General features: G+C 46.2%; 1 long non-coding RNA gene across 1 annotated transcript; it reads left to right on the plus strand.

Annotated features, from left to right (window-relative positions):
- Positions 1-19,804: 19,804 nt before the first annotated feature.
- On the plus strand, positions 19,805-73,758 carry LOC146844086 (uncharacterized). The gene is made up of 4 exons (XR_014981130.1): positions 19,805-19,854; positions 36,507-36,599; positions 48,652-48,753; positions 73,128-73,758. It is a non-coding gene; the product is annotated as an uncharacterized LOC146844086 (long non-coding RNA).
- The last annotated feature ends 70,421 nt before the right edge of the window (positions 73,759-144,179 follow it).

Here is a 144,179-nt window from a genome sequence, read left to right on the forward strand (position 1 = left end):
CCCACCTCCATCTCCTTTATTACTGCTCGCGGCCCCCGCTTCGCAGGTGCCACTCGCTGCCCTTGACTGTGGGACGCCTTGGAGTTTGCTCTCTCTCCCCACCGGACTTACCTGTTTGCCTGGGACGCTGTGCTGATCTTGCTGAGGCCGCCAGAGGGGTTCTAACAGCCGGGACTGCGAGGACCAGGGTGCTTGTCACTCGCTTCACCCAGCACACCTGCCTCCTCTTCCCGGCCCCGCCCCCTTTCAGACCTCCCATCTGTTATAAGCTTCCCGCTCATACGCGTTAGCGGGACGCGCGCGGGACGCAGCCCGGGGCGAAGACCGGGCAAAGAGCGGGCCGTTTGAGGCCGTTCGAGGTCAGCGAGGTCAGGTCGGGGCTACCCTCTCTTTCATATCATCTTAACAGCTCTGTCGTTCCTTATTTGTTAATTAGTTATTATTTTATACCCACAGTTTAGTCAGGGGGTTGCCGTTGTTGAGGTTGCCAAGCTATGTCTACAAGGCAAACACGGAGCAAGGCCGCAAATAGCGGTCCCTCAATCATTGGTCCTATGGACGATTTTATTACCCGTACTAACACAGCTATAGACTACGAGATTTCTAAACTCCAGACTCGAGTTTCCCTGGAACTGGCATCTGCTAGGAGACTGTCCCAGGTAATTGATTTGTCAAAAAAATCTTCCCTGGGCCATATAGCCAGTGCGGTTACCCCGGTGCGCCCAGCTATCCCCCATTGTGTAGTTACACAGGTTGACATTCATCACTCCCCGGTTCTCCCCACACTACCCCCTACTTTGGAGCCATTGACTCAGGATAGTGCAATGAACTCTCTTAATACGCCTTTTAAGCAGGATGTTAGTTCTAACAATTCTACCCCTGCTATGTTTCCACCCAGGCGCTCTATTAGTAAAAATTATCATCCCAAAAACAGATGCACCTCTCGGTCTGCTTACGGTCGCAAGAAGGCCAAAATTGTGGTTGCACAATACCCGAATTTGATTAGTGCTCCCGTTCTAAATTCTATAGAAGGGTGTGTGCCCAGGGAACAACCACATCATGTGGGAGCTAAAGAGGGACCAGTCTCTGCTCCCTTGACTGCCCCTACGGTCACGGAGTTAGAGGTTGAGGGCCTACATGTAGAGAAGGGGGAAAGTAATGAAGGAGAATTCATAGGTCTAGTTTGGGAAACCCTCAAAAAACTTCTTACCCCTCTCGATCTTAGACTCTCACGCATTGAGAATAATCTGCTCGAGATGGAAAAGAGCATTATTGCTCTGGCCACACTCGGCCTGAGAAGTCTAGAAAACCAGGGTTTTCCTGCTGTTGAGCCACCTCCTCATGGTTTAACCCCTCAAGTCCCGCAAACCTCCCTTCCTGTCCCTGCCACTGCACGTTTGATTCCTACATCAGGGACTGTGGGTGTGGATCCTAGTAATACTGCCTCCATACCTAAGGCTCTAAAGCGTCCTATCCCTCAACCATTAGCTAAATCCAATGTTGGTGCACCGCGTAGTCCCCCTCCTAGTGAAGTGGCGTTACATTCATCTAAGAGCCCTCCCGCTAAGAACAACTTTAGAGGGGGTTACATTGATCTCCCCCAGAGGCCAATGATCATGTGGTTGTGCTGACGGGTGTCCCCGAGTTAGGAAGTGGCCTTCATGAGAACTATGAGTCTCTGAAGAACAAGACAATCCATTGGCTTAACGTGAATAGACCAATCCCAATTGGACAGAGAAGTAGAATCTTGATGGTACGCAGAACCCCCTGGGTGGGCCCCTCAAAGAAATCTAGTCCCGGGGACTGTATAGTGGTGACCTTTGAGGACTCTCACACGGCACATTACATCTGCTCTTGGCCTACCGGTGAAGGTTCTCTTGTTACACCAAGGCCATTGCCCTTTTTTTACCCACCGTGTCCTAGATACACACGGGAAGAGGACTGGTCTGTAGTACACCACCACAACTGGAGGAGCCATCCCAAAAAATTTCAAGACCCTTGTACAAATTGGTATGGTTTCTCCACCTCGAATCGGTTTGCTGGGCTTGAGGAGGTAGATTGACTCGTATGCCAACCGGTTCCCCAGGTCCCCTTATCACAGGTCTTGGGGCATAACGACTCTTTTCTTGTAGTGTCTGTTCCTTCGGTTGTTAGTCCCCCATGTCTAGAGGGAACGTTTTCTGTTTTACCTTTAGAGGAGAGTTTGTATACGCCATGTATTTCCGACTCCCAAGTAGTAAGGGATCAATTGAATCCATCTTGTACGATCCCCTTGCCTCCAATTCAGAATGTTTCGCCAATCCAAAATGTTTCATCAATCAGGAGGTTGACTGATGTAGCAATAGCTCCCTATCACCATCAGTTTGAGCCACTGCCTAGGCTAAATAGATCTACTGCGGAGGGGGTAGGACCTGCGTCCATTCTGGCCACAGTAGATAACCCTCCAAGGGAGATTACCCCTGACGTCCCTTTGCTAAAGATTATAAGTTGGAATATAGCAGGGCTTGCCCGTAATTTTGAAATCCCTGAATGGAATGCCTTTATGGACCCTTATAACATCTGTCTTTTGCAGGAAACGTGGTGCCTTGAACCTAAGCACCAAGTGGGTTTTACGACCTACTTTGTTCCAGCTTCCCATCAATATGGACGTAAAGGCCGCCCGTCGGGTGGCCTTCTTATATGGGTTAATATTGCTTTAGGTTTAAGTGTAACCCAAAAGCTTACGCATTCTCCTGATCTTCAGAGGATAACCATCCTATGCCCAGGGGGCAGGAAGCTGGAGGTCTTCAACCTCTACTTAAGGGGGGTTAGGGGCGGGTCATCTACTCTATCCTCCACAGGATTAAGCAATGATTTATCCGCCTGCTGTATTGATTCTTATATTCTTCTCGCAGGCGACTTTAATTGCTGTTTCGAGCCATTGGCCAGGGAGGATATTTTGGATACCTGGGATGAGGATATAAGGAGAGGCATTCCCACCCTGACCCTAGACCCGATCCCTAAATGGTCCCAGAGTGCGGTAGACATCAATGCACTCTGTATGGAATATGACCTAAGACCACCCAATGGTCGATCCCAATCGGATCCTTTGGGTGCGCACACCTTTAACAGGATGGGACACACTTCTAGAATAGATTATGTTGTGTTGAACTATAATTTGTGGTCACTCCATTATGATATGGAGGTTATTGCGTCTTGCGATAGCGACCACAACCCTCTCTCCTTAACATTGTTTTCCCCCTGGCAGGCTGGGAACGCAGCTGAGATCCCCTACAAGTGGAAAACCTCCCATGAGCTTGCTCCTTCGCGCTGTGGCAGGCGCCTAAAGTGGGCTAAAGTAGCAGCGGATGAGGAAAGGATGGCACAGGCAGGGACCACTATGGCAGCATCGGGCACGCGCCTTGAAGCCCTGGGTACCACCAGCCAATCTGTTTCATCATTATTCACAGAAACCATTGCGCTGTTAAGTGATTTGTTTATTATATCCCAACCCAGCGTGAATGTTTCTGCGAAAAGTGCTCCTAGGGCAAGAAACAAGTGGTATTCCTCTAAATGTCGGGTTGCAAAGGGGGAACTTATTTCTGCAGTGAAAAGTAAGGATGCAGGCAACATTAGATGGGCGAGGAAACTCTATAAAAAAGTTGTGGCAGAGGCAAAGGAGGCCCATGATTATAGTTTTTGGTGGGATCTAGTGGAGGCAAGCTCCAGGAAAGACTCCAAGGGGTTCTGGGAGCTGCTGAGAGCTAGGGACAAACCTTTTGATTCCCTGCTTACCTGCAATATTCCTGGCGATCTTTGGTTTGCCCACTTCTCTAAACTCTACTCTGTCCAAAGTGGGGTACCCCATCCTAACATGGGCCTCCTCGCCAGTTTAACAGCTGAGATCTCCATTAATGCCTGCCCCTTCAGCACCGAGGAAGTTGCAAGGGCAATTAGTTGTATTGTTTCTAACAAGGCTGCCGGACCGGACGGAATCCCGGGTGACCTGCTGAAGAAATATCCATTACCCTGGAGTAGGTTAATTGCATCACTTTTGAATGAGGTTGTGTCGGGAGGTTCTCTCCCCGACTCATGGAGGGGTGCTGAGGTCGTCCCTATTTTTAAAAAAGGTTGTCGGGACGACCCAGCTAATTATCGTCCTATTAGCTTGCTTGATTCTACACAAAAGGTTGCGGGCAAAGTGGTACTAGGTAGGATCCTGCAGTGGGTTGAAGAAAACCAGGTTCTGTCAGACTTCCAGGCAGGTTTTAGATCAGGGATGGGTACCATCGAGCAGACATTTCGCCTTCTAATGATATATTGGAAAGTGGTTGTGCTGGGTGGGGGCAGCTTGTATTTAGTCTTTATAGACTTGGAAACTGCCTTCGACCTGGTCCCACGAGTCCAATTGTGGAATGTCTTAGGTAGGTTGGGTTTACCTCCCTATTTGTTGGCCTTGCTTATAAAGTTCCACGAAAGCAACTTTGCCCAGATTAGGTGGGGTACCCAGGGGGAGAAAACACCTCGTATCTCCGTAGATAGGAGCGTCCGCCAGGGATGTGTGCTTGCCCCCACTCTGTTTTCTCTTTATGTTAACGGAGTGGTGGAGCATCTGCTACAACAGCCGTTAGACGCACCATCCTTGGCTGGCAGAAAAGTACCTACGCTCCTTTTCGCGGATGATACCCTCCTAATTTCAAAGTCACCAGTAGGTATCCAAAAGTTGCTTTCTAGTTTTAAGGCCTTTTGTGATACCATGGGCCTGTCCATAAACATAAGCAAGACCAAATTCCTTGTTCTTAACCCTCCCAGGAAAGTGGCTGTTCCTCCTTCCCTGGACTCTGTTCCCCTTGATAGAGTCAACGAATTTGACTATCTAGGTATCCGTCTGTGTGCCAATATGAGCTGGAAGGCCCACCACCAAAAGGTGTTTTTGACCCACAAGAGGGTCACAGGGGCCCTGCTCAAGGAACAACGTGCCTCAGCTTTAAAACCTATTGGGGCACTTCTTGATATTTATAGGGCAAGGGTGGTGAGTGCAGCTCTGTATGGTGCGGAATTATGGGGTATACAAAGAGTTGACATTTTGACACACCTCGAAAATAATTTTCATAAAGACCTTATGAAGTTACCCCACAGTACCCCTTCAATTCCTCTCCTGTTAGATGCAGGCACACGCTCAATCAGTGAGCAAGCTAGGCTACGTCCCCTTTTATTATGGGCCAGGATATGGAATGTCCCTGAATTGAGTAGTTATGCAGATGCCCTCAGCGAAATCTTATCCTCATCCGGCTGGTATAAGGTAATCTGGCTCAGGGAGGTTAAGCGACTTCTCTATGACCTGGGTTTAGTAGATGCTTGGGTCAATAGAACAGCACCCTCAAAACAAATGCTCAAGAAGATCTATTGGCTCTGGGTGGATAATGAGAGGTTGTGTAACCCCAATCATTGTAAATCTGTCGCCCAGTTTTTGTTAGTTAAGGAGATCCCTTTCAGAGAACCTTATTTGGATGCAATCTCCAACCCAGGCGATAGAGCATTATACTTTAAATTCAGGGTGGGTGTTCTTCCCCTAGGATTTTTTACGTCTACCTGGAAACCTCCATACCAAACTGTCCCTTACTGTCCCTTTTGTAATTCAAGGGTCGAGTCCATAGCTCATCTGTTGTTCGAGTGCCATGCTTATTCTGTGCCTAGGTCGAGATGGCTGAAGCCTTTATGTAGGAGCCTAGGTACAAGATCACACTTGGAAGCTTTACGCATATTGCACTCTGACGCTCGTCCCTTCTTTGCCTGCTGTTTAGCTAAATTTTTGGGTTGGGCTTGGAGGATAAGAACTGCTAGGAAACAGCTGTTACAGTAATATCCTTTTTTAAATAATTTTTAGATATCCGACAGTATATGGAATTTAATAATTATTTTATCTTGCAACTGTATTGTACTATGTCTTATTTATTGTGCGTTATGTGTTGTATTGTTGTGCTTTTATGACTAACTGTCGAAATAAAGCTTTTGAACTGAACTGAATTAATGTGCCCTCGTGTTACATTTGTAAATTTGCTAAAGGAATATGTTCTTTAGCTCGCTGAATGTGCTATTTAGCTCTTCAGAGTTTGTTTATGCCCAGTTGCTACAAATTGGGGTTGATAGTGTTGACAGAAGGAAACCTGTTACAGGTTTCCTACTGGCAAAATGGGGGGAGGAGGCTAGCTCCTCTACAAATTAAGGGTAGGCAAATTCATGTTTTCTCTCTCTTTTTCCTAATTTCTTTTGAGCCTGTCTAAACTGTCTGTGAAATAGCCATGAGATATTTAATTGGCTATTCAGTAATACTGTTTTAAACATTATTGCATTAATAAAATGAATAAATAAATTAGCTATGTTACTGCCCATCCTGTCTGATGAAATTATGAAAGGATGAGTAGTCTAGATTGTGGTTTCCTTATTTGATCTTTAAGGGGAACTAGCTGTGGGTCGTTTTTGTTCTAAAATTCTCAGGTGATAACACCACTATTGTTTGTTATTCTCATGCTACATACAGTTTTACAAGGGCATTGCTAGTTTTTATTAGCTAGTCTGTGTAAATAAACTGACAGTCCTTACTAGAGCTGATGTTGCATAGTTTGGATTGTGAAAAGTAGAATGCAGGGAAGATGCCTATGTGATCCTTAGCAAACATTTTTGAGGAAAATATTGTTTTATAGGAGTCTGTGTGTCACAAGATGTTCTGTTAGAGAAAATGTACCCATTATGTTGAAGTTTTTTAGTTCTTTATGTAATAGGAATCCTTGTTAAATTAGCAGTTTTAGATTTTCCTGTTGCTCCTATAACATGAGAGCACGGTCCTAAGCATACAATGTAGGTGCTTTTATTAAGAGAAATCATTTAAGAAGTGTCTGCAGCCCTGTACAAGTAATGCAAAATCTATGAGTAAAAGTGTAGAACATTTTTTTTTTTCTTGAGGGTCTTTAGATGATTAAGATAGGAATATACAGATGTAAGGATTTGGAGTATGTCTGTATTGTTTTTCTCTTTTCCTCAGATTTTAGTAAATGAACACAGACTTCCTTGGCTGGTTGGGATTGGGTGACGTATTACTCTTGTCAGTTCACCAAAGAGTTCCTTTTATACTTGCCAATAGGTCCAGGCTGTTGTTTCTTTTACTCTCACATAGATGAAAATGGTTTTTGGGTACCTTGCTAATATATGGGGCGTCCCTAGACTAGGAAGTATTCTGAGACTATCCTCTCTGTTGATAGATTATTTCTGTGCCTTGTCTAAAGACCTTTTGTTCTGTCCACCAATAGATATTCGCTGCCTTAACCCCAATTGCCAGAGGGGCGCGGACATCAGATCCAGCTTGGAGAGTCAGCACCAGTCCATCTTGAAGTCAAAGTGAAGGTAACCAGCACAGGCATTGCTGGCAACCAGGACCTCAGTGAAGGTAGAAGGCCGGAAGCACTGGGATGTGAAGTGTGTACCCCTGCCACTGTCTTGGGTGAAAGACGGGGTCACAAATCAGAAAGGAGAAATCGTGGATCAATTTTTTGATGCCCAGCTGAGAGTCACAGACCGACCAGGAAAGCGAGAAAGTTTTTGCTTGAGGTAACCCCCTTTGAAACAAGGGTTGCTTCAGAGATCCTAGCATCAGGCCTCTGAAACCTGGTCCCAAAGTGGCTGTAAAGTTTTCACTTTTGTTGGTCAAGAGATACCTGGGCACACTGAATGCAATCTATGGCCCCAGCAAAAGTGCAATGTGCCAGCAGAGCAATACAGGAATTAGGGAAGGACTTGAGTTCAGGGTACAGGTGCAGTGTCTCTGGAGCCTGTTAAATTGAAATGAAGAAAACTGGTGCACTGCCTGAGACACTGGACAGGATCGCTGAGAGCATTTGCCCTGGTGGGTGATTGCCCTATCCTGAAAGAAGAAACTTTTCCCTTAAAACTGAGCCGTGATTCCTGAGTTGCGAGTTGTGCAGCTCCACCGTGGGAACAACAAGAGCCTGCCTGTGAGGCTCAAATGGACACAGGGAGAAGACTCCCCTCTGGTTGGTTGTACAGCGGCTTTAATTTCCCAAGGACTTCTTTTTCTTTTTTGTTGAAAATGTACCCCATTGGTCGTCCCATTTTTGAGGAGGAGCAACCCTTTGCAGCTCTTCGTCCTAATTCTCATGGTCCTGTGTGGTCCTCCTGGTCCTCTGGATCCAGGATCATTTTTGTAATAATATGTCTGACTGCTTTAATGTTTGTATTGGGAATACTGTTTATTCTATAAGAGAAAAGTTCATCTGAGCAGTTGAAAAATATTACATTTCCTTAATAATGATTAATACTCTAGCCCTCATAAAGGAAACACTTGAAAAGTCTAGTGAACATGTTTTTATTAGATATGTACTGTTGGCTATTTTGATATTGAAATTGATGGTCACTGAAATGCATAGGAGCCTTGAAAATGTTTTTACTGGATGGTTCTAGGATTTGCTTAGGACTAGAAAGCTAATAGTTCTGTTTCTGACAATAGTAATTACTCTCTCCTGCTATCTGTATGACCCAATGCTCTGTTCCCTTTGTACTCCTGCTTATACCTTATACATACCAGCTTAAGAATATTTAGAATGAGAAATGCCCACCTAACAATGAACTAGGATATTGATAAATTTATGGAAAAAGAAAATAAGAAAACATTTTTAAAATGAATGTGCATATTTTTTTTGTTTTCCTACTGGATTATGGGAGATGTCTTCAGCTAATGCTAAAAGGGTCGTCTGTTGTAAATTGGCTGCGATTGGATTAGCATTAGTGGAATCCATCTCGTATTTAGAGGCTATCTTGTCCGTTTTGTGGAATCCATTTTGTATTTCTGGCAGCCATTTTGTTTTCCCTTTGCTCTGTTTAAAGGACTGGCTATACTTAGACTCTGCTACTCTGCCCATGCACAGAAGAATCTAACTGTCCATACATCTGTTTTTAGTCTGTAGCTGTCAGGTTGTTTCTACCAGAGTCAGCAACTGCTAGCTCCTCCTTTACTGTTGACTGTGCATTTCTGTATGACCATCTATGTATGTAATTCTCCTATGTGTGCTTGTACCGCCTTTTTCAGCCCCTGTGTGGGTATAAAAGGACCATGCTTCTTCTGTTCAGTGTGCTACATTCATTCAGCACCACAGGGTGCTGTATGAATGTGGTTCCACCTCGTGAGGTTTATTAAACTCTGTGGGCCCGATTCACAGAACTAACTTAAGACAAAATCCTAAACTTACTACCATTTTCGTATTCACAGAAGGCACTTGCTCATTTTGGTATTCACAGAAGACACTTACTCACTTCGGTATTCACAGAAGTTAGAAGTCCTAACTTTAGGACTCCTAAATGCCTTCTGTGAATACCGAAAGTCTTAAAATTAGGATTTTTCTTAGTTTAGGAGTCCTAAAGTTAGGACTCCTAACTTTACTACTACTAAACTGAGAAAAATCCTAATTTTAAGGCTTTCGGTAGTCACAGAAGGTATTTAGGAGTCCTAAAGTTAGGAGTCCTAAATTTACTACTACTAAATTGAGAAAAATCCTAATTTTAAGACTTTCGGCATTCACAGTAGGCATTTAGAAGGCCTAAAGTTAGGAGTCCTAACTATACTACTACTAAACTGAGAAAAATCCTAATTTTAAGACTTTCTGTATTCACAGAAGGCATTTAGGAGTCCTAAAGTTAGGACTCCTAACTTTACTACTACTAAATTGTGAAAAATCCTAATTTTAAGACTTTCGGTATTCACAGAAGGCATTTAGGAGTCCTAAAGTTAGGAGTCCTAACTATACTACTACTAAACTGCGAAAAATTCTAATTTTAAGACTTTCGGTATTCACAGAAGGCATTTAGGAGTCCAAAAGTTAGGACTCCTAACTTCTGTGAATACCGAAATGAGTAAGTGCCTTCTGTGAATACCAAAATGAGTAAGTGCCTTCTGTGAATACCAAAATGGTAGTAAGTTTAGGATTTGGTCTTAAGTTAGTTCTGTGAATCGGGCCCTGCATTTTCTATTCCAGTTTCTGTGCCAACTTCTTCCTATTGGTCTGAGGACCCTATGCAGAGAAGGGCGAACCCCTTGCACTGGTAGGCCTAGCTGAGGTCACCATCAACACTAGTACATGCTCTACCTTTCACGTACACTGCACCCTGCCAAGGGGGGTACCTTTGGCCTTCTAGAGGGGTGTCCAATGTGTACAGAAAGGGAAGGGTTAGGCCTGGTCAGTGGGGACACTGGCCAGGTCAGCATGGCAGTTCACAGACTGCGTACAGGCACTGCGGTGGCAGGCCTGAGACCCCATTTTAGGGCTACTCATGTGGGTGGCACAATCAATGCTGCAGGCCCACTTGCAGCATTTGAATTACCAGCCCTGTCACACTTGGTGCACTTTACTAGGGACTTCCTGGTAACACAAATATGCCAATCATAGATAACCAATTACAATAAGAATTTACCTAGGGAGCACTTGCACTTTGACACTGATCAGCAGTGGCAAAGTGCACAAAGCATCTAAACCAGTAAAACGAAATCCAGCACAGCGTAAAAAATATAGGAGGTAGAGGCAAAAAGTCAGGGGAAACCACGCCAAAGATGCCAGGTCTAACAGTAAATACCAGAAAAGATTTTGCATTGGACTGCATCACAAAAGTGACGTAACCCTGATACAAAATGATAGTAAATGAGGGCCTTACTATTTCATAAATACGCATTACTTAATACAAAACTGTCCCAGTTGAACCTCACATATCCAGCCCAATGGGGGAAAGAGTTCAAACCTTCTCTCTCTCCAAAACAGTGGGGTGATACTGTCACACACATATACAATTTTTCTCGTCATGCCCAAGGTCAACAAAAAAAAATAGTAAACAGATAACACCATACACCTGTAACCTTGTACATGATTGATAGGTCATGATCAGCATTGCTGCCGGAGGCATTGCAGGGCAGAGGGCACAATACTTCATATACTTTGGGTGTGCCCTACAGCTCAAGAATTCTGGGGTGATATACGATGTATCATATTGAAAATGTAGGTGGAAATGGTGCCCAATGTTCCAACAACAATAATCGTAGACACCCCTGCAGCATATGGATACCCACTGAACTCTACCAAAGGGAAGAATGTTTCCCACTTGTTCCTAGCCGTCAAACAAATGATACTGAGCCTACGTGGCAACCCAATAGGGCTGAAAATAGAATTATGGCTCCAGCACCTCTTGTACTTACTGGCTTATGAGAAACAATCATACAAGATCAAAGGGAAGGCACGCAGATTTAACACAATTTGGAGCTGAGTGCTGTAAAAGTGAATGAGGACAAAAGAGGCCTCTATGCCCCATCAGGCTACATACTTGAGGACAGCTGGACTTTGACAAATACAAACTAGCTTAGCAATAGGCACATCAGGACACAGAGATGAAAAAGGTGACCCCTCTGGATTCACATATTATAAATGGTCACTGCGTTATTCAAGCAACCTACGACTAATTCAATTCAATTTTTCACAGGATCTAATACAGTCAGAGACTTCCACGTCTTTGCGATATTTCTGCGTGTTTGCGGAGATTTTTAACATTTTCGCGATAGTTTGCGAAAGTGTATTTCGCAAATTCCGCCCACCCCTAGTCGAGTGTCCCCTTACTTGTTTGGGCATCATATTAGAGGCTGCAAAATTCCTTTAGGCCATAATCACTCTCTCCTCATGTCTTCAAGTACGGACTCTGCTGCTTCCTCTTTATTAAAACATGTGTCATTACTTATGACCATGCCACTTCACCCCAAAGACTCTAACAGTAACAATAATAAGATGCAAAAAAGGATCCTACCTCTCCGATGAAGACACTCTTACCTCTAATACTAAAAGACGTAATGGAGGTAATGAAGCATTTAAAGCCTTTGTGGTGGAAACATACTCTACACTTCATCATATTGAATGGAAATAGTCAAGCCTGGATTCTAGGGTGTCTGAGGTAGAACAACAAATTTGTAACATCAAAGATATGACTGATAAGGTTGAGATGATGTCAAGGAAATTTCTCTTCTTGATCAACATACTGAAGCTTTGGAAAACCGTATTAGACACAACAATCTACTCATCTACCAAGTTCCTCAGGGTGCAGAGGGTTCTGACATGATTTCCTTCCTCAAAGTTCACATTTCAAAAATTGTTGGCCTGAAGGATGCAGCCGATCCTAATCTTAAAAGAGCACAGTGTGTTGGCCTAAACCTTCAACATCATCTTCATTGGACCGACCAAGAGACATTCTAGTTCTTTTTCTTCAGTACTCCGACCTGATGAGCGCCCTCTCTGTGGCTAAACAAAGAAAGCAAATGCTGTGGTCTGGCTGGAAAGTCTTTTTTTCACAGGATATGGCCAGAGCAATAGCTACTCCTTGGATAGAATCTCTTTCTCTATGTCATGCCCTACGTTCCATGAATGCTAAATATGGCCTGGTGCATCCTTGCCTATTGAGGGTTACTTACAAGGAGAAAACCTTGTCTTTTGAATCTCCAGAAGACTTTAAAAAATTCTTCTGTCTCCATAATGGAGATTAAATGGACCTTGGGAAATCATCATTTAATGTTACTCATGTTGGGGGCATGGCCTAACCGAGCTGCGAAATGCTGCTGGTTAAGCGAGCACCGCCGACCGCGCTATAATCCTCGTCCAATCCTATCAAACGAAGAGACATTGAGCATCTGGGGAAAGCTGACGAGGTGGTGATTCAACTGACCTGCATTCCGAAATTGGAACTTTGGAGATGTCCGGGGGTTGGCTGCCGACTAGCAGTACTGTGGGCCCTCTATCTGACGTGAGGAGCGCTCCGGGAACTCCAGCGACATCCGGGTCGGTGCTTGACCTGACTCTTCTCAGTCGGAACAGTGGTGAGATGGTGCTGCCTGGCGAGTTGACTCTTGCAGCAAATACACTGCCTCTGGCGGACTGCAGCCGGTCCTCCGGGCAATGCTGGAGCTGTGCCGCCATCTTGAAGTCAGCCGCGGTCAGCTCTGGGCACCTGTGGAGCATTGAGGCGGCCTGGGACCTGGTGGCAGTATCCAGGTGAGCGGCTACTGCAAGCCGCCGGTGACTCTCTTGTGCAAGCTCCTGCGCAGATGGCGAGACGTTTCCAGAGTGTGGATCCACGCCGCCATATTGAAGTCAGGCGCGGCCGGCTTTGTGCACGCGGGGAGCACTGTGGCGGCCTGGGACCTGGTATCAATGTCCTAGTGAGCAGCTGATTCATTGGCTGGCGCATCTCATGGGCAGGCTCCAGGGCAGATGGCAATACGATCCTGGAATGTGGGTTGGGGTAACGCTGGTGGTGGTGCCCCTAGAGGAGTGTACGCGGGGCCTGGAGCTCCCTGCCTACCATGGAGACCCCTCAGCGAGTGGCAGGCCTGGGGGATTTAGCTGCATTTCTGGGGCAGACGCTGTTGGGGTGTGGCCCGACCCTGCAACACACACTCCGGTACTGTGAATGGACCAGAGGTGCCCTAAGGTTGGTGGGCAATAGCTATACCCTAAATATACCGGTCACGTGTGCTGGGCCTGTTGACTGCTGGGCAGACGAGTGGCGGATTGGCTCATTGGGATCTCAGCCGTGCGCAGAGTCGATTTGATCTTGATACAGAGGGACCTGGGTGTCGGGACTCGGGACGTGCAGTATTCTAGAAGTACAAGACATAGGTCCAACTAAGGTGAAGATTACATGCTCCACTTGGCGCCATGGGTAAACAGGATGCAAAACATCCCAAATTCACCTTCAACAATAAAAGGCATACAAGGCTGACGGAAGCTGAGGGGGAAGTAGACTCAATCTATGCCGCAGTCTGAGGAACAAGGAGATGAACTGCACATGTTGCTTCTTGAAATGACATCTAGTCTAAAAACAATAGAAACTAAGCTGGATATCCTCACCTCCCAACTATAAGCAGTCAAAAAACAAGTGGACACACATGAGACTAGATGCGCTTGAGAATCGGAGCTCTGAAAATCATGAACTTCAAGTGGAAACCAGAGAGCAATTGCTGCAGATGGATAATGTTGTCCCTCTCATTAGGCCAAAGAATGATGATTTGGAGGCCAGATCTTGGAGGAACAACCTCCGTATCACCGGGATTCCCAACAAAACTGCCATTGTCAAGATGGAGACCTATGACTGAACTCTTGAGTAATCTCTTTGGCACTGGCTTATCTGCGGTGTTCGCGGTTGAGAGGGCAAACCAGGTGCTGGTACCCAGGTCGCCCATCAGAGCAACACCCAGGCCGATTTGAGCTAAACTGTTAAATTATCAAGACCGCGACTCAATATCAATAATAGACTATAAGTGAAATCCCCCTCCTTCTACACAGACTTTCCTACCAGGAAAGCCAATTCTGATTCAGGCCAAGATCCCCTATGCCCTGCTTTATCCTGCAAAACTCAAGGTGACACTTGACGGAACAGCACACATGTTCACAAATGCTAAATCAACGTTGAAATTTGCTAAACATGTGGGAGGAAAGAAAAACGTAAGCAGGTTGCTTGCTGGCCATACCTCTGAAGCTGGGCTAAGCGATAATGATTAACCTCTATTTTCACTTGTTATTCAATGCTGACTCAAATCTGTACCTTTATATGTCACCAGTTGTAAGTTGTTTTGGCAGAGGAGGATAGCTCATGTTGAAGGCTGTGATGTAATGCTACACTCAGGATGGAGGCCGGGACGCGCACACTGGTCCTTCCCTGTGTTTCATTGTGATGACTCTTCATTATAAGCACGGCCACCCTGCCTTTGGCAGGGTAGTATGCCGGAGAGCCCACGCCCCCCACGCCCCTCAGGGATAGCCCCTCAGGGATAGCTCCCAAAGACTGCTTCTGAATCTATATGGGGTGTTCTATGTTGTTTTTGTCTGTTGGGTGAGATGGTATTGCACATCCTGGGTGGGGGTGGGCAGGTAAAGATTATGTTAATTTGTCAGGCTGGAAACAGATTTGCACCACACACAACAGAGTAGACAAGACACATCCAACTACAGATGCACGCAGAGCGAAGAGGAAAATGGGGACACAAGACAGCAATGCACAGGCAACCGAAGAGATCTGGCATTGGACGTGGGGGTTCAGGACCTCGCACAGTCATCAACAGATAAGCCATGTTGACACTGAACCTATTAAGATGGAACATCCGGTATTTAAACAACCATAGGAAGGCCAGACTGGTACATGCATATCTATTCAGACACCACATAGACATCTGCTTTTTACAGGAGACTCATTTGAACTGCAATCCATCCACTAGGCTACAACATAAACTTTGGGGACAAATATACTCAGCCGTTTATTCTAATTATCTGAGGGGAGTGGCTGTGCTGATTAGGCAGGGCCTCGACTGGAAAATATGTGAGTCATTTGTATGGGTGAAAATTAAATCCACAAGTTGCGACACTGTTATCTGGGAGGGGACTTCAATGTTGTGCTTGATGATGCCCAGGATAGGAGGGGACTGTCCTGCTCACCACACCCAAACTCTAGTAACGCGCTTAATGCCATTATATCAGATGGCCTACTTACGGACTTCTGGAGAAGGTCTAACCCGAACATACTGGAAGGCACATGTATAACAGACCACCATAAGGCCTGGTCCAGGCTAGACTTCTGGTTGCTATCCAGGGATGCAGTGATGTGGTTGCGGGAGGTTTGCCATCTTCCCAGAACCCTGTCGGACCATGCTCCGTACCTCCTGTTGGTGTCCATGTCTAATGCGCCCAGCAGACTGTACTCCTGGAGTCTCCCCCCAAATGCCTTACTGGATGAACCATTCAAAGAAGAGATTAGAGGATCATTGACAAATATTTCCTGTTAAACACTGGCACGGTCAAGACACAGGCATCCCTCTGGGAAGCGTGTAAAGTAGTTATTAGAGGCAAATGTATCAGGCGCAAGGCTGGGGTCTTGAAGGCAATCAGGAATACACTTGCATCCCTTGAAACACGCATTAGGAACCCTGATTTACTGGTCCAACTTAAGGAAAGTCTGCTGGAGTTTGAGGAGGAGGCACATCGTGGTGACAGACCAGATGGTATGAGGAAGGGGACAGGCCAGGTAAGACTCTTGCAAACATATTACGAGCCCCACGTAATGTCGCATATGTCACGGAGATTAGGGGAGAAGATCATTCCCTGCTCAGGGACCCACCCAAGATCCTAGACAGATTCACTCAATTCTATTCTAATTTATATTCGACCACACAACAAATACATCCAGACTGCCTACAACCTTTCCTGGAATCCCTAGAACTCCTGTGGCTGAGCAGGGGGCATAGGGAATAAATGGATAATCTGTTCACTGTGGAAGACGTTACACAAGTCATTCTGGGTCTTCCCTCTGACAAAGTCCCGGGCTCTGATGGTCTGACCACAGTATTTTATAAAACCTATGTCGAGGAGCCTTGCACCTCATTGCAGTCTTTGAAGAAGTGCAGATTAACAGGATTCTCCGACCTCAATGCGGGAAGCTATTATTATCATGTTGCTTAATCCTGGGAAACCCAGCGGCGAAGTAGACTCATACAGACCACTATCTCTTATAAATGTGGACATCAATATTTTAGCGAAACTACTTGCAAGTAGGCTAGAACCTCTACTCCCACTAATTGCATGCCCTGATCAGTCGGGATTCATACCGGACAGATCGACGGCACATAATCTCTGCACTTTTTTTACTGTCCTTCACTATCTCCACCCCAACATGAAAGTAGTCACTATAAACTGGGAAAAATCCACCATCTTCCCGCTTACAGATGCCAAAACCCCGTTCCCTGTTGAGTACCCTCTGCAGTGGCCCAACAGCCCGATAAAATATTTGGCTATATGGCTCAGCTGGGATGTGCAAGAAATCTGGGCGATGAACTTCGGGAGAACCAGTTCATGGCTGGAAGGAAAAGTAAATGCCTTGGCTAGGCTACCCCTCTCCCTGACTGGGATGATAGCAGTGGCTAAGATAGTGGTCCTACCTACATTTTTATAATTATTTGTTAACATCCCGATCCCACTCACACAGATCGTCTTTAGCAAACTCCGATTATTATTAATAGCCCTGGAATGGGCAAGCGTGGATTTCATGGGAGTTGCTAACACTACCACTAACTCAGGGAGCAATGGGCGCCCCGGACTTTCAACTATAGGCCTTTTGTGCACAAGCACAATTTCTAAATTTCCGGGTGCACCCTGTCCCGTTCAAGCCGCACACTACTGTGGAGATGAACGTGGCAGCACTGGTTCCCCTCCAAGTGGCGATATACCAGGCATACAAACGACCGCAAGAAGGTGTTGACATGGTCGAGACCATGAGGTGGGCATGGGAGAAGCTCCGTGACAGAGCCAAACTGTCAATATTGTATGCACCCTAAATCCCTATAGCAAACAACCCCATGCTTCCTGTGAGGGAGCCAGCAGATCCATAGCTAGTGATATGGGCATGCATACCTTCGCGGATCTTTATCCTGATGAAAGTTTCAGAGCCCCAATGGCAAAAACAACCGGGAGGGCTGGATTATTCCCGGTGCTCTTCCTCTATTGCAGACTAAGATCCACCTGCAAGCAAATACATGGGACCTTCCCAAGTCCTCCACCCACATTGCTGGCACTTGAAAATATTATTTAGACGGCTTCTCCTCCTAGGCTCATCACACTCCTGCACAGTAATATGCAGAATTCTGCTCCCATCACCACGCCGAAAGCACTACAGGACTGGAACTCAGACTTACAACCACCCTTGACTGAAGACCAGTGGGTATTCTGCTGTGGTCAGCTTACTGCTTTATCACCCAATTAAAAACTATGTTTATTTCATTTTAAATTCCTCCATCGCTTTTGATAGAACACCTATCCAGTTGCATAGAATGGGGGTCAAGACAGACGATATATGCTGGAGGTGTGGATTTGGCCTGGCCATATTCATTCACATGGCATGGTATTGCCCTGGGCTGGCTACATTCTGGGCTAAGATCTTTAATACAATTCATGATATAATCAATACACCAGCGGAACCTGAGCCTCATATTGGCCTACTGGGATATGTGAGAGACACGCCGGCGGAGCACAGAAAATTGCACGCCATGCTATTGCTCTTTGCTAAACGTAGGGTAGCCTTACACTGGGGCAGGAGGGTGGTCCCAAGGATGAAGTATTGAATACGTGATGTCATATTTGGTCATACACAATTAACGATGTTCTGGGAGCTAATGTCAATTGCATCTAGGCCAATTGATATTTGGGAGCCATTTCTATCATGGGACCGTTCACAGCAGGATGAGGGGGAGGAACAGGTGGTTTAGACGAGGCCGCAAGTCACAGGGTTGAACATCCCAGAGATTAAGCCTATCTGTGACGGGTGTCAGTTAAGCGTAACATTAACAAATTAGACATCTGCCTCCATGATACGCAGCGTGTGCCTCTTAGCCCCCCCCACACAAGAGGGATAGTTTCACTTCCAGCTCCTGGCCATACCTTTCATGGTTGTAACAAAGGCTGTACTGTCCTGTACAAGATATTGTTTGTGCTGTATCTGTGCTGCTCTGTACATCTGTAAACGCTACGCCTGCCTCCTGTATTGCTTTCATTTACATTGATCTGTATCCAATGCCTTATGTTGTGTCTGCTGTACCGTAAAATTCAAAAAACACAGATAAGGAAAAAATGTTACACATGTTCTGCTTTATCTTTTTCTTGTTACAGGTATGGGAAGCATCCTTTAAGGCCCAGTCACAACAACGAAATGCATTTACAATGCAGCCACTAGCCCGTCTGCAATGTTGCCATGCGTTCCTTTACTATGCAAGTTGTTACAACTACTTGCTGTTGGCATGCGTTGTTGAACCAGAGTTCACATTTTAAGTCCAACACCTTCCCTACTGTTGTGTTGAGTGGAGTTGGAATAGTAATTGATACTATTCTAAAGTCTAGCGCGCCATAAAGAAAGTTATTTTTAAATACTTGCGTGGTAAAGTAGCAGGTGGTAACGTCGCAGTCGGGGTAGTGACTGCTTTGTAAAGGCATGCGGGACAATTGTGTGAGGCGTTCCATCATACAAACAGAGGTCAGGGGTCAGATTTGTTGTCCAATACGAGGGTTCAGTATACTATGGAGTGTATACGTTAGTGAATCAGTGAGTGAGCGAGTGAGCTTGGGGGTGAGTATGGGAATAGGGAAGTGAGTGAGGAGGGAGTGGGTTTGTTAATGAGTAAGTGAGTGAGTTAGTGAATGTGCCAGTGTGTTAGGGAGTAAACCACAAAGAGTCTGCCTGGATGTAAAATAATTAGGTTAAGCTTAGGTGAGGGTTTCAATTTTGGTGTATGGTAAAGTAAAGGTTTTGTATTAGGTTGTAATTAGCTGGAAAAACTTCACAAATGGATACTTTGCTCTTTGTAAGCATTAAATAAGGTTAATTGCTGTGGAATCTTTCCTATGAATAGCCATGGAAGAAAAAAGAGTTTGGATTTTTTTTCTACTTTCTAGAAGACATATCGGCATGAACCTGTGGTGTTGATAGCTGTTAAAACACATGGCCATTTCACTGAGCCAGATATGCACATCACAGAAGCGTTGAAAGAACACACGTTCAAGCACATGATAGGGAAGAACAAATAGAAGAGGAATTATGATGCCTTCTAGCGTCTTTCTAGCGTCCCCACCTGATCAGCTGGGTAGTCTGAGATGACAGTGTGTGTCTTATTGAAAATGTGCGTCTTGTTTATTTGTCACTGACCCTCATCATCAGTTACAGTCTTATATAAGCCAGGGCCCCTGGCACAGTGAGAACTGCGGAGAGAGCCCAGGACAGTAGACGACAACCACAAGACACCCACAGGTGAGCGCTAACAGGGGGGCTCTGGCAGCAAGACAGTGTGACTAGGAACAGTGTCCCTTGAGGTAAGCAAAGCACAGGCTGATGCGCTGCTTCATGGACAGGAAAACCCCACCAAAAGCTTTTTGAAGTACTGTGAGTGGCCTGGCCATGTATCAAACTTAATACTAACTGCACTTAGGTACATACATTGCACCGACTCCAGACAGTGAACTTCCCTGCTGTGATAGTCCCTTTGAGGAGCACTGTCAGGGGCAACCCATTGTAATTACCATAATATAATTACTGTTAAAGGAATTATAATGACCCACCCCTAACAGTGAAGGGCGGAACTCATGTCTAGAAGTTTAGACTTAGGACTACTAAATTGAGAAAAATCCTAATTTTAAGAATTTCGGTATTCACAGAAGGCATTTAGGAGTCCTAAAGTTAGGAGTCCTAACTATACTACTACTAAACTGCGAAAAATCCTAATTTTAAGACTTTCGGTAGTCACAGAAGGCATTTAGGAGTCCTAAAGTTAGGAGTCCTAAACTTAGGACTACTAAATTGAGAAAAATCCTAATTTTAAGAATTTCGGTATTCACAGAAGGCATTTAGGAGTCCTAAAGTTAGGAGTCCTAACTATACTACTACTAAACTGCGAAACATCCTAATTTTAAGACTTTCGGTAGTCACAGAAGGCATTTAGGAGTCCTAAAGTTAGGACTACTAACTTCTGTGAATACCGAAATGAGTAAGTGCCTTCTGTGAATACCAAAATGAGTAAGTGCCTTCTGTGAATACCAAAATGGTAGTAAGTTTAGGATTTTGTCTTAAGTTAGTTCTGTGAATCGGGCCCTGCATTTTGTTTTACTTCCACCTTGTAAATATTTTGACAACTGTTTATCTCCTTCACACGTATTTACACAGAAACATAATTGCAACTGGAATAAATTATCATTGCTCTGTAAGCTCTGCAGAGAGGCCAAGGATTGGATGACCATGAATTCCGAACATCTATTTGACCCATTGACAGGCACTGTGAGAGGCTTGCACTGCCTTCAGTCTCAGCTCAGGTGCTGTCAATAATGGCAAGATTAAGTAAATAGTGACAGAAACAGGGAATTGATGTTCTTAACGTTTTTTGCATTAAATTCTTCAGAAATCGATTTGTGTATTTGCCATTGAAGGTAAGGACAAGAATAGAAGGGCCGGTTCAATGTCCCTTTAAATGGTTCACTGAGACACATAGATCTAAAAAATATCGATGTTAAAAATATTGAGTAAAACTTATAGCCAACAAAAATATTGACTCCTATACTTGACATAAACATGTAAGAACAAAAATATTAACTAAAAATATTGATGTAAAAAATATAGATGTATAAAATATAGACTTTTATTTGAATATAAAATAAAACAATTATATTAAATATTAAATATAATGCTAACAAGATAAAAACATAATTTATATACATTTTAATAAAATATAACAAATAAACATAATAAAAAAATAATCGCCCGAAATTTTCTTCCCCCGCCACCGATTTCCCATGCCATATTAGTATGGCGGGGGGGGGACCCCGGCACACAGAAAGACCATCCGCCGGTTTTCCGCCGGTCGACCAGTCGACTGGGCGGAAAAGGGGCTGGATATGGTGGCGGTGTCTGCTAGACAGCGCCATCCATATTAGAATGGGTGGCAGAGCAGGGCTTTCCATGGCGGAGACCCCGCCATGGAAATCCAGCTGGAGTTTGCTTTTAGTGGCCCGTTGCGGGCCCCCAGGGTATTGCGGGGTGGGGGGTGCACATGGGGGTACCTGTCATGTACAAGGTGGCAGGCACCACGCGGTTCCGGTTACCTTGTGCATGACAATGCAAAACGTGCATTCCTAGCATTGTGGCAGGCGTTGCTGTGAGCACCGCCCACCACAATGCTGTGAATCGGGGATGCTACCGCTGCGGTGGCATCATAATTGCCAGTGCGGGACCGCCGCACCACTGGCGGAAGGTCCCAGCACCGCTAGGGTGGCGGGCGGACAAAAGTCCACCCGCCATCCTAATTGGCTCAATAGTATTGATTTAAAATATAAAAATGCAAAATTCTAAAATAAATGAAAACATTAAACTATCAGAAAAATATTTAAACTTAAATTTCACAATACAATTAGTGCAACAGTAGGGAAAGTGGTGGATAGCGGAGAGGTAAAAATTACTATTCCCACTCAAGTGAGTGTTAAATTAGGGTAGTGTTGGATAGCGGAGGAAGTAAATCTACTATTCCAACTCCAGTGAGTGCAACTTTAGGGAAAGTGTTGGATAGCGGAGGGGTAAAAATTACTATTCCCCCTCCAGTGAGAGCAACATTAGGGAAAGTGTTTGATAGTGGAGGGGAAAAAATTACTATTCCCACTCCAAAGAGTGTAGAGTGTAGCAGTAGGGAAAGTGTTGGATAGCGGAGGGTTAAAAGTTACTATTCCCACTTCACCGAGTGCAACAGTAAGATAAGTGTTGAATAGCGGAGAGATAAAAATTACTATTCCCACTCCAGTGAGTGCACCAGTAGGGAAAGTGCTGGATAGCGAAGGGGTAAACATTACCATTCCCACTCCAGTTAGTGCAACAGTAAGGAAAGTGTTGGATAGCGGAGGGGTTAAAATTACTATTCCAACTCGAGTGAATGCAACAATAAGGAAAGTGTTGGATAGCAGAGGGGTAAAATGTACTATTCCCACTCCAGTGAGAGCAACAGTAGGGAAAGTGTTGGATAGCGGAGAGGTAAACATTACTATCCCAACAACAGTTTGTGCAACAGTAGGGAAAATGCTGGATAGCGGAGGGGTAAACATTACTATTCCCAATCCAGTGAGTGCAACAGTTGGGAAAGTACTCAATAGCGGAAGGGGTATAAATTACTATTCCCACTCCAGTGAATGCAACAGATGGAAAGTGCTGGATAGCGGAGAGGTCAAAATTACTATTCCCACTCCAGTGAGTGCAACTTTAAGGAAAGTGTTGGATAGCAGAGAAACAAAAATTACTATTCACAGTGGAACAGGTAAAAAAGTGTATATATTGAAAAATTTTAAAAAATCACAAAAATTAATAAACAATATTTCAAAAATCATATATAAAATAAAATAATAAATACATTTATTAAAACAATCTTTTAAACTAGAAAATATTTACAAACACGTTTTTATTACAACATAAATGTATTTATTTTATTTCCTAGCCTATAAAACTATACCAATAATAAAACACTTAAAGTATTAAAACGGAATTGAAACTTATTTTTAAATTAAAAACTATTACTGTTAACTAATAATTAAATAATTAAAATGTATTTAATACCCATCCTTTACCCCTTCAAAAGTAAAAACAACACACAATAAACAATTACCCAAAATAATGACTAAATAATTAACATTCATTAACAACTATATATTAATTTAACACAAACGGCTTCCCACCTTTTACTCCTATCAACAGCACAACACACGCATTAAAATTAATTACACAATTTCCATAATTAATTACTGAAAAGTGAATTAATGACCAATTAACTGTAATTAACAACCAATTATTAATTCATAAATTATAAATATATTACTTATATACCCTATAAACACACCTAAAAATACTTACAGAATTACCATATTAATTACCAATTAATTAATTAACAACCAATTATTATTTAATTAATAATAAATTGATTTACACGTTTAACACTATAACAACTCCATTAACCATATATTAATAAATAAAAAAATAATCAATACATTTAATACAATTAAATTACTTTCCACCCTATTCCCCTCTAAACCCACAACCTGCTACGGAACTAAAACCACAAAATTCAAATTAAAAAAAATTAACAATTACTAAAAATGTAACACATATATCAAAAATAGAAAGAATTCCAATACAAAAAAATAGATCACATACATATAAAATATATACTAAAATACATAACATTACTAAAAAAACTATATTTTTAACAGCTATATTTTTGCAAATGATATTAAACACTTCCATATTTTTTAAATCGATATTACTTACCTTATGTCAATACTCTTGACCGCGATATTCTTGCTGTTGATATTTCTGAACCATGATATTAATGACTCGATATTTGTGCAACTCGATATTTTTTAGTCGATATTCTGTTTCTGCACCCTTTTTAATTACCACTGGGTGTGAGGGCGGTAAGGGTCCCATCCACTCAAAGTCCTGGTTTCAAATACAAAGTTACCTGAGGAGCTTGGGGTCTCCTCCAGGCATGGGTCACACTTCTAGCCTGCTTAGAGAACACAGTGAGAAATTAATCAGTTTGGTCTTGTTTGGCAAATACCAGGCATGTGAATCGTCCAACCTTCATGTGTAATGCACACCCAGTTATGTAAGAATGAGAGGGTCACCCTGCAAGGCACACAGAGGACAAGGGGCTGCTCTAAGCCCGTTTATTTAATGGAATGACCCCTACTAAAATAATGTGGTAGTTTCTGAAACTGTCTCTTACCCGAAGGTGTCTCATAGGAAGGAAGGATTACAGTGAAGTCCATTGTTATTACTTTCTTTGTGACAGCAGACCATTCTAGGCCCAGAACCTTCAGGGCCCTGGATGCGCATGCGTTTCCAATTGACTCCATGCGTATCAGGGTCCACCTCACGCTCTCAAAACGTGTCCCTCCCCATTAAGACAAATAGTCCTCACTTTAGCTCTATTCCATTTGCAAGGTAAGATTCATCTGTTATTGGTGAGTGAATGGGAGCAGGAGTGACAGATGGAAAGTATCTTAAATAATTACTGTCTTTTATCTTCCAAACTGAGAACCTTGAAAGGAAGGCACTCTGTATAAAAACATTCTATTTATTTTCTTTTTGTAAATTTCTGAACTCAGAACTGGGGTATTTCATCTCACTCCTTTCTCAAGAGTTTAAGGAACTGACGTGCCCTAGCTACCTTATATTACTTCGCCTGACTGACCCAATATCCACACCATCAGGGATGGGCTCATTTTGTCATCATTACCATTTTTGATTATGTGTTCAGTGCCCATGGGGGAGAGGGGAGCATGGGAGCAGGGTGGTATTTGGGGTTTGGTTAAAAATTGCTTGGTAAGCTCGGGAGTGCACCCTTGTGCGATCTCGTCTATGTCATTGACTTGTGCTATCTTTGCATGGCGACAATAAAGACAAATTTGAACATAAAGTGCTGAAGTCATTCAATTTTTGCACTCTACAGTGTTACCTGGTTTTATTGCCCATGCTCATTTTTAGGTCTTGGCTAGGCAGTGCATGCGCTGTCTCTTCAAGACTATTGTTAGCTTATATTGGGTATTGATCCCACCTATTATTCACTTTTGGTTAGCGTTCTTCTCACTGTCATTTCCTTGCTTCTTATTGGTTATCAGCTATAGGCGTCCTACCTCCTTGTGTGTATATTCACGTCCCCCCCGGGAGCATGGATGCATTACTTATGTCCCTCCACTGCTCATTTTTTTAGGCGCTACTCTTTTCTTGCTGTGGAAGCACTCTACCAGCAGTGTTAAAAGTACCATCGCTCGAGAGCTGGCTGGCTGGCTCTGGATAGAAGGCTACCAGTGGGAGAGGCTGGTAATTGGAATGTCTCTGCGTAAGCAGTGTTGGCAGCAAAGCATGGCACATCATTGAGGGGGAGAGCCCCGCCTACTCATAGTGTCACTCAATGAGTGCAATTTATGGAAAGGAATTTCCCATATTCATCATTCTCACCAGTATTGAACATCAGGTGTGTGATAGGTAGAGAGTGGTGTCCAACCTATGAATTCACAGTGTGGCTCATAACTATCGGGCATCCACTCCTGACTTTCCAGTACTTCATTCACAAATCCAGGTGGTGACTTGCTGTGCCTCAGGGCAAAGTCCATAATTTAATTCAGAGCATCATTCACTGTAGGCTATAGGTCAGTGCTCCAACCTCCCCTCTCCTCCTCATTCTGTCCCTGGTGCACAACATGACAACTGTTGATCCGGGCACTGCAGCCACTGCAGTGCTTAATTGGAACCGGTGATTTCTGGCGCTCGTAACCGACGCTTAGTTGTCAACAAAAGCACTTATGACAGTCTGCCACATCATGGTGCTGTATTTCTAATTTAGATATGAACACAACATTAGTTGTTTTTAATTCAACATACAATTTAAAATTACTAATACCTCCGGCCCAAGCCATTTTTAAAACTTGGGGATCTGGAATAGTCTGAAGTCACACTTAAAGGAGTGCAAAAGTCAATTTTTGTGTTGGTAGTGATACTGTCATTGGCATCGCTGGGAGGGGAAATGGGCAGTGCAAGTTACAGTGGCCTCTTGGAAAGAGTCCTGGCACTTATATTTTTACAAATAACCACTGCTTCACTGTAACCACTAGCAATCAGAACAGAGTGCCTCTAATGTAAGCACTGAAGATCTAGGCAGAGCCCCCACTCTAAGCACTGAAGAGATGCCCCAGTTGTGCCTCCACTGTAAGCAATGCAGACATATCATCCATTTGTGCCTCCCATGTAATCGCTGCTCATCCCAACAGTGCCTTCAATGTAAATGTGTTTTCATTGTAAGCAAGGTAGATCCCAGCCGTGCTTCAACTCTAAGCACTGGAGGCAGATCCCTGCAGTGCCTCTGATGTAAGCATAACAATAGACTTCAGTTTCTCAGTGTAGCTCCAAATAGTGCCTCCAGAGAATGCACCGCAGGTCACAGCAGTGTCTCCACTTTAGGCAATGCAGAAAAAACCTAGCATAGCCATTGCTTTAAGCACTGCCAATCCCTACAATGCTTCTCCTGTGAGCACTGCAGACAGATCTAGCGGTGTCTCCACTGTATGCAGAGCACATCCCATCAGTGTCCTACCTGTAAGCACTGCTCATCTGAGCGTCACCTCCACTGCTAGCACTGCAGACATCCCAGTAGTGCCTCTACTGCAATCACTGCATATTCCATTACTACCTTTACTGTAAGCACTGCAGTTCCAAATAGTGCATTTATAAGAAGTAATGCAGGTCCCAGTGGTGCCCCTACATGGCCAGACTGGTCTAAAGTGCAATCAGTCTGACAGTGACAGAAGAGCACTTGTCTGTCCAGCTCATGTGTGGGCTGTATTTGTAGATGTGTGTGGGCCTATTCAATGGTCTGGTGGGCAGTATTTTGCTATTATTTTCCAGGATATTACCAGAAACATTTCATGCAGCAAGCACAAATGTATGTAGTCTCCCCACCTCCCTGTCCCTCCCATCTGCCCTCCATCTGTTTCTTGTAGTGTTGCCACCTCCCACGCACCCCTTACCTTCGCTTGTCCGTTGTTTTGTTCTCGATCTCCTACCCTCCCTTTTTCCTTCCCATTGTCCAGACCTGCCAACTAGTGACTTTTTTATGCCGTGTGAGAAGGGAACATGAGCAAGAAGGGGTAGGGCTTAGTGCCAGCACAGCCCAAGAAACTTCTAATTGCACAGTCACCTCTCCTGACAAGTCTTCACTGCCTCTCCTCCCCTGCTGCCTAAAACCAAAATCAAAGCTTTTGAGACTGTCACTGATAGCCGCGGGAGGTTTCACACCTAGTAATGGACATCTGCTGGACTAAAACTCCAAACAATTAGCCGCAAGCTTGCGATCTTCAGAGGTCTCCAGCTAATTGTGTTCCCACCGTGTGATATCAGCTCCTCACTGGGTGACCGTGTGAAATGAGCCAATATCTTGAAACACACGGTGGTGCCGTGTGAGTGGGCAGGTCTGATTGTCTGTGGTGTTCCTCTCTCCCACCCTGCTTCTCTTCTTTTGTCCATGGTGCCACACACACATTTCTCCAATCTCCCTTAATAATAGGCACACCCCTTCTCTTAATGCCAGCATACTGCTGTTATGTGGGTGTCAGCTACGTCTTTTTTTCCACAACCCTTGCCAAAGGAGTGATTCTGAGCAAGCTTTGTATCTCATGTGCCTCAGGCCTCTGATCTTCCGAAAGAGAAATTTCTTAGCACTCACACGAAAGCTGTGTTGGGTGCTAAACAAAGCTGAACAACTGGACATTTAGATATAGGCAGATGACTCACATGTCGTTGTGGCTGGGGCCAAATTATTCAGATGCCAGGTGTAACTGCATACACTGTCTTACTGAGAGTAGAACCTTTGTCCTGCAGTTTGCTAGATTGGCTAACGGAACTATCAGGGAGTATGTGACCTGCCAGTTTAGCTGCTTTACAAGCATACTTTAGAACCTGCAGATGTTGGAGTGCGTGGCAGCCGGATGTTACTATCTGGCAGGTCCAGTTCAGACTCATATACTGATCCTGAGGTAGATTTACGCCTTCGGATTGACACTTTTCTTCTTTCAGCCATGCAATGTTAGACTAGGCCCATATAGCCTTCTCCACTCTAAATAGGGCATCCTATGTCATGGAAGTCATTTAGAAACAGAAATATCATTATAATTACTCATAAACACTACCTTAAATTTACCCCACTCCTTCTTTAAGCAAGCCTAAATATAGTACTGAGCAAGGTGTCGGACCTGAGCACTACTTTGATGAAAGGTAAAGAAGACGCAGTTCATGAACAGCAGTAATATTTATTTGAGGTGGTACAGAGAGCCGTCCCAAAGTGTACAAGGCACAAGCAGCAACTGCCACTGACAGAACTTTCAGGGCAGTATGTCTGCTAACACTCTAGGTGACATCATGGAACATTCACAGGCAGAGACCTGTGAGGCACATCACCACACCTCCCCCTTTGATAAAATAAGTCTAAGATAGCAGAAAAAGGAAAATATACATAAAAGAAAAAGAAGGGTTAGTAAAATCAGAAAACAAAAAGAATATCCAAGTAATAGAACTTAGACAAAGCATTGTAAAGCTTAAACATTGTCTTGTAATTTTGGTGGTCTAACATGAACCCTGGTGCTCTTCCTAACACCATCCCCCTTGAAACATTTTGGTCGACCTTAGCATCTTCGGAATGAATACAAGGTTCTTTGGCAACACGAGAAGTGCTCCACCAATTTCCATTAGACAACTTAACAGCGTTCTTATGGATGTCTACAATTTGTTGTGAATCTAAAAATTTAGAAAAATCTTTTCTTACTGAGATGGGGTTTTTGATTCTGACCCAGTCTTCAACACTGAGTCTGTGAGTTTCTTTCATGGTAGCGAATTGATGATGGTTGGAACAAACTTCAGTGAAAGCTTTCTTGGCAGATTCCCACAAACACCTCATGTCACAACCTTGATGAAAGGATTTAACCATCCAAAAGGGATGTACTTGAGAGGAAGCTTTTCTGCCCTCATCAATTCGAAAGGAAAAAAATAGGTAGCAACATGAGGTGAAGTGCGATATGACCAGACAAGATCCTTCACGGCTTGAAAAACACAACACTTGGATCTAAAGGCTGCCTGCACACACTCCACTACAACCCTGTTAAATCTCTCAGCTTTGCCATTACTTTGTGGATGGTAAAGTGGAGTCCTGGTGTGTTTGATGCCACAAGAATATAGAAATGAATTAATTTCATGTGAAACAAGTTGAACACCGTTGTCGGTTAAAATTTCCTCAGGATAACCCTCCCTGAGAAAGATGGCATTCAAACAGTTGATGACATTCTTTGAATTGGGTGTAGTAATAGATTCAACTTCCACCCACCTGGATAGGTGGTCAATGAGAACTAAGAAGTATTTAGAGTTGGAAGGAAGAACATGAAACGGTCCCAGGAAATCCATACCAAGTTTTTGCCAAGCTCTGCCAGGAGGGGGTACAGGTGATTCAACCGCACCTTCGAGTACAAGGACTTTGTCGCTGGCATTACAGCGTGAACATTGCCTTACCAATTCATCAATTTGGGTGTCCATTCTAGGCCACCAGAAGCCGGTCCTGACTTTCCTTTTTGTAATGGTTGTTCCAAGGTGGCCAGAATGTGCGGCTAGAATGATCTTTTCTCGATAGCAAGAAGGAGGAATAAGTTTGTCACCTCTGACTACTTTTCCACCTTCCACTGAAAGTTCATCAGCTACTTTCCAGAACATTTGTAGATCGGGTGAGAGACACCTTTCTTTTGGCCAGCCTTTCTTAATTAAAGATGCAACTTCTTTGAGAATGGGATCCTTGTCAATCTGAATAATCCAGTCTTCTTCTGCAAAAGACAAGTTATCTTGACCAATAACTGCTACAAAACACTCTTCTACTTCAGCTTCCCAATCTTGTTCATCGGTGTCAGAAATGGGAAGTCTTGAACGCCAGTCCGCTCAACAGGTTTTTCCTCCAGGAATATACAGGAGTTTTGCAGATAATCGCGCTAAGCATGCAGTGGTGCGTTTGACATTTTTGCCGTAGAGAATGTCAACCAGAGGACGATGGTCAGTCTTGAGGATGAAGCATCTGCCCCAAATATATGGTTTGAATTTTCCAATGCTCCATACACAGTCTAAAAGTTCTTTTTCAATAACGGAATATTTCTGTTCAACAGGACGAAGTGTACTGGATGCAAACCTCACTGTGTGCTCCTTCCCATCAGCATATTGCGAGAGAACAGCTCCCAGGCCATACTCAGAAGCCTCAACAGTGACAATGGTTTGTTTTCCTCCTACAAAGGCTTGCAGAGCAGGGGCTTGAACTATATTGTCTTTGATGGACTGGAAACCTTTTTGACACTCTTCAGACCATACATAAGTTGTTCCTTTCTTCAGTAACACCCTGAAACATTCGGTGGTCTTGGCAAAGTCTTTCATAAACTTAGAATAGAATTCACAGAGACCAAGAAAGGACATGAGCTGTTACTTATTTTGGGGAGAAGGTGCATCAACTATGCTCCTTATTAGACCTGGTCTGGGTTTAATGCCACGTTCGGAGATGGCACGGCCTAAGTACTCGATCTCCTTCACTTTGAAGATACAGTTACTTTTTTGTAGGGGGACCCCTCTGTATGCTAGAACGTTGAATACCTGATCAATGATAGAATCATGCTCGGCTTCAGTTTTAGTGAATATGATAATGTCGTCTTGGAAAACAATAACATGAGGATTGTGATGAAACATCTCACTCATTAACCTTTGAAATATGGCTGCAGCCGAGGCATGACCAAAAGGGAGATGGCAAAATTGATATACTGCATCTGGAGTAACAAAAGCTGTGAGGTGTCGGGACTGAGGATCTAGTTCAGCTTGATTGTAGACTGCTTTAAGATCGAGTTTTGTGTACCACGAGTAGGAACCTACCTTGGCAATAAGATCTTCAATGCGAGGAAGGGGAAAACCATCAACCCAGATAGCTTCGTTAAGGCTCCTCAAGTCAACACACATCCTCAGATCCCCAGACCTCTTCTTGGCCAAAACAATGGGAGAAAGCCAGAGAGTGGACTCGACTTTTTCGATTATGCCTTGGTCACATGAAGCTTGTAAATGTTTGGAGGGATCACCTCTAATGCTTAACGGTGCATTACACAGTGTATGCTTGATGGGTATTGCATTTTCCTTTATTCTAATGAAGTGTTGGAAATTTGTAATTTTGCCTAGACGGTCTTCAAAATTTTTACTGTACTTGTGTTCCCAAGTACTCGCCATTTGAGTACTGGACAGCAAGCCAACATTTTTAGTGGGAGAAGAGTGATTATGGTTGGATTGATGGTCAATGAAAACTGGGTTGGGTAAACCAGGTTTGATAGTTAGACCAAACTCAGCCTGATGGATAAGACCAATTACATTAATCCCACGTTTAGCCAGCTACAGCTTGCCATTAATGACTACTTCAAACACACTTATTGTAGCCCAGAAGTAGCATAGCAAATCAATCCTACTACCTTCAAAGGCTACTATAAGAATGTCAGGAGGTATTAAACACTTAGTAGACCAAAATTTCATGTACTTGTCTTGGGATACAATAGTGATGAGTCTCAATGTTAACTTCAATTTCGGGATCAGGAATGTGTTGTGTAGAGCATTTATCGGAACAGTTCTTGACTACTACAACATACTCTTGATTCGTGACATCATCATCAAATTGTTTATCACAATCATGGAGTACACATCTTACACTTCTTTTTCCTCCCATAGAAACTTTTGTAAAATGACCTATTTTACCACATTGTCCACACTGTTGATTGATAGCGGGACAGTTTTTGAAAGAAGAAATATGAATGGATGACCCACGTCTATAACAACTTATTTTGTAGTTAGACTGTCTGTTGGGTGTATAGGTTTTTCCACCTTTGTTTGGAGTAAAATTCCTCCCACCCCTAGATATGTAACATGCTCTAGAGATGTTAGGGAGAGACGGGTAGAAGAAGAAGGAGCTTTAGTGGTGACCACACCAGAAATACTAGAATTAGATAATGCAGATTCAAGTTGCTTAGCATCGTCCATAGAATTTTCAATACTCTTGGCAATGTCCACTGCTTCACCTAGAGTGGGATCTTTACAAGTAAGTAATTTCTCTTGGATCTTTTTGCAGTAGCAACGTGCAATGAGTTGATCTCTTACAAGTTGAGAAGTAAAATAGTAAAAATCACATTTTGCAGCAAGGACTTTTAAAGCTGTAATGAAAGTGTTTACACTTTTGTTGGGTTTTTGCGTTCGTGTAAAAAATTTGTATCTGTGTACTACAATGTTTTTTGTTTTAGTGAAATACTTGTCCAATTGCAATGCAGCTAGGTCAAATTCATCAGGGTCCTCTCCTTCAGGTGGTTCAAAAGGAGGTATATGATCAAACACATTTTGACCCTCAACTCCCAAGTGATAATACGTAAGATTCTTCTTCCTTTCGGGTCTAAACCTTTGACCACCAATTGCACCCAAGTATGCTTTGAAGGATCTAATCCATAGTTTCCATTCAAGTTGCGGTTCTCCAGGTTCCTGTAAAAAAAGTGCAGGAGCTGTAACGCTCTGCATGTCTGTGAAGAGGAGAAAAAACAAAATCAGCCAAGAAGAAGTTTGCGGAGAGAGAACCAGAACAAGAGAGAAGAAGAAAAGAAAGAGAAAAACAGAAGAAGAGAAAAAGAAAAAAAAAACTGGATATAGGAATAAGAAAAGAAGAGAAAAAAATATAGTGTGATAAGTTCTGTGGAAGAACAATGTAATACACTGAATGATAATGAAGAAAATTGTGAAATCCACAATTGGACCACAGGATGGCAGTCTCGTTTTATGGTGGTATTAGAGAGTTGATAACTATGTGTGTCAGTGTAAATTAAAGACAAATGATGAAAAATTTTGTGCGTATCAACGAACTATAAAGTAAATAATAGTATTGACACACAAAAGAGCTGTGCGTGTCAGCGCAGAAATGTTGAAGAAGGATTTTCTTTTGAAGCAAATACGTAATGCCAGATATATGGATGTTCCCCTCAGCCAGTCACAAATCAGCCGGAAATGTAAGGCGGATGTCCCACCTTCAACGATGTCCTCTTTACTTTTCTCCTGCTCAAACCAGGAAGATCGAAGGAAATGTGGATGACTCGACACACAAAAGTAAGTGCTGTGTGTGTCAGAGCGTGAAAGTAAAGCCTTCCGGGAAAGGCAGCACTCCATGGCTGAAGCTGGCAAAGGAAATTTATAGCAGAAGGAGGAGGCTTTCATGAAAGGACACTTGAAATGCAGTCTTAGTGCTTGCACGGCTTTGTGAAGAGGCTGGGTTGCTAGGCAACAGCTCGTGAAGACAACGCGTGGGACTGGAGCAAGAGAGTCCAGCTCGTGGAACTGCGCGTTAACAAAGCGTTGATGAAGTCAGTGAAACGCTGCAGCTTAAATGTACAGAAATATGTAGAAAGCCTTAAACATTCTTCTCTTTTAATGTCGAGGAACATAGACACACAGCAGGAGTATCATGAGTCAGCAGGAAACGCTCCAGTCAAGTTTTAGAAAGAGCTCAGAGAAAATCCCTCGCAGCAATTAGAAGTACAGTTCATGAGCTGGGAAGCTGTATGAAAATGGGTACGGCTCTCTGTACTAGTTCACTCAGGAGTGCCTAGGGTAGGGGAATGGTTTACTCACAGCTGCACTCCGATAAATTAGACAATAAATACTTGAATTGAGGGCCACGAATATCATCAGTAAGTGGAGATTTAAATGTAAATTGAAGTATTTGTATAGCGCACAGCTACCCGGAGGCATCCCAGCACTTGTACTCATACCGCTGTGGAACCCTTCCTGGTTTTTCCTATGAGATGTCCACTCCTGGGCACCCCAAGGTGAAAGCCAGGCATCCTTTGCGCTGTGGGGGCCGTTGTGGAGATTAAGCAAGCTATTGCCAAGAGTTGCAGAGTGGGAACCATGATTAGAATAGGCACCGAGGCGAGAATTAACAGGTCCAGTGAATTTAAGTCCAAGAGCCGCCGAGGCGGGAATTGAACCCTAGTACAGGCCAGACTTCTGCATCAGGGTCTGCCGCTCTAACCATTGAGCCACACTTCTCCACTGAGATGGCAGTGGATGGATCCCATCTTCTGTCGCCACTGATGAAAGGTGAAGGAGACGCAGTTCATGAACAGCAGTAATGCTTATTGGAGTTGGTACAGAGAGCCGTCCCAAAGAGTACAAGGCACAAGCAGCAACTGCCACTGACAGAACATTCAGGGCAAGATGCCTGCTAACACTCTAGGTGACATTATGGAACACTCACAGGCACATCACCACATACTTCCTACTTGTTTTTGCTGGGAATTCTATAATATCTTTGTCACCCTTGTTACCTGCTGCTTTCAGTCCAGCCTGCACCTCGTTGATAGGGATTAAGACACAGTGGTTCTGATCCTAGCTGTCCGCACCTCCCTAATTCGTCCTTTGGGTCACCATGATAAAAGCGGGGCACTCTCTGCTTACTATCCCACTAGTGAGAGGAAATCAGGTTGCCCCTCTTCTGTCTCTGCAGCTTTGTGTGCCCTGAGAATGCGTACAGCATGTCTACTTTTAGGCAGGAGTTGATATTCATCTTTGTAAATGTGCTCTACCATGCCTCTCATCCTATAGCCACTGTTCCTAATGACGATCTCACAGCTCTGTGTTAGTGTGGCAATTAGGCTGTCCCCATCAAGAGGGTCTTCCATCTTCCACTACACCATGTTCTTCCTTCTCACAGACAAGGGGGTCCAGCAATAATTCTTTAAATATATGGCTGTGCATCTCCTCCATTTACCATTTAGTATTGGAGTTCCAGTGGAGCATCAATCATTTCATTAGTGATTTAAACTGGAGGACTGCATTTGTTTACGGTTAGAGCCTGATGGTAGCTCTTTCCAGAATGCACCTATTTATGTAAAGCATTCAATTGATAGATATCTTTCATAGGAATGCATTTTCATCTTTAGAGCATCACAGAATTGTGAGGGAACCTAGAAAAAAGAGACCACTGAAACCACATGCATGACCTTGCCATAGCTTTTTCAGATTGCCTATGAGTGACATTTCCATTGTTTTATTGTATGTATTGTATGAGTGGCATTCCACTGTCCAATGTGTGACACTTCAAATGATACATCTTTAATATAAATAGATAAATATAACAAATTACCCTCTTTGGGCAACAAGACACTCTCACTCTAAAAAGCCTTGAAATGGCTTCAGCACGCCTGAAATAGAAGGTCAGTAACATGAGCAGACTGTAAATATCTGTGGCACAATGAGAGTAAAAAATAAACTGGACTTTCGGAGGAAGTACTTACATTTTTTTAAAGTTGTATCAGCAATATGAATCAGCCAGCTTATTTAAATACACAAAGTATACCTAGATGTGAAATACTACTGCTATACAAATAGAAAAGACATGTATATCCAGTAATTAAATGCAATCCAGACTAAGTATAACGTTTTCCCATTGGAGAGAATAGCAAATAAGAAGACAAACAAACTTCTATGGATAATAGCACAATCAATAGAACAATCAAAGCAACCACTGTGAGGACGTACAGGAACCAGGGACTGTTCTAACATCCTACATTTAAGGAACTTCAAACCTGTGACTAAATTTATAATAAAATAACACACAAAGCTAACAGCTTAACTTGTGCTTCCATGTGACTAGGATGGAGAATATCTTTAAGATGCTTCATAACAAGGTTTGTTACTTTGAAAAATTAACATAAAAGACAGGGTTTTATGCCGAGACAAACTGTAATGAAATATGTTTTTATTCCTTGTTCTTCTTGAAAATTGACATTGCTCATCAACAGAGTATGGCTACTTTTGAAAGAAGGAAGAACATGCTACTCGGAGTGCCAAGTACAGTGAATTCACTCTCAATGGAATGTCAAAGTACTTTACCCCACTCTGGTGAATCCCCACTTTCAACCATTTTCCTGAACTTCACAAGCACAAGAATGTGGGACTGTCATTCTTCTGATGTGAGAATAGGTTTGCTGGCACTCGAAGAACTAAAGAATTATTGTACAACATCAACATGGAATGCCCTACTCAATAGTACAACAATAAGCATGATCATGCTGTTGGAGAGGAGGTAAATGGCTGAGTCTTCCCTTTGTGGCAAGAGGTTACAACTGAGAAACACAGATAACAAAGTCAAAAAGAATACACAGTAAACTTAAGCCTTAATGTTCTTAAATTACTGATCAATTCTAATGAATCTGGCCCTGATAGCTTTCTTACTATCAGTTGTTGCCAAGAAGTGCACACATGGAGTATCAAAATGTTTGTTACTCTGTTTTCAGGGTTTCAGTTGTGAAGAACCTGAATAACCAGCCACAACACAGCAATGAAGCCTGCTATTCTCCTTCTGTTCCTTGGAGTCTATGTGTGCTCAAGTGAGTAGAGTTTTTATCTATCAATCATTAAATGTGGGCTTCCGATAGGGTTTGGGTAGTTCCAGTTGTGGGAATTCGATGGATCATTTGGAAATTGTACTGGTCTGTTGGATTGTATTTTAAAATACTTGACCAGTCATTAGAATTTTGAAAGTCCAAACACAGATTAATTCAGTGCTTACTTTGTAGGTTTTAAGTGTTGGTTGCTATTTTTCTGCCTAGACATCATTGCACAAAAAATAGTGCAACAGAATTTTGGACACAAGGAGGTCAAAGGATAGGGGTGAAGAAGGTGTGGGAGTGAGATGGTCTGTAATCCTGTTTGAGTAGCAAGGGAGATTGTTGATATGAATTACATCTCAGCACCGCACAATGCCATTATCTATAGAGCTGCACATAACCAGGGCTCATTACAGTATGAGGAACCTGAACTACTGTCTCTGTCATATGTGCATGATGTTTTATACACATTTTAGAAAACAGTGCACAGGAGGCTTTCTGGCAGATATAGAGCATGCTATTAATGTTCGCAAAGGGGTCTGTCAAGGAACAAAATCAAATCACTTTTCCTTCCTCAAGGGACATTCTTAACGGCATTTAAATACAAGGGCATTCTTCATATTTTATCCCATTTAATGTGATGGACGTATGCCCAACAATAACTCAAATCTGTGGTGAATACACAGGATGAGATGGATACATCAAATAACTAGCAACACAAAAAGATGATGGATAGAATGGGGAACATTGTCAAGCATTCACCCCAGTCACAGATTTGGGTTTAATTCATCACTCTTTTGCTCGCCACACTAGCCCAGTTCTGACCCAGCCATATGCAAATCATTCTTGACCCTGATCACCATGGGAACATGCCAGTCCAGCCTGAATTGCCTGGCCAGGTCCTCTCTCAAACAAAAAACAAGCATTCTGGGACCGGTTTCGGGGTATCACCCCTCATCAGTCAGGCTAGCTTGAAATCCAGTGGCATAACAAGCACAGGACCTACATCTTGGCAGACCCTTGCCACTATGGGGCTCAGCAGTTCAGATTGGAGAAACTGGTTTGCATATGGCTGAGTCCAAACTGGGGTGGCATGGCGAGCACAAAAACAACATATCTGTGACTGGGGGTGACTGTTTGACAATGTAGCATTCTGTCCATCATCTTTTTGTGTTGCTATAGTCTCCTTAAGTAGGAAGTGTATGCCCAAGCATGGGTCCGTGCTCACTTTGCCACTGGATTCAAGCTAGCCTGGCTGATGAAGGGGGTCATACCCCGAAACAGGTCTCAGGATGCTTTCCAGTCCAGGGAAGACCTGGCCTGGCAGTTCGGGCTGGACTGTTCCCATGAGGAGTAGCAGGTAGAAGACTGATTTGCATGTGACTGGGTGCTACCTGGAGTGGCATCGTGAGCAAAACAACTATGGATTTAACCCAGAGTTGTGACTGGGGGTGAATGTTTGACAATATTCAGCACTCCATGTATCATCTACTTTATTTTGCTACATCACCTATCTCTCTTTTATGGGAAACTCTTGTGCCAGCACCAGGAGATCCCCTGCTACCTATCTATCACCAGAATCTCTTCCACTCTAGATGAGCAAACGTTGCAGGCTGACACACAAATTATATCTTAATATGTTCTATCCACTGCAGGGCAGGTATGTCTGAACTCAAAGCTTCTCTTTTCCTTTCAAATGAAAGATTTAAATCTATCATTTTCCCTGGTGCCTTCATCCCATGCAGATTCCAAACAAGAATCATAGCATGGCTGTTTCAGCCTGGCTTGACCATCTGATCCATGAACCAAATTAATCCTCCTCTTGAAAACACAAGTTTTAGTTTCCCACATGTCTGCCTGGGCAGGGGTTGAAATGTGCTAGATCTCCAGAAACATGAACATTTTGCTAAATCTACATAGATAAAAGGAACACGATTTCACCACATGGCCAAGGGCCTGAGTTCACCTGCAGACAACTCAACACTCTTCTTTTAACTCCCATGGGGTGGTGGAAAGGTGGTTAATTGCAGAATGTCCATCACCACTGCTGTTAATATGAAATGTCATAGAACACCACCAATATCTCTAGATAGACTGCCTGTGAATGTGGCAAAGTATCCAGGAAAGGAACACTTGATGACGCCGCCCACAAGCTCCCTTCCAGCACTTCTTGCGCCCTGTTACGAGAGGACTACCAAAGATCTGCCCCTGAAGGATGATGAAACCCACTGGCCTACAAGCAGCAACCTTATTTGTCACAGAATAAACATAGATTAAGGAGCAGGATGGTGCATCCCAAGCAGTATGGGCACAGAATATTGAGTCTTTAATTTCATGCTACCTTAATATTGTTTCAAAACTATGTATCACCAAAACAGCAACAAGAGAAGAATAGATGGATAAGAATATGTTTGCTAGACTTTAGTCTACATACATATTCCTTGATGATTTATATATCTCCAAAGTACGCAGATTTAGAGTGAAGAATAATAAACGTAGACTTTCCTAAAAATATTTACCTTCATTACATTTTGTTTGTTGATATTATTGCTACAATATTTTAATAGTACAATAATAAACTAGATATTTTGGCATACAGTGATCTTAAACGCCGACGGAAGCACTTTAGGCAGAGAGAACCCAACCAGATGGGGATCACCTAAATGGGATGGGATGACCTTTGCCAGGGGCATGGGGGTGGAGGCGAGGGCCGGGGGCTCCCCTTCCAGCTTTAAATGATCCCAGCAGTGTCTATGTCAATAGCATACACCCATCCCCTTCTTTCGGCATCAGTGATTTAGGTATTTGCTTCTTCCCACAATTGCTGCAGCTGCACACAGGTGTTGTACCACACATCTCTATGATGTCCCTCGAAAGAGCGCGCAAATAGAGCAGAACCTCAGGTCATTACTACATGACACTCTGAATGAAATCGTTCCTGGAGAGTCAGAACTCAACTAAAAGAATGTGATACCTCAGGTTGACTTCAAAGTCAGAGGAAGCAACAATCAGTTACCAGATACCCTGGGCACTGAGAAGCATGCCCACATCTCATGTCAGGAGGAATAACAATATTCTTCCTTTTTGCCTCCCCTATTGTAAAATGTGACACCATTAAGCTGCAGTTCAGCCCAGTACGCTCACAAATAGATTGAGTTTATCACTAAGGGGCAGATTTATGTATGATTTGCGCCTTATTTACGCCGCCGTTGCGTCACTTTTGTGACGCAGCAGCGGCGCAAATCCTGCGCCATGGTGCGGGGTATTTACAACGTGACGCATCTGGGAGATGCGTCACGTTGTAAATCCCTGCGCCACATGTAGGCGTTCCAGGGCAGGTGGGGGCGTTCCGGCGCAGGAACGCCTCCTAAAAGTGGCTGAGTGAAATCTACAAGATTTCACTCAGTCACTTTTGAGCCCATGCTGCATCAAAACCCTGCGCCTGCTTGAAGCAGGCGTAAGGATTGACGCAGCATTGTGCAGATAGGGCACCCCAGAGCCTTGCTGGAGCTGCGTCGCGCTTGCGACGCAACTCCAGCAATGCGCCACTTTTACAGCACAGATTCGTGACGCATCTGTGCCGTTTTTGCCCCATGGTGCGCCACATTATAAATGCGGCGCATCCATGATGGTGGAGCTGGGGCGCAACATAACTGGCGCATCCCTGCTGATATGCAGGGATGCGTCAGTTATTATAAATATGCCCCTAAATGTTTTACTCCTTGCGCACTAATAATATTAATATTTGAACTTCATTCACAACTCCATCAGAAAAGGCAAATACAACAGGTTTAGTTCTAATCTAATATTTATTTAAAGTCAGCCCTCTATATGGGTGGCTTCCTTAGTCCTACTAATGACATGCACAGGCACAGATTTGAGTTATATTTGTGCTTAGAAACACAATACTAGCATGGAATGTCTATAACAATCATGTGCTGCAAAAGTAAACACAAATGCTTACAGAGATGCCACTCTGTCAGTACAACTGAACTCTTTCTTTCCTCGTAGGGCAGCTGATGAGGTCTGGCAGGGCAGCTTGACTTCATGAATGCATCACCAAGGTAGAGAAAGCTAAACGAGTAAAAAGGTGGTGCATGCAGCAGATTGGGGATGAGGCTGATGAGGAAAGAAAAAACACATGCAAAATCAATACATCTCCTGTGGTATGGGAGCTGAATGCCATCTGATGTATTGTGACATGCACGCTGCCAGCCCACCTGCTGCTGATCTGTTACTTCCAGATCAAAGTTAGATTAAGAAGAATATTAGAAGAGGAATGAGCATGACAACAAATGGCATTTTCCCATGCCCATTAAAGATTTTATATAAAACCAGTGTACTGGCTCTATGATGTATCTGCAACTCACTTGCCTTCTCTAGAGCTTGACCTCAGTGATTGGGCATGAGAAATTTTGCAGGCCCACCCTCATCTCTGTCGTCTCATGCAGTCTTCCACAGTCTTCCATCTACTAGTCAGCACCCAGCAGGCCACCTTCATCTCTATCGTCCTGCATCTACTAGTCAGCACCCATCAGGCCTCCTTCATCTCTATCATCCTTCATCTACTAGTCAGCACCCAGCAGGTCACCTTCATCTCCATCGTCCTTCATCTACAAGTCAGCTCCCAGCAGGCCACCTTCATCTCTATCATCCTTCATCTTCTAGTCAGCACCCAGCAGGCCCACCTTCATCTCTATCGTCCTTCATCACCAAGTCAGCACCCAGCAGGCCACCTTCATCTCTGTCACTCTTCATCTACTAGTCTCACCCAGAAGGCCACCTTCATCTCTATCCTCCTTCATCTACAAGTCAGCACCCAGCAGGCCACCTTCATCTCTGTCGCTCTTCATCTACTAGTCTCACCCAGAAGGCCACCTTCATCTCTATCCTCCTTCATCTACGAGTCAGCACCCAGCAGGCCACCTTCATCTCTGCCGTCCTTCATCTGCTAGTCAGCACCCAGCAGGTCACCTTCATCTCCATCCTCCTCCATCTACTAGTCAGCACCCAGCAGGCCACCTTCATCTCCATCATCCTTCATCTACTAGTCAGCACCCAGCGGACCACCTTCATCTCTGTCGTCCTTCATCTACTAGTCAGCACCCAGCAGGTCACCTTCATCTCCATCATCCTTCATCTACCAGTCATCACCCAGCAGGCCACCTTCATCTCTTTCGTCCTTCATCTACTAGTCAGCACCCAGCGGACCACCTTCATCTCTAGTACCCTTCATCTACTAGTCAGCACCCAGCAGGTCACCTTCATCTCCATCATCCTTCATCTACTAGTCAGCACCCAGCAGGCCCTGCCATTCCTTCCTCTTCTTACTGAATAAAATTGTAGAAGAAAGCACATTTGCTTGAAATATTCATGACTAAATGAAAACACTTTTTGTGTGTGTACCTTACAAGATGGTAGGCAGATGGTCTCGCGTTCTGCAGGGGTTCTTACAGTAGCGTGAGGCAGTATGAGTGAGCCAAGGTGTAGTGCGTGTTCCACAGTCTGACATTGACAGCAGAGTGGTGAACTCCGGGGTTAGTTGGAGTACTTACACAAAGGTATCTTTCTCTGCAACCTGCCACTATCTAGTGCTGCAGCTACAGCTTGCATATTAGCTGTAACAAGCTACCCCTCGCTCTGAAAGGAGATAGCCACAAATGAAACAGATCCCAAGCCATTTCGACCCATCAATGTAAAACCACCATTCCAAACGCTGCAGAATACCCCTGTGAACTGATACAAACTGTGATGGAACTTGTCAAACAAGCAATGGCTGAAGAATGTAGTACGCAAAGTTTATTCTAAAAATTAATAAATAAATCAAAATAAATATATCAATAATTAAAAATGATTATGGTCACAACTACAGTGATCAAATCTTAAACAATTATACACAAAAAACACACTGCAGCAGAATAATTCACCATAAACACTTACATTCATAGTGACTTGTTTGCAAATTATAAGTGAATAAATAGCTATTCTTAATTTTTTTTAATGCAGCCATTAAATGGCTATAAAATATTAAAATAGAGCTACATGGCTTTACATATTGTTCTACAAGCACCATCCCCAAAAAGTTATCGCAAAACTATTCTTCTTCGATTTAGCAGCTCCACATTTATACAAACTATGTGCTCACCTGCCTTAAAACAGAGACAAAACATCTGAGTCTCCTCCAGCTTAATCCAAGCTCCTTTAAACTGTAAGATTGGGATGAATAAAAGCCCATGGCATCATTTAAGGTGTGGCATGTGGGCCACTGACTATCAGGATGGTGGTGGTCAGTAGTACCTCCATCACACTGGTTGGACACCTGCCAGCCATATCTAGAGGTCCCAGTTGGCCCTCTGGCGATCTCCGTGCCTTCACAGGATCCACCACCATGGTAGCTCCTGTGAAGGGCACATGCAGTTTTAGAGCATGTGTTCCCAAGTGTCACCTGCCTGTGAAGAACAGAAAAAATAGTATGTTTTCCGACGATGGAACTGAGATTTAAAAAACAGCAGAAACCTGTAATTACAAATTTGTTTAACAAATACAAAATGCAAATATCATTATTTTGGCTGAGAACAGTGGAAAGCCATACAACTAAATAGGAACTAATTAAAAATGGGGAATCACCTTGGTAGGACCAGTTGCTCATTCCCCATATTTATTTGATAATTTTAATAGCATCACTGTTAGAACTTGGATTCTCTAGTTGGCAGAGGTAGGTACATTTGACCAAATAGGGATCCTTGCTTCTAAGTCAGGGAAAGGGGATTACACTACTGGATAACCCCTGCTCACCCCCTTGGTAGCTTGCCACGAGCAGACAGGCTTATCTCTGAGGCAGTGTGTTAAGCATTTGTGAACACATACAGTAATACAGTGATAACACTACAGATGGACACCACACAGGTTTTATAAAAATAAGTATTCTTTATACAGACTTAACACAAGACCACAAATGACAAAACATCCACACTACTGTACTCAAAATTGACTTAAAGATGGTAGAATTGGCTTAGTTCAAGTTGTTAGTAAATGCGGCACAGTTCTCACAAAAGTACCTGGATGCGTAACACAGAATAAACAAAAGGCTCGCAGTGTTGGAGATGCAGCAGTTCCTTTCTTCGGGGGAGACGATGCGTCACGCCTCAATGCTTGCGCAGAGTAGGGGATGCGTCTTGATGCTTACCGGAGAGGAGGTGATGTGTAGATTCTCGTGCTGCAGCAAGATGGCACCTCGATGCGATGCGACAATCCGGTGTGATGCGATACGATGGCGCCCTTGATGCGAACACTACAGCCCGAACTGCCAAGCCATGTCTTCCCTGGACCGGAAACAAGCTTCCTAGGACCGGTTTCTGGCATTTCAGCCGTCTTCAGCCAGGCTTGCTTGAATCCAGTGGCAAAGTGAGCAAGGGACTCACGTCTGAGCATGCCCTGCCAACTTATGGCGAACAAAGCACAACCAAAGGAAATGATGGACGGAGTGTTGAACAATGCAAGCACTCACCCCCAGTCAACTGATCTGGGTTTAATCCACCACCGTTCTTTAGCCCACTTTGCCACCCCAGTTCAGACATGGCCATATGCAAATCAGTCTGACCCTGTGCCTCATGGGAACAGTCCAGGCCGAACTGCCAAGCCATGTCTTCCCTGGACCGGAAACAAGCTTGCTAGGACCGGTTTCTGGCATTTCAGCCGTCTTCAGCCAGGCTTGCTTGAATCCAGTGGCAAAGTGAGCAAGGGACTCACGTCTGAGCATACCCAGCCAACTTATGGCGAACAAAGCACAACCAAAGGAAATGATGGACGGAGTGTTGAACAATGCAAGCACTCACCCCCAGTCAACTGATCTGGGTTTAATCCACCACCGTTCTTTAGCCCACTCTGCCACCCCAGTTCAGACATGGCCATATGCAAATCAGTCTGACCCTGTGCCTCATGGGAACAGTCCAGCCCGAACTGCCAAGCCATGTCTTCCCTGGACCGGAAACAAGCTTCCTAGGACCGGTTTCTGGCATTTCAGCCGTCTTCAGCCAGGCTTGCTTGAATCCAGTGGCAAAGTGAGCAAGGGACTCACGTCTGAGCATACCCTGCCAACTTATGGCGAACAAAGCAAAACCAAAGGAAGTGGGATGGGTATGCCCAGACGTGGGTCCCGTGCTCACTACGCCACTGGAGTCAAGCTATCCTGGCTGATGACGGCTGATAGCCAGAAACCGGTCCTAGGATGCTTGATTCCGGTCCAGGGAAGACATGGCTTGGCAGTTCGGGCTGGACTGTTCCCATGAGGCACAGGGTCAAGACTGATTTGCATATGGCCATGTCTGAACTAGGGTGGCGTAGTGGGCAAAAGAACGATGGATTTAACCCAGATCTCTTGACTGGGGGAGAATGTCTGCATTGTCAGCATTCCGTCCATCATTTGTTTGTTGTAACGCTTTTCGCCCTAAGTGGGATGGGTATGCCCAGACGTGGGTCCCGTGCTCACTACGCCACTGGAGTCAAGCTATCCTGGCTGATGACGGCTGATAGCCAGAAACCGGTCCTAGGATGCTTGATTCCGGTCCAGGGAAGACATGGCTTGGCAGTTCGGGCTGGACTGTTCCCATGAGGCACAGGGTCAAGACTGATATGCAAATAGCCATGTCTGAACTGGGGTGGCGTAGTGGGCAAAAGAACGATGGATTTAACCCAGATCTCTTGACTGGGGGAGAATGTCTGCATTGTCAGCATTCCGTCCATCATTTGTTTGTTGTAACGCTTTTCGCTCTAAGTGGGATGGGTATGCCCAGACGTGGGTCCCGTGCTCACTACGCCACTGGAGTCAAGCTATCCTGGCTGATGACGGCTGATAGCCAGAAACCGGTCCTAGGATGCTTGATTCCGGTCCAGGGAAGACATGGCTTGGCAGTTCGGGCTGGACTGTTCACATGAGGCACAGGGTCAAGACTGATTTGCATATGGCCATGTCTGAACTGGGGTGGCGTAGTGGGCAAAAGAACGATGGATTTAACCCAGATCTCTTGACTGGGGGAGAATGTCTGCATTGTCAGCATTCCGTCCATCATTTGTTTGTTGTAACGCTTTTCGCCCTAAGTGGGATGGGTATGCCCAGACGTGGGTCCCGTGCTCACTACGCCACTGGAGTCAAGCTATCCTGGCTGATGACGGCTGATAGCCAGAAACCGGTCCTAGGATGCTTGATTCCGGTCCAGGGAAGACATGGCTTGGCAGTTCGGGCTGGACTGTTCCCATGAGGCACAGGGTCAAGACTGATTTGCATATGGCCATGTCTGAACTGGGGTGGCGTGGTGGGCAAAAGAACAATGGATTTAACCCAGATCTCTTGACTGGGGGAGAATGTCTGCATTGTCAGCATTCCGTCCATCATTTGTTTGTTGTAACGCTTTTCGCCCTAAGTGGGATGGGTATGCCCAGACGTGGGTCCCGTGCTCACTACGCCACTGGAGTCAAGCTATCCTGGCTGATGACGGCTGATAGCCAGAAACCGGTCCTAGGATGCTTGATTCCGGTCCAGGGAAGACATGGCTTGGCAGTTCGGGCTGGACTGTTCCCATGAGGCACAGGGTCAAGACTGATTTGCATATGGCCATGTCTGAACTGGGGTGGCGTAGTGGGCAAAAGAACGATGGATTTAACCCAGATCTCTTGACTGGGGGAGAATGTCTGCATTGTCAGCATTCCGTCCATCATTTGTTTGTTGTAACGCTTTTCGCCCTAAGTGGGATGGGTATGCCCAGACGTGGGTCCCGTGCTCACTACGCCACTGGAGTCAAGCTATCCTGGCTGATGACGGCTGATAGCCAGAAACCGGTCCTAGGATGCTTGATTCCGGTCCAGGGAAGACATGGCTTGGCAGTTCGGGCTGGACTGTTCCCATGAGGCACAGGGTCAAGACTGATTTGCATATGGCCATGTCTGAACTGGGGTGGTGTAGTGGGCAAAAGAACGGTGGATTTAACCCAGATCTCTTGACTGGGGGAGAATGTCTGCATTGTCAGCATTCCGTCCATCATTTGTTTGTTGTAATGCAAGCCCACCAGCAGCATTTGATTTACAAGCCCTGGGCACACATGGTGCACTAGGGTCTGACAAGTAAATCAAATAACCCAATCAAGGAGTCACTAATCAATACATCAATTTAACATAGGGAGCCCTTTCACAGTGCACTGAATGGCAGTGGCACAGCGCCCAACGAGTCTAAACCAGCAAAACATATCAAAAACAGAGGAGGCAATCAGAAAAAATGGAAGGGAGACTCACGCTAATGGTACCAGGTCTAACACGTGTCCCCTCCAGCTGAAATGTGGAGAGAACTACCCTTCCCCTTGGGAGTTCTCTGCACTAAGGCGGAAAAATCTGGACAGACCATCAGCATTGGCGTGTTCTGTACCAGGGCGGTGTTCCACTGTAAAGTCCATCCCCTGTAGGGAAATGGACCACCTCACCAACTTTGGGTTCTCACCCCTCATCTGCATCAACCATCTGAGTGGCCTGTGGTCTGTCTGAACCCGGAAGTGAGTCCCAAACAGGTATGGTCTCAACTTCTTCAGTGCCCAGACCACAGCAAATGGTCACGCTCAATTGCACTCCACCTCTGTTACCGTGAAAGTAACCTCCTACTGATGAAGGCTACAGGTTAGTTTAGGCCCTCTTCATTAATCTGTGATAGAACAGCGCCCACACCATGATCTGAAGCATCTGTTTTAACAATGAATTCCTTTGAGAAGTTGGGCGTCTGAAGCACGGGTGCTGTGCACATGGCAGTCTTCAGGGTGTCAAAAGCCTTCTGACAGGTGTCAGTCCAGTTCACTTTCTTCGGCTGCTTCCTGGAAGTCAGCTCAGTCAAGGGTGCAACAATGTTGCCGTACCCCTTGACAAACCTCCTGTAGTTCCCCGTGAGTCCTAAAAATGCTCTCACCTGTGTCTGAGTCTTTGGGGGCTTCCTATGCTAGGATGGAATCAATCTTGGGTTGCAGGGGTGCCACCTGGCCGCTCCCTACCTGGTGTCCCATGTACACCACGGAACCCTGCACGATCTGACACTTACTCGCCTTGATCGTGAGGCCTGCCTTGCGCAGTGCCATCAACACTTCCCAGAGGTGGCACAGATGTTCTTCCCAACTGGCTCTGAACACTGCAATGTCATCCAGGTAGGTTTTTTAGGTTTTTGTCACTGGACTGTGCTCTGATCCATTTTTATGTGGAGTTTCTCTTCTTCTGACCTCCGTGTTATGATGCACTTTGTTTATACTACAACAACAAATTGTGTGATATTGTATGTTTTATGTATGTACAACTTTTTAAGATTTATAACCCAAATAATGTAGTTTTGGTTTATGATGATTTAGAAGGGTGTTTCATATGGTAATCACCCATCTCGTCTCCCCAAATAGTTTATCCTGGCTCATAAATCAAAGGAAAGTAAAGGGATGAAGAGCATGGTAAAGAAGGTGCCAACAATTCTGGATAAAAAAAAAAATTCTTAATTATGTCTCTTTTATTGGCCATGCCCTCTTTTACATCCCCCACTGTATTGTAATTTCTACTTTCAGTTCATACATTTGAATTTTAATGCCTTCTTTATATGTTACTTTTTCTGTTTCTCTTTATCTCACTTTCAAGCATTTTCTGAACATCTTTCATGCATCCCTTCTCCTCAAGGGCACTCTTCTTTGTCACACTTCCTTTTTTTGTTCCCATTTCTCACACTCATTTGAAGCTTACATATGTTTAATTTTGATATCTTTCTCTCACCCACTTGCCCGCTTTCCTACATTTGCTCACCTCTCTTTCCACATGTGCATTTTCATTCAACTTGCTGCTTTTTGACCAACAAATTACCTATTCTCCCTTTTTCTGTCTATTTGTTTGGCTCACTCTTTCTTCTATTCTACAATTTCCCCCTTGTTCTCCCATGACCTTCACATCTTCTCATTCATGTTCCATGTTCATTTTTGGCCTTTTCCTCTCCTTTCCCTTGAATTCCTTTCCTCTACCTTCAATTGCCTTGCCTTCCCTTCCCCTGTAGGTGGAGCCCTTAGATGTCACTTTTTCGAAAAGGGAGTTGAGAAGAAGATCGAGAATTGCGGTCCTGAATATAATGGGTGTATACACTACCGTGATTCTTCTAGTGAGTATTTATATATTTTAATTATTTGAAAGGTTTACAAAGCAAACCAGTGACCAAAGGGCCTCTTGGCGCTGATTGGGACAAGTTAAGGCAGATGACAATGCTGCAAGGATTGAAATTCCCCACACTCTCAAATGCAAGGATTATGTTTGAATAACTCCATTCTTAAGTGTCTTAAATTTAGTATTATTTCTTTGAGACCCAACCAGCAGATTGAGTTGGTTCCAGACTTTAGCTGTGTGATCAGAAAGAAAAGCTCCACAGCACACTCTTGCTTAAGAAATAAGCATATTAAGTGCTCCTTGACGTAGACTTCCTCAGTGTCACATCATGGGAATTAGTTCAAACCAATGTCAAAAGTGACATCCTGCTCCCTTTGCAGAATTTACCACGTCACTCCCACAGCTACACCACATACTCCAATTTGTTGCTAGGAGAATAAGGACTTGAACCTATTCCATTGTACCGAGAAAGAATTATCAATGGCAGTGACATGGATATGAAAGTTAGGCGAGGGTTAGGAGTTGGTACCATGAACTAGTCCTAATTGACATCTGTGTATCTAACAATTACATTAAGGCTCTCATTCCAAGAGGTCTGGAGGAGTATGACTGAATTGGGAAAGAACCGTTACAACGCATGCTTTACAACGCATGCTTTTACCCCGCATGCTATTACAACGAAATGGCTTGCTGTAGGGGTTATAAGGTGTTGGATTTAACTGCAACAACTTCCCTACTGTTGCAGAGACTGGAGTTGAAATAATAAACTATACTATTCCAAACTCCACGCACCCCCGACAGCAAGTCGTTCTAAAAACTTGCATTGTAACAGCAAGCAGGGTGAAAGCATGCGTTGTAACGTCATACAACCGTCTGAATTAGATACCACTCTGGGCCATTCTGAGTACCCTGGTAGTTCCGAGCCTGAGATTAATGAATCTGAAAATACTGGGCCTGTGAATTCCTGGATCCGTTGCACCAAAGCCTTGCAGGATGCTATGCTTCTGCACCAGTTCCTTCACCCAGCCCTTGCCCTCCCAATCAACACAAACAAAAATAAAAATACGTATAAGAATACTTAAACTATTGTTGAGAGACGGAGGTCACTCGAAAATAAACTGCGGCCTGGGTTATTTTGCCTGCAAAGCCAGGCAATGTGAAGTGTGAAGAGATGAAAGGTAAAACACGCACACTCCTCCTCTTTCCCATGCAAAGTAGTGCTCAAATTACTTACTGGAAATTTCCATTACTCCAATTTTTCCCTACTCGTCCCGGTACTCACATAATGGATGAATGTGTCCATTCTCCAGAACTGCTCATCACTTTTTAAATTTGTTTTCTGTTTCTGTTCCTGGCATAAATATTTACCCATAAATCCCCTTCCTCCTCCCAGGACAGCCTGTTTCCCATCAAGTCCTAAGCAAAAAAGGCTGATGAAGTACAGCAGGACAGGAGAAAGGTTTCGCAAGAAATGGGATGAGTAAGGAAGTATCATAATAATGAAGACTACTCATAAATAATCCGAGTATTGCTCCTTCTTATCCTACTTCCTCCCATTCCTTACTTAATGAGGTATTACCAAGCTAACACCCTCCCTTCATCAGCCAAAAGAACATATGAAAGTATTAAAACTGAATAAGGCTGGAAGAATTTTATTTAATATCTATTGCTTACTCCTGATGCATTTAAATCATACATAAAGTTGTGTAGGGTACAAATATTCACCAGATCACTGGATCTCAATAAGCATGAAAAATAAAATAAAAAATGTCTATCAGCTGACATTGATCCCAAAACAACATTGAACCAAAAAGAATAACTCAGAGTTCTGAGCAACATGCAATCTATCATGTAACATATATGTTGAAGTTGCTACCCATGTTGCAGCATTACAAACCTCTCCAAAATATATCTCTGGCCATTCAGCCAAGGAGCATATCATTCCTCTAGTCAATTGAGTCTTTATTTGCTCAGTGATCCTACTCACAACCCTGATAAGATGAGGAGCTCAGTGATCTTATCCATCCTGCTGTAGTGGAAGAAGATGGTTTTCCTCCTCATTTAACAGGTTTGAAATTTGCAAGGAGGGCACCAGAGAGCCTATATTCGAACTCTTAAGGTAGATTTTAATAGCCCCTACTACATCTAGGCAGCTCACACCAGATAACGCTGCTGGGCGGTGGGGGGTATTGGAGTGTGACATACGACGGGAAATTCAAGAGTAAGTCATTAAATAGATAAAAGCACTTACTTTGTGCTCGCAGTATCGCCGACTCGGTGATGCTGCGAGCGCAAAGTAAGTGCTTTTATTTATTAAATACCTTACTCTTGACTTTTCCATCCTATGTCACACTCCACTAGCCCCACCACCCACCCTGGCCCTGCTCTGCCCAACAGCGTTACCTGTGTGAGCCACCACTGTCCAAGAGATGCATCAAAGCTCCTTATTGCCATTATCTAGAGGTACGTAATGGAGATCAAACTCTTGATTCCCATGGAAGTTAGATTTAATCTTAGGAAGAAATTTGAGATCAAGGAATATAACTGCACAACTAGGGCAAGATTAATATGCTCAGTTTGGATGTACGACATGTTGTGGTAAGTTCTAAGCATTTAAATGTTCTCCCACCCCAGTAGATACAGTTCCACTCAACCATCTTCTCTCTCTCAACCACTACATTTTGGCAGGCAGAAATCTCATGGTTCCCAGGCGCTTGGACATGGCGATTTGAGGGTGGAGCATCAGCAGCTCGCGTTTGCACCACTCATGTATCAATATGGCTCAGAGCACTGTAATCCGATCCCTCACCCTAAGCATCCGCGGCGTGCACACCTCTAGAAAGCTCTACTCTTACATCAAACTCCAGCAGGCGTAGGTTATTTTACTACAAGAGACACATGTCATGGCTGGGGAGTTGAACCTTTTTCCCAGGCACTGGTAGGGCCTTTTTTGCACAACGACCTAGTTAGTGTATGCACGTGGCGCCCTAGTGTGGATTCATCTTGGGGTCTCATTTTAGGAAACAAGTAGGACAATTGACAGGGACGGCCACTAGGCCCTCTTGGAGGTCTGCGTAGATGGCCGGACTGTTCTAATTGGAAGCATTAATGGGCCCAACGCTAAGCAGGGGGCCTTCTAGGATGCCCTCTCAGTCTCCATGACATTTGCCCATAGCAGTGTGTCACCTTGGGTATTAGATGGAGATTATAACTGCTTGCCTGACCTAGGGTTTAGATAGATCCCATCCATGCCTGTCACGATCCCCTCCACACACACACAGGTGGATCATTTTCAAACCTGGATACACCACTGGGTGCTTACAGACGCATGGTGGTCCTGAAACCCTGGGACCCGGCTTCACTCCTTCTATCCCATTCCACATAGCCTGTACGTGCGGCTTAACTGTTTCCTCGGCTCTCTCGGGCTGGTATCCCTTATACAGCATGCAGACTATCTGGGATGAAAAGTCTCTGATCGTGATGTGCATGTCTGCCTCCCACATCCACTTGGAAACTGCAGCGAGAATGACTTGAGGACCCGGTGTTCCTGGAAGAGCTGGATGTATGGATCTGGCAGTACTTGCCTGTAAACCACAATACAGCGTCCACTGGGCTGGAATGGATCATCTTGAAGGTGGTCCCATAGGGAGCCTATATCTACGCTTACTTAATTAATTAATATACAGCGAGGTCCGCTTTCACTTTAGCGGCCGTGCTTATTTAATTATTTAATTACCAGTGCGGGCTGCTTTCACTGTAGCGGCCACGCTACAGAAGCTTTTGAAAATATATATTTTTTTACTTTGGGTGAAAGCACCATAGGCGCTTTAACTTTAATGTTGGCCGCACCCCTTTGTTTAGACGCTGCTCACTGTAACCTGAACATGCAAGCAGCGTCTAAAAAAGTGGCGCGGCCATCATTACAGTGTTCTTGCATTTGCGAGAGTCTGAGCATCTCACCGGTCCCTTTTCTCTGTGTTCACTGTTGCCCCCTCCCGCACCACACTGCCTCTGCTGTTGGTGCTGAGAGACTCAGCGGGGCTTATCCAAGGCAAGAATGAACGCTAGTTAGTCTGCCGCAGCGGGAATGGAATCAGCCATGGCAGGAGTCAGCCACAGCAGGAATGAGCACCAGCAGTCAGGAGTCAGTCACAGCGGGCATTAGGCACATCAGGAGTGAACTGTCACGGGAATCATCCAGAGAAGGAATCAACCAGAAAAGAAGCACGCATTTGCAATGCAATAGGTCTCGCATTTACATGAGTTTAAGCTATTGGCATTTTAAATGACAACGCCTTTTATTTATGCTTTAAAAACCAAAACATAAATAAAAGGCATTATCATTTACAATGCTAATAGCTCATACTTGCGTAAATACGAGACCTATTGCATTGTAAATGCTTGTTTTATCTACTGAGCTCAAGCCTGTATGAACTGAATCTTTTTCTTTCTTGCAATATGCTGGAAAACATCATATGTCGCTGATGTTTGTGAACAGGGCAGTGGCAGTACCCTGTGCCGCTTGGCTGATACTTGGTGGATGTGCGGGGAGTAAAAGCTGAGTTCTTGTTCTTTTAAAACTGACTACTTTTACGGATTTTAGCCTGTGATAACCTTGTTTATTAAGCTTTTAACTTCTTTTAAAGCTTTTAACATTGTTTTAAGTGCTGCTCACCCGGGGTCTTGTACGCCTTTGCTCCTTTTCCCTCCTTCCCGCCCCGGTCCGACGCGGTAACTAGTACCGTTGCGCGGAGGGCGTGAAGGTCAGGGCAAGGCACTTCCGGGTCCGGGTCACTCATGCTGTGGGGAGGCTTAAAGGCACATGCTCCGGCGCCCGCGCAGCGGTGAACAGGGCAGTGGCAGTACCCTGTGCCGCTTGGCTGATACTTGGTGGATGTGCGGGGAGTAAAAGCTGAGTTCTTGTTCTTTTAAAACTGACTACTTTTACGGATTTTAGCCTGTGATAACCTTGTTTATTAAGCTTTTAACTTCTTTTAAAGCTTTTAACATTGTTTTAAGTGCTGCTCACCCGGGGTCTTGCACGCCTTTGCTCCTTTTCCCTCCTTCCCGCCCCGGTCCGACGCGGTAACTAGTACCGTTGCGCGGAGGGCGTGAAGGTCAGGGCAAGGCACTTCCGGGTCCGGGTCACTCAGGCTGTGGGGAGGCTTAAAGGCACAAGCTCCGGCGCCCGCGCAGCGGTGAACAGGGCAGTGGCAGTACCCTGTGCCGCTTGGCTGATACTTGGTGGATGTGCGGGGAGTAAAAGCTGAGTTCTTGTTCTTTTAAAACTGACTACTTTTACGGATTTTAGCCTGTGATAACCTTGTTTATTAAGCTTTTAACTTCTTTTAAAGCTTTTAACACTGTTTTAAGTGCTGCTCACCCGGGGTCTTGTACGCCTTTGCTCCTTTTCCCTCTTTCCCGCCCCGGTCCGACGCGGTAACTAGTACCGTTGCGCGGAGGGCGTGAAGGTCAGGGCAAGGCACTTCCGGGTCCGGGTCACTCAGGCTGTGGGGAGGCTTAAAGGCACATGCTCCGGCGCCCGCGCAGCAGACGCGCGCAGCGGGCGCGCCTAAGGCAAGCCCGTCTGCGCCCGTCCGCGGCCGTACAGGGCCCGGGGCCAGTCCCCCTGGTAGTTCTAGTAAGGTACTACACTACAGTAGCTCTAGCCTTTGTGCTCTTCGCCCCAAAACTGCTGACACCTGCTTTCACTCTATGTACGCCGATGGCACAACTAGAGCCTGTAGCCATTGCCCTTTTAAATTTACCACCATGCTAGAGGGAAAGTTGGGCTTACCCAAGCTGACTTGCGGCCTTCTCAACTGCCACTCTCTCAAGAAACACAGATATGAGATTCACGACCTCCTGACTGACAATCAGATCGATATTATGTTTCTCACCGAAACCTGGCTGGACGAGGACGCTGCTCCTGAACTCCTCGAAGCGCTGCCAGTTGGGTATTCTATAAACCATATTGATAGAACCTCTGGCAGGGGTGGTGGCGTGCCTATAATTTTTAAACACGATATTCAATGCAAGCTTGAGCCTATTGCCATTACTGATTGTGAGGCCGGTTTATTTACCATCACGATTGACAGCAAGTGTATTATTAAAGGCCTCCTGGCATACAGGCCTCCGGGGTATTCATCCCGATTTGTTTCAAGTCTGATTGATTACCTCACCATACCCGCGCTCCGATATAGCAAGCTCATTGTGCTAGGCGATCTCAATTTACATCTGGAGGATGCCGGCTGCACAATGGCACAAGCCTTGCGCCAGGAGCTAATGACACTACAACTCCAACTCAGTGTTACGGGCCCTACCCATCAGAAGGGTCATTTGCTTGACCCTATCTTTACCAACTGGGAGGAGGTGGTAGTCAGTACTCCCCTCCCTCTGATTTGGTCAGACCACTATTTAATCCCTTTCATGCTTCGGATCCCCACTCCGGAGGTGAATGAACACTCAGTTGAGGATATAGCATGTCGGAAATGGGCTGGTTTCTCCCCTGACAGGTTTAAGAGTGTCCTCCTGAGGGGGGGGGGCCACCCACAGGTAAGGACGCTGATAGTGCCTGTCTTGAATTGGACGATAGGATAAAAGAAGCCCTTAACATAACTGCCCCCTGGGCACGTAAAACACTCACCAGAATCAAAAAATCTGCCCCTTGGTTTAATAATACCCTCAGAGCTGCTAAGGCAGAGTGTAAACGCCTAGAAAGACTATGGAGGAAGAACTTCTCTATGCAAGGGAAATATGAATACAAAATGTCATTGAAAGCCTATCATCGGCGTATCAGGAAAATCAAGGCTGAATATTACCAAGAAAGAATCAGGTCTGCGGATAATTCCACCAGAGAATTATTCAGGGTCTATAGAGAGATTTCCTCTGTAGACTCAAGAGTAGCGCCTGCCACTGGTTCAGCCGAACGTTGTAACCAAATAGCGGAATTCTTCTCCGAGAAGGTAACCAACATCTACTCTTCCTTCCCTGACGTGGCTCTGGCCAACCATGACAGATGGGCTTCACCACGCCATATCATTATTCCTCAGGAGGATAGGCTTGAGAACCTCGTAATTCCCCCCCCTGAATTACTGTTAAAAATCTGTCGGACGGTTAAGTCAGGCTCTCCCAAAGACCAGGCCTCCCCGAGGAAACTCGAGGGATGCTTAGAAGCTCTGGAACCTTTCATTAGGTATCTCCTGGAGATCTATTTTGAGACCAGCACTGTCCCTCTCCGCTGGAAGGAGGCAGTCGTTCTCCCCCTCCCTAAAAAACCGCACCTGGGCCTTGAGCATCTTGAGAATCTTCGACCCATTTCTCTTCTTCCCTACTTTGCTAAGATCGCAGAGAAAGTGGTCAACCAGCAGCTCACGGCGCACATTGAGACATTCCATCTCCTCCATCCCACCCAGTCGGGCTTTCGCTCCTGTCATTCGCCAGAGTCCGCCCTCCTCCTTGCCACTGAGACCATCCGGCAATCTGTGGACATGGGCCAGACGGTCGCCCTGATCCTGCTCGACCTCAGCGCGGCCTTTGATACGGTGGCCCATAAGATACTGGTCGATCGTCTGAAGAAGGGAGGTGTGTCTGGGAAGGCCTTGGGCTGGCTCATTTCTTTTTTGAACAACCGTAGCTTCCAGGTGAGGCAGGGGAATTTCTACTCCAAAGTGATGGCACTGCAGCAGGGAGTACCCCAGGGCTCAATCCTGAGCCCCACCTTGTTTAATCTTTACGTGGCTCCCTTGGCCGAGATTGCTGAAGGCTATGGGATCGGTGTGGTGTCCTATGCCGATGACACCCAGTTGGTGGTGTCCCTGTCTCAAGACCAATTCTCAGCAGCACCGAACCTGGTGGCATGCCTCCGAGAACTTGCAGCCTGGATGGATATAAACTGCCTAAAACTCAACGGTAATAAGACTGAGGTACTTATAGTGGGGAAAGCCCCTTCTGTATGGTCATCTGCGTGGTGGCCGCAAGATTTGGGCCCTACCCCTATACCCTGTGACCAAGCGAAGAACCTCGGAATCTGGATCGACACCCACCTCTCGTATGATTATCATACCAGGCGGGTTGCTGGCACATGCTACGGGGTTCTAAAAAGACTTAGGAAAACCCTTGACATTTTGCCCACTGCGGCCAGAAAGACTATGGTCCACGCACTTGTGACTTCCCGCCTTGATTATGGGACGTCCTCCTTCTAGGGGCTACTGATAGGTGTACTCAGAGACTCCAATGCGTCCAGAACGCAGCGGCTCGTCTCATCCTAAAGCACCCTAGGAGAGCTCCTTCTAAACCGGCTCTAGCCTCTTTACATTGGCTCCCTATCCGGGAACGAGCCCGTTTTAAGGCACTATGTGTGTGCCACCGCATTATGCAGGGGACCGCTCCCACCTACCTGCGTAACCTCATCACTCCCTACACTCCCACCCGTAGCCTCAGGTCTGAGGGACTGGGCCTACTCTGTGTCCCTATGATAAAAAGAGCCAGGATGGGGGGCCGCTCTTTCCGTCTCTTGGCAGCTCAGTCCTGGAACAAACTACCTGTGTGTCTCCGACTCGAACCAGCTGAAGGCATTTTCAGGAAGAAGCTCAAGACTCTCCTGTTCCCCCACTAATCTACCGGGTTCTGCCCTAGCAGCCCCACCGCAGCGCGGGGACACACTGTTCTAGTGTAACCAGGCGCTTTACAAGACCCGTTAACATAACATGTTTAAAATACAAAACCCAATAAAAAGTTTTAAAGAAATAAAGGAATTAAACTACACAATGCTCACAAATCCTTAGGTAAGGATTTTGGCAGACTAGAGAACCCAAATTCACCTAAGACACTACCTGATGTAACAGAGACCAGGGAGACGGTCTTAAGAATAAGAACCTTTAGATGAGTCCTCCTGGGGTTCAAATGGTGTTCTCTGAAGAAAAATAGAACCAGGGGAAGATCCCCAGGTGGCAATGGATTACAAATTCTTGTCTTAAGAGATCAATGCATTTAAATATTCTAGATACTAAAGGTTCAGCTGCTAATAACTCATTCCAAGGGCTTCTCAATATCTTTGTTGCAGATCATTGCATTGTGAGGGTGGCCACAGACAGTACCTTATCAAAGCACTCCTGTAAGAACTGGAGGATATTAGGAACTGAAGTCTTAACTGGGTAGAAAAATCTCTCTCTCTGCGTGAAGAATCAAAAGAACGTCATTGAAGACTATACACATTTTTAGTGGATTATCTTCTGTAAGCTTGTAATGATCTACAAACAGAAAAGAGAGACCTTTTATTCAAGAACCCCTCCCTCTCATTCTCCAGACCAACAGTATTAGGCCAGAGAATACAGGGTTAGTAGTGGCTGCAAAATGGGAGAAGGGTGCAATGGCAGAATCCATTATTGCCCCAATGCCAGCCTCCTCAGTAGTGGAAACTACTGTCTCCTTGTCAAAAATGGCAGAACGAACATCATTCCCTCTGGAGTCTTGCCAGAACACTTTCGAACAATAGAATGGATGGAAAGGTTTAAAGAAGCCCTTCTGGCCAAGCACTGGCCAGGGCATCTATTGCCACAGCTGGATGATCCTGAAACATTGATAGAAAATTCCGGAGTTGAGAATTCTGATGAGTTGCGAATAGGAGAAAAATAGGACACCCTTACCTTCTGAAATCTGCTGGAAGATTTAGGGACCCCAAGATGTAAATGGCTCTGAGATCAAGTAGATTGGGCTCCTCTCATGTGCAAACCTATTGTGCCACCTGATTCAGAGAAAATAACGAGTCAAGTAGGACATTGCCTCTGTATTGACATTATAAACCACCAGAGCTTTTCCCTTCAACAGACGTGCAAAGCACTGAACTGCTCTCCAGACAGCTGTTAACACTGTACATTAGTAGCATCCTACCAGTTCCAAACCCTGCCAGAGACTCTGGATTTTCATACTGTATCACTGTCCCTCAACCCCAGCTGCTGGCATCCCTTGTGTGAGGATCTGAGTGCAATATATGATATGAGTGTGGGGCCTTATAATAGAGTACCCTCGCAGATATCATCCTGGGTCCAGTCAGTATTGTTTACTTAACCTTACCTCAACCCTGGGTAGCTGTGGCTGCAGCAGTAAGGCTTGGCAAAGAAACTTAGCGTTAAGCATTTAACAGCACTGAACAATGAAATAAGAACATCACACACCAAGATTTTATAAAAATAGAGTGTATTTTAATTAATTTTTAGAGATCTTGATCACTAAATTCCCGTGCAGGTTTCCAGAGATACAGATTTTAGAATGTTGTATTAATTTTAAATGTAACCACAAACAAGCAATGGCAAAGACAAAGTTTGAAAGAGTTAGTGCGAGTATTCTGGCCTGGTTTCGGTGACCAAATCCAGCAGGGAAAGGTCTAGGTGGCCAGAGGGGTTACTTTGGAAAGTTACGTGGCCAACAAAGCATTTTTTAAGCAAGTTTCAAACTTTACAGGACAACCGCTATTGAAGTCAATGCAGTGGTTCTGATGCTGAGGGATGCTGGCTAAAAGTTGCTCAAAGGATGCACTTTTTGCTGTGCGGTCTACAGGAGTGAAGTATGGTTGATCCCTCGGTTCACTGGCGGCTTTGAGCATGGGACTTGGGGTTCCATAAACTCCTCTTTGCGACACTTGAAGTCTAGCAACGTTGAAGCACTCATTCTCGTGGCACAGCTGTCAAAGGGAATATCCTTGGTGGGGGCTGGTGTCCCTTGAGTGTGGTGAATCTGGCCACAGACAACACTCCTTGGTCTGGCAGACTCGGTGCAGGTTTTGGCTATTTTGGATTTGTCCTCTTTCATACCCGGTGACCGTTAGCGGCACCGCAACTGCAGTGGCTACCACTTTGTCCTTTTGAGCACTTTCAGCTCTTGTGTCCCTGGAGTTGTTTCCATGGAATCCAGCGGCTGGTCCTTAGAGTCACTGGAGTTGGAAAGGTTTGAAAATCAACTTTTCCCAGGGTCAGGAGCTGTAGCCACAGTCACAATCTTACTAGCCCAAAAATGCAGCAGATGCAGTCATCTTGACAGTGAAGCCATTCTTTCTGTGGTTCAAGGGCAGCAGGTCAGTACTTCACTGCTGTCTTGTACTCCAATGTTAACTGAGGGGCAGGGTGCCAGGGATGCCATATTTATTCAAGAATTGAGCCCCTAGGGGACCATACGGTCACTAGCCAATAGGCTACTGGGTCCCATTAATTCTTGTAACCAAGTTCCTGTGAAGTGTGGCACCTGACAATCCCATTTCATAATGACACAACCTTTCCTTGGTCATGAGGAGCAGGATAGCCCACCCTAAGGTTGTGGCTACCAGAAGGCTATAAGCCCAATGAAAAACTGGTTTGAGCACAGGTTTCCCTTCCTTAGGTCTGTCGCCTAATTGTCTGCAGAAACATAAGGCATCCTGATCAGGGATGTTTTTGCTAGTGGCCCTTCAAAATCAGCTTCAACTTTGAAGCCTGCCTTGTGGGCTAACACTCTGAGTGGCCTAACTTGGAGAGGAGGGAACACCTTGCTCTGTGGCAATTGCCTTTGTTCCCAGGCCTGGGAGTCGTACAGATGTCTCCCCAGGTGGTCGGAAATCTGTCTAATTGTCGGGCCTTTGTGAGTCCACTGGACTAGCTGGAGTACAGAGTGCCAACTTTCTAAAAGTTGCTTAACATTAATAATGACTTTAAATCTGGCCTGGGAATCAGGTCAGATTTAATGCCACAATTAATTTCATACCTTACTTGACCTTGTTAGGTAGTCCCATTCAGGAGTTAGACGGGTTGGGGTGCCAACCGTTTAACCCTGTGTTAGCCAATGGGGCTCCTAACCTTTCCACAGCAAATGGACAATTGAGAAATTTTTCTGTTAAGACATATTAAAAATCATATGTCCTACTCAAGTATATATGGCTCCCTGACATAGAGCTTTATAAGCCTTCCTAAGGGGAGACGTACATATATTCTTAAGGGCAGTGGTGGCTTTGTCATTAGGTGTAAAGGCAAAGTCGAACTGGCAGTGTAAAACTTTGCCCTGTCAGTCTGCAGTGGCAGGCTGGGCCCCATTTTGTCTCTGTCACATGCAGAGTGCTGCAGCCCTGCATGAACACTCTGCCTTACATGCCCTTGGTACCCTGGGTACCATATACTAGGGATGTTAAGTAAGTCAGTACTTTCCAATTGGGTGTAGCCAATTTTACATATATTGGTCTAGTGTTAGAATATTGGCACCTAGGTCTGGTTAGCAAGCCTCAGTGCAGTCTCAAATTTAAAAAAACAGCACCAAGGTCTGGTTAGCAAGCCTCAGTGCAGTCTCAAATTTAAAAAAACAGCAGTTAATAGTCCAAATGGGGGCAAAAAGAGAGAGAGGAACCTGCAAAAGCCTGTTTCCTTGCACCTTTTTTCAAAGCTGGGGACATTATCCACCATTCAACACTCTCCCAGACAGTAAAAGTTACTGGAATTAGGACCTCCTAATTTCCATGGAGAGGCAACCAGTGATTGAGAATGTGAAGCACCACCGACCCAAGAGGAGCTGTGCCTATAGAACAACACTTAGAGTTGCCCTTAAATCTCTACCTGTGTCCACTACCTGCTCTGCTAAGCGTCAGTGCCACACAGCTCTCTCTTGTGACTGGACTCCGTGAGACCCGCTGTGAGAGCGGAAGAGCAGCAGCAACAAGCAGCGGCAACACAGCGGAACCCGAGAATCGCGGGGGTCCGAGAACCGCGAATCGGGAACTGAACCGCGTTGGAGCCGCGGGAGGCTGCTAGATCCTGGAGGCTCCGGCAAGCACCGGTGAGCCCCAGTGAGCGCTACTGGGAGTGGAACCAGCAGCTGCAGAGCGGCAGCAGAACCACAGGGGTTCTAAGAACTAGGAACCAGGAACTTCCGGTGTGCCGCACGGGGGAGGCCAGGACACCGCGACACGGGTGCCGTGATCAGAACCGGCGGTGAGGTAGTGACCGGTGAGGTTGAGCAGGGGTAGCAGGGGCAGCGGGGGTGAGATATCAGAAGAAGTGACTCTCTCTGACTGGAGAGTGGAGAGTGGTTCCGGTCAGCTGTTCCCAGTTCCCAGTTGGAGCCTGAAGCTGCAGCCGGCTCGCTGTCGCTGTGGCCGGCCCGCAGCTCTCGGTTCCTTGCTGCCGAGTGGGAGCGGGGCTGCGAGGAGCGAGGAGTCGCCGTCGTGCGAGGACCTCTCTGCGGCGGAGCGGAGCCGCGATAGCAGCGAAAGCCGAGAAAGTTGCCCAAAACAAGCACAAGTGTCCCAGCAGCGGCAGGAGCCGCATTAGCATCCCCGCTGCGGCAGGAGCCGCGTCTGTGCCCCTGCAGTGGCAGGAGCTACGTCAGTGTCGCGTCAGTGCAGCAGGAGCCGCGAGAGTCTCCCCACAGCAGCGGGAGCTGCGTCTAGGCCCCCGCAGCGGCAAGCGCAGCTGCAAGAGCCGCGTCAGTGCCCCTGCGGCAGCAGGAGCCGCATCAGTGCCCCCCGCAGCGGCAGGATCCAGTCCGTCTTTTCCACGTTGCCCATCAGTCTGAGCCACAGTAGTCGGGGGGAGACAAAAAGCCACACCCAGCCTGCTAGCCAGCTAGCTAAGATCGCCAAAACAGCGCTACAGCATAGGACCAGCCTAACAGAGTCACCTGCGACACTAACCCAGGTCTCTAACTCCGGTTCTACCTAAGAGATCATCAAAAGAGTAAGTCTACTTGTCAAAGAGAGTGGGCCCGAGACTGTGAAATTTTAACATAACCTAAACCAAACATTAGGGATGGCCCCCAAGAAATTCAAAAAGAACCTGGAACTTAAATTGAGACCAAGAGCGACCTTAGTTAACCCGTGTGCCTCAGAAGGAAGTGGAGAGAGCCCTGAGCCGAGCCCAGAAAAAAAGGCAAAGAAAAGAGCAAATAGATGTGTGGCCGTAAGCAAAAAACAGGGTGGTACTGCCTCAAGTTCGCTAAAAGAATTTGTGGGGAAACACTTCAAAAAAGATTTCTCACCAGCAAAAGCCCCCGATATAGAAATAATAGAGGCTGCGCCGCTGAATGAGAGGGTGAGTAAAAGTGGGATTGGGAACATTTCCCTACCGCTTGAGAATCACACAATTGAATCAGTAACTATGGCCAATCAGTCTCTATAATTTATATTGTCGTCACCACGGTTGTCCTCTTCACCGCGAGGTCTTCTTATTTATGAACAAGAGACAGGACACCGGGATACACTAATTTCAGAGGCTGACTCAAGGATAGAGGAAGAGGAGGTACCTGGTAGAGAGTTAAGTCAAAGAAGGAAAGAAAAGCAAAACCCGCTTGAGATCTCGAAAAAAACAGTGATAGAACAAAGCGTGGAATTGAATCTAAACTCTGAACTAAATATGGAACTTTCTGCTACTCCTGCCTCGACGATTCTGGACCTTATGTTAATACTACAGAGAACTCTACAAGGCCTTCTAGAAGTCACATTGACAAACAATGACATTTTAAAAGTACAGAAAAAGTACCTAGCTAAGATAGAGGGTGAGCTACAGGGGATTAGATGCCAAATGCCGTCTATGGTAAGACCTGTCCCAGATACCGATCCACAGCCCATGGTAGAAGAACACCTCGAACCAGCTGACTTATCTAAGGAAAAATCGGAGGTTTATATTTCAAAATGGCCAATGAGAGTAATAAAAAGAGACGAGGTCTCTAGATTTATGCCAGCAAACAGAGTAGGGCGAGTAGGAAGGAAACCATTAAAAAAGGGTAGTAACAAGGGGAGTAACAAGATAGTGAAAAGATCAAGGGCGGGGGAAAAGGCACTCAACCCCATCAGGAGTATAATGAAGAAGAAAATCCCAAAGAAACAAAACAAAAGGGCGCAATTAGATAGTAACATAAGTACGCAGGAGAAACAAGTTAGGAATAAAACCCCACCTCAGCATAAGAATCCCGGTAGTTGCCTGGGTCATGGCTTCGGAGGAAGCCTTCAAACCAGGAATACTCCGGTGGTAGGAATTAATAGGCCCACAAATCAGATAAATAAGGTACAAATGATACAACAGCAGGCAGTAAAAGGTGCAAGGAAGGAGGGTAAGTGGTTATATTTTGAACCAATACCAATAGGTAAAGGGGGTAAGAAGTCAAAGAAGAGGTTGCCGCTAAACAGGTCACAACTTCTGCAAGCGTTCGCCAAGTGCCAAAATTTGAAAGGTATAGGGTCAAATGATTTAAGACAAGTGGGATTTAGGCAAAATATAGAAGGAAAGGATGTGACCAGAGTATTGATGTACTTGGACCTGGTAAAGATTAGGATTGAAAAAGCAGAGAGTGAGGTACAGAAAGAAGGGATACGGATACTATCCGAAGAGGAAGTACAAATAGAAGTAGAAGGGAAAGAGCGGCAGGTTAAAAAAAATTTAAGGTACCATGCAGGATTAAGAAAGAGACAGATAAGGACAATTGATATGGAAGAAGATGAAGGAGTTGACTTGCGAAACCTAAAAATAGTAGTAAAAAATTCAGATGTGGAAAATTGGTGGGGAAACTGGAGTCAGGGATCATGCCATGAAGGTCCCTCAAACAGGTATACTGAGGGGCGTGGGGAGGAAGGATCCCTAGATGACGTCGAATAGGTAAAGGGCATGCCGCATGGCATAAGAATAGCTTCCTGGACATAAATGGTCTCGAAGATCAATCCAAACAAGAAAATATAAGGGAATTAGGGAAAAACACCAAGATCATCTGTATCCAGGAAACTTGGCTATGCGGCAAGACCCCGATATTCGTTGGCTTCCGCCAGTTTGAGATGACTTGAGGAACATCTTCTGCCAGAGTCTAGAATTTTAACTCTGTTTCCTTTATTAACTGACTCTGAGTGGGGGATTAGATTAGACGATCATCCAGATGTGGGTGGGCTACCACCCCTGAGCATGGGGAAGACAGAAGACAGGATCCAAAACATTGGTACTAACTCTGGGGTAGGTCTTCAACCCAAAAAGTAACACTTGAAACCGTCACTGATGGCTCCCGGCAGCAAACCTGAGAAACCTTATTTGGTGTACAGCTATAGGGACATGCAGTTAGGTTTCTTGTACGTCGATTTCTATATGAAAATTTCCCCTGGATATGAGAGTTCAGAGTGTTCATCTTGAAATTCATAGCAGGGATATACTGATGTCAAGTCTATAATCATTCTGATCCTATTCCGCTAAACAGACAGGGTGAATAGCTTCCTTGACCTGCAGAAGGTATATAGTGTCCCAGAGGGCTTCCAACTTTATTTTGTCCCTGGGTCAAACAGTCTACACAAAATGTGGGTCTGGAAAATCTAGACGTATTTCTATGAAGTATCACTGAGAAACTGCTGAATATGCATGTATGATATTAAATCTCATGATGTTTGATGCCAAAACTGCAGATGACCTCTCACTGGCCCCATAGAGGTTCTGGCATAGTCAGGACCTCAGTGTCTTATCGCCTTTCCCAGCTGTCTGATGAGAAGAAGGCGTGATTGATTTCTCTTAGGCTGGAAACAGCTCTTACTCTGGCAGAGGTCAGTATTTTTCCTCTGGTAATGCTAATTCTTCTTCCTGACTCTTCTCCAAGATTTCTGTTTGTGACAAAAGGCTTAATATGCTTCTGACTCTCAAAGGATTTAAACTGAGGTTCCTAGCACTTACCATCAGAGAGTTTGATACCCAAGAAGGGCATTCTCAACAGACAGTTCTTGTGGGCTGCTTCCAGCTCCTAAGGTGCAAATGATGCCCGGCACCAGCTGAGCTTGCTAAAGCCATGGCTGAAGCTTGTAGGTTGTGAAACATAACATCCAACAAGAAGTGGGCTTGTTACCCCATTTTTCCCAATAGCTGTGAGAAATCCTTACCAGCATGAATGCAGCATGAGACAGAGAAATTGAAAATCCTTGACTATGAATTGAGAGTTATATATCCAACAGACCCTCACAAGCAAGACTAAGACCTGTATGAAGTCTCTTCCCGGCGCCCTCAGCCTTCGAATCTGAAAGGCTTGAAAGGACAAAAATTCCAGTAAGAAGGGATGGTTTGCCCAATAAATATGCTAAAAGGAGGTCCACCACCAATCGGTGAGACAGTACAGTCTCTTCTTTAGCCAAACGATCAAGTTTCCCCGTGAATATGGGAACTAAGACTCTGGCAGGGTCCTCCCATTCTCTCTTCAAGATATTTTAAATACAAGCAATCCCAGGCACCTTGCCCACAGGCTGCTGAAGATTGTGGGAAAGGTAGGAGACTACTGACTTCACCTTCCTAATTGAAATATATTTCTGTCTAGGAGCAGAAAGGTTGGCCAGAAAACCTGCCACCTGCATCTTCATCATACTCTGGAGAACCCAGGAGGAGCAGGAGGACATAGATAGAAGCAGAATCTGCCTGAGGACAGGAGAATCCAGAGGCAATGAATTCTTCTTACAATGGCGATGATGTTTCTCAAACAGGCACCGCACAGTCTCCTAAAAATCCTTATCAGACAGAGAGTAAAACCTAGAAGCCTGTCCCCTGTTCTTGACTCAATGTAGGTATCTCTCAGTGAAAGTAGGAGAACAGTGTGACTGCCTGAGATGCTTCCCCATTATAACCACAAGCAGGCACGGGTGAGACGGTCCACTTAAATACTGCGAAAAAGTGCCCCAAACCCGCACACAAACCCACAACTTACCTCTCGACTCACCGCCATTCAATCAAAAGCGGGGACTTGCAGAAGAAGGGCCAATCAGCAAACACAGTAGGAGGAGAAAAGGAGAGGAAACAGATGAAGAAAGACACCGGCAGAAGTGAAGTCATTGGCAACGGCACAGCCGAAAGAGAGGCCATTGAAAGGCAGTCAAGGTGAAGGAGACCACCGGGAAAGACGCTGTCGGGGAAGACGCCGAAGCCAAGGGAACTCCGGACTAGGGTGACCAACCGTCCGTAAATTTCACGGACAGTCCGTAATTTCGGCCGTCTGTCCGTTGTCCGTGAAGGATTCTTTAACGGACGCCATTTGTCCGTAATTTTAACCGGGCACCGGTCGCACCACCCTAAAGCCGGCACAGCTTCCACCCACCTCCCTTCTTGACGCGGATGCTGTTGAGATCGGGTGAAACAGACTCCGATGCAGTACCAAACCTCAGATATCCGGCAGCACTGGAGAGGCACAGCGGGATGGCAATCCTCACACCTTCAGCCCTTGATGAGCTGTTAAGAGGTGTTTGAAGGTGACTGAGAGGGAGGGGCTGCAGTTTCAGGAGCAGGGGCATCTATTCAGATGCAAACAGCCCTGAATGCCTCATGTCTCTGCAATTTAGAGGGGCCTCACACATTCCCTTTCTGCCCAGGGTCCAAAACATCCTAGAAACGCCTGATTACCCGGAAGCAGCACCTGGTTCTCTTCACAGAGCTTAATTACTGTCACTAAATTGTAAGCAAACCTCTGTTCTTCAAACATGCAGTCTATAATGTAATAAAATAAAGAAATGTCACAATCGCACCCACACTGATTAACAAAGTATGGAGGACAGTCAGTTAAATCAATTCTCTTGGAGTATCTCCTTTAAGTACTGTACATCACAGTGGGGGATGGCAAAACTAACATTTTGGAAAGAGAGCCTGTCTTCTTGTTGTCTTGTCCATGAAGGGGTGAGGAGCCCTACCCCACCCTGGAAGAGACCAAGATGATACTAGAATACTGCATGCCCATCCGTGTGCCCACCCGGGTGGGTCCTGTTCCCGCTCCTGTGATGGCTCCTGCCCCCCCCCCCCCTGTGATGGCTCCTGTCCCCCCATGTGGTGGCCCCTGTCCCCCCGCCTGTGATGGCTCCTGTCCCCCCTGTGGTGGATCCTGTCTCCGCCCTGGGTGGCTTCCGTCCCAGTCCTGGAATGGCTCCTGCAACGAGGGTGAAGTTCTTGATGGGCCTCTTCTCAAAAAGGCTCAGCTCAAAATTAATATGAAAAGGTGGGCGAGTGAGTAAGTGAAGGGAGGGGTGGATATCTGGATGAATTAGTGAAAGGGTGAATGGATGAATGAAAGATTGAATAGATGGATAATGAGAGAGGATGGATGGGTTGATGAGTGAGTGGAAGGATGGATGAGAGAAAAGTTAAAATAGCTGGATGTATGGGTGCATAGGTAGCTGGATGGGTAAAAGAGTGGATGGATGAGTGAAAGGATGGATGGATTGATGAATTGATAAGTGCATGGGTGAATGGATGGACGGATGAGTGAAAGGGTGGATTTAAGGATGGATGAGTGAGTGAAAGGGAGGGTAGATGGACAAAAGGATGAAGGAGTGAAAGGATACATGGATGAGAGAAAGGATGGATGAGTGATAGGGTCAATGGATGGATTCATGAGTGGATGAGTAGATGGATGGATGGGTGGGTGGATGGAAGGAAGGAGAGAGAAAGGGAGGATGGATGGATGACTGAAAGGGTGGATGGGTGGAAGGATGAGTGACTGGGTGGATGGATGGATGAGTAAGTGAAAGGATGGCTGGATGGGTGAAAGGGTAAATGGCTGGATGGATGAGTGAATGGATGGGTAGAAGAGTGGATGGATGAGTGTACAGATGGATAGGGTGAAAGGGTGGATGCATGGATAAGGGATAGATGAGTGAGAGGATGGATGAGTGAAATAATAGATGTAAGGATACATGATGAATAGGTTTGCAAATGGTTGGATATGGCTGGGCTTACTTATATACTATTGCGCGACCTCCTCTGATGTGTCTTTGTAAAACTTACCTATTGTCTTGAAGTTTTGTCCTGAATTTTGACCTCCTGTCCTGAATTTGTGTCCTGAATTTTGGCCCTTTGTCCTCAATTTTTACACTCACTGTCCTGAATTTGCACCAATGCCAGTTGGTCACCCTACTCCGGACGTGTGGAACAAGGATGACGCGCAGAAGCCGCTTCAACTCCTGAGAGGCAGTGTGTGACACAGAAGGGGTAAAGGTGGGGAGGTCAGGAGGTTGTCACGTCTCTGTTGACTTTTAGGGGCTTCGTTTTCTTTTGTGATCCACTTATTTCCTTTACTTCCACTCACTTTTACTCCCCACCCCTTTTCTTTAAAGCACACAGGAGTAGATCTAAGGGGCTCTGCACAAATTCCTAAACTTGGGTGTGGTGAAAGACCGATCCGCACAGCCGCCGTGGTCATACTCACCGCTTTGTTGTTGTGCTTCCCTTGCAAGCCTCCTGGGGTCCCCCCAGAACACCGGAGCACCTAGAAGGAACCACAGAAGAGAAACATAAACGAAAGAACTCCTGTTTAGTTAAACCTTCATTGGAAAAGAACTTCTACTGTTGTAGGTTGAATTGTTATCTGGAATAAAACACGGCCCCAATTACCAATATCACACCAATACGGCCTCCTCGCTTCTGTTTCACCCGTCCCTCCCACAAATACCCCCCTGGGCCCATCCCTGAGAGGCCCACCAACTACCTGATTAAAATGAAAAGACAAGCAAACATCCGGACGCCTAAGGGTTCTCTTAAAAGAGAGACTCTACTAGCATCTGTAAGTTCCCAATGGGCAGGGTTTACTGTCAAGCTTATATTCCATCCAGCACTCAAAGCCTCTACTCGCAAAAAGGAGATCTATATTGTTTTAGTTGCTATGATGCCACTTTTTATATATATATATTCTGTATATTGTAAGGGTTTAATGGCATGACCGTATTGATGTAGTTTATGTCACCTCTGAACTCGATCTTGTAGAATACCTGAGGCCCATCCTGTTCAGCTCTCTATAGTTAGGTCTCGCCTAGGCAGCGCTTGCGCTGTCTCGTTGAGACATGCAGTATACACTACAGTGTATACAAGCTCCACCCACTCTCCAACAATCATTTTCATTGGTTGGTGTCTTAAATGGTGCCTTCCAATTGGCTGTAGGCTTGTTAGTCCCTCCTTTGTGTCCTTCCACGGCTATTGACCCCTTTACTGCACAGACTACTTTCTTACAATGCCTTCTCACCCCCATATGATTGCATTGCCAGTGCTTGTTTTATTTGTTTCCCCCATCCCCACTCTCATCTGTTTTGCCAATGCTTGTATTGCCAATGCTTGTTTTATTTTTTTCTCCCGTCCCCACTCTCATCTGATTTGCCAATGCTTGTATTGCATTGCCAATGCTTGTTGTATTTGTTTCTCCCCACAATGCTTGTTTTATTTGTCTCTCGCAAATCTCATCTGAGATCTGTTTAATTATTTCTGATTAATACAGCCCACGCTACGGACCTTTTTATTTATAATTAATACAGCCCAAGCCGAGGATCGAACTCTGCTCTTCAGCTCCAACGTCGGCAGCCTTATGTGATACGCCACCTCTCCTGGCTTCAAGACAAGCCCCTTAAAGGGGTTTATCTCTGTTTCCATTGCGTGCACTTTCCAGGGCCCCTGGGGCACAAGCAGGGACCTACTACAGTGCTTCTCTATCAGAATGCACTTTGCGCGGTCCCCCCGGGGCACAAGCAGGCATCCACTGCTGCCTAAGCAAGCGTGTGAAGAGTGGAAGCGTGTGTGTGTGTGTGTCAAGTTCTGGAAACTTTCCAATCTCTGCAAAACGAGCAGCTGGATATTAGAAAACAAAATAAGAACCGTTTCGCTGAAAATGACAAACAACACGTCCTATACAATCTAATCGGCCCTTTGATGTACAGTAATGTGGGGGAATACAGCGCGCCCAGGCCACATGTTTTCGTTTGTTTAGTTTGTTTTTCTCTGGTGATTAATAACAGACTTCATTATGTTCCTCAAAACATGCTGCGTGGTACTCAAGAACTTTAGATTTTATTTCCAAGTGCTTCGTTTCTAGAATGGGTTTAATGAAAGGGCCGTTCGAGGCCCCTGCACCGCAACGAATGCTGGGACTGACGTGTTTATTAGCGAGGCGCGAGCGAGGGATGTGATTGGTGGGGAGGGAGGCGCGAGCGTCCGCCCTAACCAGGTCTGGCATTGCTGTGCTGACCTCATTAGCTGCGGGCGCCACCCTTCACTCTCCATCAGGGCTTGGAGTCGGGGGAGAACCGGCCACGTGCTGGGCTCCGAATCCGTAATGCGGCGCAACCCTTGTGGTTCAGGCTTATGCGTAAAAACATGCAATGACGGCAGAAAATGTACATCTTGATTTACTGAACCATGACATTTTGAAATGTACAATTGCAAATTGTTCTTGCAACACTGAAAATTCCTAGATTATAGTGGATTCTCCAATGTCCTAAATTTAGGGTTCATGCAGGGAAGGGGGCTTTACGGTGGCGTTGTAAAAGCTATCAGAATGCACTTTGCGCGGTCCCCCCGGGGCACAAGCAGGCATCCACTGCTGCCTAAGCAAGCGTGTGATGAGTGGAAGCGTGTGTGTGTGTGTGTCAAGTTCTGGAAACTTTCCAATCTCTGCAAAACGAGCAGCTGGATATTAGAAAACAAAATAAGAACCGTTTCGCTGAAAATGACAAACAGCACGTCCTATACAATCTAATCGGCCCTTTGATGTACAGTAATGTGGGGGAATACAGCGCGCCCAGGCCACATGTTTTCGTTTGTTTAGTTTGTTTTTCTCTTGTGATTAATAACAGACTTCATTATGTTCCTCAAAACATGCTGCGTGGTACTCAAGAACTTTAGATTTTATTTCCAAGTGCTTCGTTTCTAGAATGGGTTTAATGAAAGGGCCGTTCGAGGCCCCTGCACCGCAACGAATGCTGGGACTGACGTGTTTATTAGCGAGGCGCGAGCGAGGGATGTGATGCAGCGTTCGTTGTGTATCAGCACACAAGTGCTTGCGCAATCCTAGTAAATCTAGGCGCATGACCTAAGAAGCTTGACCGAGCAGAACAAGAAAGGCATGGGAGAGACAGGTGATTATACTGCACCTACTCACCTGTGAACGGACAGCTTTGCAATTAGGAATGCAAACCTGTTTGGTATATGGTAGTAAGACATCACAGCTTTAGTCTTCTAACGTGACTGATGACGGACTGTGTTCTTTCATAGCACCATTTTGTTTGTTTAAGGCTTTCAATGGTCTTAAGCACATAGCTACGTGTGAGGTTATGTCAGCACTGTGGACGTCAGTGTAATAACCTAATGTTGAATTTTCAGCAGTGGCATAGCAAGGGGTCAATGGGCCCTCCTGCAAACAGTGAAAATACTCCCTCCAACCACCCGCTCTGCACAGTTTGTAGTAACACAGCCCTAGTTGGGCTCGATAGCCAACATTCCTGGTCTCCGGTGCCACTGCACCTGCTGCACTGTTCATAGATGCGCCCCAGATTCTTAGCTCAATCAAGGTAAGAATGGTGGAAGGGAAGCTAAGCCGTACATTTCGACCACAAAAATTGGATCAAATTAGTGAGTGAGTATTAAAACCCAGCCCTGTCACTATGCTGCATAGTTAAATACATATAAGATCCTAATGGCGAGACCGATTGGCATTGCCAATGCTTGTTTTTATGCACTGTCACTTTCTTGCGCCATATATCCCCCTGGCTCCTGCGCTGCCGCTGCTCAACGCTTCATATCAGGATTATTTCTTGGACGTTTTTAAATGTACATTTTATGATGTAATTTTATGGTTTTGTATGTGAGCCAAATAAAGCGTATTTGAATTTGAACTGTTCCCTCCCTCACTCTCCTTCCTTCCTTTCCTCTTTCTTTTATTCTTTTCAAGAGGAGCAGATTAGAACCACAGCAGAGTAGAAAGGAGGCTGCAGCAGCCACAGGGACCACATATTCAGACACTGCCCCTCTGCCCACTGCACCGAGAAGTAGGTTTTACTTAGTGGCGCCCTTGGCCATCAGGAAACTATCTAGACTGCAGCGTCACTATAATTAAAGGAACAGCGCTCCCTGAAGCCGTTAATTCCCAAAAGAACAAAGACAGCACGAGACACAAGTAAGAGATGCAGCTTGCAGCCCACCATCCCTCAGAGCCACAACAGGGGGCGAGGAGGAGTCTTGAACCCCCAGCCGCACTTCCTCCACAGGGAGATTTAAACCAGCCCTTAACAAATGCGAGGAGCAAAGTTTAGCAAAGTAAAATAGAAGATTCCTACCACTAAACAAAGTCTTCGAGAGAGGGGTCTTAGTACCCCCTGCAAAGCCCAACAGTCCTCAGGAAGTGACGCAGGCGCAAGGAAGGAACACACGCAGTGCTGGGAAAAGCCGCAGAATTTATGGGCAAATCCCCATTCCAGGGACAGAAAGAGAAAAGAGCTGTAGGAAGTGTGAGCAGCGCTGGCGAATGGGCACATTCACTCATTAAGTAAGCAATGAGAGGAGGGAGGAGAAGAGGAGGAAATACCATATTTCGTTCCCAATTCATGTCCTTTCCTTGTAGAAGCAAATGAAAACGGGTCAGAACTAATTAGATTGTTGTTTTCTACAGCGGAATACAAAGAATGCGCAGGCAGGGCAGATTGTGAATCCCTACGAAACGACGCCAACACGTTTGCTACTAACATCTTCGTTGACTGCTGTTCGGGTGACATGTGCAACAATAAACCGATTCAAACCAGCGGAGATCTCTACTAACAGCCATCATAGATTGGGAGCAAACGACGACAGTTCAACAACTTGGTCTCCGAGTTTAACTCAAGAGTGCGATTTATTTCTGCCTCATGTCAAGATTACAATTCTCGATTTTTCTTTGTGAACAAGTATTCCATCGCTTTTTCTGAAATTCTTCTTATTCCTGGCATTTCCTTTCTGTGGGATGGAAAGAGTTATAATGCTGATAAAGGTTTATCTTGTTGTCAACAATATATCCAGCATGTTTCTTCAAAGACCCCCAGCTTGTTTTCTCTGAATTTGCCAGTTCCAATTCTATCATTTTGAATGATTATTCTTCTGCACTTCTTTTCTGCCTCTTCTCTGTAACAGTTTAAACTCTTGAAAGTTCTTTCTGACTGCGCACTTGCTTTCAATGTGGGGCTTGAATTGTTCCCCAAAGTACCGAAAAATGATATTTTCTTTATTAGTTTAGCTTTGTGATTAAACTCTCATTGTTAACGTGCAAAGGGAATCATGGTCTTGATTCAGAGTCTCTGTGCATGATAGCGTGGTTGGATGAATGGATGAGTGAGGAATGCAAGAATGTGTCAATGTGTGGATGGATAAGTATCTAACTGAGAGCCTGTGAGTGAGTGCATGAATGAATTCATGGAAGAATTCTCAAAGAAGTGACTGCATGGATGCATGGGGGATGAAAGGAGTGACTATAAATTGATGGATGGATTAGTGAGTATTTGGATAGCCTCTGACAGCAGCATGTTACAAAAATACCACAAATTACCAATATTAGGTTACTTCAATCATTCTAGCAGAAGAGGGCAGTGCCCACAATATATTAAGAGTGACTACCATGATGCATGGGCAAGCATAAGTTAGAGAGGAACAATACTGCCAAGAATGCCCACAGTTTGCCAAGACTTATCACCATCACATGTTCAGGTTTGTCCCATCACTCAGGGATCCTTCAGGTGTTGTCAGGCTTGCTCCAACACTCATTATTCATAACATAATTATTGTATTCCCCCGTTCCTCAGCAATCATTATTGCATGTTGATGATTGCCCAACAACTAATTAACCGTGAATGAACGCTGAGATTTGGACTCGCAAACCTAGAGCATCTGTTCAGATTCACACCAACATTAGTGCTATTGAATTGTCATTATCTTGTACAGTACCGCAGTTCACATTGCTTAATCCCTGAGTTAAAAAATGGCCAAGGACAGGATTTGGGTGTTAGAGACAGTTTGGAGAGTTGGAGATCCACCATGAATCGTCAGGTCTCAAGCCCAACAACCTGTGGCTCCCTTGCCTCACTTTAAGTTGGGCTTATTTATGAGAGCCCTGCTACACTTTTGCCCCGAGCATAGTGAGTCATGCATGATGCAGGGCTCTCGCAAAGCCACCTTCATAAATCATGAGTAAACCAACGTAGTGCAAATCGCTGCATTGCCTTACTCTGCACCCACATGGAGTTCCATGGGCGCTGTGGTGGGTTTTTCCATGCAACACCTAAGGAATCTAACACTGCCCCAGATTTCCAAAGTGATGTAAACCTGGGAAATTGTCAAATCCATACACCTCCCTAGGTGAAGCGGAAACAAGGAGCAATATATTAATTTCTCCTCATTTTTTCCTCTTTCCATGTGCACTGCATTCTCCAGCACACATAGAAAGAGGAAAATGCATTGCAGGATTGTATTTGTGTTGGAAGGTGCCCCTTCCTGCAAAAAATGCTACCTGCACCAGAGGCACCTTGACCCATTGTGCAAGGGTGCTGTCATGTGTCCCAGTTGGTCCTCTAAGGAAACACTGCCATTTTAGAGATACACAGGTCTTTCCTAAAGTTGCCTTCACTTTTACACAATGACGTCTAACATACATTTGCATCTGTGACAGTCTGGATTAGTTTAATGGAAACTATACTTGATTATAGAATCAACTTTGCAACAACACGATCATGCTACCTTGACACCATGTACAAGGTTTACAGTCTTTCCCATCAGGTAATGGGGTTGGATCATCCAGTACGGGGATTCTTGGCAGAACACACACACACACCCTACATGCTTTAGATTAGGGTACTCATAGTAATAGTACGCCAGATTATCATATATTTTTTTAAATAAGCTTGCATATATATGTTGTTTCAGCACGATGGTGGAACTTTTTATTTTATTCACTGTCCTGATACTTATGATAACTTTCATTTGCTACAGCTATTAATCATTGTAGCAAATATATTTTATTCAACAAATCATGTTGTTTCAATAAACATTGAAAATGTCAAAATACCAATGGAACTAACAATGGGACCTTCTATTTTACCAGCACCTGATGTTAATGTCACCCTTTAATATCTTTCCCTCAATGAAGTGTTATCACACATAGATTAAGGGGATGTGTGCATTCTGAATAGCACCCATTGTTACAATGCTAGTTCCCTGGGGAACATATTCAAATGAATAAAACAAAAGCTAAGATGCACCACACATTTGTAAAACAATCCAATAATAACAATGTATATAGGTCAAATTCAATTCAAGAAGACAGAGTATTCCTCGATTTTAGTCTCTTTATTCCAAGTTCAATGGACAATACAGTGCGATACAGCCGACGCGTTTCGTCCTGAAACAGGACTTCTTCAGGGCTGTTAAAAATACATAGACATATAATTACAATTACAAAAATGTGTAACAATTAAAAATATCATACAGTAGATGATAATCTAACAAACAAAACCTACATTACGACAAACATTTTTCATAAAACTCTAATTTTAGAGAAGTGATTTACGATCCAATACAGATATAGTGAAAGTTATTACGTTATTCCACATGTCCATAATCTCTCAATGGACCCTACACTGAAAACAAAGCTAAGCAATATTACATTTCGTATATGGGATATTCATATTGATAATCATCTTGCATAAGCATCGAGTAATCAAAGAAGCTGAGAGCGGAAGGAAGGAAGGGAATAAGGAACTAGATCTATATTGTCATTTATTATGTTTCTTCGATCTACACTATCTCATTTAAATAGGGTAATCCAGTAATTGCAGATTTTAGTGCATAATTCACCTAGAGATCCAAACGGTATCATAGAATATAGTAAATGTGTATTATACCTACCAAATTGTAAAAGAAGATTAAATCACTTCTACAGGCAGTAATCAAAGTTTATACGATGGGGGCTGAAAGTCTCCTATCCAGTTTCTTATCGTCCATATAGAGTTATCTGAGATATGAAACAGATGCTGTAAGTGAAGAAGAATATACATATTGTATTTGTTAATCTAACATATAAGTGGGCACAAGATGTTTTATAAGTGAGCATAGCTGTATTCATATTAAATGATGTCCACATAGAGACATATTGATCTCTATTGAAGAGATTGTTTAATTTAATTTTACAAATTTGTACTAAAGGCGCATGGTTAGTCCATGTATAACATACCTTTTCTATATATGGGGTGTCCAAAACCTTGATTTTTTTCAAGAGTTTTATTCAAGAATTTTTGTTCAAGAAAATTAATAAAAGGAGGTAATCCACTCAGATATTCGGGAAAAGAGGCGATCCGATCTAGAATGAGAGAGCCAAACAATAAACGAATCGTAAGATATTATATCAAAATCCTCTCATATATGCTATCATATACTGGACGCGTGAATTGTCAAAATGTGTCCAAACCGCAAATACTTCACTATTGTAATGGCTTATGATTATGTTGCATCTAAGCTCTCTCCCAAACTCTTCTACACGCTTGATATATGCTCATTACAGCATCATTGGGCTATGACTACATCTATATTTTGAATGATAATCAAAAAGTGGGGTACATGTGATTCACTGTGTCCTAAAGTTTACATATTCCATAATTATAAGCCAGCCTGTGTTACTGGTCTATGGCCTCCAAGGCGAATCAAGAGACGTTCAGACCCTATGTAAAGGACCACCCTGCACTAAGAAGAAATAATTCCTAATCGCTATTATAACGCAGCAAGCCCATATCTGAGCTGTGTCCCAGCCCAGGGCTCCATCGTGTTTTAAACGGAGCTCATCTAAAAAAGATAATAAGAATTTTATTTCTCTTAAACACTAGTCTCACTAAACTCATAGCAGAGCCTACAGTAGAGATGTGAAGCCTTTAGCCCCATTGATACAACAGACCCAGCGTGTGCTTACCGTAATATGCTAGTTACGACCAAAAGCTGCAAACAGTCTACGGCAACAAGAACGGTCCCTCGATCCGGCAACCTCCTAGACAGAAAGTACTCACATTATATACTTTTCAAATGGACCGGTAAATTAAATCACCTGTGTTGAATCACAAGGTGACACCCCCTTGTAGGTCACATGACACTTAACGTAAACGTCGTGGCCATCTTGAGCTGTGTAATAGGCCCATAACAGTGATAGAAAGAAACCGGCGATATGCATAAGAGCTGCCTGTCAATCCGACAACGATATCTTGAGTCCGACATATTAGTTTTTAGAGAGTGCTAATAGGCTTTAAAGTCGATTCACGATATAGCATTCTCCTATTATAAGCTCCTCCATCCAGTTACACAGTAGAGCACCCTTGTGAGTCACATGACTACCAGCGTGAGCGTCGTGGCCATCTTGGAATATGTAAAACACCCATCAGATGGTAGAGAACAACAACAATATGTATCTAAAACGGCCTGATTTTCTGCTTAACGTATACAAAACCTCAAAACAGTATATAGATTATAAAGAGGAGGAAACGTATATTTCAGAACCATTGAAAATGAACCTCTGTGTATTCTGTATATATTTCTTTGAGAGAAAAAGAGCACAAGTGACTGAGCAAAAGGGTTCTAGATCTGTTACCATGATCAGGGTTGTCATGTTCAGTGGTGGCCAGAAACATTTGCTACCTGTCTAGGTTTGGGGGTACTTATGTGGGCTCTGTGAGCGAGCTGGCCTATAGGGCAACATATCCTGAGGGAATGCTCTGAATCAGCCTGACACCATCCCAACTTTTATGTTGTTCACAAAGATCAGTTCCCTCTGTATAGTGAAAACTAAACAACAGTGCCAACGTTGATGCCAGGGTGTCAAAACGGCAGCAGTGTCAGGTAGAAAGTATAGGAATGTACCGTATTGCTTAAATATGGTGCATTCCTGCCCTTTCACTTTGGTATAGGTCAGATCAGCAAGGTACCTTACACCAAAATGCCATAAATGAGGCCCACTTTCCAACCTCTAAGCTTCAGCTGGGTCTGCTATCAGAAACCTTTACCCACAAGTTCATCTGCCACAGGTTGATCAGTGTATGAGCATCTGTCTGATTAAAGAGTGGACTTTCTGGCTTTTATTCTTCTTAACTGGAACCACCATGCATGATCCAGGCACAAAAAAGTAAACAATTTTACCAAGGCACAAGGAGAATACTTCTTGAGAACTAGGGATTTTTTTCTTATTTCTCAGAAATAACACCTTGTTTGTAAGTGTTGTTTCTGTGCTGTAAAAAGAGTTACTCTGTTTTCTTCCATGATTTCAGAAGCTAACTATACCTAAATGCTCCTATCCACACTTAGGAACCTATTCAGAATCTGAGCTCTGTAGTATGCCTAGTGGCACTACAATAATACAACTAATGTACAACAGAATGACATTCACTAACCTACACGAGGAGGTCAACACCTCTGCCTCTCCTATATTAGATATGCAAAGATCTATGCCCAACTGAGGATTTCTCTACACACATAGGTATACATTTTAGTAATAAATGTGGGAAGGACAGGAGAAAGTGGCTGGAATATGGGTAAAACTTACTAATAAATGGGAGGAAATAGGAACGGGTTTCGGTAAGATTAATAAGGAGTTTAAGATTAGACATGCACCCAGCCACCCACAAAAGTGTAATCCCATTGCTATTCAAAAATTGCACTTCTATAATTACTATAGTGAAAAAGAACCAGACACATTAGTAAATGTACTCCAGCTCAGACCTGGTGTAAGTCCAGCACCACATGGCCACCCACTGGTACTGCAACACTCACCCTTAAAAAATAATGGACATGGACTTAAAATAAAAACCCACACAACTAATGTTAAATTACCTTATTTTAACTTTAAAAAAAAAAAAAAATACATGTATTTTAGTATTAAAAAAATATATATTTATATACATTTTAAACTATATTTATTAAGTTTTTATCCCCAACAGTTCGGGCGTACAAAAGTTTACAAAACATTCATCAAGAAGCCTTTCTCGAAAGGTGCAGATCTTCAGTGTCGCATCAATCAAACATTAATCATGATGAGAGGGAAGTAGAAATCATATTAATGAAGCCAGATACCTCCACCAGCATGTCACGTGCCAAAATATTAAGAAAGCTTTCACATTATAAATCACCATCAATATCTGACGTTTCTGCCTGTTCACCTCCATTACCCGTTGGATTAAGTAATTTTCTGCATAATTCTCTCCACATTGCGACATCCTACGCAAGTTTATCATCCTTTTTACAAGTCTTATGAATTTCTTCACCAAGAGTCCACTCATCCACATCCCTCATCCACCCCTTTAATGTTGGTACTCTTGGGCTTATCCAGTATATGGCTACCCGATGTCTGGCCAGCACCATTACTAATTGTAGCAGTTTATATGCCATCTTACATTTCCTATGCTTTGGTATCTGTCCCAAAAGGCACTGCACTAGCTTAGCGTCCACTTCGATACCCACCCCCCCCAGACATCTTTGCCGCCTTACCATTCCAGTATTGTAACACCTCCGGACGTTCCCATGCCAGATGCAGGAGTCCCGCTCGGCCCCCGTGACATCTATGGCATTCATGTGGTCAGATGGGATCTTTGCTGTGCAGTCTCACTGGAGTCATATACACCCTTTGCAGGAAATTACAATGTATCAGTCTTAATCACGTGTTACAGGATACTTTACGCACCAATGCGCATGCATTCTCATAATTCTTTTCTGTCAACGGGATCTGCAGATCCTCATTCCATGCATCCCTTGCCCTGTGGACCAGTGGCCTAGAATCCGCCCTAATGGCCTTATATAACAGTGATACCAATCTGCGTCCACTACCACAAGTGAGCAACACATCCAATGTCTTGGTTGTTGGAGGCATGCTCGGATATGTGGGCCATGTTACCTGGCTTTGTAGATAGTAGCTGAACCCACTTACGGAAGTGGGGCCCATAACCCCCCACTCTCAATATCTCTTGCAGGTACCCCCCAATACACCATATCAAATGCTTTTTCAAGATCAATTGTCACTAGTGCCATTTCCTCAGCTTTCATCTATGTCTCATTCATTATGTGGACCAGGCGCTGTATACTCATACCTGTATTCCGACCCGGAATAAAGCCAAACTGGTCCTCATGGACCATGTGGCCCATATGCGGTCCCAGCCTCTTAGCCAGCACTTTACACAATATTTTCAGATCAGTGTTAATCATTGTGAGCGGTCTGTATGCCGTGGGGTCCTGATTTTTTCAACCCGGTTTGGGGAACATACATATTTTTCCCTCTTGCATTGTTGTCGGCAATACCCCATTTTCAAAGGATTCATTGAATGTTTGTAATAAGGGCTGAACCAGTTTTGCCGAACACACCTGATGGAATTCGCTCGGGAATCCATCTCCTCCTGGGTCCTTAGCCTGAGCATGTCTGCTACAGCCTCCACTATTTCCTTAGTTGTTAATTGCTCTTCCAGCTCCTGACTGGCCTCCACAGTTAGTTTCGTTAACTGGAGGCCATCTAGAAATGGGGTATAGCGTTCAGGCCTGACCCACGGGTAAGCTGTATATACCTTACACAGATGCTGCTGAAATTGTTCCAGAATATCTAGTCTAGAGTGGACCAGCACACCCAATTGTGTACTTATACAGATGATCAAATGGGCCGCCTGTTCCCTGCACTGTATCCATGCTAACAGCCGACTAGACTTATCTCCCTGTGCGTGCAGTACTTGCCTGTATTTATTAAGTGTGTATTTGTCCAGCCTATCCCATATATCCGTTATTTGTTCTTGCAGCACACGCTCCCGGGCATCCTCCTGTCCCTGCATACCCATCTGATCTTCCGCCAATGAGTCCTCTTTATCGAGCAACTCCCAGTACAGCTGCCTTTGTCCCCCATATGTTAATCCCATTCCTGCTCCTCGGACCATCACCTTTAAGGCATCCCACTCAGTGGCCCTGCTAATAGTGGTATTCCAATTAAGAGAAATGTAGTTTGTTAAAGCTTCTGAGAGTGCTTCCCCGCCCACCTGATCTTCCAGGAGAATCGATGGGAGCCTCCTGCCTCGAGGGGCTTTGCTCCAAATCATTCCATTTCACCACAAAGCACACTGGTGCATGATCCAACAAAAATCGCGCAAGGTGGGTAATGTCTGCTGCTTTTATTGCAGGTGATTCTGTTACCAAGACCCTATCCAGTCTACTCTATGTATTATGTGTTGGTGTATAACACGTGTACACCTTCTGTGTCAGATGTCGTATCCTCCCGATGTCCCTCAGACCCAGCTCATGCATAACTTTTCTCAATTGCTTAGTTATGGCATGGGGACCCCTCTAGGCAAGTGCCTGTCCAAGTCTGGTTCAAGGACACAATTAAAATCACCCATCCATATAAGTGGGGAGTCCAAGTTCTCTGTAATCAGAAAGGATCATCGCTATTTCGGAGCATACATGTCCAGTATAGTTATGTCTTTTCCGTCTAGTTTCCCACTAAGCAAGACATAGTGGCCCCCAACATCAGCTTCCATATACTGGAGCATAAAAGATGTACACAGATCAGCATTCGTCTAGCGTAGGTATAGTATAAGGAATGAAACACCAGGCCCCTCCATTTCTTTGCAATCTCTCGGGCCCATGTCATCCAAATGTGTTTCCTGCAGGCATGCAATCTTTATATTATGCCGCTTAAGGAACGAAAGGACCCTATGCCGCTTAGCACAGGTACCCAACCCTCTGACATTCCAACTGAGGAACTCACCATCATTTTTTGATCGTTTTTTCTGACTGACTGCGTCGCTGCTTTTATTGCTCAAGTGTTGAAACCAACCCATTCATTTAACAATGCTTATGTTTATCCAAAAACTTGAAACAAAACTACCCCACCCACCACCCACGGACAATATTCAGCAATCATCACAGTCGAAACTGCCCACCCTCCACTCATGCCAGGATGTGCACAGCTTCCCTAACAGCCCATCAGGGGCAACAAGTGCGACTTTAGTCCCCAGTCCATCCTCCCTTTACTACGGGGCAGCTTCTTAAACATAACAGTCTTAGGACCCCTCCCATATATCCAGTAGCCTTCACGCCACACTCTTACACATAAGTAGTTGTCGCTATAAGCAGGTCCTCTCTGCCAGTCAGGCAGACAACTACAGTCTCAATACCCCAGCAATGACTTTATGCAATGTTACCATACATCTATATCGGCGTTAGTCTATGTTCCAGATAGCCAGGCCAGCCAATCGCCTCTTAGTTTTCCTCCTTCTCAGGAGGCTCCTCCAGCAGCGTTTCAGGCACAATGTCTATTGTCGGCCCCAGAGCCTGTGACTCCTCATCCGACCCTGCGGGTGTATCTCCCGGGGCTCCGCTGTCTCACCCCCATACTCCAGAGCGAATGTATGACGTTACAACACAAACATTTACAAGCCATGCCTTTACAATGCAGTTTTTACATTGCAACATCCATTACAATGCATTATTTTACATCGCATTCCATTACAACGCATGTTTAAAAACTACATTTACAACGCTTTCCATTACATTGCATCATACCATTACAACGCATACCATTACATTTCATTTAAAGTAAATGTTGGATAGTGTAGGGGTAACAATTACTATTCTCACTCCAGTGAGTGCAACAGTAGGGTAAGTGTTGGATAGTGTAGGGGTAAAAATTACTATTCTAACTCCAGTGAGTGCAAAAGTAGGGTAAGTGTTGGATAGTGTACGTGTACTATGTGTTGTAATGGTATGAGTTGTAATGACATGCGATGTATTGCCAGCGTTGTAGTGACATGCATTGTAATGACATGCATTGTAGTGACATGCGATGTAATGGCTGCGTTGTAATGACATGCAATGTAAAGGATGTCGCGTTAAAATGGCTGCATTGTAAAGGTAGTGCGATGTAATGACTGCGTTGAAAAGGTTGTTTCCCCCAGAGCATACAACTACAGTGATCCATCCTTGCATACTGTGTTCCATTGCTGTAAGTGGTCAGTCAAGTTTTTTACTTCCACTCGTCACTTTTGTTGCCTCGAGCCCTTGTCGGATCTTGTTTCCCAACGTCTCTTCTGTCCCCTCTGCTCACCGGATGGGCGCCCTGCCCCCCAGATCTCCAGCCATTCCCAAACATCCTCAGGAGTATCAAAAAAGTCCCCCCTGCCCTCCGCAAACACCTTTAGCGTAGCTGGGTACAGTAGCATATATTGGAGACTCAGTTCAGGTAGCTTACGTTTCACCCCTAGGAAGGATTTCCGTAATTCTTGTACTTGTTTTGTATAATCAGGATACACAGCCATCTTGTTATTTTTGTACTGGATGCGAGAAGTCGGCCTGGCATGTTCTGTCCACTAGTTATAGTGGGCACCTTGCACCAGTCCAAACAACCCTTATTGATGATAGGTTTAAAGACAACCTTTATTTAAAGCTATCCTAGTGGTAGCTATGGAGAGCAGCCTTCAGGCTAAGTCTTGAAGGAGTGTGAAGCAGCTTGGTTTACCAGATTATAACCTCTTGAATCACTAAATGAAAGGAGAACCACACAAGGTATATATAAAATATATGTATTTATTTCTAAACACTCACTACTAATCTCTTTATGAGATTAGAGTCCAAGATACACAATTATACAGTTCTAAAACAACAGTAAATAGCACAATATACAAAGGGCCCTACGGGCGGATCAAACCATATATTAAGAAAGTGGTATAAGAACAACGACTTGACTAGACACAGTGCCTAGAGCACGTAAAATCGCTGGGACCCCAAGGAACCACTGAAGGTAGTGACACTGGAGACCCATGAGGCGAGCCCCGTATTATTCTATAGGAAAGTTGCGGTTGGAATTTTAGAAATTAAGAACACTTAGGAGAGGACTATCAGCAAACCCCTTTAGACTTAGGGGGTTCTAGGGCCAGCACCCACGGGAGATCCGGAGTACTCGAGTTACCTCACCCAGGGAAGCCGGGTACGTAGTTGTCAAATGGTGTCTGCAATGGTCGTTGATTTCAATGGCGATGTGCTGCAAAGTGCTGCTGCCGGGAAGGAGAAAAGTGTCCGGTGTGATCCAAGCCTGGATCGAAGATCAGAAGAACCGGAAAGAAGAGGGGAGAGAGTCTGGGTCACTTGCCAGTGACCAGGGGCACGATCAATGAATGCCCACCGATGTCGGGTGTTTCCGACCTCTAAGCTTCAGCTGGGTCTGCTATCAGAAACCTTTACCCACAAGTTCATCTGCCACAGGTTGATCAGTGTATGAGCATCTGTCTGATTAAAGAGTGGACTTTCTGGCTTTTATTCTTCTTAACTGGAACCACCATGCAGGATCCAGGCACAAAAAAGAAAACAATTTTTCCAAGGCACAAGGAGAATACTTCTTGAGAACTAGGGATTTTTTTCTTATTTCTCAGAAATAACACCTTGTTTGTAAGTTTTGTTTCTGTGCTGTAAAAAGAGTTACTCTGTTTTCTTCCATGATTTCAGAAGCTAACTATACCTAAATGATCCTATCCACACTTAGGAACATATTCAGAATCTGAGCTCTGTAGTATGCCTAGTGGCACTACAATAATACAACTAATGTACAACAGAATGACCTTCACTAACCTACACGAGGAGGTCAACACCTCTGCCTCTCCTATATTAGATATGCAAAGATCTATGCCCAACTGATGATTTCTCTACACACATAGGTATACATTTTAGTAATAAATGTGGGAAGGACAGGAGAAAGTGGCTGGAATATGGGTAAAACTTACTAATAAATGGGAGGAAATATGAATGGGTTTCGGTAAGATTAATAAGGAGTTTAAGATTAGACATGCACCCAGCCACCCACAAAAGTGTAATCCCATTGCTATTCAAAAACTGCACTTCTATAATTACTATAGTGAATGTACTCCAGCTCAGACCTGGTGTAAGTCCAGCACCTTACATGGCCACCCACTGGTACTGCAACACTCACCCTTAAAAAATAATGGACATGGACTTAAAATAAAAACCCACACAACTAATGTTAAATTACCTTATTTTAACTTTTATAAAAATAAAAATACATGTATTTTAGTATTAAAAAAAAAAAGATATATATATATATATATATATATATATATATATATATATATATATATATATATATATATATATATATATATATACATTTTAAACTATATTTATTACGTTTTTATCCCCAACAGTTCGGTTGTACAAAAGTTTACAAAACATTCATCAATAAGCCTTTCTCGAAAGGTGCAGATCTTCAGTGACGCATCAAGCATATCAATCATGACGAGAGGGAAGTACAAATCATGATAACAATGCCAGATACCTCCACCAGCATGTCACGTGCCAAAATAATAAGAAAGCTTTCACATTATAAATCACCATCAATAACTGACGTTTCTGCCTGCTCACCTCCATTACCCGTTGGATTAAGTAATTTTCTGCATAATTCTCTCCACATTGCGACATCCTACGCAAGTTTATCATCCTTTTTACAAGTCTTATGAATTTCTTCACCAAGAGTCCACTCATCCACATCCCTCATCCACCCCTTTAATGTTGGTACTCTTGGGCTTATCCAGTATATGGCTACCCGATGTCTGGCCAGCACCATTACTAATTGTAGCAGTTTATATGCCATCTTACATTTCCTATGCTTTGGTATCTGTCCCAAAAGGCACTGCACTGGATTAGCCTCCACTCGGATACCCACCCCCCCAGACATCTTTGCCACCTTACCATTTCAGTATTGTAACAGCTCCGGACGTTCCCATGCCAGATGCAGGAGTCCCGCTCGGCCCCCGTGACATCTACGGCATTCATGTGGTCAGATTGGATCTTTGCTGTGCAGTCTCACTGGAGTCATATACACCCTTTGCAGGAAATTACAATGTATCAGTCTTAATCACGTGTTACAGGATACTTTACGCACCAATGCGCATGCATTCTCATAACTCTTTTCTTTCAACGGGATCTGCAGATCCTCTTTCCATGCATCCCTTGCCCTGTGGACCAGTGGCCTAGAATCCGCCCTAATGGCCTTATATAACAGTGATACCAATCTGCGTCCACTACCACAAGTGAGCAACACATCCAATGTCTTGGTTGTTGGAGGCATGCTCGGATATGTGGGTCATGTTACCTGGCTTTGTAGATAGTAGCTGAACCCACTTACGGAAGTGGGGCCCATAACCCCCCACTCTCAATATCTCTTGCAGGTACCCCCCAATACACCATATCAAATGCTTTTTCAAGATCAATTGACACTAGTGCCATTTCCTCAGCTTTCATCTATGTCTCATTCATTATGTGGGTCAGCAAACCCCTTTAGAATTAGGGATTTCTAGGGCCAGCACCCACGGGAGATCCGGAGTACTTGAGTTACCTCACCCAGGGAAGCAGGGTACATAGTTGTCAAATGGTGTCTGGAATGGTCGTTGATTTCAATGGCGATGTGCTGCAAAGTGCTGCTGCCGGGAAGGAGAAAAGTGTCAGGTGAGATCCAAGCCTGGATCGAAGATCAGAAGAGCCGGAAAGAAGAGGGGAGAGAGTCTGGGTCACTTGCCAGTGACCAGCGGCACGATAGATGAATGCCCACCGATGTCGGGTGTTTCAGGTGCGAAGAGGTGAAGCTTAACTCTGCAGCCACGAGGAACAGGAGACGTTGACGATGACCAGGAGCTGGATTCGAGCTGTCCCACAAAGGATGTCAAGTGCTGGGGTGTTGGTGCCCGGATTGGACCCAACAAGCTTTGGCACCAGCAACCCACGCAGGAAGAGAAAAGATGCTTCGGTGCGGACCAGCAAGGTCCTGGGGACTCCCGAAGTGATGGAGAGTCAGGGCATGTCTGGAGCAACCAGGTAAGCCCAATTAGAGTTAGAGTTGCCTTCACAGGGACCCACTAGTCGACGGACTAGGGACCTAGAGAGAAAACACAAAGGACCAGCTCACGGAACACTCGTGGAGTGTAGGCAGGCAATCTTCGGTGAAAATACTGCTCGGGGTCAGGGCTACAAGTAACCCAAAGCTCAGCTGCAGGCGTTGTTGGAAAGCTGATGCTTCTGCAAAGTGACGCTGTGTCCAGGGCTTTGGGTTGCACGGTCACCACGAGGGATACGGGCCTCAGACTTGCTGTGGGCACTGATCGTCCTCTAAGACCACAGAAACCCACCTCCTGTGTTCCAAAGTTCTTCCGAGTCCTCAGTAGCTTCTGAGATGCAAACCGGTCAGATACGTCTTTGGTGCCTGCCTTGCAGGGGAGTAACTCTTTACTCCAAGGGAGATTCTTCAGTCATCTAGTTCAATGTAGATAGTCGAAGTTCCAGGATTCAGTATAAGAGTTTCATCCAGGTGTAATCTAAAGTCCTGTTGCCGGGGGTTCCTGTCTTATACCCAAGAAAGGGGTGGGAGAAACTCTAGGGACCCACCTATGGGAGGGTCAGTAAAGAGGAGTGGCTACACCCATTTCCTTTGTCCAGTTTTGTGCCAGAGCAGAGGCTGGTAGACCCTGCAACCGGTTTGAGCTGGACTATGCACAGGGACACCAAATGTGCCCCCAGTGCAGACTTCAAAGCACTCTTGCAGTGCACCCACCCAGCCCCAATACACTAAATCCTGTATGGAAGGTGGTGACACCTCCCTGTGACAGGAAAATTTTGTCCAGGCCTCCCCTGCCGGAGTTTCATCCAGCAGCAGGAGGGCAGACTCGTGTCTGTAGCTGGCAGCATCCATTTTGTGATAGTACCCGTGAGTCGAGTCCCTGGTATGATGGGGCCTTACGCGCCTTGAAGGGAGCCAATAGACGGGCGGAGAGGGCTTGGCGGAAGACATATGGGGCCGATTTAAAAGCTGCATATGCCGCGTCCGTCAAGCTCTATCATCGGGCCATATGTCGTGCTCGAGCGGCCTTCTATGCCGAAGAATTCCGGAACAGCACCAACCCGTCAAAGGCCATCTTCAAGGCGGTTAAAGATCTTATGGCTAAGCGGACTACCTCTACAGCCGAGAGTTCTGTCTCCCACTGCGAATCCCTTGCTTCCTATTTCTTGGGAAAAGTCCAAGCTATTTATCGGACATTCCCTAGCATTGGGGTCTCGTCGGGAAGTTCCAATGAGACACCTCGTCAGATCACCCTGCTCTCATTTCCCCCTCTCACCTCGGATGGGTTTGATAAACTTGCTTTGCAAGTTAAATCTGGATCTCCATCCGATCCAGTGAGGCCTGCTCTCTTTCGAGACCAGACCTTTATGGGACGCCCTGTTGTGCGTTCCCTTGTCAACCTCTCCTTGGAGTCGGGGGTAGTTCCAACTAAATGGAAGCAGGCGGTGGTGTCCCCAATTATTAAAAAACACTCCTTGGACCCGTCTAAGCCTGAAAGTTTTCGTCCCATCTCGCTGCTACCCTGGTTGGCAAAGTTGACAGAGGCCCATGTTAATCTCGCCCTGTCAGAACATCTAGCCCGGACCAACGCCCTCGACCCCACACAGAATGGCTTCCGTGCTGGTCACAGCACGGAGACCGCTCTTCTTGTGATGGTGGAACATCTGCGTGCAAGGTTGGATGCTGGTCAGACGGCGGCGCTGATATTGTTAGATCTCAGTGCCGCCTTCGATACGGTATCTCACAGCATCCTCCTGCATCGGCTCGAGGAGATTGGTATCAGTGGTTTGGCGCTGCAATGGCTCCGCTCCTTCCTGGACAACCGCTCCTTCTGTGTGGCCATCCCTCCCTTCACGTCCAGTTTCCAGCCTCTGGCCATGGGGGTTCCGCAAGGGTCCTCGCTGAGCCCCACGTTGTTCAACCTTTACGTGAGACCGCTTTCTGATGTCGCGAGGCAGTGGGGCCTAACTTTGGTCTCATATGCCGATGACACTCAGCTGGCGGTTACTCTCAGCGGGGATGTACAACAAGATGCCCCAAGGTTTCAGTCTGGACTGAAGGCGGTGGCTAGCTGGTTGACAGGAAACTGTCTCCAACTTAATGCCACAAAAACGGAGGTAATGGTTGTCGGGAAGGGAGTAGAGCTATGGGGCGATCAGTGGTGGCCTTCTGAGCTGGGCCCCACTCCAACCTCGGTGTCGGAGGTGAAAAATCTGGGGGTCTGGTTGGACGCTGGCCTTACCTTTGTAGGGCATACCAAAAAAACTGCAGCCGGTTGTTTTGGTCTGTTAAGAGGACTTAGACCAGTTCTTAAATGTTTCGATGCCCCAACCAGACAGCTTGTAGTCCAGGCAACTATCATCTCTCGTCTGGACTACGCTAGCTCTCTCCTGGCTGGGGCCAACCAGGCTGAGTTAACTCGCCTACAGCGGGTTCAAAACGCTGCGGCTAGAGCCATTGTTGGCCTACCCAGATTTTGCCCGGTGGCGAATGTCCTCCGCTCCCTGCATTGGCTCCCTGTAAGGAAGCGTATTCTTTTTAAGGTCCTTTGTTTGGCCTTTAAAATCTTAAGAGGTATAGGCCCTGAAATCTTGTCCAACTGTATCTCTTTCTATGTCCCCACCCGCAGTCTCCGATCTCAGGGCCAGGCCCTTGCTGTGGTCCCCAGATTTAGACTCAGCCGGATGGGGGGTCGTTCCTTCAGCGTGAAAGCTGCACTAATTTGGAACACCCTCCCAGCTGAAGTCCGTCAGTTAGATGATCTGCTGTCTTTCCGGAGAGCTATTAAAACATTCTTGTTTTAGTTGTCCATTTTAGGTCTTTTTTTCCTGTTGTGTTATGTTTCTCCTTGTCTCTGCGCCGGGACGCTCCTTTGCTGGAGTAGCTGTGCGCATAATAAATTAATATAACATAACATAACATAACATACCATATTCTAGGGACTTATAAGGTTACCCCAAAATCCAATGGGGAGTGTACCTTAAGTACTGGTAATTAATTTAGAGAGGAAGCTGCTAGGTTGGGGTCCTGGTTAGCAGGGCACTAGGCAGACTAAAGTCGAAAAACAGTGAAATGTCAGCAAAAAGTGGGGGTCACTATAAGAAGCAGATCCTACTCTCCTACACTGGAGATCCTGTTGTTCTCGAGCCGCTCGCAGTATGCAGTCCCTATTGCAGTAATTAGGAATTTTTGCGATTATTGCTCGGGCTGAGCACCCGAAAGCGGGGGCAGGACCAGGGCCCTATGTGCTCTTTCTATCACAAACATGTCTGACAGGCCCACAGGCCTCAGTTGGGTTCGGATCCAGTTTTCCAGGAATTGCTCCGCAGCTCCCAGTTCAACTTTCTCATGCATGCCCATCACACGTATTTTACTGCGTTGTGCCCTCCCTTCTGCATCATCAGCACGGCTCTCAAGCGCTTTTGTGGCCACGGTCATCTGTGCCACTTGTTGTTTGAGTGTTGCTACATCCCCCTTCAGCTCTACTATGTCCTCTTAAGCGTTCATGACTTCTTCTGCTACTTTTCATAAGTCCGCTTGAAGTAGGTTTACATCTATTAAAATGGTGTCTATGTGATCCTCCAATGCTTTTCTAGAGCCCTGGATTGCTGCCATTAATTCAGCTCTAGTGGGTTCCTGGCTCCCTCCCTCCAGCTGTGGCTCCAGTTCCAGCACACCCCATTTTGTCTCATCAACCACTGAGGGGGGTGTGTAGGGGTGGTGTACTGGGTGATGGTTTTAGCCCCAATAATCTCTAAACCTTATACTTGCCCAGTTTGCCTCCGTGAACGCAGCCACCCCGCTCTCTATGATAATCAATTGTTATGAGACCTGTTGTTGCACTTCTCCAGCGACAACCCGAGGCCCCACTCAGCCAGAGCCTCTGTACTCACTCAGCCCCTGGTTCGAATCGTAGGGAGGAGTTTTACCTGCCAGCAGGGTGTCGACCCCCTCCTCTTCAGCCCCCTTTTCGGGGATGACACTCCTCCACACCCTGGGTTACTATGGTGGCATCAATTGCACTTCACTTCTCTCACACCCCATACCGCTGCATATCGCTGTATCCCCCAGAGCTTTCCGCAGACAGGTCCGAGCCCCCTCCAGCATGGACAGTATGCTTGCCGCAGAGCCAAACCGAGCCTCACCCAAGTCTCTTGCCTCAGCTACTGCCTTCAGAAGTATATGGTTTCACTGACCCCGCTGCTGTTCTCAACCTCTTCCCACAGCTCTTAATATATCACTGGGGGGTAAATAACCTTCAGGCCTCACCATTATTCTGGTGCTGCTTGCCGCGTCACTCACAGCGCTCGACTCCCTTGTGCCCGCAGAGGATCTCCCGCGAGTCCTGGGCCAATCTCGTTGCAGGCCGCGCCCTCCACTAGCACCAGCACCCAGCTTCTTCCCGGCTCCTCCTGTATGGCACTGCAGGTCTGCACCCCCTGGCCGTGGCAGGTCGGAACTCCAACGCTCACTTTGGGCAAGGCTCAGGACCCCAGCAGGACACCACCGCATGCTGCTCTCCACCACATTAATTCCCCGTTGGGGATTCCGAGCCGCTATCTAGCCCAAGTCCGCTCCTGCCGGGTGAGTCACAGCGTGGGAGCCCTTCAATGCTGCATTGAGGGCATTATGAGGTAGCCCATCCGGGGCCCAAAGACAGAGCGATCAACGCATGCCAACTCTCGCCCGCCTGCCCGGCACAGATCATACGTGGGGCAGCGGCTACCAGCATCAATCTACTGCCGTCCCCCACATTAGGCCCACAAAGTAGTCACTGCGCAGTACCAGTTCTCACCTGTTGCTACCGCTGCCGGCCCACCTCGATCAGCTCTGCTGGGTCAGGGGGCCAATGTTTATCTATTCCTGCTATGTTAGCTGATTTCTGCCTCTTCCAAACAGAATAATTGCAGGATTTATGGGTGGACGGACCCGGAGCTCAGAAGGCTCACGTCCTGTCGGCCATGTTGCTTGGCCACGCTTCCCAAAAAGTATATAAATTAAACATAATACTTAGTTTGAAATAAAATGTTAATGACTGTTTTTAAATTTAAAAATGAATGTAAATTTAATTACAAATAATGAAAACATTTTTTCAATATGTTTTTATTAATGTTTACTACACAATAAATACAAATAAATGTTATACTTTCAGTTGCCTTTTTTGCATATTTACAATTATTTTAAATTAATATAAAACATTCAAAATAATTTTATATTTTAATTAATAAATATGTTAATGTTCAATATTCTTTTATTTTGGTTTACATATGAAATAAATATGTTAATTTAATTTAAACTTATATTGTAATTAAAATAATTTTACTTTTTTTTTTTACATTTAAAAAACTTATAATCTTTTGAAAACATTTCAGGCTGACAGAATAGCGAGTCTTCCCCGTTTGAACAAATGAGATAAAAGAAGAGATTCTTTCGAACTGCTGCCTCTTGAACTGTGCCGCTCCATTGGAAATAGACGAGCCCCTACATTGTAAACAGATACCAAATCTAAACATGGATTTAAGATTGACTTAATGCTGGCTCCCCGCATCCTTCAAAAGTTGAATAGCTGAAGTTGAATGTGTGACTATTGCGCAGTTTTGAAGCGATACTGGTTCTGACGAGAATCCCCCCATCTGGAGAGATTCGAAACGCGTTGACCATTGAAGTTTGACCATTGAAGTTTAGGCTAATCATTTACAAATCATGTTTATGTTGACAACTTGGTCTAACTCATTTTGTTGATGGCCTTTTTTTGATTTTCTATTAAGTACAAAAAGAAACAATTCCTAGTCCTTTCATGTCCTGTGGTATAGATGTGTGTTGGTGAAAGAGAAGCAGTATGAGTGTGTAATAAGGTTAGTGTGACAACAGAGTGACTGAGGAGTGGGAGTGAATGAATTGTGGAGTGTGAGTGTTCGCAAGCCATGTGAGATGACGAGAGAGGCAGTGGTAATGTAGAGAGTTTTCCAAATAATGGTGTTAAAAAACAAAAAAGATTTTTGTAGCGTTTTTTGTAAAATATTAATGTAATTTGCGAAGTAATCTCCAACGGAAACAGAGGTTGTTGCGTGCATTGATTTTGGTTCTTTGCACTATAATCTAAATTTTAAGAGAAAAGCAGCATTGGCGTTCTTTTGTTATTTGGACTTACCAAAAGTAGCAAAGGTTTTCAAATGTGTACGTTTAACCATACACATATAGATTTACTCATGTGTACATTTACCTTTGTGAACAGCCCCCTAGCAATCCAATGCTGCAGCCAAAGGAATCAGGTAAGCGAAGTTTCAAAGTGTGTCATTAGGACACAAATAGAAGTCTATCAGGCCAAGGCTCCAGGCAGGTGAAGTGGAAAAAGGATAACTACTTATCCAACAGAGGATACTATCCCAGGCACCTAATACACTGAACCAAATTAATGAGTGTATTTTCCATTTGATGCAGTGCATCCCTCACCAGTTTGCCTGTCTAGGCTGAAATGATGGAATGATCTGAGTATTATTGTCTATGGATGTCTATTTTGTATGTGACTTGTGGCAGAACATTTTCTACAAAGAGGAAGTAAGCAAGCACTTTCATAGTTGTGTTAGCCCACACTGGACAAGCTGATTTCAGGTACAAGGGAGGCCTGGTTTCTAATCCCAGGGTGACCACTTGGACCTGGCATCACCCGTCTCCTCAAAGTGATGCAGGTGAGGTTCCGTGCGAGACGGGACGCCACTTTCTGAGTGGTGACGAATATGGATGAGTTTGGTATCTATGAACCGCAAATGACGAGTATAGTGGGTGTACGAAGTTTCGCTATGCAGCCACGTATGGTTCGCCTCATTTTTGGGTTCGTTCATCCGAGCCCTCGGGTTCCATTTTAGATACAGCGTCCATTTTGTTTCTTGCCCTCAGGTAGCCAGCGAACGGGCTTCTTGTCCGCTTCGTGACCCTGGAACTCTCAAGCTTACACGGAGGACACGTGTTCCTTTGAGGTGACTTTTATGATGAGGGGAATGACGCGACTAAAGCAGATGGCCCCGCTCGAGGCTCATCTTGCCGCTCCGGTCTATTGTTTTAGCCACGCATACATGAGACACGAGGTCTTTGACCCCTCTATCGAGTTTCCTTTATTGCCCCAACCCTCTTTTCTAACCTGTTGTGCATCCTTGTCCTTTCCTTACATCTGTTTTCCGTCCTTCCTCTTAATGCGTTTATGGTTAGGATGGAATGTGTTTATCGCGGAGGGGATATGTTTTTACAGTTGGAAACCGGCAAGACTGTTGTAATTATGTTCCGGCCTCTTGAAACATGAATGCGACCCTTTGCAGTTTATTGTGGGAACTGAGCTGTAACCTTTGTTCACCATACTGTGCTATGGCCGAAACCTGTATAAAAGGAGCGATCCACTTCTACGAATTTGAAGCAGTCTCCGAGAACCTACACGTTGTGTACTTCTTGTGACCTCTGTATCCCTGCAGTAAATAAACGCTGATCTCTGACGTCGCTGGAAGTGTCCCGTGTCTCTGTGTTTAGTACGCCAGAACAGGTAACCCACGAAGGTTTCAGGTGTTGTTCCCTGGCACCGCTGGGTCTTAAGAATAACCCAGTCCTTCAGTTGACGCCCAACGTGGGGCGACATCAACGGTACCGGTCCAAAGCCCGACGATCGTGAGGAACTTCGTGTGAAATCTCCGAGGGAAGGTGCACCCCGCTTCATCGATCCAGTTGTCGAAATAAGTGGCCCGACGTCTTTTCCCGCGAAGATCCCCGCCTCCTGACGGCTGCGACGGACCGATGCCCTGACTGTCGACCTGTTTTGGCGCCTGGCGTAGTCCTTTGAACGGCGAGACGATCAACGGGCCTTCCTGGTGACGCCATTGTTCTTTCAGTTAAGTATTTGTGGGTCGCTCCCAGTGTTGCTTTGTTGTTTGCATGGTTCCATAGCATTCGTGGTTCTTAGTTGTTGGGCTTTATTTGACGATTGCAATTGCCAAAAACCGAGGGTCTTGCATTTTTGCGAGGACATCGTAATCCGATAGCCCTTGAAGTTTGTATACTCGGTTAGTGTGCACGATGCCTGGCCGTAGTACTTTGTTTGGGTTTCTTAAATGTTGCAGCATGGATTCCCGGCTGGAGGATTCATGTCCGATACCTCCGGCTGGAACTCCGCTTTACGAGCTCTATAGTCGCCATGGCGTGGGTCCTATCGTATATAATGCATATTGGGTTCGTTACACTAAAAAGGATGGTGTCCTTAGTTGGCCACCTCATGGTAGTTTCGAGACTGCCATTTTAGATAACTTGGAAGCTAAATTATTTAAAAAGAAAGCTAGGCCGGCCATGTTTGATTCCTTCCGGTTATGGCGGAAAGAGGCCAAACAGAAAGAAATCAAACAGAATAAGAAAAATAAACGAGAAGGTGTTATTACGGTGATGCGCAATGCAGAACAATATCAGTTAGATAAAGATGAGAAAGAGCAGGAAGTTAGTGCTCGGCTTCACCACATGGCAGTGGACAAATGTTATCCGGCGCTACCTTCTACGACCGATAAGACAGGAGAAGAATCGGTGGAAGATTCGCTTTTGTCTTATCTGATGAAATCGCCACCTCCCTATGCTCCTGATGTTATGGGTCCCGTTCGTCCACCTCTTCCTCAACCCGCTGGTTTGGCGGCTGCTGGTCAGCCCGCCGTTCCTCCCGTACTCCCGAATCCCCTTGGGCCACAGATCGTACATCCTCTTGTCCCGGCTTCTCTCCCTACTGCGCCTTTCCAAGTTCCTCCTCAGCCTGTCGTTCCCGCTACTCCTGCTGCTGCGTCTACTTCTACCGTTTCCACCCCTATGGCTGCTACGCCTGCATCTTCGTCTTCTTCTCCTTCTGTTCGTAGTCGTCTTTTGACTGCTGTTGCTTCTCTTTATTCTCCGCTTTTTGGGCCGATACTTGGCTCGACTCTTTCAGATATCGCTCAAAGACGCAGTCAGCTTCCTGATGGTAGGGAACGTGAATCGTTGGTGAAAACTGCACGTAGATGGATTCGCAACCCTGTTAAATACACCCCACGTGTAGTGTTCGAAACGTTTTCTCAGTTTAATGTGCCCACGCAACGGTTTGTGTTCGAAGAATTGTGTAAGTCATTGAAAGAGGAGTGGGACGATGATATAGCTGATGATATACCACCTGAGGTTTCCGAGCTACAGCTTCGGTTTGCCACGGGTGTCATTATAGGTGACAAAGTTCGAGAGGCTCTGGAACGCTTGTTATCCTTTCGATGTACAGTGCAACCGCGTGCGCTGTTTAAGGACGCGACCGCGGAATGGATGGCACAACCTGGCCAATATCCTATGCGGGAAGTTCCCCCGGTATGGATGCCAGGTGACGCTGCTGCTAACCCTCCTGTCCCAGGCCATTTCCAGAGAGTGTGGATACACCTCCCTTGGAAGCGATCGGAAGTTTTGCAAGTGAAGCAATCCCTACCTGATCCCCGTAAGAATCCTGCAGGGTACTATAAAGAACTGTCCCAATTGGTGGATGCTACTGTTATGAACCTAGCCGATGTTGATATGTTGTTTGGCAATGTGGTGCCTCAGCCGATTTGGGCGAAAATTCGTCACGAGAATCACGCAGCCGAGTTAGGCGGTGACTGGGCTGCCCTTACAGCGGCAGATGCCCGGCAGGTCGGTGGGGCTAAACCCGAACAGATTATTGTGGCTTTGCCCCAGAGGATAATTACCCTCATGAAAACGCTTATGCCTGCGATGCGCGTCAATTGGGACAAATTATCGGCGTGCAGGCAAAAGAGAGATGAAAGTGTTTCCGATTTCTTTACGAGATTTGAGGAAGCGTTCATTGACCATAGCGGTCAGGACATGGGTTCCGAGGGTGGTCAGCGGCTGTTCGTTGATAAGTTTGTATCGAATTTGTTGCCCGACCTTAGCAACAAGTTGAAGAATTCTGAGAGTGCGTGGGCTGTTTCTACCACTGCCCAAATATTGGCTACGGCCCAATATTACGAGAATAGAGAAAAGGAGGAAAGTGAGCGTGCAGAAAAGAAAACGAAGGATCTCAAAACTAAGGTCTTGTTGCAGCAAGCCTACCCACCGCGTCCGAATTTCAGTGATACACAGCAGCCAAACAGATCGCAATCACAGTTCTCTAGATCGCAGCCGCGCAATGTTTCGCCTGCGCCTCGCCTTGTGCTGGGCTATAATCAATGTGCATATTGCCGTGGGGAGGGCCATTTGAAGTTTGACTGTCCGGTTCTCCGTGATAGGAACAACGGTGTGTCGGCTCGAGAAGGACGTAGTGGCCCTCAACAGGTTTCTCGTGGTAGAGGTCGCGGAGTTACCCAGAATCAGGCCGAACGCTTTGCGACGTCTTCGGATTCGCAAAATTGTTTCGATCGCCGCGACCTGCCGTCCGGCCGGTCTACACAGTATCATGTAGATGATTGTTATGTTGAGTGTGATGTTGATGCGGACGGTATCTACTAGGACAGCCATAGACAAAGGAAGGGAGAAGTATCAGTTCCGGTTGATCAGAGAGGGCCATATGTTGCAGTAGCCACTATGGGCGTTGTTGAGCCTTTTCTGTTGGACACTGGTGCGGCAAAAAGTTCCATCATGCATTCAAAACTCCCTGGCGCGCCTTTGTCTGGCTTAACGAATGTTTCCGTTGGATTTTCTGGCGCCCCCGTTAGTAATCCAGTTTCTAGCCCTTTGCCCCTTACAATCGGGTCTCATGAGCTGGAAGCTCCTTTGATTTTGACTACTGGTTGTGGTGAGAATCTTTTGGGTTTAGATTTGTTGAAAAGGTTACATGCGACTTTGTACTGTTCTCCTACGGGTGTTGAGCTTACGTTGGGCAAGAGCGTGATTTCCCCTATGTATTTATCGATCGACAAGCTCCCATTGGAATTGAGATCTCTTCCAGACTCCTTGTGGGCGACAGGTCCCAATGACGTGGGCCTGTTGGATATACCACCTTATGTTGTCCACCTAAAAGTTGGTGCGCGTTTGCCACGTATACCTCAGTATCGTATTTCCCTTGATGGTGAAAGGGCACTATTAGCGATCATTTATGATTTGATCGGCAAGGATGTTATTGAGGAGACACGAGGTAATGTGTGCAATAGTCCCGTGTTGCCTATTCTGAAACGAACGGATCCCTCCAAACCTCCCGTGTATCGTCTAGTTATCGACTTACGGGAGGTGAATAAAGTAGTTGTTCCGCAATTTCCTGTGGTGCCAGATATTACAGCTTTACTGACTCTGATTCCAGCCACTGCATCATGGTTCTCGGTTATCGATCTGAAGAATGCGTTCTTTAGCATTCCAATTGCTGAGGAAAGCAGAGATTTGTTTGGTTTCTCATTAGGTGGTCGTAGCTTCAGATTCAAACGCGCTCCACAGGGCTACTGTGAGAGTCCATCAATCTACAGTCAAGCTCTTAAAAGTCAGCTTGACGCGTTTGTGTTACCGGCTGGTGCAGCCTTGATTCAGTACGTTGATGATCTGTTAGTTGCTGCTGACACTGAACAGCTCTGTAGAGCCGCTACAGTGTCTTTGTTACAGCATCTCTGTGCTTTACATCATAAAGTGTCACCTTCCAAACTACAATATTGTTGTCAAGAAGTTACCTATCTCGGTCACTTATTGTCAAAGGCGGGAAGAAGGTTGACCCCTGAACGAATTGCAGCAATTGCTCGAATGCCTGTGCCAGCAACTCAGAGAGATGTGCGTGCCTTTTTAGGTATCACGTCATACTGCAGACAGTGGATCCCGAATTTTTCACTGTTAGCGAAGCCATTGGTAGCTCTCACGTGCAAGGACGTTTCGACTCCTTTGCCTTGGACGGAGGAATGTCAGAAAAGTTTTTCTGAATTACGTGATTCATTGTGTTCGGCTCCTGTGTTAGGTACTCCTGATTACAGCAAGCCTTTCACATTATACGTCCATGAGAGGGACGGTTGTGCGTTGAGTGTTCTAACGCAACAATTTGGTGATAAGCAGCGTCCGTGTGCATATTTTTCCTCGACCTTAGACCCGGTGGCTAGAGCGTTGCCAAGTTGCTTGAGGGCGACAGCGGCAGCTGCGGCGTCTATTCGGCAGTCCGCAGGTCTGGTCATGGACAATATGCTCATAGTAATGGTTCCGCATGCAGTTGATACTCTCTTGAATCGGACAAAGACTCAACATCTGACGAGTGCAAGGTTGTCTGGGTACGAGCTGACCCTTTTGGCAAGTCACGTACAGATCAAGCGTTGTAATGTACTGAATCCGGCGACATTGTTGCCGATTAATATGGAATCAGATGATGTGCTACCACATGATTGTTATTTACGGACTGAGGAAGAAACAAAAGGTCGTGTGGACCTGAAAAACACTCCTTTTTCAGATCCCGATGGTACTTTGTATGTGGATGGCTCTTGCTTCAAGTTGCCGAATGGTGATGTGACGACTGCGTATGCTGTAGTGACGTTGAGTACGGTTGTGGAAACTGCAAGATTGAATCAGAATTCCGCGCAAGCGGCAGAGTTAATTGCATTGACAAGAGCGTGTGTTTTGTCGAAGGGAAAGCGAGTGAATGTGTTTACTGACAGTCAGTACGCGTTTGGTGTTGCGCACAATTTTGGAAGATTGTGGAGAGAAAGAGGATTTATGACATTGCATGGTACAAAGATCCAGCACGGGCATCTCGTGAATGATCTTTTGGATGCACTCACATTGCCTAAACAAGTGGCGATCGTCAAATGTAGTGCACATCGGAAAGTGACGGATGATGTCGGTCGTGGTAATGCATTTGCGGATGAGATTGCTAAAGAAACGGCTAAGAATCTTGCGACTCGAATGTATGTCACGAGTTTAGTGAGATGGCCGGCGGAGACTGGTATGTGTGAAAATACTGTTGAAAGTGTGAAAGCAATTCAGAACGAAGCTACGGAAGCTGAAAAGACCAAGTGGAAAGAAAGTACAGGGAAATTGGATATGCATGGATGTTGGGTTGACCTGACGGAATGCCAGAGGTGGATGTTACCAGACGCATATGTATTAGCTGTTGTGACGATGGCTCATGGGTTGTCACATATTAGTGCGAAAGGAATATGTAAGTTCTTGTCTCCTGTATGGAGGAATGATGGTATCGCTAAGTGTGCCGAAAGAGTGGTTAAGAATTGTATGGTGTGTTTGATGCATAATCCCGGAAAAGGCACCCCCACTCCACCTGGTCATTTCGCTCCTCCTGCCTGTCCCTTTGAGGTTATCCAGCTGGACTTCATCCATATGGAGAGATGCAATAATCTGAAGTATGTTTTGGTTGTGGTTTGCGCGTTCTCCAGATGGATTGAGGCCTATCCTCTTAAGGATAATACTGCCCTGTCCACAGCAAAAATCCTGCTGAAGGAATACTTTCCTCGGTACGGAATGCCCCGGATTGTATGGTCGGATAATGGGAGTGAGTTTGTGGGAAGTGTAATGCAGAGTGTGTGTAAGGGCCTTGGAATTCGTCAGAAATTCCACAGTGCTAATCATCCTCAGGCAGCGGGTTTGGTTGAAGGGTACAATGGTACCCTGAAGCTGAAACTTGCCAAGATTCAAGCTACGACTGGTCTGTCATGGCCTGATGCCTTGCCTCTGGCTCTCCTATCGACCAGAGCAACCGTACACTCTCGAGTAGGGCTTAGCCCATATGAGATTGTGTTCGGTCGCCCTGCGAATATTTGGGGAGTCCCGAGACCTAGGGCTTTTGATAGTCTTGAATATCCAATGTTGATCGATTACTTGCATGATTTGACCACTAAACTACGGTTAATTCACCAACAGGTCTTTGAAGCTCTACCAGCGCAGACAGAGGGTCCTGGACACCAGCTTCGGCCAGGAGATTGGGTGGTTACCCGAAACTTTGGTCGAAAGCGTAATTTGGAGCCAAGATTCGTCGGACCCCACCAAGTCTTGTTGACGACGAGGACAGCGGTTCGACTGGTGGGCCGGAAAAATTGGGTTCATGCCAGCCACACAAAGAAGGTACCGATCCCCTTACCAACCGACTGTTGGGTGAGAACTGGGATTTCGACCGCAGAAACTGAGACTCCTTTGCGCTTTGTGCCATTTAGCGACGCTCACCCTGTGGAGGAGGATTCGTCATTGTCAGATCCACAGGTGGAGTCATTAGTAGCAGAGAACCCAAGGTCTGACTCGTCATCTGTTTCATTGAACACTGTTGCGCCATCTGAACAATTGTTCGTAGAGCAAACTCGACCTGGAAGAAGTCGATACTTTCTTCGTTCAAGGACTAATAAAAATTGACAGTATAGTGGTCTTTAACGTTACGAATATTATGAACAATTACATCCTTTCTTTCTGAGTTTTTTTGTGCTTTCCACTGCTAAGAGACTTGTAATAAATCGAGGAAACCTCGCCATCCGGGTCACCGTAGGGCCGTGCGGGTACTTCTTTCTGTTTAGCAGGTTTCTGACGTTAGGTTGGTTACTTTTGTCGATCTCTGGGAACTCCTGGGGATTGATAATCGCCACTCAGAACGAAGTGCGTCAAGTACGTCACGGACGGTTTGTAGAGGATGGCATTCTCTAAGCTAGTGGACGAAGAAAGGGTGTCAGCGCAGAGATCAGAGTTATGGAGGGTTGTACAAACAAAATGTTTTCTGTTTCAGGTGTTCCTATTGTTTCTAACTGTATCTATGTTATTGGTGGGTGGAGTGTATTTCGGAGTATCGTTGTTCTTGCCTTCTGCTTCACCTACCTCTGCTCTTAACCTAAGTTCCCTCACCACTGTTTCCCCACATTCCTTTCATCCTTTGCCTCAACATGAGCAGGTTAGACGTGCGGAATTTATGAATAATTCCTTTATGCAACTCCTACATCAGCATCAGTTGGTGGTGAATACTACCAATTGTTGGGTGTGTGGGTTAATGCCACACACTATGGATAGGGGTATTCCGTATTTGGTCCTTCCATACAGCTCCCAGGGTTCAGCTCGAGCATTCCAAACTATGTTTCGCAGTGCACTAGATTCCTACCCCAGTCGAGAGCCACGGTCTGTCAACTTTGGTCCTGGGCCGTACCACAAGCCTTTGGCGATAGCCATAGCAGATCTGGATAGAGATGTTTTTGATGCATCACTCATTCCAGATGAAGAAGTGCAGGCCTATAAGGATCTGAGCGAGACTGAGTATAGTACGTCAGTGGGTGATAGACAACTTAAGAGCTCGTCCCCAATATGGATTGTACCGCACCTTGGAAATTTCTGTTTGCAGGGTTTGGGTCGAAATCCGAGAGCACAACTTGGGAACAGTGCTTGCACTGAAACGTACGTCCTACCGATGCTCTCCTCCCCTGTTTTTCTGACTGCTAAGGGCACCTATTTTGTGTGTTATGAACGCGCATATACATGGTTACCCCGCGATTTTTCGGGTACCTGTTATATTGCGAATCTTTTGCCTCCAACCTTCACAGTCGCTTCGGACTACCACAAAACTAGAGTCATGAGAGGCGTTATTAGTAAAGAGGATACTGCTGGTCAAGAAGCAGGAGACTTCTTTAAGGGTTTCTTGCCGTTTTGGGGACCTATGGTTAATAGTAGGAACCTAAGACAGTTGACCCGTGTGGTAGAGTCGACTGCTAATATTACTGCAAATGCCCTTGGTAATCTAACAGCTGAACTACAGGCGGATAGACTCATGACGTTGCAGAACCGTATGGTTCTAGACGTTGTTCTTGCAGATAGAGGGGGCGTGTGTAAAATTATCCATTCGAGTTGTTGCATTTTTATTCCTGACAATGCTCCAACTGTTTATCAAGCCATCTCGAAGTTGCACAAGATTTCCGAGTCCATACACGTGGACGAAGGTAATTGGACGCTCCTAGGATGGTTTTGGGGCTTGATGTCAACCTGGGGTTGGAAGATTCTAATGATCGTAGGGGCTGTTGTAGCATTTCTGTTCACGTGTTGTCTTTGTGTGCAGTGTGGTCCTGCCTTATGTGGCCTATGTGATACGACGTGTATAAGGCGGCCATCTGTTACCAAGGAGACATTGATGGATAGAATGATGTTCCAGCAGCAGCTGAACGATCTGATGAATATTGATATAGATTCCGATCTTGACTAGTGCTTGCCTACGTGAGGGCAAAAGGAGCGTCTGAGGTTCCGTGCGAGACGGGACGCCACTTTCTGAGTGGTGACGAATATGGATGAGTTTGGTATCTATGAACCGCAAATGACGAGTATAGTGGGTGTACGAAGTTTCGCTATGCAGCCACGTATGGTTCGCCTCATTTTTGGGTTCGTTCATCCGAGCCCTCGGGTTCCATTTTAGATACAGCGTCCATTTTGTTTCTTGCCCTCAGGTAGCCAGCGAACGGGCTTCTTGTCCGCTTCGTGACCCTGGAACTCTCAAGCTTACACGGAGGACACGTGTTCCTTTGAGGTGACTTTTATGATGAGGGGAATGACGCGACTAAAGCAGATGGCCCCGCTCGAGGCTCATCTTGCCGCTCCGGTCTATTGTTTTAGCCACGCATACATGAGACACGAGGTCTTTGACCCCTCTATCGAGTTTCCTTTATTGCCCCAACCCTCTTTTCTAACCTGTTGTGCATCCTTGTCCTTTCCTTACATCTGTTTTCCGTCCTTCCTCTTAATGCGTTTATGGTTAGGATGGAATGTGTTTATCGCGGAGGGGATATGTTTTTACAGTTGGAAACCGGCAAGACTGTTGTAATTATGTTCCGGCCTCTTGAAACATGAATGCGACCCTTTGCAGTTTATTGTGGGAACTGAGCTGTAACCTTTGTTCACCATACTGTGCTATGGCCGAAACCTGTATAAAAGGAGCGATCCACTTCTACGAATTTGAAGCAGTCTCCGAGAACCTACACGTTGTGTACTTCTTGTGACCTCTGTATCCCTGCAGTAAATAAACGCTGATCTCTGACGTCGCTGGAAGTGTCCCGTGTCTCTGTGTTTAGTACGCCAGAACAGGTAACCCACGAAGGTTTCAGGTGTTGTTCCCTGGCACCGCTGGGTCTTAAGAATAACCCAGTCCTTCACAGGAGAGATGTCTTCTGGTCACAGGAATCAAAGTTTTGCACTAATTACCTTGCATGACTTGTGATGTAGCTTCCCATGTCCTGTATTTGAGGTCATAACCTTTCCAATTGATAATGTAATAAAGGACTCCCTTTCTTAACTTGAATGTTCTTCATCTTCATTCCCACTAATTGTTAAGGACTCATTTTAGACTGAATCCTGTGTCTATATGAATAGGTTTTAATACAGCAAAATGACAGACAGAATGAAACATTAGTGTTAATTATAGACAACGACTTGATTGATTATCTCATCAATGTAATCAGGTTTCCTGGAGCGAGCCTGTAACTCTCAGTTTCGATTCAACTGACTTTATTTGTTAATAACCTGACCTTGTCTCTGATGCAACACCAGGGACATTGGACGCCTGATTTAGAGTCTGTGGATGTGGTTGGGCTGTCAAAAAACAACTGTTCAACTGTCCCCTGCATTGGAGGATCGTACACTCTATTCAGAGTTTGGCAGTTTGATAAATGAAAATCTGGCACCAGTCTGTCACCTTACCTCCGTTCTCTCCAACTGTTGACTAGGGTATATACATGAAATGGTGGTGGTCTGATGGAAAGCCAATATACTGTGTGTCATTTTTAGGCTATAATTTCTGTTGATGGAAGCATGAAAGTTTAAACTCCACACTTGAGTAGTAAGTTGGAAGAAAAGGAGAAATAACCAAACCCTGCCCACAACCGTGATACTACCCACTCTACGAAAAAGTGGCTTACTTGTGGTAACGATCTTTCTGGTGGATACTCTTTCTACCTGCAAATTCCTCACCTGTGAAACATCCTCGGATCTTAGAATGGAACCAGAAAACTTCAAAGTCCTCACATTGCTGATAGGGGGTGCTGGCTTCTAATGACACCAGAAGTGGAATCAGGTGGCGTCACCAAATCTATATCATGCCCACCTCAGCAGAACAATGTCCATTTCCATCCATTTTTTCCCGGCCTTCAAGGGAAGTGGACAGATGGACATAGACAGAGTAGTGCAAAACCAAAATACAAACTAGGATCATAGTACCTTTACCACGTCAAACGGAGAAGTGGGCATTTCGGTGAGGAATCTGCAGGTAGGGAGAGGATCTACCAGAAAGATTGTTACTGCAGGTAAGCAACTTTTTCATCTGATGAATACTGCTATCTGCAGATTCCTCACCTGAAGAGTGCATTTCAGAGCAATATCTTACTCCAGGAGGAGAGATGATGGATAGTTAAATAAGAAACTCCTGTATAGGGATGTCAATATTGCTGCCTTGCGGATCTGTCATAAAAACGCGGTGGATCTGGGCCTTGTAGAATGTTCACCGATCCCTTTTAGAGAGTCTTCCTAGGCCAAAACATAGTATGTCTTGATACAGAAAATAATCCATCCCAAAAGGATTCTTTTTAGCACAGCTTTACTTTTTTGGAACCACAATCCCTAACAAAGAGCTGGTCATCCAGATGTATGCCTTTGGTGTCTTCCAGATACTAGTTGATGCCTGTCTTGGTTCAAATCTATGCAACAGCTTCTCCTCCTTAGTAGGGTGGGGTCTGGGATAAAAGTTTGGAAGGAGGATGGACTGACCCAGGTGGAAAGGGCAGCAGAGGCCACTGCAGGTCAGAGCGGTGGGGCCAGGCGAGGGGGGATTTCGAGAGACGAGCATGGGGTAAAATTAATCATTTATTTAATTTTTCCTCGTGATCATCTCTCGAAATCCCCCCTTACCTGGCGCACCGCTCTTACCTGCAGCGGCCGCAGCTGGGAAAAGGGTCACCACTTTGGGCAGGAAAGCACCCCTGATTCCAAAACTATCAGATCAGAAAATTTATATTCAGCTCCCGTGCAGCCATAAAAGTACAGAAAATTATCAGTTGTACAATATAAAACCAGAGTTCCAACATAATAAAATTCTCATACACCAACAAATTACAATAATCATATATACTTTAACGATAAAAGAAATACAACCATATGTAAAGTGCTAAGTGATTCTAATACGTTACTACAGTACATTATTCTGAACATGAACATGCAACCTTGCAAATCATAAGCAGCAACCCTCTGAGGGTGCAACGAAACACGTTTCCGCTGCCATCTTCATACACCAAGAAAGTTAAAAAATGAGACCACTACGTGTTGAATTATAAACAGTATCACAAGATATGAAATTATTTCTGTCACTGGTCTATTTGTACACTGTAAATTTGAATATCACTTCTAGTATGAAACACTGTTAATAAGAAATGAAAAGGAGTTCCTCTTTTGCATAATTGGCTTTTTAAAGTTGCCTTTTTCCTGTGAGTTGCTATACTGAATTTGGATCAGGAGTTATGTTTTACCATGCATGAATGGAAATTTTGAATTTAAGAGTGCTGAGGTACAACTATTGTGTATAGGTATTTAATTGTGTCTGCCCGTACTTGGAACATTAAAGAACATTCTCATCTTCCTCTCCCATCACATAAATAATTGCTGAGTCCACTTTCATGGTTCACAGACAAATACGTTGAAATGGAAGTTTTTCCTATTTCAGTATTAAACCTTTTTTCCTGGGCGCGAGCTAGCAGTAATACTTGAACTTGCTTTCAGCCCATTATACCACAAGTTTCAGTGTTACTAAAAACCTGGGGAAGGCCAATGGCTTCAAAAGCTTTTTTTATAGACGCCAGTCATGGAATAACTATGTCTTTATCTCAAGCTAATCAATCTTTTATGGTACTTTTGTGTTAGTGACGCCTCCTCATTTTTCCAAATTCAGGGCCACATCAACACGGGGAAATCTGAACGTGGTCGCCTTTGGAGCCTAGCCCGAGATCATTGTGGCTGATGAAGTGTGAGGTGGAAATAGGCACAGACAAAAGCTTACGACAAAAGTGATTTTCCTCTATTTGAATTCCTAAAGGGTCCCAATAAACTCCCACCCCCCTAAGTAGCAACCGGTACATATTGCATGGAATAAAAGTGTAACATAGGAGCATACGCAAGACTGCCACGGAGGGACAGAAAACTGAAAAATGAACCAACCTCCCTAGATAGCTTGATTCTCCGCTATAACATTTTGGTTCTCCAAGAACCAGTTGAGCTGAGAACCACCCCCAAATAAGAGAATATGTTAGTGTTGGGGAGGTAGTGTGTTCCTAACTTGATAATTGTAAATGGGATACTTTTGGGGCCATGACAAAAGATTTGGAAAAATTAGACAACAGGTTAAGTGTGTCCATAACTTCCACAAAAGAGTGGACCAATAAATGCAAAGCTCTGGGCGTGCATACTAATAACACTGCATCGTCTGCATATAGCAAAACTGGGCATGGTGTGCCTAGCACGGATGGAGCATCTAATGTACATACTGTTAAATGGTTGCTGAGCTTTTTTATGTACAGAATGAACAGCAAAGGAGACACCCTGTCGCACCCCTCACCCAATATGGTTTTCAATTGTAGGCTCTCCATTTTGTTCCAACCTCACTGTAGCTCGTGTATTTGTGTGCATGGATGCCAAAAGGTGTACAGGTGGCTCCTCCATCTCCCTCTCCAATAAAATTTGCCATAACCTTGACCAATTTACTCAGTCAAATGCCATTGTGAGGTCCATGAACGCTAAATACATTGGGGAACGTTTTGCCACGGTATATTTTCCCAGAATTAAGATACTGATCCTGTGTTCCAATGTGTTTTCGAAAGCCGTATTGCCATGGTTCCAAACTCTTATTGTCTTCCACCCACTTAATAGTCTTATTACATTCTGAAGATTTTGGCGTGTATGTTTATGACGGAAATTGGGTTATAGGCTTAGCAACTGGATGAAGATCGATCATCCTTTTTGAATATTGGTACTATTGTGGATTATTGTTACTAACCCCACAACTGAATCAATAAAGCTAAACAATTCTGGGAACCTGCTGTTTGGGAAGTTTAAGAAAACGTTGATGTAAAAATTGACAAAATACAACAGAGGATTCCCTTTATGAAACACAGCCTTGACGTTATTACCCGTAGTGTCTAAGGCTTCGACATTGCCTCCTAGTGAAAGATTTATCAAAGTGTTTAAACCCCATTGTCACGTTTCCCACTTACATTATTTATTTTTTCTCTCATACGGTTTCATGTTTATTGCTGTTCTTTGTCCGCACGTAATCTAGCCAAACACTAGACTCGTTTTACACGACTCACCACCGACTCGAATTCATCTTACTCACAATTCTTTTTTTAAAACCATTGTTCTTTGACATAGTACAACGCATGCATCAACGTACCATCGCCTTACTTCAATTACATTTCTCGAATTCTGTACACACTCTTGTTCGTTGTTTTTTCAGTTAAACCTGCTAATTTGGAATGTTAATTTACGTTTCTTGTACTTTGCTCTTTACAATGTTGATACGTTCATATTGAGTAAAAGCTGTTCCCTTGTATCCTCCCTTTTAGTGCTGCCCCTGACGAAGGGCCGTACCGGCCCGAAATGCATTGGGCTATACCGAGTTATGAATACAATATACTCGTTTGTGATGTACAATCGTCAGTGATAACGATATCTTTTCAAAGGAATGATTAAATTCATGTGAACTGAATAAATCGATGAATTACATACAAACTTCGCTTGATTAATTTCTCCACCAGAGTGCAATTCGAGTGACACGCTTCCAACCAGAACGTGCTCTCACAGTATTCTTATCCCTACTCAGGGGGATCTACTCGTCTGCACCCATACCTTGTTTACCGAAAGTATACGATTAAACAAGAGTGCGCTTCCTCTCTTTTCATCAATCTTTAAACCCCATGAAGCACACAAATGGGATGTAATTGCTGGTGTATGAAAACAGGAGTACCCGTTGAGCATTATGGGGCCAATGGCCCACGTTTTCTGTAGCATAATTATTAGGGGTGGGTAATGAATTCGGCTCTGCCGGCGGAGTTCGTGGAGGTTTGTCCTCTCCACACAGAGTTCCAAACAACACGGCAGAGCCACGCACAGAGGATTATCTCCACTTGCGTGACTTGCCAACGTTAGGTGAGCGAGTGAGAAAGATCATACTCTAGACCACCTTCTGGCGATATTGCTGAACGCTGAAATCTGCTGCTCGAATTGAGAATACTGCTGCTCAAATAGAATATCTACTGAAGCAGCGCCCTCTTATGCTGCACAGTGTGCCATTCACACTGATTTTACAGAGGAGACAAACTCCTGGCACTACATTCAGCACATGCACCGCAACTTACCACACTCCACTCCTCGTGCAAATCCATGGAGTGTGGAGGATTTTTTTGGGGCACTTCGCAGAGTTACATGTAGCAGAACTCCACCTAGTCCTAATAATTATATTGTAGCCGTGTATCAAGGACAGCTAGTCCGGAAGAAGTATTTTAGATTGTAGATCTGTGATATTCCAGCTCAATACTTTCATTGTGTACATTTTGGTGCCAATTCGGATCCTGGAAAAATTTTCCCCGTACGACTCGTATCTGGTCTTTTCACCGTACGAATCGTACAAGTAGCGTACAAACTGCCAAGTACGATTCGTATGGGAAAAAGTCCATACGAATCGCATTGGGAAAATTTCCCCACATGTCCTCGGGTCGGAAAAAGTGTCCGACACATCCCCCGACGATTTTACGTACAAATCTGAAAAGTCCGAGCGTGCAAGTACGATCCGTCCCGTGCGTCCGATGTTACAACCGTATTGAAAAAGCACCCTACGGACTGAACTCCCATAGCAACCATGGAGACATGTGCCTGCATACGCGCTGAACCCCCCCCAGCCCCCGTAAGTATGCGCCGAACCCCCACCCGTGTATGTACACCCGTGTACATACGAGTCGTACCCCCATCTGTGTATGCATACCCATGTACGTACGAGTCGTACCCCCATCTGTGTATGTACACCCGTGTACGTACGAGTCGTACCCCCACCTGTGTATGTACACCCGTGTATGTACGAGTCGAACCCCCACCCGTGTATGTACACCCGTGTACATACGAGTCGTACCCCCATCTGTGTATGTACACCCGTGTACGTACGAGTCGTACCCCCATCTGTGTATGTACACCCGTGTACGTACGAGTCGTACCCCCACCTGTGTATGTACACCCGTGTATGTACGAGTCGAACCCCCACCCGTGTATGTACACCCGTGTACGTACGAGTCGTACCCCATCTGTGTATGTACACCCGTGTACGTACGAGTTGTACCCCCATCTGTGTATGTACACCCGTGTACGTACGAGGCGTACCCCCACCTGTGTATGTACACCCGTGTATGTACGAGTCGTACCCCCACCTGTGTATGTACACCCGTGTATGTACGAGTCGTACCCCCACCCGTGTATGTACGGTGCGTACGCCCAGCGCTATGCGCTGGGGGTACGCACCGTACATACACGGGTGGGGGTACGACTCGTACATACACGGGTGTACGTATACAGGTGGGGGTACGACTCGTACGTGTACATACACAGATGGGGGTACAACTCGTACGTACACGGGTGTACATACACGGGTGGGGGTACGACTCGTATGTACACGGGTGTACATACACGGGTGGGGGTTCGACTCGTACATACACGGGTGTACATACACAGGTGGGGGTACGACTCGTACGTACGCGGGTGTACAAACACAGGTGGGGGTTCGACTCGTACATACACAGGTGTACATACACAGGTGGGGGCACGAATCGTACGTACACGGGTGTACATACACAGGTGATGGTACTACTCGTACGTACACGGGTGTACATACACGGGTGGGGGTTCGACTCGTATGTACACGGGTGTACATACACGGGTGGGGGTACGGCACGTACATCTGCGGGGTCTGGGGGGGGTTCGGCGCGTACCGGGCCCCCAATTCCGCTCGCATCGCGCCGTACTTCGCTTTTCTGGCACTTTTTGGGTGCCGTAAAAATATTGCCCTCCGGACTGGTGTTGGTACGGTTCGCACTTCCTGGTTCGTGGAATGCAGCCTGCATGCGTCCCGACGTCACGTCGGCGCTGTCCCAGATCACATTGGTATGTGTTTTTACAGTCGGTCGGTGTTTTTTCCAACTCGTACGGAAATGGTGTTTCCGTACGAATCGTACTTGCAAGTTTGTAGGGTTATTTTACCGGGTACGAGTCGGACGGAGAAAACCCTCCAACCGACGGTTCGTACCCGTTTTTTCCAGGATCGGAATCGGCACCTATATCTCTACTCATTGGGCTCGAACTATAAGTACACTGAGGGGCAGGCAAGATCATGGGGTCTTCTTGTGGGGCCCCATGGCACATTTGTGGTATCATCAGCAGGGGCTGTTGTTACATCTACAGGGATGGTAGCTTCTGAGACAGTGAGTCAATCACACGACCCAAGGTCATTCAGGGGGTTGTTTCCCAAAAGCAATAATGCCAGCAGGTTGGGCTGAGACAGCCACTACTGGTCCATCTGTCTCGATTGAGTACCCACGGTGGCAGGCACACAGTCTCTAGTCCATAGAAATACTCCAAATATGGCTGGTTTGGGTGGGCCTTTGTTATCAGGAGATTTGCAACTGTAATCGAGTTGTTAAAGTTAACAATTGCACAGTCTGCCGACCACCTCTTGATATCTGGGCCAAGCCAATCAACCCTCCTAGCCATGATGATTTAATTATACATTTCCATGCCAATGCTGGAGTTTAACTTAAACCAGTTAACCACCTTGTTCCTTAGTTTATTTATTTTATTTATTCATAAAGTTTTATATAGCGTGAACATGACCCTAGAGGGTATCAGAGAACATTACATGAAGGGGAGGTAGGGTATATTTGTGAAAACAAAACAAGTCACATATATGAGTGAAGAACAAAACTTCGAGGATAGACAGAATATTAAGATTGACGTCTAAGGTAGTCAGCAATGTAGTGATAAGACATTATAAATGAATAGCCAGCATGGATACCATCAATAAACTTAAGGTGTTATCTTAGGGCAAAAACGTGCTCATCAGAAATGTTATTACCTTCTATTTTTTAAGGAGGCGGTAGATGAGATTAGGCGAACCTCCAGAGCAGAGATTGATTCATCTTGACTCTTTGGGATCTGTTGTGGAGGAATGAAGTAAACCATTGCAGTACGGCCCTTGATAAGCCCATCCTCCATTCAAGTAGGTTCTGTAGATTGTCATATTTGACAGTGTTGAAGGCACAAGATAAGTCAAGTTGCATCAGAAGGCATGATTCATTTAAGTCCTGCATTTTTATTATGTTAGCCACATTGTGTGTGAGTGCTGATTCAGTGCTGTGACCTTGACAGAAGCCAGATTGGTGTTGGTCAAGGAGTTGAAAGTTATGTATACTGTTGCAGAGTTAGATCTGGACACATTTTTCCAGCAGCTTTGCAAGAGTGAGGATGTTGGAGATAGGGCAGAAGTTGTTGAGATCTGAGCAATCTCCATTAGGTTTCTTTAACATGCCGGAAACCTGTCCTATTTTTAGGCAGTTAGGGACAGTGATTGACTTAGACCATATTGGGAGAATAGCAGCTTTCATCTCATTGAAGATCATCGGATGTAGAGGGTCGATGAAGTGATTGGATGGGTTTAAGGATGAAAGAATGTTGCAAATGTCACTTTCATTGACTGGTGTGAAAGTGTGCCAGGAGGAGTTTGGGTATCTGCCGGGGGTGGGGGGGGGCCTCCATTCAATGGTCTGGGAGGAGTGTGAAAAGATATGCAAGGCAGCCAGAAGTAGTGCCCTCGCAGATTGTAGGTTAATTTCAATGCTTTTATTTTTTTCCAAGAAGAAGGAAGACAACTCCTCGCAATTTGAGAGAGGGCTGGACCCAGTGCCAAGCAGGTTTGGTATGTTGTGTGATTGTGATTGGACGATTTCAAAAAGCTTATTGGGTCGATGTGTGGCTTAGTCAACCTGAGTTCTAAGGAAGTTAGTCTTCGCCTATCTGATTATCCTATTGCATGTGTTCCTCATTGATCTGAAGCATTTTAGGAGTTCCAAGAAAGGCGGGGATCTCCAGGCTCTTCATGCTAATCTTAGATTGTATCTTTCAGAATTCCAGTTGTCATTGAACCAAGGTTTAGAGACTTTGGTGGATATATTTTTTTGTTGAAGGGGGAGATGGAGTCAACAACATTTAAAATAGTGGTATTGTAGAAGTCTGTGAAGTCATGAACTTTAACCATGTCAATTTGAGGAGTTAAGGTGGTATAGTGGGTTTATGTCTCGAAGAATCTTTTTCCATTGTTTTGTTTTCTTCGGTTGCTCTTTCTTCGGGGTCTCAACCAAATTGATGAGGAAGGTGATACAGTAATGGTCTGTCCAGTTGCAGGGGCTAATGGACTCTAATGTGATGTTGTCCATCTTTGAAATGATAAGGTCCAGTGTCTCACCCTTGTTGTGAGTCGGGCTGTCACAGATTTGGGTTAACTCATGGTCTGATAGAAAGGATTTAAGGCTGTTCTTTGCATGGTCTTTCGGGTTATTCCAGGGGAGGGTAAGGTCCTCAAGGAAGATCTGGGTCACATGAGGGTTATCGATGGTTGTGATGACTTCCATGATTTGTTCAATTAAAGCATATCGTATCCAGGTGGGTGGTAGAAGGTGTGTAGTTTACAAGTGAGTTTATTGTTGTTAGTGATATTGATGAAAATATATTCACATGCAGGCTTGTATGGCAGTTAATGACTGAAACACAGAGAGGCTGTTGTGGTAGATGCAGGCTAATTCCCCACCAGATTTCTTAGGTCTATCTAGTCAAAGGATCCTGTGGCTAGGGGGAAATTAGTAGATCTACAATAAGAGGAGATGAGCTGTTTAACCAAGTTCCTATGAGAATAACGATACTGAACTTATTTTTGAGGAGGAGGTCATAAATATTGGTCGCAAGTTTATTTGCCAATCTGCAGTTGAGGAGTATGCACTTCAGCTGGCTATTGGTGTGAGGAGAGGCATCCTGAGATATATTAATGCACTCGCGGTTGTCATTGTTTACAGCTCGGTGATTGTAGCTAGGTTCTCTGTAAGGGTTAGCCTGAATGGTTTGGATTTGGTACGGAGCGACATTATTAGTATTTTTTGTTTGCGAGTAAGATAGGAAGAGGTTGTGGATATCACTGTAAGATAGACCATCATTCGATCTTCTATGTTGAGAGGTGGTGTTGGGGAAGGGCATTGTTTTCGACCTAAGATGTGAAGTGTGGAGTACATGGGACGGTAGCGAGTCTGTTTGGGGGTCGGTCCGATTCATCACGGTACTGTTTTGGTCTATGAGTGAGCTGTAGCTCTGAGGTGATGGATGTAATTCCCTGTAGATCTTCCTTGACATGGAGCAGGCTAAGAGAAATCTCATCAAAGCGCACCTCACAAGAGGTATAGATACAGGTAGTTATGGGTTGAGGGGTGAGGCCGACTTGAGGGGAGCAGCCACATGAGAGACCAAGCTGAGAGGAGATGTCATTAATGGGGGCCTGGGGTACTTGTGGGTCAGGGAGGTCTTGTAGAGAGCCTTACTGAGTAAAAATGTGTGCCAGGGGAGGGGGAAAAGGAGGACCAATCATGGGCTGGGTGAGGGATCTGAGGGGCCTAAGGATAGTTAAGTTAGGGGATATAGATTTGGCCTAGTAGGACTTCCGGGCATAAGGGGATGCCGTGGGAGTACATGGGGGACTCTTGCTGGAGAGCTAAGAGGAAGGGAGAGAGAGCAAATGTGAGGGAAAGGGTACAGCGATGAGGGAAGCTATGCTTGCCCTAATAGGGGCAGGGGGAGCCAGTGCATTGGGTAGGCAAGTCATGGATTGATTCTCTGTCCCAGCTAGAGATGAGGACTCTGGAGTGGATATGGTAGAAAAGAAGGTGGGGTAGCAATCACTGACGACTGGGAGTGGGCTGACTGATGTTGGGATAGACATGGGTGTGAAAAGGGGTGCAAAAGCGTCATCAGGGTAGCTAGGGTGACTTTGGAAGGGATGTGGGTTCTTATTGTTCACCACCTCCTTGAGGATAGGGAAGATCTCATCCAATATTGCCAGTTTGCCATTTAAGGATTGCATTAGAATGTTCCCGTTGTTGTATATAGATATGGTAACATCCACCCTGCAGAAAGGTGAAGGAGAGGCAGACGGTCTAACACCATGAGGTGTTTTCCTGGTGTAGGGCATTCCTCCATTGTGCTTGCCTTTTTGTGTAGAAGATGAGTTTATTGGGTAGTGTTCCCTTGCTAAAGCAGGTGAGATTAGGTGAACATCAGGAGTATAGGTCTGAGATAATTGTTTCAGGGTGAGTTGTAACCAGTGTTCGAGTATTTTTGATGCATTTTTAGAGATATTAGGGGTATTTATTAGTTAAGGCGTTGAGGACCATAGGTTCTAGTTTTCTATCCATTGCTTAGTAAAAGAAAATACCTCAGAGGGGTGAATAGGACAGAGAAGGGGGCTTCTGACCAATCTCCAAAATCATAGGGTGGAGAAGGTAATGACAATTGGAGGGGTCAAATACTTATGATTATCAGTTGACTGAAAGGAGGTTGTTAAGGAGTAAGGCACAATTCGGAATGGACGCATCCAATGAGGTGTCAAGATCCAGCATGAGGGATTCAAGAAATGTAGATAACTGCTTATAGACCAATATTGGTTTCCAATAAAGTCTTCTCCCAATTGCCATTCCAGGAGAGGGGGTGCCATCTTCTGTAGGTGAGACTATTCAGTGGAGCAATGTTTCATAAAATTGTGGGTTGGCCCCTAAGGGCCCTATTGTTTGAAACTCAGGCATCCCTGCAGGAAACAGAGTGCCCTGGGTCTCCGCTCGCTAGGACCACAGAGCTCCAAAAAAGAGAAAAGGTGCACCCCCAAACAGCAGTGACCCAAGTACCAGGCCAGCACAGGGAGCCCATGGGAGGTCCCCGCTCGAAACATGGGCAGCCAGAGAGTCAGCCGATATTCCAAGGATCGCCGCTTCCCATGTCAAACTGAGGTGACAGCCAACCCGAAACTCATGAGCTCACGCAATGTGGGCAAATGCTGAGCAAGCGTCTGGGGGGAATCGATCATCTGTCAGGGGGAGAGCAGCGTGTGCAGGTTTAATATATGCCAGTACATTCCCAAGGACTAACACATACGGGGTTGATTAATTCTGTGAGCAAGTTGTTTACATTGCTTGCCCGTGGGACTAAAGGCTGTAACACTGTAGGGGGGTTTTTGACGCCTGAAGCATCCAAATACATAGGGGATAATAGAGTAGCATGCAGGGTAGCAATGGGGTTCCTAAATGACTGCGTGGATGGAGGGACTGTCTTAGATAGATTTGTTGGTGCACTCTGTGGCTGAGATAAATTCACTTTAATAATACTGTTAACACTGGTCATGGCGCTAGTAACTCCTGCCCCAACTATGAGATTTTTGTCCTTTTGCAGTATCTCTAAGTCACTTACCTGTGCCATTAATAGTGACACACGTTTTTTAACCTGAACTAATCTCGAAAGGATGGAATCATATTCAGAGTTTGCGCCACCATTTCTTCCCTGAAAGTGGGTTAACACTGGATAGTCACACGAGAGTGCTGACTGTACCCCCCACAGACACTAAACATCCCTTTCTCTTTGGGTCAACTATGTGTAGCCTCTGCTTGCCACTGGGCCTTGCAATGGGACTTGACTGATTATTAGCCACTCGGGAGCCTCCCACTTGGGCTTCCTCCTTCAGTAACGGGGGAGAAACCCCCTGGGCCTCGTCATGAGCAGCGCTACCCATGTTCACAATAGGTGAAAATTCCATGGAAGAAGATAAAATGAGGTCCTGCGTTGGACTAAGTGCATGCGACTTATTCGAGGGAAGGTCCTCCGTTGATAGGAATAGCCTTCTTTCAGCCAACTCAATTTCTTTCTTTACTACAGAGACTGCCCAGGATAGAAATCCTTCAATACTGATAACTTTTACAGTACTCTGGGGCAACTTATGTGTGGCAGTACCCACCTTTCTCTTCCCCATGTTTTGGACACAGTTGTGCCACTAAAATATAGTAGGTTTCGACACACATCAAGGAGGTACCCCACGCTATACTATAGTAAAAAAAACAGAAGGCAAGGTTCTAGTCATCCGACCTAAGATGGACGGTAATAGATTTTACATGTGCTGAGCAGGCGAACGTAACAAAAACATTGGGGCAAAAACTGTTGAACCTCTTGTTTGCCGAGGATGAAATGGTTACATCCTCGGCTATGGTGCTGGTTTATTGAGGACATAACCGTTACTTCCTCTGCACACTAGCCAGAAATCAAGCACTTAGCAGTAAACAGCAGAGGGATTTCCTTCTTGATTTTTCAGCCTCGGGAGCTGGGTAAGAGCTTCTCCAACCTCTCGAGGAATTTTTTTGCTCTCAATATAATGACAATAGCGTGCATGGCGCGCTGACGTCATTACATTGAAAGTGAACGGATCTGCTCATTTCACTTTCACTGCTTCAATGCTCGCGAGGCTATCTCACCCCCCTAGCACCTAGGCAGATGGGAGAGGTATCATTGTAAAAGCAGAATCTTCCCTTTCCAATGGTACCCTTCGCTTGTGGATCCCTGCTTGAGGATCGCAGCAGGAGTGCGATCCCAAAGCTGGGATCAACCACTAGACACCGGGGTGGGGGGGGAGCGCCACCTTGTGCAAGGGCCTTTGTTCCCTCCAAATGTTTGGGGTATATTTAGTCTTTCTGTCCCCCTGGATGAAAGATGGGGGAAATAGCCCCTGATATGCCCCCCATGGGGGCAGTAAGCCCAATGAGAACCCGGGATTTTTAAAATGTACATTTAGGGGTGGGGGCTTCCCTGAGTGTACATTGTAATGTCCCCACCCCACCCAGATATTGGCACAGTTGTTCTGCCCCCTTGAGGAGCAGATGGAGGCAATTTCCCCCGATATGCCTCCACAGAGGGGAGGAAAGCTCACTAGGAACCAGGAACTACATTTCTATGTAAATTTAGGGGTGGGGGCTGAAGGTCGGGACCCTCTAAGACCCCGCAGGTTATATATATATATTTAACTACCTGCTATGCCTTCCCAAATGAAGAGTCGGTCAGACAGTAGAGAATACAAACAAGCATTTATTTCCAATATTCTGCAGAGGAGTCTGTCATGACCTGCACCCTAAGATGACCAGAGAGTGACTGCCTCTCCCATGCATAGTAATAGCAATTATACATTTCAGCAGGAGCACAAGACACACCCACCCAGTAACTTTCCACAGAAGGCAGCAAGAGACAAAAAGGGACACACAAGGATGAGCCAAGAGGCTGAGGCCCGGTACACACTTTGGTGCCGATTACGATCCGGTAAAAAAATTCCCCGTACGACTCGTATCCGGTCTTTTTACCGTACGAATCGTACAAGTGCCGTACAAACTGCCAATTACGATTCGCATGGGAAAAAGACCATACGAATCGCATTGGGAATAATTCCCCACACGTCCTCGGGTCGGAAAATGTGTCCGACATGTCCCCGGACGATTTACCATACAAATGTGAAAAGTGAAGTCCGACCGCGGAATCACGATCCATCCCGTGCGTCCGATGTTACAACCGTATGGAAAAAACACCGTCCGCACCGAACTCCCATAGCAACCATGGAGACATGTGCCCGCATACGTGCTGACCCCCCCAGCCCTCGTACGTTCGAGTCGTACCCCCCGTGTATGTACACCCCCACCCGTGTATGTACACCCGTGTATGTACGAGTCGTACCCCCACCCGTGTATGTACACCCGTGTACGTGTCAAACCCCCATGTATGTACACCCGTTTACGCGTCGAACCCCCCCGTGTATGTACACCCATGTACGTTCGAGTCGTACCCCCGTGTATGTACACTCGTGTACGTTAGAGTCGAACCCCCCTTGTATGTACACCCCCACCCGTGTATGTACACCCGTGTACGTGTTGTACCCCCGTGTATGTACACCCGTGTACGTTCGAGTCGTACCCCCCCGTGTATGTACACCTGTGTATGTTCGAGTCGTACCCCCACCCGTGTATGTACACCCGTGTACGTGTCGTACCCCCCGTGTATGTACACCCGTGTACGTTAGAGTCAAACCCCCTGTGTATTTACACCCCCACCCGTGTATGTACACCCGTGTACGTACGAGTCGTACCCCCACCCATGTATGTACACCCGTGTATGTGTCGTAACCCCCGTGAATGTATACACGTGTACTTTCGAGTCATACCCCCACCGTGTATGTACACCCGTGTATGTGTCGTACCCCCCGTGTATGTACACCCGTGTACGTTCGAGTCGTACCCCCCCGTGTATGTACACCCGTGTACGTGTCGTACCCCCCATGTATGTACACCCGTGTACGTTCGAGTCGTACCCCCGTGTATGTACACCCGTGTACATTCGAGTCGTACCCCCACCCGTGTATGTACGACCCGTACCCTCACCCGCATACGTATGGAGCGTACCCCCCACCCCAACCGTGTATGTACGACCCGTACCCTCACCCGCGTATGTATGGAGCGTACCCCCACCCCAACCGTGTATGTACAACCCGTACCCTCACCCGCGTATGCATGGAGCGTACCTCCACCCCAACCGTGTATGTACGACCCGTACCCTCACCTGCATACGTATGGAGTGTACCCCCATGCCAACAGTGTACGTACGGACCGTACCCCCACCCCGTATGCATGGAGCGTACCCCCTCCCCAACCGTGTATGTACGACCTGTACCCTCACCCACATATGTATGGAGCGTACCCCCACCCCAACCGTGTATGTACGGACCGTACCCCCACCACAACCTTGTATGTACGACTCGTACCCCCACCCGCGTATGCATGGAGCGTACCCCCACCCCAACATTCTAAGTACGGAGCGCACCCCAGGCCCCAACATAACCACCTTCACACAACATCGCGCATGTACGAGTCGTACCAAGCCAGACACAAGGACAGCACTGTACAACAAAATGGCCCATGTACACACCGTACACACGCTAAAAACACACGTACACAACCAGGACAAAGCAAAACAACACAAGAATACACCATTCGAATGGCACAAAGCCACAAAACATGTCCAACAACCACAAAAACAACACATTCACTGACCTGCAACTGCCAAAATCCAAAACAGAGGCCCAAAACACAACCACTCCTTATAACACACCCACCCAAACTTCAAACACAGCCACACCTGCCAATGGACCAATAAAAAGGGCCCACACACACAAACCATGAGCCTTTGCAACAGACTCACTGCTGCCAGACCCCACAGACAACCTACAGCACCATACTAGAACCTTTACTACACCTTACACTTACACACCTTCACACACACACCTTCACAAACACCCCCTCATCACATTCACACACACACCTGCACAAGCACACCCACACACCCACAACCATCCACACACCCCCCCCACCATCTACACCCACACCCCTCACCATGCCCACTAACAAGAATCCAAAGTTCACTAGCCGAGAGTTGGAGGTCCTTGTCGATGAAATCCTCAGAGTTGAGCCACACCTCTTTGGAACATTGGTCAGACAGACCAGCATTTCAGAAAAAACAGCCATGTGGCAGACGATCGTCGATGCTGTGAATGCTGTTGCGGACACCAGAAGGACCAGGCATGAATGCCAAGCCAGGTGGTACGATCTGCGGAGGAGTGTCCGAGCCAAAATGACCGACGAACACAACCAGGCCAACGTCACTGGAGGAGGGCCGCCCCGCAGAACCGTACAATACCATCCCTGGGAGGAGAGGGTGATGGCCATACTGCCGGTGGTGGCAGTGGATGGATTAGAAGGACTCCGAGACCCGGGTGAGTACACAAACAACTCACCTCACATGGGGGGAATGTCATCCACAACCAAACTCACAAACAGGCACGCAACCACCCCAAGCTATCGCATGACTCAACCACACTCCATGAACACGCACATGCCACTGGCGCCACCATGCCCCATGCACCCAGCTGGACAAGGCCAAGTCACAGGCCACAGAAAACACCAACACATGACACGGTAAGCCGGATGGCGGGAGGGTGGGCCACAAAAATCACATAGTGCAAATCAGAAGCAGACAACAATGCCCCCTGCCCATATGGCCTAGGTCACAGCCAGACAAACAGTGTGTCCCCACACAGGAATGACTTGACAGCAAATGGCGGACGCCTTGCATCAACACATGGGGGTGACGGCACGTTCTTGCACATGACAGCAGCTAATGAACAGCCAACACTGTGAAAGAGTGGCAGCACACACCACCACAGCAGCAGTGCAGACACAGACACTACACCCAATGGGTGCCTGGAGATCAGAAACAAACTCACATCAACAATCCAAGGGCCATTCAAAGATCTGCTAACAGTGTGTGCCCAGGAAGCTGGGCTGAGGTGACAGAGGGTGACACACAGAGGGAGAGAGAGGGGGACAGAGAGGGAGGGAGACACAGGGAGACCGTCAGAGGGAGGAGGCTGACACACAGAGGGAGGGAGAGGGGGACAGAGAGGGAGGGAGACACAGGGAGACGGACAGAGGGAGGAGGCTGACACACAGAGGGAGGGAGAGGGGGACATAGAGGGAGGGAGACACAGGGAGAAAGACAGAGGGAGGAGGCTGACACACAGAGGGAGGGAGAGGGGGACAGAGAGGGAGCGAGAAAGAGACACACAGGGAGAGCAAATCAGCCTTGTGGGGTGTGGGAATGTCTGCTCGTCAGCAGGTGGACTGCGTGCATGTAGACAAGGGTGGCCAGTGCCAGAACCCCCCTCTTCTCCTTGGCAAAACACAGGGCCATGTCACAACCTGTGCACGAGCACAACGACAGCTACCTACATCATATAAGTGTGTGGAACAACTCCATGTGCCCACGTACAGTGCTACACGGAAGGCGCCAATGCATTGCTCGCCAAACCTGCCCACTCCACTGCTGACTGCAGTCACAATTGACGCAGCAAGTAAGACTGTGCCACACATAGTTAAAGTCGCAAAAGCTGTGCCCAAGGGACATACCCATGCACAAGTGCACTGTGAGTGGAATGCAAGACATATCCAAATTCCCAGAGGAAATGTGCCAACTTTGAAACCAATGAAACATGGATGTTGCATGGAACAAAATTAACATTGTCTCTCTCACACACAGGTCAACGTCGTGGATCACCCCCCAACACTGGGGGGGAAGACTCACAGGACCCGGCTCGGCGGGATGACGGAGCCACCGGCAGCGACGACTCTCACCACTCTGTGGACGAAGCCGACCCCGACCAACCTGGCCCCTCTGGTGTCCAACGACCTGCAGCACCTGCGTCAGGTACAACTGGGCCAACCACCACCCCCACTCCTGCCACATGCCAGGAGACACCCAGGATCCCTGCCCCACCACCACAATGCAGCCAGGCTGGCCAGGAGGGACACAGTGTCCCGGGCACCCAGGAGGAGGCAGGTGACAACGCTAATGCCACCCCTCAGGGGTCCCGGAGATACGATGTGCCCACAAGGGCAGGCCAGGTGCAAGTGGGCAGGGGTGGTGGGAGTGGAGGACGGCGGAGGCGCGAGCCTGACCAGTTGGCTGCGGAACCGGTATATTCCCATGTGAGAAACATCCTGGACACATACCGGCAGGACACCACCGGCATGAGCCAGGTTGTGTCCACCCTCAACGAGATGAAGGGGACCCTCGAGGAGATCAAGACACAGCAGGCCCAGCAACATGCGGAGCAACATGCCTGTCTACTGCGACACCAAGGGCGGATGGAGGACAGACAGGCTGAGCTCGTGACGGTGTTCACGGGAATTCACAGTACACTCCGTCGGATGGCCGACAACATGGGCAACCCTCCCTGTGCCACCAGGCCAAGAACATCACCACCCACAGGGAGGGATCAGGAGGAGGAGGAGACATCCGACGGAGCATCCCAAACATCGTCACGGCCTGCTTCTGAGGGTCCCCGCAGGAGGGCCGGTCGTCCACGGAAAAGACCGTGAGGGTCGGCGCAACAGCACCATCTCCCAGGACACCTGGCCTGGCACCTGGCCCACTGGACCAACAGCAGCACATCAGCAAAAGACATTCTCTGTCACATGGACTTGCTGGTCACTGTCTGACCAATGTTGACAAAGACTGTGGCATGGACTCTGATGATTTCCAATGGCAAGGACACCAACTCCCCCAGTGAACTTTGGATTCCACACACCCGGAATGCCCCTCTTGTCATACCCCCCCCCAACACGTACCTCAACACAAATAAAAAGTTACACGATCAAGAGATGATGCCTAAATTTTGCATTATTACCGTACATGTGTCTTGTAAAGTCTAACCATGCCTGAGTTCTCATATGACTTCAACCATCCATACCCTGGGGCCCGAGTATGGCACAGGACACACATGGGTCACAATGTATTAGGCAAGACAGACATGGGGCACCATACACACCCGTGATGGGCCCAACCAGCTGAGCGGGTGGCCGCACAACCGTGCCGACAGACATATTGAATACAGCAACAGTCATGCGCAGAGGTCATGGATCATGTGGAGTGTCCTGGGGGGCACCCAGGTATGTGTAGACAGGTGGCAGAACCATGTCCTGCAAGCTTGAGTCAGGTGGATGCAGAGAATGGTGGCCTGGCCAACGTTGGATGCATGGGGATGGCACATGTCACAATACCCACACAGTCATGGACATCATGCACAATACAGAGTCTAATCCCACACAAACAGCTTGCATCTTGCTACTCTACACATAGACACATAGCCACTATCACGGAAAACCATGCCAGACATGCCGTATGCACCGTGGCAACACACCAGCATTGACTGAGAAGAGGCACCTTGGAGGCATAGGGACACCTTTATTAGTCATGTATTCCGGAATGCAGAGGCAACTCGGAGTACACATACACAGGTCATGTGGAGTGACATGTGGGTCCCACACTGGAACCCCCCTTCTGCAGCATAAATGCGTGATAGCCATGGAACTGGCACACAAGTGTCGGGTAACAGAAAAACACCCCCTGCTGCTCACGGAGAGGCTGCCATACACCATTGATCCTCTGATGTGGAAGTCCCACACCATGTCAAGCCAATGCAAACCGTATGTGTCCGAGGGCAGTGTTACACACATTGATCAGATGACTGTCAACAAGTCTGACCATCTATTCAGGTGTATCCAGCTACATGTAATGTGTCCCATGGTGATGCAACATGTCTGCAGAGGAACCAAACATCGACAGGGGCAGTGTGCACACATCGTAAACAACTGCCACACCCAATACACCCCTGATGCATCCCTTACCCTAAGGAGACTTCCAAACTTGTCCGTGCGTGTAACGCTGAGTCAGCACACGATGACGTGTCCATGAGGAATAGCAGTGCCACACCAATGCAACCAGCAGATGGCATGCGCAAGTACCTGGGGATGAGAGACACACAAGGAGTCAGCCACAAAAAACACAGCCACTTGCATGTGCATGTACTCAACACATGTAAGGATGACAACATGCTAGGTCACAATTATGACTGTGGAAATACACTCATCACTGGCACCATCACTCAAGTGACACATCCACACACACCTCTGACTCACGTGGCATACATGCAGATGGACACACACATCGCAACACATGCCACACGGGGACCAATGTGTGCACACTCAGACACTGGTACTCACCACTAAGCAAAGAAGTCGCGTATGAGCCGACTCCGAATGTCCTCTTGCGGACCCACATCCGCCACATCACTAGCCCCATTGCCAAGCCCTTCGTCCTCCACGGGTGGATGGTCCTGATCATCTTGATCCAGGATGAGTGGCACAGCTTTCTCAACTGCCATGTTGTGCAGCATGCAGCAGACCATGAAGATTTTGCAGACCTTCGCCGGGGCATATGGGAGGGCGCCGCCAGTCTTGTTTAGGCACCTGAATCGGCTCTTCAGGAGGCCAAATGTCCCTTCTATCACTCGCCTATGGGCGGTGTTGTAGCGGAGCTGGGCCGGCGTGCTGGGGTTGCGGAGAGGTGTGATCAGCCATGGCATGTTGGGATAGCCAGCGTCCCCTACATGGAAACCACATGGACATAAGTAGGACAGGAGAAGCGGTCGTGCTGGAAGTCTACGCAAAATACAGGACAGACAGAGTGTACCCACCAACAACACATGCTCGTTCGTTGCGCAGCTGCGTCATCAATTCAGGCACCCTGCTACGCCTCATGATGTAGGCATCGTGTGCTGATCCTGGAAAACGAGCACAGATATGTGAAATCACCATGTTGGACAGACACACCACACGGGCATTGATGGAGTGGTAGTGTTTGCGATTCCTGTACGCTACCTCCTGTGCCTGTGGTGGTACCAAAGCCACATGTGTCCCATCTATGGACCCAATGACATGGGGCATCCCTCCCAGGGCATAGAATCCACGCTTGACCCCAGTCAACTGTTCAGGAGTCGGGAAATGGATGAACTCATCCAGGTGAAGCAACATGCCCTCTAAGAAATCATGCAGCACACGGCTGAACATGCTCTGGGACATGCCACCAACATGAGCTATGGTATATTGAAAGGTACCCGTGGCAAGAAAATGTAGGGCTGCCATTACCTTCAGCTTGGGTGTCAGTGCCGTAGGATACCTGTGCAGCGGTTGCAGGTGTGGTGCCAGCCTTGCCGTCAACTCCTCAATCAACGGTTGGGGGAAGCGGTAGCAGCGTATACAGTCATTCTCCCGCATGTCAGCCAAGTCCGGAATTGGTCGGGGAAGAGGCGGCGCTCTGCAGTAATTTGGAAGTGACAAGGAAGAGTGAGTGCACTACAACAACAATTTATATGTACAGAGCACATGTTAATCTGTCAATACACATATGCTACATAGGGAGTCAGGTATGTGCTACATGCCCTGGACACGTATGGCTGCCAGGTGACACTCCTACCAAGACCCAGCTACACACGGAGATTGTGAACCTCCACATCCCATGGTATGGGACTAGCTGTGTCCCAGTGTAAGTGAACAGCCCGACGCAACACAGGAGTGACATACATCAACACATCAGCAGAAGTAGGATGTCGATTGCAGAGACAGGTAGCGGAACACTCGAGCCACAGGTCACATGACATTACACTAGGACAGCCCACACACCTTGCCATTAAGGTGTACATGTCATGACTCACCACACATACATTGAGAGGATGCAGACAGGTCCTTGTTACGCTACTCCGTGTCCCATGCATACATACACACCTTACATCCGATACAACATGTGGCCTGGTGTGCGTAACAGTGTGCCATGGCCATCTACACACCGACACATGTTGGTTGCTGCAACAACAGATGCTTCAGAGGGAACACCAACATCAAGCTAATGGGAACACACCACACATACATGACATAGACACATCGTGCACCGTGGGTAGTCACATGTCTGGTGTGGTAACCCCTGTAGAGGGCATCAGGGGACACTTGCGTGTGTTGTTGACTGCCATGCCAGTGACGCTCATCCCAAGTGTGCAGTACGACATGCACACATGTCAAAGGAGTGAAGGGCATGTCTGGCACATATTGCACCGTCACACATAACATCTGTACACATCTCATCATACATCTATTGCCTTCACAACTCAGGAGTAATGTGCCACATCACAGCCTTTCACACCTGTGCCCCACACATGTAGTACTGCCCAGGCAATTCCTTGATGTCCATCCATGGACAAGTATGTCAGCTCTATTCCTTCCTGTGTGCTGCCTGTCACCACTGTGATGTGTGAAAGGCACCGTACATTCGCACAGAGGGCCTGTGTACGTTCCCTATCACTATGGGAGTGCTGCCGTAGGCCTACCCATAGTGATAGTGAGCGTACAGGCGTGTGTACGGTCCGTATCACTATGGGTACGCATACGCGAGCACACCCATAGTGATAGTGAGCGTACAGGCGTGTGTACGGTCCGTATCACTATGGGTACGCATACGCGAGCACACCCATAGTGATAGTGAGCGTACAGGCGTGTGTGTACGGTCCGTATCACTATGGGTACGCATACACGAGCACACCCATAGTGATAGTGAGCGTACAGGCGTGTGTACGGTCCGTATCACTATGGGTACGCATACGCGAGCACACCCATAGTGATAGTGAGCGTACAGGCGTGTGTACGGTCTGTATCACAATGGGTACGCATACGCGAGCACACCCATAGTGATAGTGAGCATACAGGCGTGTGTACGGTCCGTATCACTATGGGTACGCATACGCGAGCACACCCATAGTGATAGTGAGCGTACACACGCGTGTACGCTCACTATCACTATGGGTGTGCTCGCGTATGCGTACCCATAGTGATACGGACCGTACACACGCCTGTACGGGCCGTTTCTATGCATTTGGGGTGCCCTAGGGCCCCGGAATGCACCGTACCTGTGTGTGAACCTCCAAATTACATAGGGGACACATGAGGTACAAGTATAAAGGCCTACATGCATGCTGGTTGTCATGGAGACCAAGTTTAAAGTATGATTTTTTTCTGCAGGTGCACAGCAAAAGTCGGTTTGAATGAATCTACTTTGTTGCAAAGTGGTTGTGGAGTTGACATCATGCTCTAGAAAAAAAATATGAAACCCAGAGACTGTGCTAGGTTTAAAGGGATTGGAGGAAACATAGGATGCAAATGTGAGTGACCAATCACTCTGTACTCCTGTGCATGAAACATGCCAGCAAGGCAGATATAAGGCAGACAGGTCCAATGAGAGAGCACTTGCCTGCACATCTTTGGATTCGACGACCCTGCTGCTGCTCCTGATTCCCTGGAACCATGTCAAGGTCTGTGGAGAGGTCCCAGCCTTTCACCCTGGAGGAGAACCTGGCATTGCTGGATGTGATCCTCCCACAGTACCCCCTGCTGTATGGGCGACCAGGGTATCAGGTGAGTGCAGAGTCCACTAGCACAGACTGTGTCCCTTTTTTGTGACTCTGACTTCTGGCATTGTGTCCATGTGTGACACACATGCAATGTACTGTAGGGGGGGTCCCGGGGGGGGAATGCCTGATGTCTCCCAGCCAGAGCATGCTGTGGTGCATGTCTGCCGTCCTCACTTGCATTGGGCCCGATTCACAGAACTAACTTAAGACAAAATCCTAAACTTACTACCATTTTGGTATTCACAGAAGGCACTTACTCATTTTGGTATTCACAGAAGGCACTTACTCATTTCGGTATTCACAGAAGTTAGGAGTCCTAACTTTAGGACTCCTAAATGCCTTCTGTGAATACCGAAAGCCTTAAAATTAGGATTTTTCTCAGTTTAGTAGTAGTATAGTTAAGACTCCTAACTTTAGGACTCCTAAATGCCTTCTGTGAATACCGAAAGTCTTAAAATTTGGATTTTTCTCAATTTAGTAGTCCTAAGTTTAGGACTCCTAACTTTAGGACTCCTAAATGCCTTCTGTGAATACCGAAAGTCTTAAAATTAGGATTTTTCTCAGTTTAGTAGTAGTATAGTTAGGACTCCTAACTTTAGGACTCCTAAATGCCTTCTGTGAATACCGAAAGTCTTAAAATTAGGATTTTTCTCAATTTAGTAGTCCTAAGTTTAGACTTAGGACTACTAAATTGAGAAAAATCCTAATTTTAAGACTTTCGGTATTCACAGAAGGCATTTAGGAGTCCTAAACTTAGGAGTCCTAACTATACTACTACTAAACTGAGAAAAATCCTAATTTTAAGACTTTCGGTATTCACAGAAGGCATTTAGGAGTCCTAAACTTAGGAGTCCTAACTTCTGTGAATACCGAAATGAGTAAGTGCCTTCTGTGAATACCAAAATGAGTAAGTGCCTTCTGTGAATAGCAAAATGGTAGTAAGTTTAGGATTTTGTCTTAAGTTAGTTCTGTGAATCGGGCCCATTGTGTTTACTGTGACAATCACTGCATGGTGCATGCCACATTCTGCCTGTCTTATCCTCCTGGGAATGTTGCCTCTACAGTCCTCATGTGATTATGTGGTCAGCCCAGTGTGACAGGTGACTGTTCACACAGATGTGTGTTATTTCTGTGTACCTGTGCTGAGAGTGTCCACATGATGTGTTCGTACCTTGGACATCGGTGTGTGTGTAAGTCCCCTGTCATGTGGGTGGGTGCATATGTGGAGTGTAGCACCCAAGCTGCATGAAGGATGGATATACCCTGCCCATCTGATGTGAGAGGGAGCAGTGCTGTGTGTCTGATGTGCAGAGCCAGCCCCACACCTGTGAGCCCCCCCCGTCTAGTGGCACATGTGCAGAGTGAGGTTTGTAGCTGCATTTGGCAATGGCTGAGGTAGCGTCAGTGGCCTGTGGCATGTGACTGCTTTGAGGTGCTGCACATAATCCTGGTGTACCTTCTGATGCACAGTGTGAGCCTGGATCATTGATTGTGTCGTTGCCCTCATTCCACCTGTGTACTTTCAATGGCACATACTGCTTTTGCCCTTCCCCAGAGGATAATGTCCCTATGTCAAAGGTGCAATGCGTTGGCTGCATACTATGCCTTGTTGTAACCAGCCAATTTGTTCTAATATGTGTCTCTGTGACATGTGCCAGGTGTATTGATGTAGTGTCACTTGTTCATCCTTACAGGTAGGCGCCTCTGCCAAGAAGCAGATCTGGATGAACGCCGTCAGTGCCGTGAGGAGGACGGAGGGTCGCAAGTGGCGCCTGGCCCAGGTGAGAAAACACTGGCAGGATATCCGGTGCTGGACGCGGAGGATCGCACGGGTCCTGCTGGGGGACTCACCTGAGACCCATAAGAACCGTGGGCGCCGCCGTCTGACCCACATCCACAAGCGTGTGCTGGCGGTGGTCTTTCCAGACTTGGACAGGCGCTTACAGGAGAAGCAGCAGCAGGAAGGGGGTAGGTACATGTGTGTTTGTTGTGTGTCACCAGCATTTGTAAGTGCGCAGTTGCATGGATACACTGCCAGGGTTTAAAGGTGCTGTGCAGATCCTGTTACCCACAGTATAGCGGTGCTCTCCTGCCTCCCTTCCCCTCCTTGCAATGTGTTCCCTGGTCTGTGTGTAGTCACTCCTTCACAAGGTTATCTAGGCTGGCAGTTTATGCACGTGAACAATGCCTGTAGCATCATGTGTGGGGGTGGTGTGTAACAGGTTTTGGGACCTTGCCTGTGCCCTGTCCAGTTCAGTACTTGTGGGTTCCATGTCAGTTGGCACTGATGCTGAGTCCAGACATGGGAGTTAGTCTCTCAAGTGTCATGCCTTACAGCACGCATGTCCTATGTTGTGGCCTGTGACACACGATGTGCATGAGTGTGCGATACGCATAGTGCAGGGATGGTGGCGTGTGTTACAGTCATTCCCATTCAGGACCATGGAGTTGTGTGGCCACTACTGTCCCCTGGGGCATATTTTCCTAGGTGTCATGTGTGTCATCACAAAATGTGGACACTCTCAGTGTCTACAGCATAGGTTGTGCTCTGTGCCATTGTCCCCTGGCACCATGTATATTGACGTGAAATGTAGGACAAGTGTCCACTGTACAGCCTGACCTGATTTTCCTTGTTAATACTCACGGTGGCCAGTGCCTGTGTGTCTTGTTACAATCATCTGATGATGCCCATTTGTACATGATTATTTGGACAGGCGCACCTTGGGTATTTTGTGTCCAATCTTGCATTTTTCCAGCCCATGTGTATTTCACCCAGACTAAGAGATGTAAGTGCTTCCTGTGTCTCAACAAATTGTCTCATGTAGGGGGTGGTTGGTGCGGGCAAAGCCTACATGTCAAACCTGAAATCTCCTTGCTAGGTCTGGCCAGTGTGTGATGTTTGTCTGGACATACACTCAAGGTGCAGTGAGCCAGTCATGGTGGGCATGTTTTCAGTATTACCTATGCAGCATGTGCCTAAAGTTCATGGATATGGTCCCTGCTCATCCCTATGTTCGGCAACGCTGTGTGGTGCAGATGCAGTGCTGGATTGTCCCCAGAGCCTGGCTCCTCTGTCAAAATCCATTTCATGTCATTTGCTATTGTGTCATGCTCTTCATAGTTTTTCAGTGGCATGGTGGGTCAACCAACTGTGTGTTGCAGGGCCTACATATGTACCTTGTTTTGTAGATATAACTCATATTTCTTTTCAGGCTATGCACTGTAACCTATGTAGATTGGACTCATGTGACATATGTATACAGGTGTATGATTAATTCCTGTCTCTTCACCTTGCCCACAGCATCGTCGGGGGACACGGAGGGAGACATCAGCACAGACCGAGCGGAGGGACCGAGCACCAGTGCCAGTGGTGACATCTTGGCTGGCACATCGAGTGGAACTGAGGCGGAGGAGAGTGAGGCGGAGGACCTGTCCACTGCCACCAAAGAATATGAAGCTGACGGGTCCGAAGCTGAGCTCTCCGAGTGGGCGGAGGCTGCACCACCGGCTGACAGCGGCACAACATCTCTCCCCGCCCCCTCCATTGCCATCAGCCGCCTCCCACTTGCTCGTGTCCCTTCCCAGCGTGCCCGGTCACCACATGTCTCCTTCCTGCCAGGCACCACACCCCCTGCCCCTGTCTCCACTGCTGCCGCCAAAGCCGAGTCTGTGGATATCCAGCGGCAGTTGCAGGTTGGTCAGGCTGCGATGCTTAATGTCCTCCATGGCCACAGCCAAGTGCTGACCAACATGGAGGCATACTTGGAGGGCATTTTCTCATCGCAGGCTGACCAACGCAACTTGCTGAGGTCCATTGACTCGACACTGACTGCAGCAGTGGGTCTCCTGCAGCGCTTCGTCCAAACCCCCTATCCCTGACCCATCCACACTTCCCACTCCCATGCCTGTCCCACGTACACCCAGACGTCAGCATGCACCCACCACAACAGACACAGGCACCACACCAGCAGGGAAGATCAAACGCACACCTCCTAGCACGCACACACAGGGTGAAGTAGGCACACCCACTGGGTCGGGGGGCAAACGTAAGACACGCAGCCAGAGTGGGAGTCCGCATTCCACAACATCCACTCCCTCCAAATCCCCTACCCTCAGCTCTCCTGGCCAAAAGTCGGATACAGGGTCGGTCCTGCCCAGTCTGTCCATCAGCCCCAGTGTGGCACCACCCCGCAAGCGGTGGAGGCAGGACACCGGCAGGGGAGTTGATTCCACCCCCTGTCCACACCCTCCCCCAGTGGCGCTGCGACCCATCACTCCGACCCCCCCCTCCTTGGGGCCTGTGGTTCCTTCGGGTGCAGGGGAGTCACTGGAGGACCTTGCTAAGGTGTGCAGCGCCATCCTGACCTCTGCATTTGGTGCTGCCCCACCCCCTGTGGTGGAGTCCTCCGTCCCTGCACCCACGACGCCTACCCTTCGCCCTCCTGTCCCTGCGGTGCCTGGTCCTTCCCCCCCACATGATGCCCCCCCCTGTGGAAGACAAAGGAGTCTGACTGTGCAGGCAAGCTAGGGGACACGCGTCCCACTGTGTCCCCCACCGGTATTTGAACTTTGGATTGCCCTATGGGCATTGTACATTTTGAACTTTCAAGGGACAAACAGATTTTTGGATGCTGAATAAAGCTATTTCTTTTTCCTTAGTACACTACTGTCTATCTGGTATTGCTGTTGGTGGACCTGCTCCATTATTTTGGGTGGTGATAATGTGTTGGGTGTGTGGGAATTGTCATCTTGTGCTGGTCATAGGGTGGACCCTGGTATCTGTGTGCCATCTAAAGCTGTTGGCTACATGACTTTGTTCATGTAAGCAGTTACTGCATGGTGACATCGTCCCAAGGTGTGTTCCTTCCTCTGTGTAACCTGACATCTTCCCTGCAGGGTCATTCCAATATGTGGTGCTGAGCTGTGTCTACATTGGCTGGGTGTGTGACGGACTCGTTAGACTTTGGCCATGCATGCTGAGCGATGTCTCCACCTGCATCATTCGTGGCGTCCTTGGTGGTCACTGTACTTGTGTATGTAGACTGTTGACATGACTTCATGTGGACATGTTTTCTTTTCGGCGCTATGCATGTGTATACTCCCAGCCTCGCACACATGAGGTACATGTACTGCAGGATCTTTGTGCACATGACTGACATTTGTGGGCATTGGATCTGTGGGTACTCCACCCTTTACTTTGCAGGGGCACTGCTGTGAGTGTTAGGCACCCACCCCTCCTGTGTCTGGGCACTGCTGGGAGGACTCTGCACACACCCCTCCTGTGTCTGGGCACTGCTGGGAGGACTCTGCACACACCCCTCTCATGTCTGGGCACTGCTGGGAGTGTTAGGCACCCACCCCTCCTGTGTCTGGGCACTGCTGGGAGGACTCTGCACACACCCCTCCTGTGTATGGGCACTGCTGGGAGGACTCTGAACACACCCCTCTCATGTCTGGGCACTGCTGGGAGAGTTAGGCACCCACCACTCCTATGTCTGGGCACTGCTGGGAGGACTCTGCACACACCCCTCCTGTGTCTGGGCACTGCTGGGAGGACTCTGCACACACCCCTCTCATGTCTGGGCAGTGATGGGAGGACTCTGCACACACCCCTCTCATGTCTGGGCACTGCTGGGAGGACTCTGCACACACCCCTCTCATGTCTGGGCACCGCTGGGAGTGTTAGGCACCCACCCCTCCTGTGTCTGGGCACTGCTGGGAGGACTCTGCACACACCCCTCTTAAGTCTGGGCACTGCTGGGAGGACTCTGCACACACCCCTCCTGTTTCTGGGCACTGCTGGGAGGACTCTGCACACACCCCTCTCATGTCTGGGCACTGCTGGGAGTGTTAGGCACCCACCCCTCCTGTGTCTGGGCACTGCTGGGAGGACTCTGCACACACCCATCCTATGTCTGGGCACTGCTGGGAGGACTCTGCACACACCCCTCTTATGTCTGGGCACTGGTGGGAGTGTTAGACACCCACCCCTCCTGTGTCTGGGCACTGCTGGGAGGACTCTGCACACACCCCTCCTGTGTCTGGGCACTGCTGGGAGGACTCTGCACACACCCCTCTCATGTCTGGGCACTGCTGGGAGTGTTAGGCACCCACCCCTCCTGTGTCTGGGCACTGCTGGGAGGACTCTGCACACACCCCTCTCATGTCTGGGCACTGCTGGGAGTGTTAGGCACCCACCCCTCCTGTGTCTGGGCACTGCTGGGAGTGTTAGGCACCCACCCCTCCTGTGTCTGGGCACTGCTGGGAGGACTCTGCACACACCCCTCCTATGTCTGGGCACTGCTGGGAGGACTCTGCACACACCCCTCCTGTGTCTGGGCACTGCTGGGAGGACTCTGCACACACCCCTCTTATGTCTGGGCACTGCTGGGAGTGTTAGGCACCCACCCCTCCTGTGTCTGGGCACTGCTGGGAGGACTCTGCACACACCCCTCCTGTGTCTGGGCACTGCTGGGAGGACTCTGCACACACCCTCCTGTGTCTGGGCACTGCTGGGAGGACTCTGCACACACCCCTCTCATGTCTGGGCACTGCTGGGAGTGTTAGGCACCCACCCCTCCTGTGTCTGGGCACTGCTGGGAGGACTCTGCACACACCCCTCCTGTGTCTGGGCACTGCTGGGAGGACTCTGCACACACCCCTCTCATGTCTGGGCACTGCTGGGAGGACTCTGCACACACCCCTCTCATGTCTGGGCACTGCTGGGAGTGTTAGGCACCCACCCCTCCTGTGTCTGGGCACTGCTGGGAGGACTCTGCACACACCCCTCCTGTGTCTGGGCACTGCTGGGAGGACTCTGCACACACCCCTCTCATGTCTGGGCACTGCTGGGAGGACTCTGCACACACACCTCTCATGTCTGGGCACTGCTGGGAGTGTTAGGCACCCACCCCTCCTGTGCCTGGGCACTGCTGGGAGGACTCTTCACACACCCCTCCTGTGTCTGGGCACTGCTGGGAGGACTCTGCACACACCCCTCCCATGTCTGGGCACTGCTGGGAGTGTTAGGCACCCACCCCTCCTGTGTCTGGGCACTGCTGGGAGTGTTAGGCACCCACCCCTCCTGTGTCTGGGCACTGCTGGGAGGACTCTGCACACACCCCTCCTATGTCTGGGCACTGCTGGGAGGACTCTGCACACACCCCTCTCATGTCTGGGCACTGCTGGAAGTGTTAGGCACCCACCCCTCCTGTGCCTGGGCACTGCTGGGAGGACTCTGCACCCAACCCTCCTATGTCAGGATATGTACGCTTAGAACATACATGGGTGTGGGTACGCTCCATACATACGGGGGTGGGGGTACGGTCCGTACGTACACTGTTGGGGTGGGGGTACGCTCCATGCATACGCGGGTGGGGGTACGGTCCGTACGTACACTGTTGGGGTTGGGGGTACGCTCCATACATACGGGGGTGGGGGTACGGTCCGTACGTACACTGTTGGGGTGGGGGGTATGCTTCATACATACGGGGGTGGTGGTATGGTCCGTACGTACACTGTTGGGGTGGGGGAACGCTCCATGCATACGGGGGTGGTGGTACGGTCCGTACGTACACTGTTGGGGTGGGGGTACACTCCATGCATACGCGGGTGGGGGTACGGTCCGTACGTACACAGTTGGGGTGGGGGGTACGCTCCATACATACGGGGGTGGGGGCACGGTCTGTACATACACTGTTGGGGTGGGGGGTACGCTCCGTACATATGGGGGTGGGGGTACGGTCCGTACGTACACTGTTGGGGTGGGGGGTACGCTCCATACATACGGGGGTGGTGGTACGGTCCGTACGTACACTGTTGGGGTGGGGGTATGCTCCATGCATACGGGGGTGGTGGTACAGTCCGTATGTACACTGTTGGGGTGGGATTATGCTCCATGCATATGCGGGTGGGGGTACGGTCCGTACGTACACTGTTGGGGTGGGGGGTACGCTCCATACATAAGGGGGTGGGGGTACGGTCCTACGTACACTGTTGGGGTGGGGGGTACGCTCCATACATACGGGGGTGGGGGTACGGTCCGTACGTACACTCTTGGGGTGGGGGGTATGCTCCATACATACAGGGGTGGGGGTACGGTCCGTACGTACACTGTTGGGGTGGGGGTACGCTCCATACATACGGGGGTGGTGGTACGGTCCGTACGTACACTGTTGGGGTGGGGGTATGCTCCATGCATACGGGGGTGGTGGTACGGTCCGTATGTACACTGTTGGGGTGGGGGTACGCTCCATGCATACGCGGGTGGGGGTACGGTCCGTAAATATCCGTACCCACGCTGTGGAATGCTTGTGCGGGCCGTACCCAGGCCTTTGCCACGTGAATACGAGCCGTCCCGCCGTTGTTGGGGTGACGTAGGTGTGGGCGTGGTGCGACTCGTACCCACGCTCTTAAGGCGTGGGTACGGGACGTACCTGTATTGTTGTGTTACCGGTTCGCGTCGTCAACCATTTCCGTTGTGGCGGACGCTGGCTTTGCTGGACACACCCCCACCCCCTCGTAGTGACCATGGCCTGGGGGTCAGGTATGTCCAGGGCATGTGTGCTGTGTGACTTGTGTGGGGGTTTTGTGGCCTGCCCCTGCTCCTGCCCCCCCAACCTCCTTTCCCCCCTCCCTTTGTTGTTCTGACCTTCTGTGGCGTCTGCGTCGGAGCCTGTAGAGGAGGTCGACTGCTATGAGGGCCGGCATGACACGTAGGTTCGGGTCCATGTCTGTCCATCGCGTGCAGGTACTCCTTGTTCGCGTCGTCCTGATTTCCCGGCAGTTTTTGGCTGTCGGAAAATATTCTCCGTGCGGGATGACGTCGGTGCGAATCGTACTTCCTGGTTCGTGAATGGCAGGCTGCGTGCGTCCCGACGTCACGTCGGCGCTTTTCCGGATCACATTTGTATGTATATTTTCGTCGGTCGGTGTTTTGTACAAATCGTACGGAAATAGTATTTCCGTGCGAATCGTACTTCCATGTTTGTATATTGTTCCGACCGGGTACGCGTCGGACGGAGAATATGCTCCGTCTGACGGTTCGCACCCGGTTTTTGCAGGATCGTAATCGGCACCACAATGTTGCTAAGCAAAACAGCAAGTGTGCTTGACTTCTCAACATATCAGCTTATCATATACAATATTCCTTACAATCAGTTTTTGTTAACCAATAAGAATCATGCGTTTAAAAAACAGAAATATGCACCCTACCTTTCAGTGTAGAAGGTTGTCAAACAATCAATGATTTCTTCTCTTTTTTCAAAATTGCATCTGAGCCACCATTTTAGAAACATCTTACTTTCCAAACTGCCATTTCATTTACAGAGACCATCTGAGTGCATCCAGACCTCCTTACAAGATGCTTAGAGTGTGGATTGTGGGACACAGCTACATTTTCTGGAGCCAAAGGTATGCTGAAAACAAAGGCATTCACAAAGACCTAGGTTTGCCAAATGTAGACATTAAATGGATTGGACAGGGAGGGTTAAAGTGGCACCAATTGATGCCATTGGTGAAATCCTTCATGCAAATCCAACACCCTGACCTCATAATAGTGCACTGTGGTGGCAATGACCTAGGCACTTTGACTGGGGTAGGTCTGGAAATGCTTATGAAGGACACCTTTGCAGAACTGATTTCACTTTTCCCTAAAACTGCCTTTGTGTACTCTAACATATGCCAAAGGCAGAAATGGAACTGGTCCGATCATTTTTGTCCACAGATTGAGAAAGCTAGGAAACTTGTGAATAAATATGTTTCTGCTTTTCTCCGAGACTACAGAATGGGGTCCATTTACAATAACAATCTGCGCTTTCATATGCAAGAGATGTATAGGAGAGATGGAGTACACTTTACTGATGAGGGAAACAGAGTCTTCCTCAACAACTTTACACTCGGTATAGGTACTTACTTATAAGTACCAAAAACTCTCAATGAACAAAACTGCTCTTTTTAGAGCCACTCAAGAACAAAACATTAAGCTTAATCTTTATCTCCCAACAATTTCATTTTTTTTCACTTGGATCCGCGCACCCAACGCGATAGGATGCGTGCACCATGCGTGCATTTCACCGTTTTTGTTTTTTTTAAAAAGGAGGGCCCTAGGGGGTCCTTCTGGGACCCCCTAAGCACCTCTAGAGAGTCAGAGTATTTCCACTCTGCCCCCTTTATATGTTTTACACACTTATTCCCCTTGCTTCTTCAGCCTCACTTCTACCGAGGCAGAAAATGGCCGCCAACAGTTCCTGGTTTCGAATGTAGAGAGACACTCGACAGCCAATTAGCATTCAGCACGCGATCGGGAGGGTGCGCGCTCGGTTCGGGGAGGGTGCGCATACGGTGCGGGTAGGGTCCGCGGATCCTCCTCGGCCATAGATATCACTAACTTTTTTACCCTAATTTTCTCAGGAACTACTGAACAGATTCACACCATGGGGCTCATTTATGAGCCCCAGCGTCACTTTTGTGCCACCGGTGCGTCACTTTTTGTGACGCACCAGTGGCGTAAGACATGCGCCATCATGAGCCATATTTACAAAGTGACGCATCTACCTAGATGCGTCACTTTGTAAACCCCTGCGCTACATTATACCTGCATCAGGTATAATGTATGCAGGGTGGGCGTTCCAACGTAAGTAAGCATCGTAGAAGTGACGCAGTGAAATCTACGAGATTTCACTGCGCCACTTCTAGGGTGCAAATGCGTCAATATCTTACGCCTGCCGCACGGCAGGCGTGAGACTGACGCAGGCCCTTTCACATGGGGCTTGCCCCATGTGAAAGGACACATTGCTGTAGTTGCGTCACTTTTGTGACACACTCCAGCAATGCGTTACTTTTGCGCCTACAGATACGTCAGAAATACTGACGTATATGTGACTCCTTGCGACATGATGAGTCATACTGTAAATATGACGCATCATTGGAGTCGCAGGGAGGGCGCAGTGAAAAGTGACGCATCACTGTTTTCACACAGTGATGCGTCACTTTTCATAAATGAGGCCCCATATATGCAAAAGGCATGAGTCCAAACTGAGGACTACCTCTTTGCCAAATTTGGTGTCATTCCATTCAGCGGTTCAGGCTGTAGCTGCGACAACAGATCCTATGGCAAATTGCATGGGGAAAACACGTTTTGGGACCCCCTTTTTTCTTGGCCCCCGCTTGACGAATCACCACGAAACTTTCAGGGTAGGAGCGGAGCGGAGCTGGCCAAAAGTTTGGAGAATTTCGCGAAGAAAATATGGCGAGTAATTGATATACTTCTTAATCTACAAAAGAACTTGAAAGATGAGTTATTTAATTGTGAGGGGATGTATGTAGACTATTTTGATTTTAATCAGAGTAATGTATTTCTCCTGCTAAAGTGTAGGGAGTACTTTTTTTCTCTACAATGTGTGTGCATGTAGAAACCATTCTGTGATAAGCTTTCCTTCTTCTACCCCCCTTTGGTACATGGTAGAGAGGATGAGAGTTGGGGGGCGCAAACACAAAGACCGGGTGGGTGGGGAGACAGCAGAAGAAGGGGAGACTCCTATCATCCCAGAAGCCAATACCAAGGGTATCCTGAAATTAATGCACAGGGCACCTATCCAGAGAGAGTGGGTGGGGGGTTGGCAAGAGGATGGAGAGAATTCCCCAACTTCAGAAGGCAGCAGCAAACTCATTACACCACAAATATGGATGATGAGGGATGGGAAATTTGTCATAGGAGGGGAGGCAACTGGGGGGCCAGTGAGCAAGACCATCATCCCCGGAGATCTCTCCAGCCATTTTACCTTCCAATTTCGAACAGGTATAGTCAGCTAGACATGGTAGATTGACTGTTCACATGTACAAGCAGGAAGTGTAATTTTGTATTATGGGAGGGCGAGGATGGAAATAGTTTAGAGACCGAGCTGCCCGATGTCCTATTACATCATGGAGATCTCGGCAATTCTATTGGTGAGTCATGAAATAACGTGGGGGAAGCAATAAGTCACCCTCCAACATATCTAGAGATCATGGCTAGCGAAAAAGGGAATGTCTTCACTCACACTACTATCTCGAACAATAGGCCCCCGCCATTAAAAATACTGTCATGGAATGTGGCAGGCCTGGGAAACAAGTCTGAATGTCTGGAATGGACTGAATATACTGATTCTAAAGATCTATGCCTGTTCCAGGAAACTTGGGAGAGGGAGGAACATTCGAGGCAGGGTTTTGCAGTATTCTCCATTCCCGCGAAATGGGGGGGCAGGGGGCGCCCATCTGGAGGCCTTGAAACCTGGGTCGCAGTCCACTTGGGATGTCAGGCCACGCGTCTCCCAGTGGCATCAGAGGACATACTTGTGGTTTTACTGGAATGGTCTAACTGCTGCAGATTAGCAGTGGTAAATGTATACTCAAGTCCGGTTACCATTTCGCAGGAGTCCTCTACCATTGACGAACTGTCGGATTTCCTTGGCAAACTCCCCAAGGGGATCCCATTTGTAGTGGGTGGGGACCTGAACTCACATTTTGAGCCCCTAGCTGGTCTTTTAGATGGGGCTTCCCTAGAGGAAGATGCAAGATGGCTAGTACCCCCGATAGTATCTATATCGCCTAAAGCTTGGACCCCATTAGCCCTCCAGATCACTGCCCTAACTCTGAAATATGGGGTGAGGGCCTGTAACAGGCGTGTTAAATCTGATATCCCGAGTAAACCCACGTTCAACCGGAAGGGAAGGGAGTCAAGATTAGACTATATTTTAGTGCAATTATCCTCATGGTCGCATGTTATTGATTTTAGGGTAATAGATAGAGAAGACAGTGATCATAATGCCCTGGAATTGGACTTTCTCCTTCCTGGCCGGGATCATGGGGAAATAGATCCGCCTAAGACAAAACTGGGTCTAGCCCTTGAAAACAATAGGAGGAAAATTAAGTGGGAGAAACTATAATAATTTCATTCCTATATTGGAAAAAATAGGCACTTTAAGTGATGAACCCAGCTCAGGGGAGAAAAACAAACAACTCTATTACCAGTCAAAGCTGACTACTGCTTTAGACAGCACACGGGTGGGTTCATTGACTAACACATTCATACAATTGAAAGATTCTTACCTAATGGAAAGTGTTTTGGATGGTATGGCTCCTGTGATGGCAAGAAAGCTCTATTTACAGTGGAGATATGGTTCTCTACCTCTGAGGGCCTTCACCAGCTCTTGGTCCCAGTCCTCAACAACAGAGCAATGCCCAGCCTGTGCATATCCACAGGAAAGCGACTTACATGTGGCCCTTTTTTGTAAAGCCTACCAAAGAGCGAGGAAGTATTGGCTCGTACCCATTCTTAAAAACATGGGATTCAGGAAATATTTGCCTGCGTTCAGAATTCTAAAAACCGATCTGTCACCCCCGATTGTTTTTGCAGTGGCAAAGTACTTAATGGCTATGTAGCATGTTCGAATCCGTCTTTTAAAAGAGGGGGGGGGGTTGTATAATGTCAAAAGATTTTAGAATACTTTTTTCATGTTTCCAAGGTTGTATCATGAAATTTTCGAAAGACATTGTTTACATGTATAGGCTTTAAATAACGAAAATGTTATAATTTTAAAAATCGTAATGTATTTATATCTTTGATGATCTAAATGATCGAAAATAAAGATTATTTGATTGATAAGCATTTGCGTTTTTCATGTGTTTGTGGACAGATAGCTGTGCTGTTTTTATATTTTGGTAGAATTAGAAACCAGTCATTGTTTATGAATTTGTGAAATGAGTTATGTTATGTTTCTATACTAAAATGTAGTACTACTTCTAGATGAAGTAATGTGTTTTGGTATAGTGCAAGAGATAGTGTTGTTTGTCTAGAATCACACAGTAAGTCTGTGTGCATTTGGGAACCACTGTGAGAGAAGCATTTGGTAATATTGTGTATTTGCTGACAGATAACTGTTTTAACTTGTCATGTTGGGAAGTTTTAGTAGCATTAGAAGACAGTTATGGCTTATGATTTGATTAAATGAGTCAGGCATTGACAGTAAAGTGCAGTCGTGAAATATGTAGATTGTGTGCAGTTCCCTTACCACTTCCACTGTTGTGAATGAGTTTCGGTAATCTGCTAGGGATAGTGGTGCTTGTCTAGAATCCCACTGTGGGCCCGATTCACAGAACTAACTTACGACAAAATCCTAAACTGACTACCATTTTCATATTCACAGAAGGCACTTACTCATTTTGGTATTCACAGAAGACACTTACTCACTTCGGTATTCACAGAAGTTAGGAGTCCTAACTTTAGGACTCCAAAATGCCTTCTTTGAATACCGAAAGTCTTAAAATTAAGATTTTTCTCAGTTTAGGAGTCCTAAAGTTAGGACTCCTAACTTTACTACTACTAAACTGAGAAAAATCCTAATTTTAAGGCTTTCGGTATTCATAGAAGTCATTTAGGAGTCCTAAAGTTAGGAGTCCTAACTTTACTACTACTAAATTGAGAAAAATCCTAATTTTAAGACTTTCGGTATTCACAGAAGGCATTTAGGAGTCCTAAAGCTAGGAGTCCTAACCATACTACTACTAAACTGAGAAAAATCCTAATTTTAAGACTTTCGGTATTCACAGAAGGCATTTAGGAGTCCTAAAGTCAGGACTCCTAACTTCTGTGAATACCGAAATGAGTAAGTGCCTTCTGTGAATACCAAAATGAGTAAGTGCCTTCTGTGAATACCAAAATGGTAGTAAGTTTAGGATTTTGTCTTAAGTTAGTTCTGTGAATCAGGCCCCTCGAGTCTGTGTGCATTTGGGAACCACTGTGAGAGAAGCATTTGGTGATATCGTGTATTTGTTGACAGATAACTGTTTTAAAACATGTCATGTTGTCAAGTTTTAGTAGCATTAGAAGACAGTTATGGCTTATGCTTTCATTAAATGAGTCAGGCATTGACAGTAAATTGCAGTTGTGAAATATGTAGATTGTGTGCAGTTCCCTTACCACTTGCACTGTAGTGAAGGAGTTTTGGTAAACTCCTAGGGATAGTGGTGCTTGTCTAGAATCACACTGTGAGTTAGTGAGTATTTGGGATCAGTGTGAGAGAAGCATTTGGTAACATCATGTATTTGCTGACAGATAACTGTTTTAAAACTTGTCATGTTGTGAAGTTTTAGTAGCATTAGAATCCAGTCTTTGCTTATGCGTTGATTAAAGGAGTCATGCTTTGACACTGATGTGCTGTACTTAAATATGTAGATTGTGTGCAGTAAAATTAACTCTTCCAGACTACTGATTGTGTTCTGGTAAACTAGGATAGTATTGCTTGTCTAAAATCAATCACACTGTGAGTCTGTGTGCATTTGGGTAAGGATTGTGAGAGAAGCATTTGGTAACATCGTGTATTTGCTGACAGATAACTGTTTTAAAACCGGTCATGTTGTCAAGTTTTAGTACCATTAGAAGCCAGTCTTTGCTTATGCTTTGATTAAATGAGTCAGGCTTTGACACAAAAGTGCACTCCTGAAATATGAAGATTGTGTGCTGTTGCCTTAACACTTCCACAGTAGTGAATGATTTTTGGTAAACTCCTGGGTATAGTGGTTGTTGTCTAGAATCACACTGTGAGTGTGTGTGCATTTGGGAACCACTGTGAGAGAAGCATTTGGTAACATCGTGTATTTGCTGACAGATAACTATTTTAAAATCTGTCATGTTGTCAAGTATTAGTAGCATTAGAAGACAGTTATGGCTTATGCTTTCATAATATGAGTCAGGCATTGACAGTACATTGCAGTTGTGAAATATGTAGATTGTGTGCAGTTCCCTTACCACTTGCACTGTAGTGAATGAGTTTTGGTAAACTCATAGGGATAGTGGTGCTTGTCTAGAATCACACTGTGAGTTAGTGTGTATTTGGGAT

This window comes from Triturus cristatus, chromosome 4_1 (assembly GCF_964204655.1).
Source record: "Triturus cristatus chromosome 4_1, aTriCri1.1, whole genome shotgun sequence".
Lineage (NCBI taxonomy): Eukaryota > Metazoa > Chordata > Amphibia > Caudata > Salamandridae > Triturus > Triturus cristatus.